This window comes from Cibotium barometz, chromosome 62 (assembly GCF_041138505.1).
Source record: "Cibotium barometz isolate CiBa-2024 chromosome 62, ASM4113850v1, whole genome shotgun sequence".
NCBI classification, from domain to species: domain Eukaryota; kingdom Viridiplantae; phylum Streptophyta; class Polypodiopsida; order Cyatheales; family Cibotiaceae; genus Cibotium; species Cibotium barometz.
In genome coordinates, this window is record NC_141107.1 from 32,291,055 (window position 1) to 32,435,233 (window position 144,179).

The 144,179-nt window shown below is 40.2% G+C and overlaps 2 protein-coding genes and 2 pseudogenes across 4 annotated transcripts; 1 reads left to right on the plus strand and 3 right to left on the minus strand.

Annotated features, from left to right (window-relative positions):
• The first annotated feature begins 23,574 nt into the window (after positions 1-23,574).
• Positions 23,575-26,059, plus strand: LOC147604370 (abscisic acid receptor PYL12 pseudogene; annotated as a pseudogene). The gene has a single exon (XR_015265437.1). The product of XR_015265437.1 is annotated as an abscisic acid receptor PYL12 pseudogene (transcript).
• A 7,451-nt stretch (positions 26,060-33,510) lies between these two features.
• Positions 33,511-93,334, minus strand: LOC147604371 (uncharacterized). Its single transcript, XM_086795443.1, has 6 exons — positions 93,070-93,334; positions 92,919-92,991; positions 92,772-92,837; positions 92,136-92,267; positions 33,992-34,059; positions 33,511-33,854 (listed from the first exon to the last, which is right to left on the minus strand). Exons 1-4 carry the CDS (start codon positions 93,282-93,284, stop codon positions 92,139-92,141), a joined length of 483 nt encoding a protein of 160 aa, XP_086651569.1. The 5' UTR covers positions 93,285-93,334; the 3' UTR covers positions 33,511-33,854; positions 33,992-34,059; positions 92,136-92,138.
• Positions 49,981-51,733, minus strand: LOC147604372 (uncharacterized). Its single transcript, XM_086795444.1, has 3 exons — positions 51,597-51,733; positions 50,610-51,273; positions 49,981-50,470 (listed from the first exon to the last, which is right to left on the minus strand). Exons 2-3 carry the CDS (start codon positions 50,674-50,676, stop codon positions 50,166-50,168), a joined length of 372 nt encoding a protein of 123 aa, XP_086651570.1. The 5' UTR covers positions 50,677-51,273; positions 51,597-51,733; the 3' UTR covers positions 49,981-50,165.
• Positions 93,335-106,581: 13,247 nt separating the features above from the next.
• Positions 106,582-110,358, minus strand: LOC147604373 (putative metal-nicotianamine transporter YSL6; annotated as a pseudogene). The gene is made up of 7 exons (XR_015265475.1): positions 109,888-110,358; positions 109,166-109,346; positions 108,974-109,071; positions 108,350-108,487; positions 107,997-108,186; positions 107,724-107,844; positions 106,582-107,404 (listed from the first exon to the last, which is right to left on the minus strand). The product of XR_015265475.1 is annotated as a putative metal-nicotianamine transporter YSL6 (transcript).
• Between the last annotated feature and the right edge of the window lie 33,821 nt (positions 110,359-144,179).

A 144,179-nucleotide genomic window follows, 5' to 3' on the forward strand; every position in this document is an offset into this window, starting at 1 on the left:
TAATAAGTGGAGTCTTAGACATTTGAGGCTTTCAAGCAAAATAGGGAAAGGGGCACTACAAAGGTCAACACAATGACTCGAGATAAAGGCTTATACCAAACATATCAAAGCATCAATTGGGCATTGAAGCACAACTAAAGTAAGAGGTTACACTTTAAAAGAAAATTCATATGCTAGATTTGACTAATTGGATTATTAAGAATAGGATTGATTACTTATAAGATTTTACTTACTTTCCAACAATGTTAAAAAGGAAAGTTACTAGAACAACCACAATTGTGAAAACCTTTCACTAACTTGAACCACACATAACATAAGAACACAACGGGAGCAATCCGAATTGAGTTGGGTGTTGTAGAGATCACTGAAATCATATGGGGAGGCTCTGTTTCAACAAAAGAACACAATGGGGATGGTATCAATCCTAATTGAGTTCATTTTGGAGTGTTGTAGAGATTGCTGAAATCATATGGGAATCACATATGGGAGGCTCTGTTTTAATAGAAGAGCACAATGGGGGTGGTATCAATCCTAATTGAGACAATGGGGATGGTATCAATCCTAATTGAGTTCATTTTGGAGTGTTGTAGAGATTGCTGAAATCATATGGGAATCACATATGGGAGGCTCTGTTTCAATAGAAGAGCACAATGGGGGTGGTATCAATACAACCCCCCGTTTCACTAACTTGAACAGTAAGGGATCTTTAGATAACGACACAGGGAAGCTTCAAACAACAGCATGGGGGAGCTTCACAATGGGGGTCGTATATCAATAAAAGCAAGCCTTGAGTATGACACTTTTACATTCATCTCACTGTAGCCTGCAAAGCATGACTAGTGACAAGGATTTATGCATTCATTGTCTGTCCTAGTAATGGAGAGTACTTGTAAGATCCCTCCTTGCCCTTTTTGTAAAAGAAAAGGTTTTCTAAATAGATGAAATTGTGCATTTCTGAGGAGAGAGAGAGAGAGAGAGAGAGAGAGAGAGAGAGAGAGAGAGAGAGAGAGAGAGAGAGAGAGAGAGAGAGAGAGAGGTATTAACGTCGGTAGAATGCAACATGAGGGCATATATACGACCAATGGTGGGACTTGAACTAATCTAGGCATAATCACATGTGTGAGAAAATTGCATAATCTAGGCATAAGCACATGTGTGTACATTCCTTAATAGCCTGGAAATGTGTTTTAAAAAATGAGTTGGAAGGTTTAGAGAAAAATTTAATAAATAAATAAAATTAAATGATCTAGCTTGAATCGATTTATTTACCTAAGGTACAATGCCAAGAAAATTAAAAATAACTAACATGGGTGCTCAATGTGTACATGTGCATGTGTAAAAGCACCTTGACCTTAAAAGAAATTGAGAAAAATAATTCCATAATTAAAACCAAAATGCGGGATATACCCTAGGGTCATGTGCTTTGCCAAAAATATTACTAGCACCTCAAGGAAATAAAGCCAAATAGTAGAAAGTTGGCTTGTGGATAAATTAATTAAATGGACTAAGGTTTAATGATTGAGGTAAAACCATGGGTTTGTGGAAAACCAAGGTGGGAAATGATAAATGGTATAGGCACACATGGTTTTCGCAGAGGTGGTAATTGTAGATGGTTTGGGGGGGCTAGTGGTATTTTGCATGGTGGTGTCTGGCTCCTTTTCTTGAGTTTCATTAGTTGCATGGTAGGTTCATGAATTAGTAAGCTTTATTCTAGCCACCCTTAGATCCCTTTTTGATGGAGTTAACTCATATATGTGGAGTGCATGGTACATGGTTGATACCTTTTTTATGGAGTTAACTCATATATATGGAGTCCATGGTTTTAGTTATTTTAGATGGGCTGGATATTGCCATATTTGGGGAATGAATTATGTAAGATGTCCTAGTACCCTAATGACCCTTTAGAAGACTCCTAAAAGTTAATTAAGGTCATTGTCTTAGGTTATAATACAATAACAAATTAAATTAATATATAGACCTAGAGGGCATAGTTGCACCCAAACTTGTTTCCTTGTTTTTTTTGTTAGATTTTTAAAAGATGATTTCACATTAGATTACCCAAAACCCTAAACAAAATTTATGATTAGTGCTAGGGTTAGAGTAAATTAAATGTGTGAAAGTAATTGTGCACCAAATTATGTGCATATGAATATGCACTAAACTTTCATGAGAAATTCCTTGCTATTTTAGGAAGGTATGATGGGTGAATTTTAGAATTTTGTGCACAAGAAAATATGATGAAGAAATTCTAGACTTTTGACCCTAAAGGTTTCTTCTTTTAGAGACAGAAAATCTAACTTTTATGGCCTAAAATTTATGGGATAAAGCCAAATAGTAGAAAGTTGGGTGACTTGAATAATTCCTATTGAAATAGGTAGACTTTAGGAAAAATTAGAAATAAAAGGAAAGCATGGTTTCAAACCCTAGTGAGATTTCTAGAGAGAGAAAGTACTACTTTTCTTAATCATCACATAGAATAGGTAAAAGTGAAAGAAGTGGGATGATAGGAAGTCCTTGATATTTGATTATCCCTTTTTATGACTTAGAAGAGAGAAAGCCTATCCTTAGATGAATAAGTTGTTATAGAGAAATGACTATAGAGATGGAAAATGGCTACTTCTCCTATAGAGAGAGTGAGAGAGAGAGAGAGAGAGATTTTTAAAGGAAGAATAAGAGAAGGTTCATTAATAAAAATTTAGATAAATTAACCCTTAGAGTTAGAAGGATTGAATTGGAACACTTAAACTATAACCTAGAGTGTAGTACATAGGGGATTAAAAAAAAGATTCTCCTAGGTGCTTTAAGAGGTTGTAAAGAATTAAAGAAAAGAGATTGCTAAGTGCATGCAGATCAAGGATATATAGAATTTTGACCTAAACCTTAGAAACTTTAAGGCAAAGGTTAAATTTAGGATCAAGAGTCTCAAACGGAACAAGTGTTTGTGTCTGGAGATCAATTAGTTGATGAAGATAAAAGGAATCTTTAGAGTTATTTGAGACCTTAGAAGACATCATTTCGAAGTCACTAGATGGGACTTAAATGATACTAGATCAAGTTATCGAGAGGATCATGATATACTAGAGAAATGTTGTTTGGAGATTCAATGGAGAAAAAAGAATGTCTCGTCGAGCTTAGGAAGGTTTAATCAGTCTTAGTGCATGTTTGATGCACGACTACTTGACCATGTTTTATATATTGATTATTTTCTATATTTATTGTACACATTGTTGTGGAAGCCAAGCCAAGCCAAGCATGTGAAGCATGTGAAGGTACCACACATGCATTTGTGTTGCTAGATGGATGTCATCGAAGTGGTGAATTCTATCGCGAAGATGGTCATCCCAGACCTTGACCCATCTCGGTGGGTGTGCTCCTAACATGGTTCGTGTGATGGTGGCTCGCATTATACTAGGCACTGAGAGTGTCTAGGGACTTGGGCGGCCGAGTGTTAATTGCTCTACAGAGCTCCTACATTTGTTGGCCAGTTATTCCTAAAAGTTATGAGAAGAGCAATTTGATAGAGAAGTCCACTGCCTTAGAAATTTTTGGATGCTACCCTAGTTATGCCAGCACCTGAAAGGGTTACTTTGATACCTATGCTACAATAGCATTGTCTCTAGGCATAGAGAACCCACATGAACTAGAAGAGTATGGCAAACACTGTTTGCTAAGGTAGTTCTAACCATAGAAGTGGTATGGCTACTGTTAGAAGCAACTCCATGTGATTTTGCATGATTTCAAGATCTGGCTGTGAGACTTGTGGGCTCCCCCTTGGGCAACATAGTGGTCCCAAAGTGTTCAGGCTCAGTAGTCCATACCTTCCTGGTTTGAGAATCATGATCGTGGTGCTAGGAGATATATGGACATATGTAATATTGTTTTATTTGATAATTGGATGGTATTCTAGAGTTTCAATATGTATGTTTTTTTAGTACATTTTGATATAGTAGATGATTAGAAGAAAAGAAAAGTATTCCATGGAGTGTGTGTATGAACTATTTTTATTAATGATAGATGTATGAGTTTACAGTGGCTCCATAGGTCTAGTGGTGGCAAGATAGAAGGCTAGGCCCATTGGAATTAGACGGGGTCTAGGCTAAGCCTATGGATTTGGTTGAAGTTGAAAAAGGATAAAATACTCGAAAGTGGATGGCAAGGTGGATTTGAACATGTGAGCACTTTCCAAAAAGACCAAAAGTTGTTTTAATTTTAGATACTTGAGATTTTTATGGCCTACTGCACCTCCCAAGAGAACTCCACACATTCACCAATGGAATAAGCAATAGACAACAACCGTCGTAGGGTACCTTCCAATGTTCTGAGCTCATGTCCCTTGAGGCTCTCCAATCTTGCTTGTAGAAGCTCCAATCCTCCAATCTCCACCTCCACCCTCTCACCATAGAGTCGCTCACACCACAATGCAAGGTAATCGTCCTCTCACTCTCCCACACCCAAGCATAGAAGAGGCACATGCACCAGAGTACACACACACATCTCTCTCTCTCTCTCTCTCTCTCTCTCTCATACACAAGACAATACAAGACAAGAGCTCTCATAGCACAAAGGTGGATTGCGTCTTTCCATTATGAGAAATTTCCTTATATACAAATGGCCCTTATTTAGACTTGGGCGCCCAAAACTTACTAACTAAAGCCTTGGCTAGCCAGTACCTCATAATGCACAACCTTTATAGTGCATGTTACATAACACTTATTAATGTCCTCAAATTGAGGAGAATCTTTGTTAATCCAAAATGGGATTAACATCCCCCCTACTTGATGTAGGTTATGTCCTTAGAAAGACCCTATTGTAGAGTAGGCTTATGGCAGGATCCTGCGTGTTGACTCAAAAGGTGTGACTACATGAGTACTTGAAACATCAATTTTGGCTTTAAAAGTGGGTTTCCAACTCAAATTAAGCCTTTGTACTCTCCAAGCTAACAAAGATTCCAATAAATTTTGATCAGTAAATGGTGTTATGTCATCCCGGGGGATGTAGAGTATGCACCTCAGTGTTGAGAAATGTGGTGCCAAAGAGCACAAGAAAAAGATAGGGAGTGAGTTGAGTACGCCAAGAAAGTGCAAAGTCTAGCATGATGCCACATGAGCAAAGGGATTTATCCCACATTGATGTACAAGCCCAAGGGTGTACTTGCTCATATAAAAGGGGCCCATTTCAAGCAATGAAATCATATCACTTGCACACATCTCAAGCCTCTTTATGAGTAGAAGTCTTGATCTTGTAACCTAATTGTGCTTGAGTCTACTGCACATACTCATCATCATGAGTATACTTAGGCACCATCCACCCTAGATTAGATTAATCATGTGTCATTAGATTTAGTAGGTCATTAGATTAGTACTAATCACCATAGCAATGCACATGTCTGGGATACCCATGTTTCTTAACATGGTATCAAAGCCTCCAGGCCTCACCATTGTAAGCCTACCTCATATCTTTTAGGTCACATTGCATTAATCTCAACTCATTAGTCATTAATCTCTCACTTAACCATAACCTTATCTTCCACCCAAGAGAGAGGCTGTGAAATTCAAAGATTTGATTCTCTCAACACCCTCAACCATTGCCAAAATCCCTTTAAGGGAAGACTCCTTATCTCATTACTAACTTACCAGGCGAATTCGACGGATTTTGACTTCAACTCGCAATTTTGCCCCTGTAAAGCACCGACTGGTTACTTCAACAATTTTGCCTCCTCGCTTACAATTAGCCAAAACCCTTATAGGTGTGGGTTAGCAATGCCATGAGCTGCTCACAAACCAAATTTGAGTGCATTTCATCTATCGATGTGAGCACAACAAGAAAAAAATTAGTAAGGGAAAATCGTTCCTATGCATCGACTTGAGTATAGTTTGAGCTAGTTTCTAGGGTGCATCCAAAGCTATTTATCAAGCTCTTCAATTGCATGGTAAAAGCCCCATCAAAGTTCTCACCATTAAGCTCAATTGAAGCCTCCAATATCCAGCCTTGTTAATCACTAAAATTAGCACTTAATCATTATCATTAGCAATCAATTAGTAAAAATTGAGCATAATTAAAGTCAAAATTGGAAAATCAGAGTACTATTCCATTGTGGGAAACCCTCTCTTGCATCAAAATCCATCTCATCCACTTGCATTATTCAATTTAAGTGATTTTTCACCGCACTTAGTTCATTTTTAGCACTTAGTTTGCATCTTAATCACCTGCATCATCAACTTGAAATCATCATTGCATGAAAATCGAAAGCACATTGCTAATCTTGTACAAGATTAGACACGGCCAGTGAAGCAAAACACAAGCTCTGGTAAGACCTTCTCAAATGGCAAGCATTTTGTACTTTAAAGCATCATTTGGGGAAGGGTTAAATCCTTGGCAAATTCATCATGGGAAAACACATATGCATAAGCATCAAAAGCAAAAAAAGGTGAATTAAACGCTATCCTAAGGATGCTCAAAGCACAAGTGCACGAGATGACCACAACACACAACATGGCATCCACACTAAAAGCATCAAAAGAAGCATCAAAGCACCAAGCGTCAACAAGCAACAAGAAGAACGATGTTCACACTAAAGGAGCTGTCAAAGAGCCAAGAGTCAAGCCAAAGAGCAAAGACCAAGAGCTAACAAGCATCTAGCAATGCAAAGAAGAAAAAGAACACAGCATAGACATGAAGAATGAAGAAAGTAACAAGGGATCTTTATCAAGCAAAAGCAAGGAGATCTCGAGCTAGCAGCACTAAGCAACATCGAGCTACCAACCACTACCCTAACCTAAATCATATATTGTAAAGGCCACCAAATGAATAGGCCAAAAATCATTTGTTATGTTATCTACCCAACCACCTGAGAGTAGCCAGTTAAGCACCCAGGGGGGTAATGATTATTGTAACCGTACTCTTAGAACAGACGTCTAGACCTCAAAGATAGGTAAAGTCTCTCTCAACGGGGAGACCTCACTCTTAGAGATGACCTCTAGACCTTAAAGATAGATCAAGTCACCATTAAGGGGGGCAATAAATTTTTTTGTAAAACCTCGTATCTGACCACCTTAAGTAGCCCAAAGATTTGGCACCAAGGGGTGTTATTGAGAAATGTGGTGCCAAAGAGCATAAGGAAAAGATAGGGAGTGAGTTGAGTAAGCCAAGAAAGTGCAAAGCCTAGAATGAAGCCACATGAGCAAAGGTATTTATCCCACATTGATGTACAATCCCAAGGGTGTACCTCCTCATATAAAAATGGGCCATTTCAAGCAATGAAATCATATCACTAGCACACATCTCAAGCCTCTTTATGAGTACAAGCCTTAATCTTGTAATTGTGCTTGAGTCTACTGCACATACTCATCTCATCATATACTTAGGCACCATCCACCCTAGATTAGATTAATCATGTGTCATTAGTAGTCATTAAATTGGTACTAATCACCATAGCCATGCACATGTCTGGGATACCCATGTTTCTCAACCCTCAGCAACAAGTATCCACAATAGTCGGTTGGACTTACACCAAATAATCATGCATCTTATGATCTCGTACTCCTCTTTGGAAACAGGGAAATAACTGATCATCACTTAGACTTTCCCTCAATTCGCATCTTGTGTTTAGGTGCTTGAGTTGAGAAACATAATCCCCCATGGGTTTGTTTTCTTTCTGCTTGATGTTATGGAGCTAAGCCACATGACTCTATCACAACTTGGAGCGAAGCTCGGTATAAACACATTCCTAAGCTGAGTGAAATTGACTTTGTCCTCAGGCTTTAAGGTTCGATACCACTGATGGGCCTTCCCCTCTAGAGTTAGAGAAAAGGCATGTATCATGGTCATATCGTTCACTGGCCCACCGGTTTCACACGTTGACTCAAAGATCTCTAGGTGTTGGATTGGGTCCCCATCTCCTGAGAGCTTTTGCACGAATTTTGAATTGATGTGCAGCTTCATTGGAGACGATTTGGATTCAAGGGCAGTGCCTGATCCCTAACCATGCCTCTACCCATTTCTGTGGCCATATACAATAAATCCACCCTTGTGGCCGTATTTACATCTACGTGGGGATCCACTATTGGCCTCTGAGGCACTATCCCCCCCTACCTAGACCTCATGCTCTACTTCCATAGGTCCTTCTATCCAATCTAGGTCTACTGTTGGGTTCGAGCAATTCCTCATCGCCTAGCTCTTCATTAGCGACCTTAGCTTGCCTTTGTTGAATTAAGAGTTCCATGCTCTGCAAGAATGTGGGATTATTTTTCATTTCATTTATCTTCTCCCTTGTGTAGAGCTGACCCTCTTCTCCTGCAGATGCCCTAGGTTGATTGTCTACTTCTTCTTGCATTTCAAGGTTTTCCTCAGCCTTGGGTTCCTCATTTATGGGTTCTAGGGCTGGTATCTCTCCTTCTATCAATCCCACCCCCATGTTATCCGTGGCATCTCTAGATGTTTTTGTTTCCTTGCCACGTGGTTGTTGTAACAAATTCAAATTATCAATTTTCCTCTGTTTTGCCATCATTCTACACATATTGAGCTCTTGCCTTTTTTAAACTCAGAAGCCATAATTGACGCTGTGCTTCAGCCATCTTAATGTCAACCTCCAATTCCTTAGATGTGGGAAAGAAGATTTGACCCGTCTTGATAGCATTTTCCTTGTCTTGCCTAACCCTAGGAGTCATTTTACTAAGTCTCAAGGTGTTAGGGTTCTTGGGGTCAGACATTAGGAATATAGGTGTTGTTAAGTCTGGTTTTGGACCGTGTCTCGTGCTCGTTTTAACGGACCCTTGTCCCGCAGATTGAGCTTCATCTTCTATGCCAAGTTGGAGGCTAAAGAATCCCCTAGCTATATTAAATATTCAACTGAACTTCACAAGAGAAGCGGGTATCCCTTCCTCTCCAAGCCCGGAGAACCTTCTTCCATGGATTCTTCACAATTGTTTATGTAGTGGTCAGATTTCTCCAAGCTGCAACACTTAATTGAGTGCTTTGCCGAGCAGCCTAAACCAACACTTTTCTGGTAGGAAGATCCTGGGTAATTAGATGCACTGTCATCTCTTGGACTAGTGAATTAAACTTCCAGTATGCTTTTCCCATAAGGAAGGTCATCTTGAACCTTTATGCTTGAAATTTGTTCTTGTCCAGTTTCTCGCTCACAATGTAGGATAGACTGAGTCATGGTTACTTGCATATCAACTTACCAGACAATACTCGTAGAAACTTTTGTACTTTTACACAACAATCCTATAATCTCTAGCACAATCACCTCGTGTGGTCGGCCCATAGTGTGAACTCGACTACATGAGATGGTGCTATAACTATGCCATAACTCTAGTAAACCAAAATGGTTGTCACATAGCCTATAAACTAATGATAGTATATGACCCATGATCTCACCCCACTAGTGTAGTAAAAGTGGATTTGTCACCCATATCCGCACTATTTGAGCTCAATTTTAGCCCATAGTTTAAAGTATGTAAAACCCTCTGACTAAAGAATGCTTAAACAAAGTGTCTATTTTTTTTTTGTTTTTTGAGCTGGGGTTTGAGACGAGCGGACTCATTTTGAGACGAGCGGACTCATTTTGAGACTCGAACAAAGAAACACTTTTATTTAAGGCTTCTAAAGTATTTCTAAGCAAAGTGTCTAAAGTATATAAAAACTTCTAACTTTGCCTTCAACACCTAGGTGTGGTTGGACTAGTCATCAATAAGAGTCACAAAGTAGGAAGTGGTAAAATGCACCATCCCTCTGCATGAAGGCATGAAACCATCCAAACAAAGATCCTGCCACATGAATCCCAAGTACAATTAAATGGTCAAAGTTAGACAATCTCATCAATGTAGGATTTGTTTATGAAATCAAACACACCTAGTAGGTGTCACCGATAGCGATCGTCCCCAAAAAGAACAAAAAGCTTAGAGTGTGTGTAACCTCAAAAAGGTTAATGTCACTACAGTTTTTGATCACTACCCCTTACCCTATGCATAAACCACATGATGGAAAGATTCATCTAAGCAAAATCTTACAGCTTCTTAGATGATTCTTTAGAGCTATAACCAAGTGATGATTGACCCAACCGACTAATATATAGAATGGGAGATTTACACATATCATGTTATGCCATTCGACTTAACCAATTCCCCTGCCACCTTTCAATGATTGATGTGTACAACCATAGGATCTCCTTTGGAAGATCCTAGAGATAATCATTGATGACCTATGTATGCACTCTAAGTGGAGGGATCATCTTAGTTATCTTCAGCTAGTTTTCAAGAAGTGTAGACTCTACTGATGACCTACTTAGATGTCAGTTTTGTGTTAAACATGGTGTCATCCTTAGACACATCACTTCCAAGAATGGAATATCCACTGATGAGAAGAAGATTCACATGATCTTATAGTTACCACCACCCATTAACTATAAGGGGGTGTAGAAATTCATGGAACGCATAGGTTATTATAGAAGATTCATCTTCTTTTATGCCATATATGTCATACCTTTATATAAGTTGTCGATTATTTTTGAATGGAAATATGAATACCAATGTGCATATGAAATATTAAAGAAGGCATTAGCAAAGCACACTCATCCTAACATCTCCCAACTGGGATCTAATCTTCCATGTGCATATAGATGCTTTAACATTTGATATTAGATGCGTATTAGCATAGTCGAGGGAGCACAACATGGACTTCCATGTTACCTTTGCTAGTCGTCAACTTAATGATGTTGAGCACAACTACACAACCACTAAGAGACAGGGGTTTCCATGGTATATACCATGAAGAAGTACATGCCTTACTTGTCGGATAACCAAATTTATGTTCTTTTTCAACGATCAAGCATTACTATATTTGTTGAATAAGCTTTTCACCATGGAGGCATCACCATGTTTACTTATTCTTTTGGAGTTCGATTTTAACATCACCTTGCGAAAGGGGTATGTGCATGTCCATGCCAACCACCTTTCCAAAATTCTAGGTGGAGAACCTTCTCTAGGGGTGGAATATGATCTTCCCCTAATGCTCCACATTGAACACGCGCTAGAATGGAGCAAAGATATCACCCACTTCTTAGTCGATGGATTTCCCATTGACCATTCACCAAAAAATCAAGGTAGCCCCCCTATTAATTGATAGCGAGAATGCTTTACATAAGGGTCAAGATGACATCATGAGGAAATCCATTCATAGAGATGACTTTGTCGTCTTGTTAGTGAGCAAGCACATGCTAGCATAGGCATAGAACACTTTATTGGGGACACGATCACCCGACCACAAGATTCTCCAAGCCGAAATTTGGTGGCCTACACTCTTTGGAGACGCATCTGAGTTTTTCAAACATTGCAACGAATGCCAAAGGTTTGCCATAGTTCACGAGAAGGATGGAAATCCCTTGACCCTAGTAGATTTGAAATAATCATTTGAAAAATGGGCTTTGGATTTTGTGGGTTGTCCCATTAACCTAGCCCAGGTGCATTTCATCATCATTGCTTTTGCCACTTTCTATTTCACGAAATTGGCATGGTACACATTTTATCAGTGAAGTGGTTGAGTTCTTGCTCAAGAAGTTCCTTGTGGTACACAAAAGGTCAACACCTTACTACACACGAGTGAACAGTTTAGGAAAAAGTACAAATAAGCCTTTGTGCACTATTCTCACTAAGATGGTAGAAGCATTGAGGAGAAATTGGGGGCACAAGTTACACTCTGCTCTATGAGCCTACTGTTGTGTGGTATACAAGGTGGCTATCAACACACCTTTTTAGCTTGCATTCGAGCTTGACATAGTCATGCCAATGGGACACTTGGTTCCAAGCCTTCAAATTATGGGCAAACATAATCTTAAGGGAAACCCTCTCATAGAGAGGCTAGTTACCTCCTTAGAGCAACTTAGTGAGCAAAGATTGCAATCTGTTTATAGATTGATGGTTGAAAATCTACGGCACAAGCAATAGTTTGATGACCAACTCAAGGATGAGTGCATGAAGGTAGGAGACATGGTCTTCATGTACATTGTCAAGAACACCAAATGGAAACTTAAGTATAGAGGCATGATGGAGATTTCTCCTCAAGGCAAAGTAAAGATAGAGACCTTGGATGATGGGATTGAGATGGAAGAATTCTTTAATGGTAGCAAGGTGAAAGCTACTATGGACCACTCACTAAGGACATGCTCTTACAAGTCCACAAGAAAAAAGAGGAGAATGGGAGGCTGATAACAAAAAATGGAGGCCACGCATCGAGGTGGCCGCTCTTGATAGAAGAAGACCTAGAGAGGCTGTAGGACCCTAAGCATACAGATCTCTATACATGTAGTCAATCTCCATGATGCAGCTAGTATAGAAACACCCCTGGAACCCACTCACTTTGAGCTTGAGTTTCCCTAAGAAGACAATCTAGAAGTGTGGCCAAGCTTGGTGGACACCGAGGCTAGCCATAATGTTTTATCTTGGGAGACGTGGACCTTGATAGGCCACCCGCCCCTTACACCTTTTGCTGTGTGACTATCATTGTAGTAAATAATTCCCATTGTTTTTTAGTAGAGTTTTTTATTATGGATCATGGCCATGGAATGTATCATCATTTTGGCAAAGAAGGACCGTGATGCTCAAGCTCCCCTTTAGAATGGTTATTATTGGTATACCTTGGTGAACGAGGTCACCCCGAACCTATCAACATCCCAAGCCTTGTCGTCCTCTACTCACAAGCCAACACCACCATAGGTAATGCTACATCCCATTCTTATGCCTCACACCACGTTGGCCACCCCCTCCAACTCTATGGGAGAACCAAAACCTCACCAAAATAGAGATGACAACCACCCCCAAACCTCAACCTCAGCAACTCTTCAGGGAGGTCCAACCAAGAAGGAAAGGGTATCTAAGAGTATCTTAGCTACCCTAGCCAGGGAAAGTATGATGTCCTTGTAAAACCATTTGGCTTGAAGCCCAACCTTGACCATAAATCTGCTATAAATAAGAGCCCTATGCCACAAAGTTCTATCCAAACCCCAATCCCCGTTGGCAAGTTGCTAGAAGCTTAGGGCTTCTACAAAGGGAACCCATCTGTTTAGGTCCCAAAAAACCTCGCTGCCATTTGCACACTCTGGAACCCAAAAAGATCTAAGTGGATGGCCTTAGTACATGATACCACCCCATAAGTCAAAAATAACTAAAAGCATGCACATGCACATGCATTTACTTGCACGTGCACATTTTCACATTCTCATTTGCACATGCACACGCATTTACCTGCATGTGCACATTTACACATTCACCTGCATGTGCACATTTACACATTCTCATTTGCACGTGCACACACCTTGCACTTTGTTCACACACGTGCATGCACCATTGCTTACCAGTGCACCATAGGTGCACACACCCGCACTCATAGAAGAACCCAACTAGACCCAATCAACTATATTACACATTTGGAATAATATTAGATGATACAAAAGACAAAGGTTTTAGCTTAGGTTTTATACCCATCTAGGCTTATTTGGACTCTCATTTGGGCCCTATAACTCAAGAGTAGTGTGCTATGAAGATCTCCCTTAGCTCTAAGAAGATCTTAATCAGCCCTTAGGTTTTATACCCATCTAGGCTAATTTGGGCTCTCATTTGTGCCCTATAATTCAAGAATATTGTGCTAAGAAGATCTCCATTAACTCTTAGTGTAGTTAAATATGGAAGATCTCCCTCAGCCCCCCTTAGTGCAGTCAAATATGGAAGATCTCCCTCAACCCTTAGAGTAGTTAAATATGGGAATATTAGCCTATGCTTGTAGTATGCCAAAGCTATTGGAGTTGTCTCAAACCATTTAACCAAATATGGGAGGTTAGCCCATGCTTGTAGCGAATTTGGCAATGTGCCAAAGCTATCCAAGTTGCCTTAAACCATCTACCCATAAAGTGTCCAAATCACAAAAGGGGGCCTTATAACATAGAGCTAAACAAGCGTAATTACAATAATATTTTAATAGTTTTTTTAAACATCGTGTAATTACAAGGATCTTGTCAATGTTAATAAATTTAGTAGTTTGGCATATAGAAAAATTCCTCTTCTTATTTTTTTACTTGATTTTTGGTGATTTAAATATCCATACAGTTATGTATAATCTCTATGTAGATATCCACATAGTTATTTATAATATCTATGACAACTTGTTTTAAGAACTTTTGTAGAACTTTTGTGCATCACTATTATCCTAGGACTTTTAAATGTTTTGCAATGGCTAAAGTCTCTCTCTCTCTCTCTCTCTCTCTCTCTCTCTCTCTCTCTCTCACTTACTCACATACACACATGTTCAAATCTTTACACATTTACCTTAATGAATCTCGCTCTCTAAATTACCACAATGTTTTAAAATATTTTTAAAAATATCTTTAAACATTTACACATTTACCTTAATGAATCTCGCTCTCTACATTACCACAATGTTTTAAAATATTTTTTTAAATATCTTTAAAGCTTATAGGCTTAATAACCAATACTTGACTTAGTCAAATTTAGGCTTATCCCCAACCACTGATCTCTCCTTGATTCACTCCACCTCTTTTTCTTGATTCTCTCCACCTCTTCCTAGAATATCTCCACACATCCTAAATCTTCTCATGCTACCCTTTATTCTCTCCTTGTAGATACCTCTCACCTTTTCACAGCTTCTCACTCATTTACAGTTTCTCTTTTACAGCCTCTTGCTAAGGTCTTGTTCCCACACACACCCTATTCACTTGTATATTTCAACAACCAGCTCCTTAGTGACTCCTACGCTATTTCGCCACCTCCAACGTGGTGATGAGATCAAAGGTGGCCACTAATGCTAAGGTATAGAACACCTTAATGAGAAGTTGCAAACAAACTTTTGTTTAACACCTTCAAATATAAGATCTAAAAACCCCATTACCTTATTACTTTCACATTTCGGCCATATCTCAACCTAATCACATCAAAAGAAGCCTTGAACCACGGCATCCTATCATCCCAAGTGGCCATTGTATGAGTTTACCAACCCTAAGCATCATTACCCATGTGCTCCTATGGGGTTTGAAATATATCAAACATGGAGAGCTCCTGATGTGATAAGATACATCATCTCATCACTTGACCTGTGATGTTCCCCCACACACCATGCATAATGCTACATATACAAAATGTAGAGATGCATATCAAAGCACACTTCCCTCTACTATGATGAGAATAACCATGATGTAACACCTACCCTAAGTGCAAACTAGCCATCATTGCTTAACATACAAACACGAGAGTTCTATACATATGTACATGCTTTTTTGGTTTATTTTTCTAGCCTCACACCACCACAATATGGAATCACTACCCACCACTGCCCTTTAGAGATCATGTGCTCGAACGGGTCGCAGCAGGAGGGAAGGAAGCCTATAGTGTCCTTCATGGATTTTCTAGCTTCAATCAAGTACTAATCAACCCAAAAGATCAACATAAAATGGCTTTTGCCACCAAATGGGGTACGTATGCATATCGAGTCATGCCATTTAGGTTGACTAATGCCCCATACACCTTTGAATGCCTAATGGGCATAGCCTACAAGGAGTATCTATGGAAATTCCTTGAAGTCTTCATGGATGTTAACCTATGGCGGACATTGAGACGTATTACTTTTTATGTCATATAATTATTTTACGTATTTTGAGTCATGGGCCGGGGGCTTGTCGGCACCACATGTAAAGGGTAAGGGGATTGGGTGATCTCGCCGATGGAGAGGCGCACCTCTAATTTCATCAGGATAAGGGTTAGGATCGGCCGACCATGTGTGGGCGCCCATGTGTGAACGGCCAGGTCACATATAAAAGTCAAATGTAACTTAAAACCTCTCATTCTTTGAGTGTTGAATACAAGGAGTGCTCTTGCTTCATCTTCTCCATCTCCTTCTCCAACGTGTGTGTGTGTGTGTGTGTGTGAGAGAGAGAGAGAGAGAGAGAGTGTGTGTGTGTGTGTAGCGATCAAGCATTGCGTGGCGGCACGGCGGCGGGGGCGAGGCGGTAGAGCGGTGGCGGCAGCTCTCTCACCTACTGTGCTGCCATCTATATCCTGTTTAAGAACTTTCATTCTTTGTTCTACTAGAGACATGTCTCTATCTCATGTGCCACCTTTAGCCTCATAAAATCTCTCTCTCTCTCTCTCTCTCTCTCTCTCTCTCTATATATATATATATATATATATATATATATATATATTTGAGGAAAAATTTTGCTACTTAAACATATTTGTTTGTCCACTTTTGATGTTTTAGAATATTCGTGTTTCTTTATAACAAAAAAAAACTACTAATGGAAAATATGGATCAACCACATTCGCACCTACCTATATCCCTTTTAAGAAAGTTCAATCTTTGTTTTACTAAAGACATGTTTCTATCTCATATGCTACCTTTGGCCTCAAATATGATCTCTCTCTCCCTCTCTCTCTCTCTCTCTCTCTCTCTCTCTTTGTAACTTTGAGGGAAAAAAATTATCACTTAAATATATTTTATTGTTCGCTTTTGATGTCTCGTATATTTTATTATCTTGAACGAAGATAATGATATATGAATGTGTGATGTAAGATATAAGATATATGAATGTAAGATGTAAGATGTTAGATATAAGATGCATTAAAAATAGCATAGACTTGGGCATATAAAAGTTGATTCAAGTGAGACTTGTTTTTGTATACTTAATAATAAGGTATCATAAATGTTTGGTAAAAATGAAGTCTAGATACATATCATGAACCATAAAAGCACTAAAAAGAAAGAATTATTATACATACAATGAACATTTCATCCTTGAGATGTGTATGTAACATGCAAGCACTCACATATAGCTAGTCTTTTAACTCCACATCAATGGTCTTCAATAAGTAGTAATAGCTTGCCTATTACCATATACAATGGTATTATTTATGCATAGTTTTATTTAACAAAGATACAGTATTAGATGATGCATAACATTTAAAATTATTTAACGTTGTTGGCAATGCTAACTATGGACATTATTTAACGTTGTTGGCAATGCTAACTATGGACATTATTTATGCATAGTTTTATTTAACAAAGATACAATATTAGATAATGCATAACATCTAGAATTATTTAATAGTGTTGATTCTTATTGGCAAATGGATGACATGGCATCTCAACATGGTTTCCTAAGAGGCACTACATTTAAAGATTAAGTCATGTCCAAGTACTTCGATGTCATATTATGAAAGGATAAGATATACCCAAAATCATCACTATTATATTGTAAAGTACTGCTTGAATACTATTCCATGCATGTGTTTTCTTCTAAAAGGGTTAGAATAGTAGATTCTTTAAGAAAATGAAATGTTGACATGGATGGACAAGAAATGTTTACCTTAGACATTAAGATCTATAAATAAAAATAGATCTCTAAAGGATATCAAAGTTTTGTATGTCAATTTCAACAATAGTTTGTTAATCTTGCAAGCACCAATGCATCTAGTTTCTTTGAACATTTCTCACTCTTATAAAGGGCATGTTTAAAAGAACTCCATAAAAGCACAACTAGGAATTCCATGTAAAGTCCCACTCTCTATAAATACTTTATCTCTTTTGAGGAGCTATTATTTTAAGCTTGTTTTTTCTTTGGTGAAAGATGATATAAGCAATTTTAATATTTTTCTTTAACTTTTCTTTGATGAGGATAATTCTAAGGCGATATTTTAAAAAAACAACCACTCTTTTCTTTTACTCTTCTTGTGTGGTACATGTTTCAATTATCCTAGAACAAATTCATTACATAAATTTATATTCATAAGCATGATATTGTGAACCGCATTTTTTAATGCTCAATAATGTGGTGGTGCCAAAATAACTAAGATAAGAATAAAATTGAGCACCTTGTGCCACAAAATTAAGCACTCGTTGACTTAAGTTAATTTCTAAGATAAGAATAAAATTGAGCACCTTGTGCCACAAAATTAAGCACTCGTTGACTTAAGTTAATTTCTAAGGAAGAAATGTAGATCCTAGGATACAATTAGAGTAATAGCTAGGTTTAACCTTCTATGTTGATATTGACCACTTGTGATTAATGTTGGACAAATTTTTCTCTTACACAAATGGATATTTAGCAAAGAATATTATATGAAAGGCACTACAAAATGGCAAGATGATTGTAAGTTGAAGTGACTTGTACTCCTTTAGATTCTATTTTTTTATCAAGAAAGTGTCAAGAATTGATGATCTCTCTTTCATACGGTTACTCTTGATTTCAACAAACAAGTAAATGGTTGGACAAATTCATGTTGTCATGTCAAAGGGTAATCTCATGATGTCTCACCACATGATGTCACCATAATGAAAAATTATTCCACATATAAATATCTATAGCCTAGAAGCGGGTGATGAGTAACAAAAAAATGAATTGATAACAAATACATAAGAAAAACTAAGAATACAAATGAATTGTTCCACATCTATAGCCTAGTAGTAGCAATAAAAAATGAATAGATAACAAATGCATAAGAGGAACAAAGAATGCAAACATGTGTGTGTGTGTGTGTGGGCGTGCTTGCACATGCACACGCACGCATGTGTGCCTACATGTCTACTTGCTTGTTGTGTGTATGTGTGTGTGTGCACACGCACACACACATAAGCATGCGAGAGAGAGAGAGAGAGAGAGAGAGAGAGAGAGAGAGAGAGAGAGAGAGAGAGAGAGAGAGAGAGAGAGAGAGAGAGAGAGAGAGAGAGAGATTTATATTTAATAGAATCGTTGACTCAAAATAAGAATACCTAACATGTAAAGTGAAAATAACACTAAGGTTTCTATCATGTACATGAGTGAGCACTCTCCTCACATCATGCATCATTGGATTTGATTACTACTTGTAGAGGTATAAAGGTACTAAAGAAGATGTCAATCATGATTCACAATGCGGTACTTCTTCCAAGATAAAGGCAGACTCACTCTAAAAGAGAAAAGACATGCATAAAATGTGATAACCTAATTTTTTTTCTTTAAAAGGTAGATTTTCATGGTGTCATTCGAATATGGTTATAAAATCCTAATTGCAAATTAATTAATGAACACGAAAAGCTAAGGATGTTAATGATGTTATAAAATTTTAAAAGGGGGGTTACTTGAAGAATGATTTCACGATCATGTGAGCTTTAGGATAGTGTGCACTTGATTTGACCCGATAGTGTAGGTTACTTGGAAAAATAACTTTTCCTAGGTCGTTAAGCATGAGCACTTTTGAATTATCACAACTTTATATATGTATATGTATATGTGTGTGTGTGTGTGTGTGTGTGTGTGTGTATACACACACACATATATACACATATACATACATATATATATATATATATATATACATATATATATATACATATATATATATATATACATATATATATATATATATATACATATACATATACATATACATATACATATATATACATATATATATATATATACATATACATATACACATATACATATATATACATACATACATACATATATATATATATATATATATATATATATATATACATACATATATACATATACATATATATACATATACATATATATATATATATATATATATATATATATATATATATATATGTATATATATGTATATGTATATGTATATATATATATATACAGAGAGAGAGAGAGAGAGAGAGAGAGAGAGAGAGAGAGAGAGGACATCTCAAGTGTCACAAATTCATGCTTCCTTGAAAATTTGAGAGTAGTGCTACTTTACATGGGAATGACGAACATGACCTTAAGGTCAAGGACTTGTAGGATAGAACAACCCATTAACATGATGATTGCCAAAACCATTTCTCACCTACTCCCACTTTATTTGGATATCTATGCAACTGAAGGTCCAACTTTCTCAAAGAACAATTTTGATGAGGTACCTTTTGTCCATTGGTTGAAATCATGTAATAGAACTAGAGTGAGTGTAAATGTTCTCCCATTGGGGTTTTGGTATATACTTTAATGATTAGACTTGTAATTTTTGCAAACTAATGTTGAAATTAGTATCGCTCCATGAGGTGCCTCTTGTCCATTTCCATTGGTTGAGATTATGTAATAGAACTAGAGTGAGTGTAAATGTTCTCCCATTGGGGTTTTAGTATATACTTTAATAATTAGACTTTTAATTTTTACAAACTAATGCTAAAATTCGTATCACTCCATTGTGATGAAGATAACTCAGATAAATTTGGAAAATAATGTTGTTTGATGCCTCATCAAAGGCTCACATTAAAACGTTGTTAGATGTACTAAGGAAAGAGATCCACCATGAAAAATGTGAAAAATGCTTTTTACATGCACTTTTAGAAATGGGGTTGTAAGACAAAAAGGTAAAAAAGCCTCAAGTTTGTTATTCAAATCTTGTGAATAAGACATGATATGTATGGGGGCCTTATTAAGAGCATATCTACATATGGTCCTCTCCTACAAGCTTTAACAACATTCCTTTACCATACCTTTATTTGCAAAAGATTAATGATCATTTCTACTATGCATGCATGTATTATGAGCTTACCTCTCAATCGATTGTCTTCCTTCTCCCTTTGTTCAAGCTTGTTGATGCAAGGATCATTTAGGGATTTACCTCTTAAATCGATGGATCAACCTCCTAATGGCAGAAGCTACTCATGCTTGCATTATTGTTCTATTGTTACTCCATTTTCGGTCCTCAATCCATCGGGTCAAGAGCAATGCTTGGAGGATAGGCTATGTGGGTGCACTACCTCTCTTATAACATGGCTGATCTTACTCACTCGTGCAATAGAGGGAAGGGACATATGCACTCTGACCATACAAGGATGGAAGTAAGGACTAGAGTATCTCAAATGCAAACCTCTTAGGTAAACCTTGAATTGTTCCAAGGGTGTCGTACTGCTCACAAGTTGGCATGCTGAAACTTTGTTCACAAGCTGCACGTCACGTCAACACAAAGTATCACCTAAGAATGCAAGCAATCCCACCCTCAACCGTGCACATTAGCACACTAGCACAAGATAAAAGCATCACACACGAGAATACAAGAGAGAAAGAACAGGAGTAGAGTCAAGTTCGGATAATGGGATTATCTCCTTTCTTAGTAGTCAAAATGTATTATAATGGGATTGTCTCCTTTCTTAGTAGTCAACTGTATTATATACATGACCATCTTTCTACATGTGGCCACCCATGGCTAAGTGTCTAGGGTTCTTATGGTCAATTCTAGTAGTTACAAAAGTGGTCCCAATTGTGATTTGGAGCTCAGATACCCATCATCCCTTTTCATTTAGCACTTAGTGCAAGAAAATACAACATGCAACCACAGTTACAAAGATAAAGACATAAAGGTGATTCATTCCTTGAGAAGAGCTAGAGTAAAACAAAGAACTCAATAAGTCAAGAAGAAGTCACTCAAACCTTCAACTTTATCATGGTGAACCCTAACCATGACGGTTAACACCATCTCCCTTTAGAGTGAATGGTCATTGTTTTATGGTAATAGTCGCAATATGATTGGCTTAACCTAATGAGGAAGGGGAGGGGAGGCCCTAAAGGAAGAGTTCTTCCACACAAAATGCACATTCATGGCCTTAACTTCTTGATGTAGGAGTGGATTGTCTAATGTGGAAGAATGAATCATGTGTGGTGAGAAACTTGCATAATCCCTTTGAATAGGCTCCACTCATGGTTCCAATGCAATTTTTAAAAAACAAAGAGTCAATCACATAAAAAGTATCTAACATACTTTAGTAATTCCTATGATTCTAGATAAAATTGCTCAATACAAACCACACAAGTAAATGATCTATTCTTAAATGTAGCATCTAACATAAGAAACTCTCTTTGAAATGGACTTCCTAAATCATGATGATGGGTAGGTATGTAAAGAAATAATGTTGAGCATACATGGGCTTTAGTACCTATATGTGCTCATGTCATCAAATTTTTAGCATACACAAAGAGAGTGGTGTCTAAAGCCTCTAGGAGTAAGACACACACACACATACACACACACAAAACATAACTAAGAGCATAAGGTTAGATATAAAAGGTATGAGTTTAAACTTTGGACCTTGTTTGATGTGTTTAGAAGGCTCCTTGGCTTGGCTTCATCAACCCCTTGGATGTGGTCACATGTAGGCGATTGTACTTGTTTATAACAATAGATTTTTTTCTTACACAAGTCTAGACAAATACGTTGGATTTGTTCACACAAAGCTGAATTTCACCAAAATTGCCACAAGTTTAATAATCAATTGCCACAAATTTAGTTCCCATGTCCAATCTCATTTCTGGATACCAGCTTTGGTACAACAACATAATTAACTATAAGTAATATTATGAGCTTTGCAAAATGGCTTTGGTGCCTTTTTGCAAGTTTTTCCAAGTCGACGATGGTTTTGCTCATCAGATCTATATATTAAAGGACTAGTCACGAAAGTGAACATTACGAATGTAGTGCATTTGATTTAAGCTCCAGAATTGGTATATTTGCACTATAGTGCAAGGTGCATGCGAAGAGGATGTCCATTGTTGGCTAAGTGTGGGAGTGGAACAGAGGACTTGTTGTTGGGAATTGTAGTGGCCAAGAAATAATTGGCAAATGTTTGAAAGGATGGAAGCCTAGGTTGTTGTTATGTGTGCGTGTAAACAGTGAGGCAATGTGCAAGAAAGGGTAACCTTGGCTTATCCTTCAACCAATTAAACTTTCAAAATGGTCAGTTAAGGATAAGTATTGGACAGTTTGAAAATAAATGTGATAATGATAAAAAAATCTCATAAAGTAAGGCTATTTTCTTCAAAAAATTTACTTCATGAAAATAATAAGAGGAAGCACTTATGTGCCCTAAAAATAAGTTTCTTGAACATTTCATTGAGGTTAGGATGTGGATACAAGAAACCTCTCAAGCAAAGGGGTCCGGTTTGAACTTTGAAGGGGTCGACGACACCAACAAGAGGAGGAAAACATAACAAGAAAATCTCCCTTTAACAAGGTTCAAGGAAAGATAGGCTCACTTCAACCTAGAGGTGCCTCAAATTTTGAAAAATCCATCTCAAAATGGTGGGAGATCCTCAAAATTTTCAAGTGTTTTAGTTATACTCTAGTGTAACTATGAAGAAAATGCTTGTTCAAATTTATGATTCTAACTCATGGTATGGTCAAAAGGATTCATGTGAGGTTGGGTTATAAAAAATACATATCCCTCCACATTCAACACCACTTGATTTGCCCTCGGGCGTGTAGTCAAGGTGGTAGAACGGCCGGGTCTCATTATTATGGGGGCCCGGGTTCAATGCATGTGATCTACACGACTGCTTGTGTGAGCCGATGGATAATTCCACCTTCCCAACTCAACACCATTCCCAAATCCCAAAACATAAATAAGTAGGGAAAAGAAAAAAGACATTATAAATTATTGTGTGGTCAATATCGTAGCATCTTCATCTCTCCAAGCATATTATGTTCATTATTGTTCATATCTAAGGTATAGGTTATAATATTTACCTTTTGCTAGGGACACATACTTACCCCTTTATTTATCATAAATTCTATATTAACCATGAAATCTTTTAATTTTGTTCGGTCGTACAACCTCTTCTATTCTATATGGGCTTGACCTACTGTTTGCAGAAAAGTCCTTTCCAAATTCCCCTCATAAGAGTACTTCACTGGGTCATTTCTGACTACTTCTTGTTTCCCCCCACTTACAGATTTCCCCGTCTCTTTTGCAGTCGCCTCTGTGTGTATACATTGTATCCCCCCTCTCTCCCTCTCTGTGCAAATGCAATGGCATTTCCCTCTCTTCTATCCCCACTCTTATCTCTCCTGATTGAAAGCTTAATCTAGTGGTTTTTCCCATCTGTTTCTCCCCCTCCATTGGGTCTTCTTCTGTGTTCATCTTGTGCAGGAATCTTTTCCGCTCGCTCTGTCCTAGTGAGTTTTTCTGCTTAACCCAGCCTTCTTGGCTCTTCTTCTTGATCTAACCTAGTGGGCTTCTCCGCTTAATCCAAACGCAAGTGGGTTCTGGCTCCTGGCTTCTTTTATCAATTGGGTCTCGGTAAAGCAGCCTCATATTACCATCTTGGCTCTTTTCTTCTTACCGTTCGGCTCCGTTCGCCATAACTCATCGGACTGTTTTTTCTTGCAAACTCAGTCAGTTAATCTCTTAATTACCGGGATCTATCTGCCATGGCTTGATTTACGTTGCAAATTTATCGTCATTTTCAGTTCTGAAGCAGAATCTGTCCGACTACAGCATTTGGGTTCTTGTGCCGTGTCTTGTTTTGGCCTCTTGTCTTGTGGGCTTTCCCCTGAGAATCCCCTTCACGTAAGCAAGCAAGATAAATTATCAATGACTAATGTCGCATGCGGCTTTTTTGCGTACTGGAGTCTGGGGGACCAGGTAACTGGGCCCTGCCATGTTTGCCCGTTGGGCTTTGCTTCTTGCTTTCTTTGAGGAAAATCTGATGGTCTCTGACCGTCTCTACCTACTGGATCCTTGTTTTTCCTTGTCATTTTGCCCCCCTCCTATCGCTCTCTCTCTGTCTCTCCCTGGACCCTGGTCCCCTTTTCATTTTGCTCACCCATTGGGCCTTTCACCATAGGCTACAGCCCACAAGGCATTCCCAAGCATTCACCACCACCACCATCTTCTTGTTTCAGATGACTGTTCACCAGCTATGGAGGTTCCCCAGAGGAGCCGCTGACTTGGCGGCTATGCAGAGAACTAGGAGTCACCTAACACAGCAGCTCAATAGCGAAGAGTTTGATCATCTCCATGACATCATATGGAGCTACCATAGCCACACAGTAGCCCTAGATCAGTGCTGCTCCATAGTGGTTCAGAGAATCAGAGCTCCAGTACCTGTTGTTTGGTCAGTGGTTCGCAGATTCGACAATCCTCAAGCCTACAAGCATTTCATCAGAAGCTGTTTCATGAGTGGAGATGGCCAAGTGGGAAGCACAAGAGAGCTGGAGCTAGTCTCTGGACTCCCAGCAGCTTCTAGCAGAGAGAGGCTTGAAATTCTAGATGAAGAAAGGCACATACTCAGCTTCAAGATTGTGGGTGGCCAACACCGCCTTAATAACTACCATTCGGTCACAACCCTCCATGAATCTGTGCTGGATGGAAAGCCTGCCACCATTGTGATGGAGTCTTATGTGGTTGATGTGCCAGATGGGAACTCTAGGGAGGATACAAGGGTTTTTGCAGACACTATCGTCAAGTACAACTTGCAGACACTAGCGCGGATATCAGAGCTTCAAGCTAGAGATGAAGAAGGTGAAGACAGCATCCTGCTGCTACGCTGACCTTGTTCTGATGTGTGGTTCATGGATGCTCATGTGATGTGTTGTGCTCTCTGGAATCAGATTGGGTCTCTATTGTGTAAGCTACACTGAAAATGTGCTCTTATTAAGCCATGCCAAGTGTCGGTAATGCCAAACAGTAGTATGGAGGTGAGCATCTTAATGTGATTATGATGAGGTACCGGACATGGGGTTCACCTAATGTGAGCATCTTAATGTGATTATGATGAGGTACGGGACATGGGGTTCACCTAAGTATGTGGTTTGGAGAAAAAGGGCTATGGTCATGGTACTGTTGAAACTACTGTCAACATCATTTTTCTGCAACAAATGAGGGTGTATGTATTTGTGAGATCCGTCACTCAAACAGGCAAGGGGATGAAGATGATGAGAGATATGGTTCAACTTGTCCGGTAAAGCTGTTGTTTGATCATTTTAGTTTAAATTGAATTTGACTGCTGCCTTTAATCCTGCTCGCCTCTGGGGTTTGGTTTTCCACCTCCGATCTCTGCCTGTGCATTCTCAGCCTTCACCCATGCACTTTTGGGAGCGGCTTGCTTCTTCAGGCAGGCACTAGCATGCCTCTGGATAACTTTGATTAGCCTTGGAAGTTGGATCAGCTTTGACACTAACTAGAGCTCCTACAGGGCAGTGTATTTTACCTACTTCCATATAGAGAGCAACTATTTGGGGATGATCAATTGTCTTTCTGGAAACTTTTTCTCTTTTGAGCATTTTATGGGTGGTGGGTCTGTAACAATTACTGCTTGGGCTCCATTGTGTTCCTCTGTAAAATTAGCTTCTCTTGGGTGCTGATGGCATGAGTGGGGATGTTGTTGCATGTAGTCTATGCTCTGTATGATGGTGTTGACCCATTAAAGCTTTGTGAATAGACTCTCATGGAGTGAAGATTTCTGAACTTTCCATTGGTTTATAATCTTCCCTTCAATTATTTTCTGTTCTAGTGGTTAGTTTTGGCAATCTTATCCTTAATATGCATGTAGTCCATGCTCCAGGTGAGCATTATTGTTTAGTTCCATATTCCTTGATGTGGGTGATCTGAAGTTGGATAAAAATTGAGAAGGAAACCAAAAATTGTCAACAGCCTCAGAAATCTGTCAGCCACGTCAAAAAAATCGTAGGGAGGGCCGGTGGGCAGAGGCAGTCACTGTCACCAGCAAGGTTCGGGAAAAGACAGGTTCGCTGCTCAACTTTTGAAAAATCTGCCTCATCTTGGGAGGAGAAGGAAAAATGCCGCCTCTAATTTTCCAAAAAATGGTAGTAATTGGATGAAATTATGAAGAAAATGTTGTTCAAAATTTGCCTTGTTCTCTTCAATCCATGGTGAGAAAGAGTTATGTCAAGTTCATTAAAAAATGTTTCCTGAACAGGCAGTGTGTAAACAGCCTATCTTAGGCTGATTTGACTGCTCAGGTTCTATCTCTACCAACTTACAGCTACTGGGTTTGACTCTTAATTGTACTGGGTTTGTTACTGGGTTTGTCTCTTAATTGTTGGAGTATAGATGGTTATGATTCTGAATTTGGTGACCAGTTCTTTGAACCTATAAACTAACTATTCAAAAATGAAAAGAATGGTTTGGATCCATGTCATCTATTGAACATGGCTCTAATTTGCCAATGTGAAGGTTATTTATAATTCAAATGTGAGAAGACATCAATTGGTAACAAAGCCACAGGAAGCATCCAAATCATACACTGCACTTTGTGGTGGTTAGGATTGTCCTGGATGTGAGGAGCCCACTCTACAACTCTTTTTATTCAAGTTTTAAACAATAAGAGATGTTGCCAAGATTGAGGAGCCCACTGTCGAATCTCTTTTCAGTCAAAGTTTGAAAACACACATAGATACATTGTCAATATCTGAGGAGCCCATTGTACAATCTCTTTTCAATCAAGTTCAACATTTGATTAAAAAATGGTTACAACACTTTGGCCTCATCAAGGAGATGAAAGCTCAAAGCTTGCAAGCTTGTACAACCATATGCAATCCATACCTAATAGTTTTCATGCTCCCCCATTTTACTTGTCCTCGAATGCATTCACAATGAGAAATGGCCATCTTTATTGTCACCCACTTGCCTTTAAAAATTAACTTTTAAGTCTCTCTTGACAACAGTAAGGCATTGAAACTCTTGGTGAAGTGAATGCCTCATGGTTGGGTTGGGTACAAGTCCCAGGTGACTTTGATGGCATAGATGCCCCTATATAACACGGCTCTCTAAGCGTTAGTTGGGAAAAAAAAAATAACTCTTGGTGAAATGTGACCATTTTGCAAAAATGTGTACTTTTTTTATGCATACTGTTTCAAAGATGCCCAATAAAGCCTCACTATAGATCTCAAATGTTGTTTAAACATACTTCTTATTACATGTTGGGCTCTACTAGGGACCTATGAATGTAGAGGATGAGAAAAATAGCTTGCATTTGGAAAGATGCAGACCCTTGTTTATGTGTCCATGTGTGTGTGTGAACAGTCCCTAAAAGGGTCATGAGTGAAAAAGAAAAGTGTGCCATGTGGCATACACTTATTAGTGTGTGATATTTGTATGGGTCAAAAGATTGTGTGATGTTTGTATGGGTCAAAAGATAAGGCTGCACGTCTACAAGAGCGTTGTACTTGGTGAGTGAACATCACTTCTATTAAATCAATCAATTCTCTTGAGCTTTGTCGCCTCTCTCTCTCTCTCTCTTCGTAATAGAAGATATATTACCAAAAATTTTACTTTACAAACAGCCACATGGCTGCCATGTGATGTACAAGCTTTCCCTCACTAATTCCTCCGAACCACGGGTGTAGCTCAGAGTACCCTCGTTCAATATATCGCCGTGTCATTCTCCACCAAATGAGCTGACCGCAAGGAAGAGACTTGCCACAATAGCAGCCCTTTTATACAACCTATGTGAGCTGTAATACCAACTTTTGCATCAAATATGAAGGCATTCCTACTTAACCAGATATGCCACAAACCTGTCCAATTGAAAAAATGAAAGAAAACTGAATGTTCTAGGTTATCCAACGCATTCGAAATCTTGCCAAAAATCCAGTCTTTAACCTTTACGGACCTATCTATCAATGGAGTCCATATGCGAGAAAGGAAATTCCACACCTTCTTTGCCACCAGACATAAAATAAAAAGATGTGGGAATGTTTCCAAGCATGTAGTACAAAACACACAATTACCAGAAGCAATCCGCCGCTTTTGCAATTGGTCCTCCAATGGTAGGCCTCCAACTAGCATGCGCCATAGGAACACCTTCCCTTGATATGGAATCTTAGACCACCAACCTTGTAAGATTACTTCCTTCCACCAAACCCTACTCTTCCTGATGTTCCATACCCTATTAGCCTTCTCAATGATCCAGCACTTTCTTCCACCATCATATGGTACACTTGATTTGTTGTACGTTGGACGATGTCTTGAGGCTTTCTAAATGCCCAATCTAACCAAGGTTGTTGATCCTCCAACTTAAATGGTGTAAGTGATGTCCTCTCTCTCTCTCTCTCTCTCTCTCTCTCTCTCTCTCTACAACCCACACCATGGATATCTTTCATCCTCCTTAGCTTAGGTTATATGTACATATGCCATGTAAGCTAACATGTTATCAGAGCTTGGCTCTCTACCTGCTTTTTCCCACTTGTTCCCCAACCTGCATCTTTGTGCATGCTACTGTCTCCCTACACTAAGTGCGCCCCACCCATCTTGGTTTCTTCTAGTCTGCCCAACCCAACAGCATTATTATGCAGGCCACCACCTCCGCATATTCTAACCCACTAGAAGAGGCGGCTCTAGTGGGCGGGTCGCCCATCTTCGCCATTCTATGCTGCCCTATGCTGCTCTCTATAATAGCTCCTTGTGCACCATCGCTTGAGTAGTGTATGTCGATTACCTCTATTAACACATCGTTGTACACCCACCTGCTCCTTGTGGATGACCAGCACCACATCATGTGTGCCGTTTTTTTATGATTTTCGATGTGTTTTTGGTTTTTTATATTTTTTAAATAATTCTCGATGAAGGTAGTGTACATTTGCGTGTGGGGGGCTATTCTACATATGTAGACATGGGCTTAGGGTTCGGGTCGACTATGCACGTGCTTAGCACGGGTGAGAATGGAGGATCATTTGATGTGGTGTGAGCTTCTGTGTGTTGCATGCTCTCCAAATATGAATGAAGCGGTCCAAGCAGTTGTGTCAAACTCACTGGCGAGAATGCCTAAAACCATGGGATGTCTTCCTTGTTTTCAAGTTTATTTTCAAGAATTAGTTACCCTAGCGCATATAAATATGATTGGTTTCCCAATCATAAACCAGCCTTGCATCTCTCATGTAGAGCTTTATTTTAGGATCATGGTGTATGACCCTCCTCTCTGAAAATCCATCACCACGAATATGTGGTGGAAGATTAGCCTGAAGATCTTAATCTTTGCATCTTAAAGGATGCCCAAAGATTTAGTTGTGTTTTCGTTGAACAAGATTGACTATGAGGCTTGTGTCTACAAGTGGTGGGCTTCCGAAGGCCTCTCAACAACCCTTGGTGATTATGTTGACACTTGCACCACCATCCAAGATTGCAAAGATTGCCATTCCTTTAAAAACGATAGGCAACACGGTTCATTTCATTGCTTTCAAAGTAGTGCCCGTGGACTAGCCTTGCGTCTCTCATGTAAGGCTCTCTGAGGATCATGGTGTATGACCCTCTTCTCTGAAAATCCATCACCACAAATGTGTGGTGGAAGATTAGCCCGAAGGTCTTAATCTTTGCATCTTGAAGGATTCCCAAAGGTTTAGTTGTGTTTTTATTGGCAAGCTTGACCATGAGTCTTGCGCCCATGAGTGGTGGACTTTCACAGGCCTCCTAACAACCCTTGGTGATTATGTTGACACATGCACCACCATCCAAGATTACGTAGACTATCATTCCTTTAAAAACGACAGGTAACATGGTGTTCATTTCATCACTTTCAAAGTAGTTCTCCAACTTGTTCATGGTAACCTTTGGCTATCCTTTTGTCTTGGGCATGGTAGGAGAGCGATAACTATTGCACGACTCATCCTCCTCTTCAGGTTCAAGTTGAGTTGTGTGGGTTCTTAAATTTCCATTCATCAAGTTGAATGTCTCTCCAAAGTTGAGAATTTCCTTATAAAGAAAAACTTATCAGGACTCGAACTTCTAAGGATAAGAAGGCTCTGAGGCCTGCTATGTCTCTCGTGTGATATTCATGCTCACTAAGCTCGTACTCGCTCAGAGGTGGGATAATGTGTATGGGATGTGCAGTGATCATTCCCTAAGAGGCGGTGCCTCTGATGGAGTCAAAGTGAAGCCATCACCTATCACCTCAGAGAAAATATTGTGGTGACTATGGTGACCCATGAAGAAGGTCGACTTTCACCTCCTATTGAGTCCTTCTACACTACATCTAGCAACGCGCAACTTGGTACGATTGTTTCTAAAGGCAAAGGCTTAGGAACTAGAATCATAGAACTGATAAGGGGACCTCAGTGCCCGCCAAAGGCCTTTTTGACCGAGACCATAACCATTCTTAAGAGGCCACGAAAAGAGGGTTGCAACATGGGGTCAAGGGTCTCGTAAGATGGGGTCAATGGTTTGTACTCAACCACTTGCTCAAGTACTGGCTCTAGTTCATCCTACACCTTCCTTACAAGTTCTTGGGCTTGTTTCATTCGCTCTTTTCCAACATGGGTTGGGGTACTCTGAGTTTCTTTGGAAGGTTTACATAGTCAATGGGTTTCTTTTCTTTAGGAAGAGCTGGTTTGAATAGGAGATCGCTCATTATCTCTGAGGGAGGCAAATTTGGAGGTACCTTGAGCTCGCCTTTTCAAGCGGATTTAGTGACCTAAACCATTGGCCTACTGCTTTGCCTTCAAGGCAAAGTTCGAATGAGAAGATCTTGGAGGGATCATCAATCCATTCCATAGCTTCACAAATTTGATCGAACTTCTCTAGGTATAGAATAGAATCTCTAGTTCCATCAAATTTGGTCATTATCCTTCGGATGTGGATTGGCTTGGTTTTGCCGAACTCTTAAGCCTCTAGGTGCTATGTTGGTCGCAACCCCTTCCCATGTCTTCTGCATATTCTCGTGGATGGTAGAATGTAAAGACGTGGTTGCACAAAACCCTATGTTTTAGGGTACGAGATCTCTTGCCCTTGGGCTATGCGGTTTTTTCCAATGGCGTTTATTTTTCGCCAACTTGGCTTTGAGGCTACTAAGGATACATACGAATACCCTTGTGGATCTCTTTATGACACGGTAGTCCCAGACACTGCCTGTTCTCGTGTTCCATGCTCCTCGTCCAAATGAAGAATCTAAACGAAGAATAATTAAAACTTGGTTCCATGATAAAGGCACTTCTATAATGGGCTCCTATGGAGTGTGGGACTCCTACCTACATTGTGTGTGCTTGTTGTTGCATGTACTGTGGAACATTCGTCCCTAGTGGTACAGTAAAAGAAAAGAGACATGTCTTGATTGCCACAACTGTGGTTATTGGGTTGTTTGTTGGTCATGGTCGACTTGGAATAAACCTAGCCTAGGATCGACACCAAATGTTTGAAATATCGTGGCATCTGACATGGTTTGACTTGGAATAAACCTAGCCTAGGATCGACACCAAATGTTTGAAATATCGTGGCATCTGACATGGTTTGACTGCTTCCTATATGAAAGCAAACCTTAAGGTTCATGATCCTTCTCCCGCTCCTTCACTGGAACAACGCCCAAAAATAGGGTGATTGAACACCACCATAAAATTTAAGGCATTGTTGACAAAGCCACTTGGTGAATTTGGAGCTCGGAGGCCAAAGGTGGCTCTTGTTTTTCTAGGTGTTACGTTGTTCCTCTATTCACATCTATGATTTTTTGGCTCGTTTCCTCCCAAAGCACTTGAGGTGGACTTGAAGGAGTCTTGCCTTCTTAATAAGGAGCGCTCTCTTGAGTGATGGTCGTTTGCTAGGATCAAAGGCTTGGTGGGTTTAAAAAGGTGGTTTGATATACTACAAGTGAGACTCATGTCTTCAAGCTTATATATATAGGCTCACGCTTGAAGATTCACGTGTCTAGATTCACGTCTTTAGGCTCATGTATCCAGGTATGCCTCTAGACTGGTTCACGCCTCTAGACTTGCCTCTCCAAGCTCACGTGTCTAGGTTTACATATGCAAGTCCACACCTCTAGATTCATGCTCTTACAAGCTCGGCTCACATACTTTCCATGTATGAAATAAGCCTACCTGAGACATGGAAATCTAGGAACTAGACCTATAATAAGGTAGGTGTGTAATTATTGGATAATAAGTATGCTTAATTTTTCAATAATTGCAAAAAGGACAAGAATAGTCCTAGAATTTGTAGGTGGTACAAATTGTATGACAAGAAATATTCCTGGGCCATGGATAGGTGTGTCCGTACAAGTCTTTATGATAGTAATAATTGATCCATACTACATTAGGTTTACTTACCTCTAGACTCGTGTCTCCAAGCTCACGTCTACAAGTTCACGTGTCCAGACTCACGGCTTACGTGTCCAGACTCATGTCTTTTTGCATGGGACTGTAGGCTCACATCCCCTACCGGTGTGCTCTAAGTCCTTAGACTTTCTCTATTTAACATTAAACAATGGTAAGACCGCTTTATATGTTCCAGCATCGTCTTACAACCCATGTATGTGCATAAGATGACAGCGCATTACAGTAAGTCGGGTGGACGAAACCATATTAACCTACATAAGGGGAGTTTGTTAGCGCAAAGTCAGTAGGGGACTAAGGTAGACAAGATTGAGCTGCCAAAGAAAAGTAATAGAGCTTTATGAGATGAATGCCATAAAAAAAGTGCAAATCAAACTCAACCAAGCTTGGCAACAAGCACATGTAGCTCAACTTGAACTAAATCAATATTAGATTTATGAATTAGTAAAGTCATTGTTGATCAAAAAAATAAACTTATCACCTCCAAGGTTATTAAGAAGTCTTGTGTGAATGTTGTTAGACCCATTGTATTAGAAACATGAAAACGTGTGATAGTGACGATGTTATTCAATGAATAGTAAAACACAATTTGGCCGACAATGATTAGAAAGAACATGACCATGCACACGTGCACACACACACACGTACATACGCATGTAGCCTATACACTAGCCACAAATGGAAACAATCAACTATTATAGGATTTGATTGTGACATCATTTTAAAAAACTGTGCCTTGAAGAGCAACTTAAGGATATCTCAAGAAAACAAGAAGGTTTACTTGTTGAAAAAACATGAAGACCTCAACAAAACCTCTACTTCGGTACCAAAAACTTAGGGTTCGGTTATATGTTCGCACTAGCACATGATGTCCCACAAGAACCCACAAGATTTAAAACCAGAACCTTCAAATGGGGGAAAAATATGATCCATACAAGAGCTAAGCTTTTGACAACGTTCACCCACTTCCAAGGGCTTTGATTTAAGCATTCCAAACCTCTGAATATGAAGTGGGCAATCCTGTAAAGATCAACAGACTATCTTACTCATGGCCAGCCAACAGAATTTATTTCAAGCTCATTAGCTAAGAAACATAATATATTAGTATTTTAACAAGAGGCTTGAAAAATGCATTCACAAGTCTTGAGCTTGCTTACCTTATAAACATTTAATTGTACTTTAAGCCACTACCCATAACCACGTTCCAAGGAAGCCATCCTTTTCACTGCAAAGCAAGCAATGTATCCAGGTCATCATCAAAGCAAGCACCCACACCTTGCTAAAATCTATCAAAAAGAAACCACTGAGAGAGAAAAGTATCCGGCTCAATCAGACTACTCAATAAGGACTTAAAAGCCAAAAAATCAATCACTAAGGAAGCCAGCTGCAAAATCAGTCAACTTTATTCATGTTTTAGGACTGCTCATCAAACAATCTAACCATAATGCATCCCATGTGAGCACACCTGTGAAGGCCAAAGGCAGAGAGTGGAAGAGGTGTGGGTCATCACAAAGATTACCGAAGATTAGAATCGACACATCGGAATATCTAGACAACAAAGACTTCTTAATTGCACTGTTAGATACCAATGCTCCACTCCTCCTAAAATGATGACCAGCTAGTTCATATGCAAGTCTAGATCATAGGGTGTGAATATCATGAATCGTCCCACATATTTATGCAACCCACTTGAATTAGATGTTTATTAGACCAAAAGCCAAGTGCCAGACTTATTCACGTCACTGTCCAAATAGTGTTATCAAGTGTTGGGGGTTGAATACCTAGTGTCCGAGTGTCATGTGCATCCATTAATCCCGATGCTCATAGACATGGATATTCTCATTAGCAAATATATGGGCAGATTTAGAGTGGATTTTGCAGCCCTACAGGCTCCGGGAAGTGCCCAAGACATAGCCCAATGGTTGGGATACCTTTTGGGCATAGTTTGGACACAAAATATGACTTTTGGACAATGTTTTGTGGGTAAAATAGACAAAACCGACTTGATTACGAATTCATACCTTTTTCCTATAAATAGACAAAACCGACTTGATTACGAATTCATACCTTTTTCCTATAAATAGGATCATCAGGCATTCATTAGAATCATCATTCAAAGATCAAGAGGATCCATTTGTCAGAGTCTGCGAGGCAGCAAGAACACAGTGGTGGATCAACAAGAGCTTCTCGTATTCGATTGCAAGTAGAGGGTTGCAAGGATCTTTGGTATGCATCATGAAGCTGTGAATCAGCAAGATCATTGTATATATAGCATGTTTTGGCAATATGCAGTAGATTAGGTCTATCTCTCCTCCTCTTTGGTGTCTTTGCTAAACATAGGATTAGCATTATCTTCTTTGCTTAGCGTTAATCGTGATCATGCTTCCGCAACACATGTTACATTGGTATCAGAACTTAGGTCACCCTACGACAACCCTTAGCTTATGTTTGCTGGATGTTGAATTAGAGTTTGCATTTTTGTGTTAAATCTGCATTTTTGCATCATCTTTTTGCTCATTTTCAGCATAGTATAGTGCTAGAAAGTCTCGGTTTCAACCTAGCATGATCCTAAGGAGTTTAGAAAGCATGTAGAACTCTGGAGTTAAGGTTTTTGGACTGATTACAACAGAAAAAACAAAAAAACAATATCATGAGTTCAAAGGCAATGGACGATAACTTTCTCAAGACTTTGCAGAGTCGTCGGGGACAGGAAGATAAGAACGATACAAAAGGGAACAAGAACGCTATGCCCAGCATGAACAAATCATCGCCGGGGCCAGGTTTAGGCAACAACTCATAGAAGAGCTTCAAGAAAAGGCGCATCAAGGCCAGCTTCTATACGAGCAAAGATGGGCATAACTCAAGGAGACATGGACACAGTTCATGGCAACATCAACAAAGGCCAAGAAGGAATCACCTAGGGTTGTGAAGCAACCCATGACCGAGAGCGTTCACCCAACAAAAAGAGAGCTTCTAAGACAAGAGTTCTCAGGAGACGTGATCACAGAAAGAGGGGTTTCCGAGGAAGTGTCATTACCCGGGATGCACATGCCAGAACCAGAACCAGAACCAGAGCCAAAGCGAGAGCCAAAAGGCAAACCAGAACCGGAACCACATATCAAGCAAGTGGATCTTTCCGAATCCTATTTGGAGGAGGATGTGGTCAACCTGATAGTTCTCAATGAGGTGGATCTTTCCAAATCCTATTTGGAGGAGGATGAGGTTATCTCGACAGCTTCAGAGGAGTTTTCAGAAGATCCAAAGACCGAGCCAGAGAATTTGAAGACCAAGTCAAAGAGCTTGGGGATTGAGCCGATGGATATGAAGTGCAATCTTCAATTGGACCGGAACGGAATCGCAACAAAGGTGTATGGATTACCCCAATGCTCCAAGCGTAGCAAGAGGGGATGTCATGTGCATCCGTTAATCCCGATTCTCATAGACATAGTTATTCTCATTAGCAAATATATGGGCAGATTTAGGGGCAGATTTTACACCCTATAGGCTCCGGGAAGTGCCCAAGACATAGCCCAATGGTTGGCACACCTTTTGGACATAGTTTGGACACAAAATATGACTTTTTGCAATGTTTTGCAGGGTAAAATAGACAAAATCGACTTGATTACGAATTCATACCTTTTTCCTATGAATAGGATCATTAGGCATTCATTAGAGTCATCATTCAAAGATCAAGAGGATCCATTTGTCAGAGTCTGCAAGGCAGCAAGGACACAGTGGTGGATCTGCAAGAGCTTCTCTTGTTCGATTGCAAGCAGAGGGTTGCAAGGATCTTTGGTATGATCATGAAGCTGTGAATCGACAAAATCATTGTATATATAGCATGTTTTGGCAATATACAGTAGATTAGGTCTATCTCTCCTTCTCTTTTGTGTCTTTGCTAAACATAGGATTAGTGTTATCTTCTTTGTTTAGCGTTAATCATGAACACACTTCCGCAACACATGTTACACTGAGCAACAATATGAACAAGGGGCACAGGCATTTGCAAGCACCGGGTAGGGCTGAACTATTATGAGCAGTATGGGCATGTTTGGGCAGCCCAATGAGGACATACAAGCGCCCTAGGGAGGCAAAAGGGTGGCAGCTCAGCACCAAGTTAGAAAATTCAGCTTTGTAAGCACTATTAATATATTTTATGCGCGACTTCTCTCCCCTAGCCCCCCGGCACAGTTCAGCAGCCCGGTGTGCAAGTTCATTCCAACAATCAGCTCAGAATAGTAAACACAGCCCTTCTACAGATTTGGCCACTTCAGCAAATCTACAAATTAGTCACATCTATTTGTATTGTGCATAATTCAACAATACAAGCAAATCCACAGCAGGTTGGTGGGGGCCCTTAAGTGGGGAACTGGGACCCTATCAGATGTTGCCTCTCTCTCTCTCTCTCTCTCTCTCTCTCTCTCTCAATTAAGTTCCAATGTGGCATTGGTATCACAGGTTAGGAGCTGCAAGAAAATTTTCTGTGAATGGTCCAATGAGCTTGGGCCATGTTGCAGACGATTTCGCTAAAATCGACCTTGCAACCAACTCCCGAAGATCCCCAAGAGGCATCACATAGAAGAGCAATGGAACTTCGGCGTTTGCAAGCTTCTCTTGTGGCTGACCACCACCAGCACGAGACCATCATGCAAAGGAGGACCGCCAACAAGCTTGGGAGGCTTGCCTGTATGCTTTGGAGACAGGTGTACTTCCTGCAAAGATCCAGTTTAGTATGTATAGGATTGCTATAGAGAGGATCACACTTGCCATCTGTCACTTGACCGGCAGCCCATGCATGCGGTGGCATGACTAGGTAAGTAACAATAAGGATGTTTTTTACGGCATTATTACCTACCAATGGTATGATTTGGAGGAGGATATCAAGGCTCCATTATTGCAACCTCAATATGGACTATCTTGAGGACAAGTTTTGTAGTCTATTTCAGAACTTGCAATCTGTCTACCTGTGTCATACAACTAAATCTTCAATGACAAAAGCTCGATCGGGACAGGTTAGGGGCTTTCAATCCAATGGGGCATCCGTAGTTTTTGTCCCTAGACATTGTCCAATGCAATTCAACTAGCTCAAAACATGGAGATGAGATACAATTATGGAAAACCCAAGTCTGTTCAAGGGTCAATGCCCGAGTCCACCCCGATCATGAGCAATAAGGCACAAAACCAAGGGTCTTCTTTGACCCACTCCCAGTCCACCCCAGCCCTTGGCTACAAGTTCAACCTCAGTTGACCCAGACCAAAAGGCACAAGGAGGTGTAACAAAGGCCACTCATTTTAAACAAAATTGCAATAGTACCGACAGAAAAATCGGGTGCTATTTCTGTCACATAGTTGGACATAGTAAACAATTGTGCCCCAAGCGATAGCTATGTAACCCTAACTCCACACCTTCGCAAGCCACAACCATAACTCGGACTCCCCAATTGAACCTCCACTACGAGCTCCATTTATAAGTACAATTTGGCAGTAGGGAGCTAGAAGCTAAGCAAGAGTGGGACTTCACCAAGGTGCTTAAATCTATGGAAGCAGCTTGGGCAAGAGCCATGTAAACAAGGCAATGGTGGGACCATAGTAGCAACGAAACGTGTTTCCTACCTTGTGTAGGAAACCTAACATTTCTATTGGCATATATTACATGGTTGTAGTGCCACATGTGAACATGGCATAACTACAGACACTTTCTCCCTTTGGGTTTTTCCCCCTAGCACACATGGTGTGAAAGGACACCTTTTTATTATTGTTGTACTTTGATATTATATGTGGGTTGAATTCCCAGCTCCACACACATTCCAATGCAATCCACATCTTTGCATCTCCATCCATCACCATCTCTGTGATTTGTGTACTATGTATTTCTTTGTGTGGCTGCAGCTCTCCTTGGCCAACAGTGGTATCAGAGCCCTACCCTTGCAATCTGTCTACTATCACATTGCTCGTCTTGGAAGCTCTGATTCGCTAGCCACTCATGTCACGCTGCTCGTCTGAGGAGTTCTTGTTTGCTGGTTCCACGGAGTTATGGTTCACTGGTTATACAGTGACAGTGGACGCAGGCACCCCTGAGCCCCAAGGGGATGGACCACCACAAGCGCCTGGCGTAGCCAAGTCTAGTTGGCGATGGTCACTCGAGACCGACGTTTGCAGTCACCCAACACTCTTGCTCTTGCCCGAAGTCCATTGGGCATTGGCGAAACCACCACCAACGGTTGTGAGCCCCACACTAGGCCCGCCAGGAAGAACTTGTGATTGCCTAGCATAATACTGTGGTGCATTGAGATTTTGCTTACAAGTGCTTTTTACACCATACTTGGTTGCAAGTGTTTGCATATCTCTTAACAGAGAAATTTCAGCATTATGGCTTGGAATGCAACTGATATATTTGGGATTTTGTCCCAGACGACAAACCGGATGGCAATAATTACTCCCTATGGAGTTTTATTGTCTGAAACCTTGCCAAAGGTTTATGGGGTTATGTATCAGGTGAAGATGTACGACCTACAAACATGGCACCTAACACACCTAGTTGTGGTGCTCAGCAAACTGCAACACCTACTCCTCCCTCACAAGAGCAGAAGAGATGGGATACTCGTGATGCCCAAGAGATGGCTTTGATTGCTTTGTCAGTAAAGTGATCAATTATACCACATATCAAGTCTTGCAAAACCTCACGACGAGCTTGGGATGTATTGGAGACTATGTATCAGGCTAAGAATGAGGCCAGAGTTGCCTTTCTTAAACCGGAGTTGGATGTCCATGGAAGATGGGAACAGCATGGTTGATCATCTTATGAAGATCCAAGATCTTCGGGAGCAATTATTTAACATTCTGGACATAGGTTTTTTCCCCGTGTGAACACACTTATGTGTGTTGGGCACTTAGCCCTAGGTTATATTGTAATTATACTTGCACATCTCATTATTATCAAGTACACACTTTCCAGCACCTCACACACTCTCTCTCTCCTGTGTTTCTATCTCAGTGTGTGTGCATTAGGATTGTGCTACAGGTATCCTCCCCGACCCAACATTGGTATATCAAAGCAGCGTCACCCCCTCCGTTGGGACCTGCATCTTTGCAATTAGGGTTTTCACCTTTGTCCCTACAGTTGCACCCCCTCCGTTGGGACCTGCATCTTTGCAATTAGGGTTTTCACCTTTGTCCCTACAGTTGCACCTCTGAATCTTCTCATTTTAGGGTTTCAGTAATTTAGGGTTTTTCAGCCCGTTTTAGGGTTTTTTCTCTGCATCTGACCAAAGCCTTCATACAAGGGACTCATCAGACCACTGCGAATCTGATTCTGGAGGCGAATCAATAAAACCCTAATTTTCAGCCGCACGACCAATTCGCACAGTTATACGACAATCAGATTTGACATTAGCCGTGTCACGTATGTTCGCCTCACTTTGCCGCATCTGTCTGTATAGCTCTCAGCTGATTTCACCTGTCCGTACAACAACCTGTACCGCTGCCCATCTTATAGCTATCCACCTACTATACCTGTTGTACCCAAGCGCCCACCTACTTCACCATACCTCTTCACTTTGAGCACATTTTCCTCTTCTCTGAAATTTCTTGAAATCTCATATCTACTCTGATTTCATCTATAAAATTTGGGGCTTTTCACATTTTTGAGACATTGCGCACCATTTGCAAGCATTGGATCGACATTGACAAGGATTTCGTTGGAAATTGTTTGAGAATTTGAGAATTTTACCCGATTTGGGGCTTTTCAAAAAATCGGTCTCCTACAGCACCAAATCGAACAATTAATTTGGGGCTTTTCGCATTGGAGACCTGCTATTCGACATTGGGCTCGGAATTGGACCATTGGTGGCTTCTACCTTTCAGATTTTACATTTGGGTGTTTTTCTGTATCAGATTCGGCAATACACTCACATGTAAATCATCTATCCCTACACTTGTCCTTTTTATACATTTGCACGTCATACAAATCAGCGAGCTATTTGTGCCTATTGGGTACAATCAGTAGCAAGACACTTGTAGCGTAGTGGATATTTGCATTTGGTATGGGACACAGTATCTTTTGCAGGTTGAAACGGCGGGCAATGATATATTTGGCATGCTTACAGCTGAGGATAAGTTGGATGGCACCAACTATCCTATGTGGACATACATGATGAAACATGTATTGGTTGCCAAGAATTTGTGGGTGTATGTATCTGGAACAGAACCCAGACCCATTGCTCCTGCTACAGCAGCACAGGTTGTGGATGCAGGTGATGTTGCATCTTCAGGTGGTGGTGTCACTTCAGCACCCTTGCCACCTTCATAGGAACAACTCAGGTGGGATGCAAAGGATGCTCAAGCTCATGCATTGATTGCCCTCTCTTGCACGACGTAAGTTATACCACATATTCGTTCATGCACTTCTGCAAAAGGTGCATGGGATGTACTTGCTTCATTGTATCATGTTTGCAATGAGGCTCATGTGGCCTATCTTCGAAAGAAGATTGATACTCAGCATATGGATGAGGGTGATTTTATAGTGGTATCAGAGCAATCTCTATTTAATTGTTGTTGATTTTTTTAAGTAAATTTTAATGTTATTTTTTGTTGATTTGTGTTTATGAATTACACGTGGATCATCGATTTGGTGATTGGAACGTGTGTAACTACAATTCAATGGACGAATCGACGTTGCGGGAAAATTCCGTGAGTTAATGCTATTTTTTCCTATTTTAATGGTTAAAATCGAGCATTAATGGAGTTTTTTACAAAAATACCATAGAGTTTATGGTGGATATTTTTGTAGAATGGATTTCCTGAATTTCTAGAATTTTAGGAATTTTTTTCTAATTTTTTAGAGATTTTTTGAGCTTTTTTTTGGTAAAAAATGTATTTTTTAATACATTTTGGGGGTTTTCCGTGGGCATGTTTTCAATTTTCTGCCAATTTTTCTTGCTGAAAAGCAATGTGCGACAGTCTCTCTTCCTCAAAATCTGATTTTTTAATCTCCATTTCTCTCTTGTACATGGAAATGTATTTTAAAAAAATAATTTAATTAAATATTAATTATAATTAACATTAATTATGATTAATAAGTAATTAAGCATTTCTCTAATCTCTAAACAGAGAAGAGTAGTGAAGAGATGGGTGGGTATGAAAAGGATAGAGTGAAGAGAAGAGAGAGGAGAGGATTGCTCTCTCCTCTTGGTTTTTCCACGCACAGACGGCAGGGCGGGGGACTGCGCAGCAGGCCGACGGCCAAAAGTCGCCCCCCCTATAAAAAAATTTTTAAGCTTTTAACTAAAAGCTCATAAGCTTTTTTTTGGAGGAAAAAAACTTTTTTTAAAAAAAGGTATATTTTTCAAGATTCATTTATTTGGAAAAGCTTGGAAAAAGGAAAAAAATCCTGAAAAAATACATTATTTCTCTGAAAATTGTATTCTTTATTCTGGAAATTTCTTATTGAAAATTTTTGGCTTTTCATCTTCCGGAAAACCTTTGGCTTTCCATTTTCCTGAAACCTTTTGGCTTTCCGAATTCCGGAAAAACTTTTGACCTTCCGTATTCCGGAAACCTTTGACCTTTCACATTCCGAATTTTTTTTTTGTCTTTTCATTTTCCCAAAACTTTTGGCTTTCCGTATTCCGGGAAAACCGTTGGAATTCTGAAATTTTTTGACCGTTCGTATTCTAAATGCGTTCGGGGTAATTTAAAAATTTCAAAAAATTCTTGAAAATTAGTGAAAATTAGACAAAGGTTATTTTAAATTTCGAAAAAATATGGGGTTGGTGTTTGGCATGTGGTGTGTCCATTTGGGCGCCCGTGACTATTCAAATTCCTTAAAATTTAAATTTTTTGACCCAGAAAATTAAAAAAATCCATTAAAATTGAAAATTTTCATTGGATTTGAGAATTGTCGGGCGGAATTGAAAATTTCGTGGAACAATGGGATTCTCAGGAAAAATTAAGAAATTTTTAGAAATTATTTTTAGAAATCCTAAAAATTGGTATTTTTTAAATATTAATGGTATTTTGGCAAATTTAATTGCTAAAAATTTTCTAAAAAAATATAGGTTTGGAATGCCATAAGAGAGGTTTGGTGGAATTCAAGATTATCATATTTTGAGACCCTAAAAAATTAAAAAAAATTAGGAAAAAAATCATGATAGTTCTTTTTCTCGAGAATTTAATCTTTTCGAGGGTTATTTAATGTTGAAGTACGTTTTCTCGTGCTGACATTAGATAGATGCGAGTTATTCGCATATTATTAATACGATTATACCTCGTATTAATAGATATTTATGTTTGGATTAATTCTAAACGATGTATTCATGATTTTTTACCATTATTTAGCCATTCTTTTTGGACATGTTCCTTAATTTCTTTTGATGGCTATAATTTTCATTCAAAGTGTGTTTCACCTTTGACATTTTTCCATGATAATTTATTTTGGCACTTATTAAAGTGTGGATTGTGCTTAATTTCTAAAGCCTAAAACAAACTCTATCATGGGTTAGTTGATCGGTTTATTTTGGTGGACTTCTATTGGATGTTTTCCAAGTTTTATATGGACTTATCAGGTTCTACCTAGATCACTTGTGTCTGGGGGTTTATTATTGAGTGCTACACACATGTGTTTCACTTTCTTACTTTGGAGTTTTATTTGAACGACAAAATGTTCATATACTCCGGATTGATGAGTTGGCCACCAATTTTAATGCTTCTTTTGGCATGATTTATGTCCATTAGATGGTATGCATTGATTTTTATGATCAACTATGGTTTTTATGGATTTAAGGAGCTTCTATGCTTTTATCCATAGTTTTATAAGGATCTTTTGATCTTTTGCATAATTTCATGTGCTTTGAAGGTAGCATTTGCCTTCGTTTTTTGCACGTAATTTTGGAGTATATTTCTTGTACTCTTGTACATATTCCAACTCGGATATCTAGTTGCTTATATATCTAGGTGAGTTATTTGTCTACCCTAACTTTATTGTGTTTTGGATAGTTATCATTAGAAAGGCGCCAATAATTCAATTTCTTTTCTAAATGATGTACTCATCAAAAGGATTTATTCCTTGATGTAGTCTCAAGTATATAGAGACAGGTTTTAGTATGTGAAAGTCTGGATAAGGCCATCTTATTCCTTTTACACAGGATTTTATTCATATTTTCCTAGACGGCATACTAGGGAGTTTCAAATTGTTAAGGTATGTATGGGTGGTATCATGGTGGAATGGGACGCTAGGGATCCCTCACATATATTATCTTATGGGATAATTTGGGCTCAAGATTGTTGCTTTGCTTACATCACTTAGCATATTGACCTCAACATTCAAAGACAATCTTATTTTCTAAATTCACTAGAAGTTATAGTGTGGGCATTCTCTAGATAAATTTCTTTTATCTATAGCCTACATGTTTTGATGAGGGTAATCTCATCGGCATTTTCACTTGTTGAAATCTCTTTCTTTAGAGTTCAAACAAGTTTATCTTGTTGTGTTCGGATAAGAAAATTTGGATTCTTCCTTTGTTGGCATTTCTTTCTCTAGTTCCGTACTTTAGGTGATTTACACAATCAACCTGATAGGTTTACGGATGGACATATGTGACTCATCGAGACGTTGATGACTCTATGTTGATATGGGTAACTCGAGATGTCGATTATTCCATATGCAGATATGGGTATGTCGGGGCACCGATGAATCCCTGGTTTCTGCTGTTATAATGCCATGTTTTCCTACTTTATTCCGAAAGGTTTCCAAAGAGGAAGTTACTTTGAATGTGAATTACTCTGATCATCAGCAGTCTGATGGGCAAACAGAGTGTATGAATCAGTTTGTAGAGTATATGCTTCGTGCATGTCTCTAGAAAATCATCATATTGGGAAATATCTTCCAATGATGGAATTTCCCTATAATAGTTCTAAATTTACGGCTATTATTTTTTAGTCCGTGCATACTTATGTATGGGTATTAACCCAGGGCACCTATTGATGTCAATCTTAAGGACATCGAGCGTGATGCATCGAGGGATTTCTTGCGAGATATGTAGAAAATGCTGACCGAAGCTCGGGATTCTATCAGGAGTGCTCATGATAGGGCACGGTTTTATGCTGATAGGGGACGCTCATCTCGGTCTTTTGAACCAGGAGCGTTGGTTTATTTTAATGTTCCTAAAGATTCTCAGACTTTGTCAATGGAAAAATGCTCGAATTTATCTCCTAGATATTGTGGTCCATTTCGAGTTATATATCGGATTGGCACGGTTGCGTATGAACTAAAACTACCTCCAATTGTTAGAGTTCATCCAGTCTTTCATATCGATAGATTGAAAGGAAAACTGGGAGGTGAGGATGACACAGTTACTCCTCAAGAACTCGTTGAAGTCGATGAATTATCATATGTTCCACATGAACCTGATAAGGTACTTGAATTCAGGAAAAGGAAACTTTGTAGTTGACTAATCCCTGAGGTTAAAATTAGGTGGAAAGATAAGGAAATTGAGGATTCGACTTGGGAGTCGGTTGAGTTTGTTCAGCGCAGTTCTCCTTCTTTTCATTGCAAGAGTGCAATGTTTTGAGAGAGGGGAAGTATGTTATATGTACATTATGTGTGCTATGTTATATACACATTATGTGTGCATATACTAGGAGGCTAACCCACATTAGGCTTGTGAGCATGAGAGCATGGGAACAAGCTCTAGTGGAGCATGGATTAGGACTAACCTTAAGGGGGTTAAGGTTAGGGTCAGGCATCCAAGGGTCACACATGAGGAATGGAAAGTCAAGAGTCACTTGAGGGCCCTCCTATATAATAGGGACATGGGACACACTCAAGGGGGCTTGGAGGTTTGGGCTCCATGAGGCCAAGGCTATGTTATGCTCTCTTTGTAGAGGTTCATATCTACTCTTCTACCATTTCACACTTTAGCTACATGCTATTGGATTGGAGTTATACCTCTTGATGGTATGGGACATCAAGGTAGAGGTATGATGTATTTATTATTCATGTGTGCATCCCTTGGACTCGGGGGTGGTTGGGTGGTTGAGTTTATGCCTGATTTATGCATGTTTATGCATAACAATTATCTAGAGAGATCTTAGGGTTTTAACATACCCCCTATACTCCTCAGCAAAACGGAGCCGCAAAGAGACGTAATCATACACTTATGGAGATGGCACGTTGCATGCTCAAGAGCAAGGATCTGCCTAGTAAGTTTTGGCTTGAAGCGGTTATGTGTGCAAATTATGTGCTTAACCGTTGTCCCATCAAAGCCTTGAAATCTATGACTGCCTATGAGCCATTGAATGGCAGGATTCCAGTGGTGACTCATACGAGAGTCTTTGGGTGTTTGGCATATAAGCATGTGCCCACACAACAAAGACATAAACTTGATGCAAAGGCAATCAAATGGTGTTGGCTATAGCAGTGAGAGCAAGGGATACCAACTCTATGTGCCTGCTGTGGGCAAGATCATTGTATCCAGGGATGTTATCTTTGATAAGTATGCATCTCAGCCCCTTCTTTCATGCACAAGACAACCATCAATTAGGCCAAAGGATGTGTTTGATACATTGTTGTCTTTATTCAATTCAAATGTGGATAATGTGGAGCCCATACAGGCTCATTTATAGCCACCTATGCCTGCTGGAAATCAGCAAAATTAGCAAATTGATCAGGATATGTTGGGAGATGTATTGGCAGAGGAAGATGCAAATACTAGGAAGTCAAAGACTGTTCCTAGATGCCTGGTCAACACACGCCATGATCCATTCCATATACGTTGGGAAATGATGGATTCTTTCGAGTTTCACCTATTCGGTGCACACCAAAGGACACCTTGGATCTACCACTCATTATGTCTTTCGGTACCCTCACTTGTCATTGAGCCACAAGAATACGTGCGGGCCCTTCTCCACTGAGTATTTTTAGGTCTTCACATACTTTACACTCATTAGCTATGATCGTCAAATGGTAGATCGACGAGGTATACAAAGGATGGCCTATGACTATCTTATCTCATTCATTCCCGAGATCAAGTGTTACTTCAGAATTTTAGTAAGTACTTCCAGGAATCTACTCATATGACTAGATTTGTCAGCTTGATGTTCATGTTGAGCCTGCTCGGTATTTCTATGAGAACATTGTCACAAGAGAGAAGGTCAACCGGCGACTGGGGAGTAGCACAAAACCTTTTTGAAGCCATGTCTATACAGGACTTAGATGTCAAAATGACATTGGTAATCAGTACCATGCTCAAGACAATGAAGAGAAGACACAATGTCAAGCACTTAATTAACTTTCTAATGAAAAGATTAAGCTTACTCAAAGAAGCACCATAGTTGCAAAACAAGCTCAAAGGTCATATTGCTTATTTCTCTGCTTTGGATACAAAGATATGAGAGGTTGGTTACAACCTCATCCTTTTATAACACACGGATGAGTTCATGTGATCTTACACTAGCCACAAGTTAAAGCTAGGCTCAGATAAAGCCACATCTCCTTATGAGACGGACCACAAGTGCACCTCGCTTTTGCACTAGCCTTGCTCACATGCACAAGCTATTTCTCAACATTAGATACCCGACTACACTTTTTCTTTATTGTACATCTATATTTATCCCATAGAGATTATCCTTGTTTTTCTCGCACTAGCACTCTGTGGAGCTTCACTAGAAAAAGGTGATACTATTGTATTTCTACGAGCTCCATAGCTCACTTAGGATTTACTACAGTTAGCTAAGAATATGTACGTAGTACTAGTTTATACCTTTTATGGCACTACAGATCAGCATTATACATAGGATAGGTGGTTTACTAGTCACAACAAATGTATACGTGGCTGAGGAGTCTCTTACCTAGAGACCGAATTCTATGCTTGGGACACTTTAAGTCTAGGATTCCCCGTCATTCATAATGCAGGCAGAGATTCGCTACCTTAATGTTGTGAGCACTGCTCCAGGATGAAGGATGCCAACAATGCCCAATTAGACACCTTCTGAGCCATAGGATATAGGACCCTTATGTCGGGTTTCCTTATATATCATCTTCCTTTTCGTGTGGCATTTGTATAAACTCAGTTTTTACTTACATGAGTTTTCCTTGAGATGTCAAGCTCAACATGAGCTGACACTCATGAGACGCCTACATGACTGTTCGACATTTATATCAGTGGCGAGTTTGGTATCTAGCACCGACATATCTTCGCCAGAGATTCTACAGCTGGACTACACTGACTAGTCCACATCTACCCACTCCTCTTAGCGTGTTCACATCATGGACCGCTTATATATACTCTATTATTATGTGTGTTAGTCACTTTATCTTCTTAGTAGACCTCTTTTGTTGTGTGAAGAAGAAGAAGAATTTTCAGCCTCTCACCTTGTGTGCTCTCTTCTAGGGTTTGTGTGAGTGTGTGTGTGCTTGCACAAGAACTCAAGCTCTCTTCTCCCCTGTATCTCTTCATGGTATCAGAGCCTGGTTCATGCTAAGGCTGAGCGGTAAGCAAGAGAAGCACAGGAAGCGGTACGAGAGTAAGAGCTTCATCTACTCTTCCCCCTTTGTGTTGGCTACTACACCCTTGTCGGGAGCTCTTCGAGAGGCACTGGCAAACGAACTCCGATTGAGGAGCTTTCTTCACGGGTGAGAGCAAAGCTACAAGGTAACTATATTTTCTACTGGACATCATTTTCCAAAAACGCGTTTCGGGCGTGTCTGGACCTCCGTTTTTCAGTTCGCAAGGCGTTCACCAACGCACTGCGAGATAAGTTTCGATTCTTTACAGAACTCTATTTTTGGAACCGTAGGAAGGGAGATTGGTTGTGCACACACTGTGTGCGCTTCAAAGAGGTCTCAAAGTTGCCATTGGGTGTATGTATACAAAGTAAGGTCACCGGTTGTGACAATTTGGGTGCAGTATAGTATCGCAGAGAATACAATAGTTTGTGAAGGTCAAGCAAGAGTGCTATTGCTGGTAAATTTGTGCTGTAGAAAAGATATCAAATGACCAAATTGTTGCAGAGAATCTTGACAAGAACAAATTCCATGCTTGGAGGTTTAGACTGACCAATTTCCTGATGGGAAAAGGTTACTGGGACTACATTGAATGTGAACATGAGGAGGCACCAGAGATACCGGAGATTAATCCAACTGTTGCAGATATAAAAGAGTTCAAGGATTGGAATCAAGGAGCAAGAAAAGTCATGTATTGGCTTTCTATCAGCATACATGACACTATGATTGGACATATATAGGATGCCAAGTCACCTAAGGAGGCATGGGACACCTTGGTGAAGCTCTAATGAAACCAATACCAAGGCACCAAAAATTCAGTTCAAGAATGAGCTTCATACTGTGAAAAAGAAGAATATGTCTGTGAATGATTATGCTTTAAAGATTAAGGGCATTGTGGAATCTCTTGCATCAATTGGTATTTCTGTTGATGATAATGATAAGGTGGAAGTGTGTCTGCGTAGTCTTGGGCCACAATACAAGGCATTCAAGACGTCTATTTAGACTTGGAAGAAAATTCTCAACTTCACAGATTTGGTATCGATGTTGATCATTGAAGAGAACACCCAACCATTTGAAAATAGTTTTGAGAGACCAAAAAATCCTTTAAAAACAATCCAAATCTAGCACCAAAAGAATCTTTGACGTGCCCAATAAAGTAGAACTTTAAAAAGAGACTTTTTTGCTTAACTTAAAACATACTTGCAAGTGATTCATTCGCTAAATTATCGTGAGTTGTAGTTTTGAGAGACCAAAAAAATCCTTTAAAAACAATCCAAATCTAGCACCAAAAGAATCTTTGACAAGCCCAATAAAGTAGAACTTTAAAAAGAGACTTTTTTGCTTAACTTAAAACATACTTGCAAGTGATTCATTCGCTAAATTAAAAATTTGTCAAATTTTTCACTATTTGATGTCTAAGTACAAGCCTATCAACTCCAAAATCTTAGAATATTTCAAACAAAAAAACATGACATAAAAGTTGCATTAGAGACTCACAACAAAGAGCTTCATTTAGAATACAAAATTATTGCTATCATTACTAGAAAGAACTACTTTTACCGCACAACTTCAATGTCATGATTAAATTAATCTTCATTGATTAAAAAAACAAGTCTAATTACGAGACAATTCCTATAAATACTTCAATAGTGACAACATTTGACCAATTTTTTTAACCAACCACAAAACGCAAGCTCCTCAAAAAGATTTGTGATGCTAGTTTTGAATGCAAACAAACGTTGTTCAAAACACTCTCAAAACCTAGAAATCCTTGAACACCTCCAATGAGGATTTAAATACCAAAAAATGTTTAAAACTACAAATGTCTAAATCTATTCTAGCACAGCAAATTCCTCCTCTTCATAACTAACTTCTTCATCAGTTTGCTCGCGTCCTACAATGAGTGGTGTTGACTCCGTAAGAGGAATATCAATATCCACAGTATGTGGATCTTCATAAGGCTCAAGATCTGCAAACTGCATTTCATCATCAGGTTCAAAGGGAGGCTGAGGTTCTCCAGACGCATCCACCACTCTTGGGTTTGCTGCCATGTTTTTCATTCCAACCTCTTGAAACTCGTCCGGCAATTCTTTCATTGCAGTGACTCGTTGTTGAATAAAACGAACTTGAACTGGATCTAGCTCAACAACAACAACATTCCTTTCTTTTTTAAGAGCACTAATAGTGGTTGTTCCTAAGAAAAAAAGAATCAACATGGTAAAGCTCACTTAAATGAGCAATATAAAATATGTAAAAAGTTAAGGTTGCATGATTACCTATCCTCGTAAAAAGATCCATGATCCACTCTTCTTTTAAAGATAGAAACTCAATTAAATCCATCATCAAAAGTTATGGTTTTTAATAAGGATTCATGATCTCATTTGAATCACCACAAAGATCCCTAAGCTTTCGACACACATCTGGTCTATCAAAAATATTTGTTCGGTTAGGTTTCGAAGCAAAATTAAAATTTCCTTTATTGTTCAAACCCGCAGAAGACCAGAAACCAATGGTAGCAAACTCAGCAGCAAAAGAAAGTCTGTCAAGCTTATAGACTTTGATGTTAGGCTTTGTCCTACAAAAGAAAAAGTTAGGCTTTAACTTAAGCTTTTATAACTTGCAAAAGAATCCTTGAAATTTAACATACCATATGCATAGCTGATAGACCATTTAATTGTCAATGAATGCTTTCTCTGCAGCAGAGATGTGATCATGAGCATGAAAAATTACCAGTGCCCATGATTCAGCCGTTGTGACCTTCTTGAAAGCGTCGATGACTCTTTTATATGCACTTACACTGTACTTTACTTCGTCAGGTATTGAGTGTGGTGCCTTAAATCCATATGGAGCATCAGCAAATGGCTGAAGTAAAATGTTGTACAGTCACAAACGATTCCATGTTCTCTACTTTGCCTTCATGAACAAAATATTGAACTGGTTCTGCAGACACATCATCAGAAATTAAAATATTTGCCTCTTGAATGGTCTCCAAAGTTTGTGTCTCTTCTAATCTCTTCTTCTCTACCCCCCTTACACGACTCAAATGTTGCTCAAACTCTTGAGGAATGCTCTTTATGGGAGCACAAGGTGCTCGAGACTTGTTAAAATGAAAATAAGTAAACATTAAATGTATTCTAGAATACACATTGACTGGATTACAAAAATTAAAATCAATTTTTTGAAATATTTGATCTAAATTTTTACAAAACCTTAAAAAACACTCAAATAAAAAAAAAATCTATTCAAATATGTAGTTTACTTACCGCATTTTTTAAAAGATAAATGAAACGCTCTAAGGAGCTTGACTGACTAGTGATGGGATGAAACATTTGAACCTTGTTCCAATCCTTGCAATTAAGTTTTTCAATCATGATTCTTTGCATGTACAAAAAGTCTTTTGCCTATTTCAAAAAAACACAAAATGAAAAAACAACTTTAGATGAAATAAAATAAGTAGATTTAAAAAGAAGAATTAGTAAAGTACTGTTCTAATTCCTTTGCCATTTCATCGAGTGTCAAAGAACCTCCTTTCACTTGTACCAAGATGGGTATGATAATATTTTTCTCGCGTATTCCTTGCATTGTTCGCCAATTTGTGATACGCATTTCTTCAGGAATTGGCTTCAAAGTGTCCTCATTCCTTGTTCCTTTGCCCTTTTGACTTCCAGGTGGGAGCTTTACTTTTTGCCCTTTGATTTTACCTTCCTCCCAAAGCTTGAAAATGTCTTCTTGTAGATCCCATATCTCTCCATCACGGAAGGCAAACTGAAAGAAATGTGTGGGAGAATGAAGAATTAGGGTTAGGTTAATTCATGTGGGAGACATACACAGAGAGAACAAGGGAGAGAGAGAGTTGTGGGGATAAGTCAACTCTCCCCTATCACACATGTATATTGCACTAGTACACATAGTGCACTTAGTACATTAAAAGTACTAAGTGTACTATGTACTATAACTTATGGGCTTGTACACACTATAAGGGTGGACATAACGCCTTTACCCCAACAAGTTGTGTGGGAGAATGAAGAATTAGGGTTAGGTTAATTCATGTGGGAGACATACACAGAGAGAACAAGGGAGAGAGAGAGAGTTGTGGGGATAAGTCAACTCATCAAGATATGAGTGTGTGACTCCCCTATCACACATGTATATTGCACTAGTACACATAGTGCACTTAGTACATTAAAAGTACTAAGTGTACTATGTACTATAACTTATGGGCTTGTACACACTATAAGGGTGGGCATAACGCCTTTACCCCAACAACCTCCCACTTAAAGGCAAAGTGCCCTTAAATGAAGGAAAAGAAAAATCAGCATGTACATGATAATATACAAGGCCATATCAAGGCTGAAACTGGCCTCATTCAATGCCCATCAAGTGTCTGCAATGAGCAAACCGCTCCGGAGGCAAACTCTTTGTCAACAGATCAACCGGGTTGTCATCCGTATGAATCTTAACAAGCTAAATTTGCTTGTTCTCTATCACCTCTCTGATGAAGTGATACTTCACATCCACATGCTTCGTCTTTGCATGAAAGACAGGGTTCTTTGCCAACTGGATGGCACTCTGACTGTCACAATGCAACAATGGAATATCCCCTGTATAACCCAAATCAACCACTAACCGAGATAGCCATAATGCCTCCTTGCAAGCCTCTGTGGCTGCAATATACTCGGCCTCTGTAGTAGATAAGGCTGTGCACTTCTGCATCCTGGATATCCATGACACAGCACCTCCTGTGAATGTAAATACATAACCGGTAGTAGACTTCCGGTTATCTGGATGACCGGCATAATCCGAATCCGTGTAACCATGCACTAATGCATCCTGTTTGCCAAAGCAAATGCACATATCCTGTGTGCCCTTCAGGTATCTCATGACACCTTTCACTGCTTCCCAATGCTTCTTGCCAGGGTTGGCCATGTATCTAGAAACCACTCCCACTGCAAATGCAATGTCCGGCCTAGTAGCAACCATGGCATACATGAGACTGCCACAAGCTGAAGCATACGGAACCTTGGCCATATCAGCCCTGTCTCTATCCGACTGTGGGCTGTCCATAGCACTGAGTTTCACATATGGAGGCAAAGGAGTACTAGTCTTCTTCCCCCCGTCCATATTGAACCTCTGCAAGACTTTGCCAATGTATTCCTTCTGAGACAAATACAACACATGCTGATTTCTGTCCCGAAGTATCCGCATACCCAAGATGTGATTTGCATCACCCAAATCCTTCATATCAAAGGTTTGATGCAGCCTCTGCTTCAAGGTATCCATCTCCTTACGAGATTTCCCGGCAATCAACATATCATCAACATACAAGATGAGGATCAATAGACTGCCATCCAAAGCTTTCTTGGTGTACAAGCAGTGATCTATGTCACTTCTCCTGAATTTCTGGGATTTCATGAATATATCAAATTTATGATACCATTCCCTTGGTGCCTGTTTGAGCCCATAAAGACTCTTTTTCAGCTTGCATACAAGCTTCTCCTTTCCACTTACTGCATAACCCTCTGGCTGTTGCATATATATCTCCTCATGGAGATCACCGTGAAGAAAAGCAGTCTTCACATCCATCTGAATCAAGTCCAGATCATCATGCGCAACCAAAGCCAACACAGCTCTAAGTGTGGTCATTTTGACCACTGGAGAGAAGATCTCATCAAAGTCCACACCATATTCCTGCTTGAAGCCCTTAGCCACTAACCTGGCTTTGTATCTTGGCTTTGCATCAGGTGCAACTTTGAGCCTGTAAACCCATTTGCATGGCGAAACCTTCTTGCCTGCAGACAAATGCACCAACTTCCATGTTCCATTTTTGTGCAGAGAATCCATCTCTGACTTCATGGCACGCTCCCAAAGAGCCTTGTCTGCCCTCTGTAAAGCCTCCTTGTAACATGAGGGCTCCCCACAGTCAGTAAGCATCAAGTAGTCAACCCCTGGAACAAACCTGTCAGGGGCTCTGGAGGGTCTTGTGGACCTCCGTACCCAATGACCATCATTTGCAGGTTGCTGTCCAGCCTGCATATCACCCATAGGTGGCTCCTGTTCCATGCCATAAGGCTGAAAAATCATGCCCGGTATCTCCTCTAACTGTGGTATATCCATAGGGATATCTTCTGCCATCTCTGGCTGTCCATTTGGACCATTTTCAGCACCATTTAAGGGCTGGTTTTCCTGCTGTAATGGCTGATTTACAGCCCTTGGTTGTTGTCCATGATGTCCATCATCATCAAAGATGACTCTGCCAGGCTCCTGTTGCCTTGCAGGCTCCTTATACATGCATGTTTCATAAAAAATGACATCATTTCTGCGTATGATCTTTCTATTCACGGGATCCCAAAGTCTATACCCCATTTCACCTCTGTCACCATATCCTAGGAATATGCATTTGTGAGACTTAGGATCAAGTTTGGAGCGCATTTCCCTGCGTATGTGCACGTACGCAACGCAACCAAACACTCTCAAGTGCTTGTATGACGGAGGCTTCCCTGTCCATACCTCTTCTCGCACTTTTCCACCAAGCCTCGTGTTAGGTGACCTGTTTATAAGATGAACGGCTGTCATAACAGCTTCAGCCCAAAAACCATGAGGTAATGCAGCATGTGACAACATAGAACGGACCTTCTCCTGAATGGTCCTGTTCATCCTCTCTGCTGTCCCGTTTTGTGGAGGATCATAAGGAGTAGAGAGCTCCCTCTTGATGCCTTTAGCATCACAAAAGTCCTGGAACTGTTTGGACATATACTCTCCACCATTGTCAGAACGCAAAGCCTTCAGTGTTTTGCCAGTTTGATTCTCAACTAGAGCAACAAACTTCTGAAACACTGAGAATGTATCACTCTTCAAACGAAGAGGATAAACCCACACCTTACGTGTGGCATCATCAATAAAAGAGACAAAATATTTTGCCCCTCCCAAAGAAAGCTGAGGCATCTCACATACATCTGTATATGCACAAGCTCTAACTGAGCATCTTTCTGTCCAAGAGCTTTCTTGTGGGGGCACTGGAGTTGCCTGCCATATATATACAATGCTCACAAAACTGAAAACTTAAAAACTTTAGAGAAGGCAAGTAACCCAAACGAGACAATTGCTCCATTCCCTTGACACTCATGTGTCCCAACCGGCTATGCCACAGAGAGATTTCCGGCAGCTCGGTAGTGAGCCCTTACTAATCTTCCACTTTCCACAACCAAATGTGGTAACATAATCAGCATCATCAAGCTGTCCAGTAGAAAGCAGGTTCTTCTTGATCTCAGGCACATGCCTGACATCATGGAGCATAAGCTGTGAGCCATCTGAAAACACAAGCCTCACATCACCTCTGCCAAGAATCTTGCATGCATGGTTATCACCCAAATAAACCACGCCTTCATTGCCATCAGTATACCTGACAAACAAGTCTCTGCAACCTGTGACATGAAAGGAGGCACCTGAATCAATGATCCATGAGTGCATACCATGACCACCTGTAAGAAGTGAATGGGCATCAAGTGAAGACGTAAATAGGACCTCATCCTCACTGCCACCTGCATGTGACACATTGATTTCTTCAATCTTGACTCCACTTTTGCCCTTTGGCTTTACATCTTTGGCTTCATCTTTCTCTTTGTCTTTGCCTTTTCCCTTTTCCTTTTGATCATTTTTCCATTTGTAGCATTGCTTTTTAATGTGTCCCTTCTTGCCACAATAATGGCATTCCAAATCCTTTTTGGAGCGAGACTTGCTCCTTCCCCGTTCTTGGCTTTTTCCCCTTTGTTGGGATCTCCCACGTGCATTCATTGCATTGGACTTTCCAACAGAGTTGTTTTTTCTGTTCATCTCTTCTTGAAGAAGAGCACCCTCAACATCTGCATATGACAGCATAGCATGCGAATTGCTAGTGGCTGTCCTGAATGTGTCCCAACTCTCTGGCAAAGTGCATAACAGAAAAGTGGCTTTGAACTCATCGTCCATTGCCAATTTTTGATTAATGACCTGGCTGACAATACCATTAAACTCATTTAGATGGACTGTCATAGACGCCCCTTCCTTCATCTGAAGACCTATGAGTTTCTTCAACCAATACACTTTGCTTGAGGCACTTTGTTGGGCATACAAGTCCTGCAATCTCTGCCACATTCCCCAAGCTGTCTTCTCTTCACGAATGCTGAAAAGTAATGAGTCTGACACAGACAACATGATAGTAGATCTTGCCAGCTCATCCATATCTTCCCACTCTTCAGCAGTAAGAGAAGCGAGCATTACACCCCTTTCTTTGATAGGCTTGTGCTGCTTTTTCTGGAGCAACACATTGTAGCACTGGGTTTGCCAAATATCATAATTATGCGAGCCTTCAAGCTTCTTGATGTGAAGCAATGAAGAGTTCTCACCTGGTTGCCATAGCAATATGCAACCTGTCAATGCCTGACTCCCTGCAAAATGTGCAAACACTGCACCAAAAGCACACAAAGTGCTCACAGTTCTTCTCCCAAGCTTTATCTCCCACTGATTGTGATGAAATCACCAAAATCTGGTTGCTGCAGATTTTGGACAGCACCTTAAATGTGCTCTGTTGCCCTTCCAAAGTACTATACAGCAGTACCAAGTGGCTCACCAATGATGTACCAAACCTGTACCGGCAAGTACAACAGCTGAAATTGAACCTTTTCCTCACTCAAATTAGTGTACAGTCATGCCAAAACTTGCACAAAGCTGTGCCAAATCTGTACCAGCAGGTACAGTAGCAATAAATGCTCTCCTGGCTGTCCAAATGAGTAAAAATCAGACTTTTACAGTCCCGAACACTGCATACAACAGTTCCGAACAGAAATTGGGCAAAAGCCCCTTGACTGCAAGCTGATTTCTGAGGATTCAAGGCATAAATGTCTTGCCTGCTGCTTTGCCAAGCTCAACAAACATAAAATCTTGAAAAGCCCCTTGATTTAAGATGAATTGCTGATCACACATGGTACATTGACGCACATGAAGGCATCCAGAGTGTTCACGATGCTTCCCCCTGGCCACATATACATCAAATACATGAAAGCCCCTTGATTTACAGGCACATTGAGTGCTTGTAAGGCATCAACACATTATCCACAGCATCAAATGCGATTGCCTGCATGCAAATCGATCCAATCGGCACAAAAGCCCCTTGATTTGCACTGCAATTTGCTGCAATTTTGCCCAAATGTGCGATTTCTCACATCATACAGCATGTATGAGTGCTTAATTGCACAATTACATCAAAAGCCCCAAATTTCGACATCCAATTTCCTGCAAATTGATCCTGATTGTGACCAATGACACCCAGTTTTGCCAATTTTGCTCAAAAATTGAGCAATTGGGCACCTGTACCTGCTCAATTGATTACTGTACTTGCTCAATTGCAAATCCCAAAAAAAAAATTGAATCAGAATACCTTGTAATTTCTGAATTTTGTTGCAGGAAAGGGGGGTGTGCTGAATTTGGTGCTGCTCTGCAGAAATCTGATGCTGTTGGAGGGCTCTTCAGGCGTGCTGTAGAATTGGTGGAGACACAAGCTGTTGGTGATGCTCAGATGGCTGGCAGCTATGAAGCTCCCTGGCCCTTCTGGATCCATCAGCCCCAGTGGATCAAACCCATAATCACCTGGCAAACTGCCATCCAAGTAGGCTAGACTCTGCTTGGAAGCAAACCATAGCTGCCTGTCGGCTTTCACAGGCTTGTCGGAGGCAGCGCGCACAACGACAGAAGAGCGCTTGGTGGAAGGCGGCAGAGAGAGGGCGGCGAGTCGGAGAGACCTGCTTCGCCTGAATGCGCTGGCCTCCTTCTTCGCTCGCCTGTCTTCGCTCACGCCTAGTGGCTCGCTACACGATTAGCGACCAACGCTTCGTTTTCACTCCGATGGACTTGCTCGGGACAGTCGTGAAGAGCCGACGTGTATTACGCCATGTAGCGCTACACGATTAGCGCCGTGTTGACATATTCGCCTTCGCCTGTGTTTGCCTGCCTCCCCTTCGCACTAAACGTGTAGACGACTGGTTGTGTGCAAGGCGATGTTGGGCAGACCAGCGTGGCTGTTGGGCAGCCCACGCTCACACTGACTGGGTCGCACCGACAAGCTACTTCAGCCCTCCAGGTTCCATGGAGCTACACACACACACAGCCTGCATAGCAGAATTTGAGCCACGCTTTCCTCTTTGATGGCAGGGCGTTTCTGAAGAAACTCAGCTACAGAGGATCAAGACAGCAACCTATGCTCTGATACCAGTTGTGTGGGAGAATGAAGAATTAGGGTTAGGTTAATTCATGTGGGAGACATACACAGAGAGAACAAGGGAGAGAGAGAGTTGTGGGGATAAGTCAACTCATCAAGATATGAGTGTGTGACTCTCCTATCACACATGTATATTGCACTAGTACACATAGTGCACTTAGTACATTAAAAGTACTAAGTGTACTATGTACTATAACTTATGGGCTTGTACACACTATAAGGGTGGGCATAACGCCTTTACCCCAACAAGAAATTGTCATGACTTCGAACATTTGTTTTCCCAGAGCATCCAGCTTTGCTTGTTGACTTCTTTGTGACAAGACCAACTTGCTCACAAAGCTTCATCAACTTTATAACCTTACTGAATATGATTGATCCACTCGTCGTGAAAAAATCTTATCTTTTGTAAGAAAGACATAGATAGTCGCATCTCGGAATCAATGTTGTGATCAAGGGCAAGTAGCTTTGCATCATCATCACTTAACCCAGCATAGACCCATGCTAGGACTGTCTTATAGCTCTTTACATGAGGATACTCAGCACATAACTCTTTTTTAGCAATGAGAGAGTGAGTTCCCCCCAAGACTAAGTATTTGTATTGATTGATTTTTGATCTCTCAAAACTCTCTTTGTTGACACAAGAAGACTTATCCAGAAGAACAAGAAGGGGTAAATCATTTGTTGTTGGTTTCTCCTTCATCATTACTTTAAGATTACTCACATGTCCAGGGACAATGGTTCGAACTTCTAGTGGTCTCTTATTTGAAAAAAAGATCCAATGGAGGACGTTCTATGTTAGATACTAGTAAAATTAAGGGTCTCTCATCAACCATATGAAACCTTTTGGCTTTATTTCTTATGGTATTAAGACCAGAAGATTTTGAAGGATCAGACTTTGGAGCTCCAGGTCCAGAAAGCAAAGCATGGTTGTCACGGTACGAAAATACGATACCGTACAGGAATTTTTGGTGCGATATGAAATTTTCGGATACCGTACGATAAAATATGATTTTTATTTTTTTCACTTACAAGCTATGGAGCTTCAAGCTTGAATGTGAGGGAAGGTTGGGAGGGGAGGAGTCTACAGTGCTTGAGAAACCAGTACATGGATATGTGTCTCTCCCGGTTGGATCTCCCGATTGTCTCCAAAAAAGAACCTGGATGGGTAATGCAATACCAAAGGTCTCCCAGTGTAGCGTTTATGACTAAGGGACCGTCCTTGCACAAATACGAGGAGTGCATCTAGGGTGATAAGTTTAGGGACTCCTCTCTAGATCAAAATGACCATGTCCAAATGTTCTCCCTCGTGCATAACTTGAGAATCTAATTGTCTAGCCTACCTATACCAGGGATCCCCAAGTGATGTAGCAAGATTCTCTCATCTTACCAATCAAGTGTACACTACTAGTCTACCTCGCCAGATTTTTTAGGTCTCTCCACAACCCCATATGGAATACTGAGTGGACACGAAAGTTGCGAAGTATTGCGAGCATTTGGGATCTTCGTAAAGCAGGATTTCTATTTTTTTTTAGCATTTGGAAATTTTTTTTCAAGGAAAAAAAAATTTTTGGGAAAGAAAAATCCCAACTCACACCGTACGATATCGTACGAATTCGTACGGTACGATACCGTACGACTCGTACGTACGAACCTGTTCGTACGCGTACGAGAAACAACTATGAAGCAAAGTATCACTCACATCTTGAGACTTTAACTCAAAAGTCTCTTTAAGAACTTCAACATCTTCCTCTGAGTCATCTATGTCTGTACCTTCATTCTCTTCATAATCAAAATCATCAGTGAAGTGGTTAGTATTGTACAAATTGTCATGATGCTCTTGAAATGCTTCAGAAAAAGACTACATAAAAAAAAAGAATAATCATTCTAAGTAGAAGAGGATTTGAAGACTTGATAGAGTGAACTTAAAAGTAAGAACCAAAGCGTAACTTATGCAAAAGTAAGAACACTGTAACCATCTCTCTGTATACTAGAATACATGGTAAACTCATTAAACCAGACATAAAAAGTAAGCCAAACTTCCTTCTTGCTAAAATTCATTCAAACTAAACAAGACAAACTTCTTGTATACTAGAATACATACAAACTAGACTTGACTAGATCTCTAAGTGTTTCAAGATATGAGCTAGAAAGACAAGAATTAAATAGACTAAAAAACAAAGAATAGTTCTCAACGTATTCTAGAAAACACAAAGACAAGAAGTTTTATGAACTACGTATACACTAGAATACATACAAACTAGACTAGACAAACTTCATGTATATTAGAATACATGCAAACTAGAATTGACTAGACCTCTACGTATTCCAATATATGAGCTGGAAAGACATGACTCAAACAAACTTGAAAAAGAATAACAGTTCTCTACATATTCCAAAATACACAAAGATAAGAAATTTTTTTAACACTAATGAAAAAAAGGTCAAGAGAAAGACATCCATATCCGTTTACGAGTAATCATTGCATCTTTAAACTCTTGCTGGATAGAAATAAGATTCATCTCTTCAAGCCGAAAATCTGCAAAGAAAACTCTAACTGCAAGAAACTTCTCTTTGTTGTTGTCTACCAGATGATGAATGATCCCACGAGATATACTTTCTTTGACTTCAACAATGCGACCATAAGTTAAATACTTTGTATTTTCAGAGTAGTCTCCTTTTTCTTCAACAATATAAAAGAAACGTGTGTTTGGCTCAACGATTGTCTTATGCTTACCTACCATACCAAAGTGAATTGTCCAAGCAAATCCTTCTCGTGCTTTACCTCTTGCACTACTCCAAAGAGTTGTAGCTTCGATGCTTGAAGACTTTTTCTGCTAATGTTGAGTTAAAGGTGCGCTTCCTTAAGAGGATGGAGGAAGTCCATGAGTAGCTAAAACCATTCTGCTTGATGGTAGTTGATCTCGTAACTCTGGAAACTAGTGAGCTGCTTGACTTCCTCTATCATCTCAAGGAAGCACACCTTTAACTCAACATCAAAAGAAAACGTCTTCAAGCATCGAAGCTACAACTCTTTGGAGTAGTGCAAGAGATAAAGCACGAGAAGGATTTGCTTGGACAATTCACTTTGGCATGGTAAGTAAGCACAAGACAATCATTGAGCCAAACACACCTTTCCTTTATATTGCTGAAGAAAAAGGAGACTACTTTGAAAATACAAAGTATTTAACTTATGGTCGCATTGTTGACGTCAAAGAAAGTATATCTCGTGGGATTATTCATCATCTGGTAGACAATAACAAAGAGAAGTTTCTTGCAGTTAGAGTTTTCTCTGCAGATTTTCGGCTTAAAGGGATGAATCATGTTTCTACCCAGCAAGAGATTAAAGATGCAATGATTACTCGCAAACGGGTATGGATGTCTTTCTCTTGACCTTTTTTTCATTAGTGTTAAAAAAATTTCTTATCTTTGTGTATTCTCAAATATGTAGAAAACTGTTATTCTTTTTCAAGTTTGTTTGAGTCGTGTCTTTCCAGCTCATATATTGGAATACGTAGAGGTCTAGTCAACTCTAGTTTGCATGTATTCTAATATACATGAAGTTTGTCTAGTCTAGCTTGTATGTATTCTAGTGTACGCGTAGTTCATAAAACTTCTTGTCTTTGTGTATTCTAGAATACGTTGAGAACTATTCTTTGGTTTTTAGTCTATTTAATTCTTGTCTTTCTAGCTCATATCTTGAAACACTTAGAGGTCTAGTCAAGTCTAATTTGCATGTATTCTAGTATACAAGAAGTTTGTCTGCTCTAGCATATGCTAGAATGCATTCTAGTATACAAGAAGTTTGTCTTGTTTAGTTTGAATGAATTTTAGCAAGAAGGCAGTTTGGCTTACTTTTTATGTATGGTTTAATGAGTTTACCATGTATTCTAGTATACAAAGAGTGTCACCAATTGGCCGACCATTTGGTCCATCTCCAGATTTTGAGTCCTCACGCCAACCTAGGCGACTGCTGAGCATACTGCACTTCTGTTTTTCCTCTAGTACACGCAGCTGCATATCTGTATAACCAGGCGCCAACACCACCTCCTTTTCTACAGGTGGGCTGTGCAGGCTGCACCCAGGCGTAACTGAACTGCACACCCAGCAGGCTGCCTTCTCTTCGCCAGCATGCAATTAACAACTTCAGTCAACTGCGCTGAGCAAACAGCTGCCACCTCCAAAAGATTGTGCTGCCTTCTCTTCGCCAGGCGACTGGTGTTATTACTAGCAGACGGCGCTGTCCTTGCAGGCACCTGTGTGCTCTTCTGCGCCTGTCTTCCAACAAGTTGCCCTATCCACTGCAGGCACCTACACCGCCTCCATCCCCTCTTTACAGTCAGAGTGTTCATCTGCAGTCACGCGACTACATATTGGTTGCTCTTCCACGCCTCTTGAGACTGAGCCACCTTCTCATATGCATCAGGTGGCTGTGTTCCTACAACGAGACTTCACTTCTCCTAAGGCCCCTGCTCTATCGCCTATTTGCAAGAGGTTGCGCTTCTTTTCCATTTGCGGCTACAAGAGGACTTCACACCACCTAGGTGGCTACACCTTCTACACAAATAACACGGGTATTGGACTTCCTTCTGCCATCCACAAGTAAGTGAATTTTCAGATTTAAATAAAGTACATTGTGTTAAATCTGATAAGGGATTCATTCCCCACGGTAACACCTGTTCGGTGCCGGGTAGTCCAAGCTCTATTGGAGAACCTCGGTCCAAAGGTGCTGAGATCGCGCCTATTTGTGCGTGGTCTCGAAACACCAGTGAGGCGCTCTCCGCAGAGTCCAGTGAAAGCACAGGACCGTAGAGACTGGACCACGCTAGTGGTCGTTCTGCTTCGAATATCTACTCCGAGCCTATTTGTTTGGTACTGTATTCATATGTACATGGACATCATCTGGTTCTTGGAACCCATGGAGCATTGTATTTGTTAAATACTCCCAATAAATATATCATATATTGAGGGGGGGGTCAGCCCGTTCCAACCCCAGTGCTGGTGTCCATCTTTCCATTTCATTTCATTTCAAGTTGTATTAAGTTGTCCATTTCAAATTGTGGTTTTAAAGTTGTGCTATTACGCGTGTGGGTGTCCAACGGAGTCTTCCCACTTGACGGGATCGGTTTCATTGGTATCAGAGCACGGTTGTTTCTCTCTTTCTAGTGGGGAAACGAACCTGTGTACTGGACACCCCGCTTTTAGCAGACTTAAACACAATGGACAGCCAAGGCAACCCTTTGGAGGTGCCAAATTCGAGGGGTCCATCTAGTGCCTCTCGTGGGTCTGATGCTCTGCGAGGAAGGCACAAGCCCCTTGAAAGGGTTAATGATAGTGAATCAAAGGGTCAACTATCTCCAGGAAAGACAGTCATGCTTGAACAAGAGCCTGATGCAATGAGGGCTGAAATGGAACATATGAGAAAACTTTTGCAGACTCAAGAGCAAGAGTTAAAGTTTTTGCATGAAGATCCCCATCTGCAAAGTGCCATTGAAGCTAGGAAAGCTGATGCAATGGTAGATGTAACTTTTGAGTCTATGGCTCAGGAAGTGGGCAAGAAGCCAAGGGAGTTGGCGCTTGCCTACCTCGTCTGCAAAGGTGATATCAAAGAGGGGGACGACGAAGAGCTGAAATTCAAAAATCCACCTCGTTTGAAGCATGGAGATCCCGCATCTCAAAGGCTGAAATCTTTTATGCAAAAGGAAGAGGTGACAGTCACCTCTCGACATGCATCTTCTCCACAAGGCACAAAGCCTGACAGATATATGTATGCTAGTGCTCATGGAGGGCATGAAAGTCACATGCATGCAAGACATGTATCTCATGGTGACACGTCTCCTGCCAGAAAAATTTTGCCTTCTGAGTTGTCTCATGGAGAGACAATGCCTTATGCAGGTAAGTCACATGCATCTGAGTTTCAAGTTCGTGGAACACATGCCACCGTGTCTCATGAAACTTCTATGACGGCCCATGGAGCCCATGTAGATAGGGCTGCCCCGTTGGATAAGGGGAAAAGAAAAAGAGAAGACCATGAGTCTCATGCCAGAAAGCTCAAGGAATTCAAAGCAAGTGACAAATCTGTTAAGTTTGATGTCTTTCATGGAGAACATGATGCTTCTAAAGTGTTAGCATTTGTGGCACAGTTCGACATTGCTTTAAGCGATGAGGACTTTACTGAAAAGTCTAAAGTACGCCATGCTAGCATGTTTTTGAAAGGGACTGCTGCTCATTGGTGGATCACTGAAAAGATCACCAAGGATCCCATTTGCACCTGGAAGAAATTTAAAGATAGATTCTATGCTCAGTTTTTGCCACCAAATGCTGAGCAAACTCTCACTCAAAATTGGGACAGGCTGGAGCAAAGAGATAATGAAAGCGTGCAACAGTATGTTAACAAATTCTGGAAAGTGTTGCTGGAAGTAACTCCCTTGATGCAAATCACTGAGGATGAAAGAAAGAGGAAGTTTCGCTCTGGACTAAACCAGCCTATCGTTCGGGCATTGAATTGATTATTGCACCCGAAACATACTTTGCAACAGCTCACAGCTTCTGCTCTTGCTACGGAGCAATTGGTGCTCACGATTAAACAGGATCAAGGAGGTTCAAAGGGGAAAGACAAGGCTGTCCCAAATCTGCAAAAGGGTGGACAGCCACCTAAAAAGAACTTCCGGGAGACCTACAAGGGTGGTAAAGCTGAAAATAACACATCTAAAGATCAGGGCCCAAGGAAGAACAAATTCGGCTTAACCCCGGAGCAAAGAGAGCAATATGCCAAGAATGGAAAATGCTTTTCTTGTGGTAGTAAAGACCACATGTTTCGACAATGCCCAGATCGTAAACCTAAGCACGAGGACAAGGAGACCAAGGCTAATGTACATGCAGTTCCTGATGTACAAGGAAATACAAGTCATGATGCAAAAGAGCGAATGGTTTGCAAGGCTTGGGGACAAATCAAGGATCAGCCCGCACTATTCATGTTTGATGACTGTGCAACCGATAACTTCATCTCTATGCAAACGGCAGCTGCATTGGGTATTGAGGTTGAGAACATGGGACCTCAGATTGAAGCCGAAGTAGGATTTATTGGTAAAGAGGTGCAAGTTACCCCATTGATAGGGAAGTTGCGCATCCATATCCAGGGCTACCTTGATAATGAACATTTCCTAGTTGCTCCACTAAATGGATGTGATGTATTGTTGAGCAAGCCGTGGCACCATAGGCTTGAGCCCCGCAAAGACTACAAGTCCAATATGATTTCTTTTATGCATAAAGGCCGCATGCATTTTATTGATGCTGGCAAAGAAGGAGATTCCATCCCACTTGTATCACACATCCAAATTAATAAAGCAATGAAAAAGAGTCTTTCTGCGTACTTGGTTTTTGTTCGTGATAGCCTTGTGCCAAATCATCAAAATGTGGATGCTATGTCTAATGATAGGCTGACTTTTCTCTATGCATTCAACGACTGTTTTGCTGACTCATTGCCAGGTGAATTACCTCCCCAAAGGCCCGAAGATCATCGTATAGATCTTGTGCCAGGTAGTTCTCCACCCAACAAACCCGCATACCGAGTGAGTGCTGCACAACAAGAAGAAATCATGAAGCAGGTAAATGAGCTTTTAGAGAAAGGTTTGGTTCAGCCCAGTTCCTCACCTTACTGCTCTCCTGTGCTTCTTGTTCAAAAGAAGGACGGTTCATTCCGCATGTGCATGGACTATAGAGCTTTGAACAAGCTTACCATCAAGAACATATTCCCAATTCCGCGAATTGATGATATTTTGGACAAGCTTGATGCTCAGCTTGTTTTAGCATACTTGATTTGAAGAGTGGTTATCACCAGACACGAGTGGTGCCACAAGATGTCCATAAAACTGCATTCAGGATAGCCTTCGGACTATATGAATTTTTGGTAATGCCTTTTGGTCTCACTAATGCTCCTGCTACGTTTAATCGTATGATGGATAGGATATTCCGACCCCATCGCAAATTTACAGGAGTATTCTTTGATGATATCTTGGTTTTCTCCAAGAATGAGCAGGAACACAGAACTCATTTGGTCATAGTGTTCGAAGAGTTGCGGAAGCATAAACTCCTCATTAATGCCAAGAAAAGTGAGTTCTTCCTTTCAGAGATTCATTATCTGGGTCATATTGTATCCAAAGATGGAGTTACAATGGATCCTGCAAAGAAAGAGACCATTCGGAATTGGCCCGACTTGCAAAACGTACATCAAGTACGTAGTTTTCTGGGATTATGTTCGTATTATAGGCGTTTCAGGCATTTTGCTATGATTGCCACTCCTCTACATGATCTCACAAAGAAGAAAATCACTTTCAAATGGACTTCAAAAGAACAGGATGCTTTCTTGCAACTCAAGCATGCTATTATATGTGGTCCAGTATTGATTGTTCTTGACTTGCACAAGTCATTCGTAGTTGAATGTGATGCTTGTGGTGATTGCATAGGAGCTGTCCTAAATCAAGGAGGACATGCAGTTGCATACGAGAGCCGTTGTTTGCATGATGCCGAGCTTCATATGGATATCTATGAGAAAGAGCTCTTGGCTGTAATTCATGCCTTAAAGATATGGAAACATTATCTTCTTGGGGCTGAATTTGTAGTCAAGACAGATCATCAAAGCTTGAGATACTTTCTATCTCAAACAAAGCTTTCAGAGAAGCAGATGAGAATGGCAAACTTTCTTTCCATGTTTCATTTTCAAATTGTGCATACTCCAGGAAAGAAAAATGTGGTGGCCGATGCACTATCTAGGAGGCCTTATGTAGCTGCAGTCTCAGTGGCCTCTCATGGAGACCTATCTGCTATGCGTGATTTGTATCATTTGGATGCTGATTTTTGCCATATATGGACTGATTTGATGGCTGGTCATTCACATGCCTCTTATGTTATCAACGAGGGTTATCTTATGAAGGATAATTGCCTATGTGTGGTGAAGGATTTGCGTCCAAAGGTTATGGACGAATGTCACGCTCCACCTTATGCTGGTTATAGAGGTATTATGCCTACTACACGCATGATTCAGAGGTATTTCTTTTGGCCAACCATGCGTAAAGACATTGAGGCTTATGTGCGTGCATGTATCACTTGCCAAAAGGTGAAATTTGATAGGCAAAAACCTCCAGGTTTGCTTCAGTCATTGCCTATTCCCTCGCAACCTTGGGAAAGTATTACTATGGATTTTATTATGGACTTGCCTAGATCCCAGCATGGAAATGATGCTATTTGGACCATTGTGGATAGGTTTAGCAAGCAAGCTCATTTCTTGCCCATCAAGAAAACCATTAAAGCTGATCATATGGTAAAGCTTTTTCTTGCTAATATTTTCAAGCATCATGGTATGCCTAAATCCATTGTTGGGGATAGAGATCCCAAGACTACAAGCCTCTTTTGGAGGGCTTTATTTGATAATATGGATACTAAGCTTGAGTTTTCATCAGCTTATCATCCCCAAACGGATGGCCAAAGTGAAGCTGCAAATTCAGCCGTGTTGGATTTGTTGAAATGTTATGTGGCAGATCAAAAGACTGCATGGGAGAAATATCTTCCACTTGTTGAGTTTGCCTACAACAATACGATCCATGCCTCCACGGGAAAGGCTCCGTTTGAGATTATATATGGCAAAGTGGTATTGCCATCCATCCTTCGTACAAAAGATGAGATTTTTGCAGCTGATGAATATATTCGTGACTTGGATGTACCCTTTGGTCAGGTACGGACAGCCATTGCAAGATCTCAGGATAAGCATAAAATGGCTGTTGACAAGCATAGAAGGGACATGAAAGTCAAAGAAGGTGATTGGGTTTTGCTGAAATTTGAGAAAAGCCAGGCTTCGGAAGAGGCCATGACGAGAAGGATCATATCCTAAACTTTCTCCTCGCTATTATGGACCCTTCAAGGTGATTCAGAAGATCAATGAAGTGTCCTACAGGCTTGCTAGTCATTGAAAGATTCACAATGCTTTTCATGTGAGCCTATTTCGGAAATATGTGGGGCCCGATCCTCATGAGCCTATCACAAAAGCTCCAGCCAGAACAGATTGTTTTTCACAAGGAGCGAAAGCTACCTGTTTGCAGGAAAGCTTTCCAGGAAATACCTTGTGAAGTTTAAGAATTATTTGCCTATTGATGCCAAGTGGGTAAATGAGGACTATTTTGTTGACTACCCACAGTTGTTGCAGGCAAATCTTGAGGCTTTTCAGTTGAGGACAACTCTTTAGAAGCCTGGGGGGATGTCACCAATTGGCCGACCATTTGGTCCATCTCCAGATTTTGAGTCTCATTCACTTGAGGCCAAGCCGGTGTCTCATGTGAAGAGGCCAATATTTTGCTGACATGGACAGGAGCCAGACTGGTGCCACCCGTGTATGACCTGGACTATGTTCGATCCATGGGATTGTCACGCCATGGAAGAGCCAGTATTTGTGCCGTGTCTTACCTATGGGACTGTCACTCCATAGGGAGGCTCGTGCCTGGAACTGTGTCTTACCTATGGGACTCTCACTCCATAGGAAGACCAAGTTTTATATTTTACGTCGTGCCATTTTCGTGCCGACAAATATTTTGTACTTGTTCCATGAATGGGAGATATGTCTATGATACTATTTGCACATGAACTCATATTTTGCATGTTTGAAACTATTTTCGCATGATTTGTATTTTTGTGTTTGCCTGCTTGACGTGTCACTTACTGAGTGGGGACGCCTGCCAATGAGTCGTGAAGTCTGCTCTGTCTTCTGACGAGTTTTGGTGCATGTGAACAGGTGGTAAGTATATTGCACTTGTTGTTTTAATATTTCATATTTTAACCCTTTTGATTTATAAGGTTATATGTTCACACTCACTTAAAAGTGGGCACCCCCTTTGGGCACCCACTTAGGGGCCAAGGTGGGGAGCCCCACTTAAGTGTGTGTGTGTGTGTGGGTGGGTCACCTACCCACACCCCCTTGGATCTGGCCACCCACATGCAAACGTGGGGAGCCAGCCAACACTTTTTGTTTACTTCACTTAATATTTACAAAAAGAAGTACCACGACTATCTCTCCACGCAGATGATCAAGCAAACATCTCCTTCGCTTCAGGGGTACGCTTCATATTTCAGGCTGCCCCTCCTCATGGCAACCTAGGCGACTGCTGAGCATACTGCACTTCTGTTTTTCCTCTAGTACACGCAGCTGCATATCTGTATAACCAAGCGCCAACACCACCTCCTCTCCTACAGGTGGGCTGCGCAGGCTGCAGCCAGGCGTAACTGAACTGCACACCCAGCAGGCTGCCTTCTCTTCGCCAGCAAGCGGCTAACAACTTCAGCCAACTGCGCTGAGCAAACAGCTGCCACCTCCAAAAGATTGTGCTGCCTTCTCTTCGCCAGGCGGCTGGTGTTATTACTAGCAGACGGCACTGCCCTTGCAAGCGCCTGTGTGCTCTCATGCGCCTGTCTTCCAGCAAGTTGCCCTATCCACTGCAGGCACCTACACCGCCTCCATCCCCTCTTTGCAGTCAGAGTGTTCATCTGCAGTCAGGCGACTACATATTGGTTGCTCTTCCACGCCTCTTGAGGCTGAGCCACCTTCTCATATGCATCAAGTGGCTGTGTTCCTACAACGAGACTTTACTTCTCCTAAGGCCGCTGCTCTATCGCCTATTTGCAAGAGGTTGCGCTTCTTTTCCATTTGCGGCTACAAGAGGACTTCACACCACCTAGGTGGCTACACCTTCTACACAAATACCACGGGTATTGGACTTCCTTCTGCCATCCACAAGTAAGTGAATTTTCAGATTTAAATAAAGTACTTTGTGTTAAATCTGATAAGGGATTCATTCCCCACGGTAACACCCGTTCGGTGCCGGGTAGTCCAAGCTCTATTGGAGAACCTCGGTCCAAAGGTGCTGAGATCGGGAGAGCCAGGCGTTAGCACGAGAGTGCCTGTTTGTGCGTGGTCTCGGAACACCAGTGAGGCGCTCTCCGCGGAGTCCAGTGAAAGCACAAGACCGTAGAGACTGGACCACGTTAGTGGTCGTTCTGCTTCGAATATCTACTCCGAGCCTATTTGTTTGGTACTGTATTCATATGTACATGGACATCATCTGGTTCTTGGAACCCATGGAGCATTGTATTTGTTAAATACTCCCAATAAATATATCATATATTGAGGGAGGGGGGGTCAGCCCGTTCCGGCCCTAGTGCTAGTGGCCATCTTTCCATTTCATTTCATTTCATTTCATTTCAAGTTGTATTAAGTTGTCCATTTCAAATTGTGGTTTTAAAGTTGTGCTATTACGCGTGTGGGTGTCCAACGGAGTCTTCCCACTTGACGGGATCGGTTTCAGAGAGATGGTTATAGTGTTCTTACGTTTGCATAAGTTACGCTTTGGTTCTTACTTTTAAGTTCACTCTATCAAGTCTTCAAATCCTCTTTTACTTAGAATGATTTTTTCTTTTTTTTTATGTAGTCTTTTTCTGAAGCATTTCAAGAGCATCATGACAATTTGTACAATACTAACCACTCCACTAATGATTCTGATTATAAAGAGAATGAAGATAGAGACATAGATGACTCAGAGGAAGATGTTGAAGTTCTTGAAGCGACTTCTGGGTCAAAGTCTCAAGATGTAAGTGATACTTTGCTTTCTGGACCTGGGCTCCAAAGTCTGATCCTTCAGAATCTTCTGGTCTTAATACCATAAGAAATAAAGCCAAAAGGTTTCATATGGTTGATGAGAGACCCTTAATTTTACTAGTGTCTAACATAGAACGTCCTCCATTGGATCCTGTTTCAAATAAGAGACCACTAGAAGTTCGAACCATTGTCCCTGGACATGTGAGTAATCTTAAAGTAATAATGAAGGAGAAACCAACAACAAATGTTTTACCCCTTCTTGTTCTTGTGGATAAGTCTTCTTGTGTTGACAAAGAGAGTTTTGAGAGATCAAAAATCAATCAATACAAATACTTTGTCTTGGGAGAGACTCACTCTCTCATTGCTAAAAAAGAGTTATGTGCTGAGTATCCTCATGTAGAGAGCTATATATAAGACAGTCCTAGCATGGGTCTATGCTGGGTTAAGAGATGATGATGCAAAGCTACTTGCCCTTGATCACAACATTGATTCCGAGATGCGACTATCCATGTCTTTCTTACAAAAGATAAGATTTTTTCATAACGAGTGGATCAATCATATTCAGCAAGGTCATAAAGTTGATGAAGCTTTCAAAATCAAGCTTTGTGAGCAAGTTGGCCTTGTCACAAAGAAGTCAAGCAAAGCCAGTGGACGCTCTGGAAAAACAAATGTTTGAAGTCATGACAATTTCTTTCAGTTGGCCTTTCGTGATGAAGAGATATGGGATCTACAAGAAGACATTTTCAAGCTTTGGGAGGAAGGTAAAATCAAAGGGCAAAAAGTAAAGCTCCCACTTGGAAGTCAAAAGGGCAAAGGAACAAGGAATGAGGACACTTTGAAGCCAATTCCTGAAGAAATGCGTATCACAAATTGGCGAACAATGCAAGGAATACGCGAGAAAAATATTATCATACCCATCTTGGCACAAGTGAAAGGAGGTTCTTTGACACTCGATGAAATAGCAAAGGAATTAGAACAGTACGTTGCTAATTCTTCTTTTTAAATCTACTTATTTTATTTCATCTAAAGTTGTTTTTGCATTTTGTGTTTTTTTGAAATAGGCAAAAGACTTTCTTGTACATGCAAAGAATCATGATTGAAAAACTTAATTGCAAGGATTGGAACGAGGTTCAAATGTTTTATCCCATCACTAGTCAACCAAGCTCCTTAAAGCGTTTCATTTATCTTTTCAAAAATACGGTAGGTAAACTACATATTTGAATAGATTATTTTTTTTGGAGTGTTTTTGAAGGTTTTGTAAAAATTTAGATCAAATATTTTAAAAAATTGATTTTGATTTTTGTAATCCAGTCAATGTGTATTCTAGAATACATTTAATGTCTACTTATTTTCATTTTAACAAGTCTCGAGTACCTCGTGCTCCCATAAACAGCATTCATTATTAAGAGTTTGAGCAACATTTGAGTCACGAAAGGACAGAAGAGGCACAGACTTTGGAGACCATTCACGAGGTAAATATTTTAATTTCTGATGATGTGTCTGCAGAACCAGTTCAATATTTTATTCATGAAGGCAAAGTAGAGAACATGGAATCGTTTGTGACTGCAAAACATTTTACTTTAGCCATTGTTGATGCTCCGTATAGTGTAAGTGCATATAAAAGAGTCATCGACGCTTTCAAGGAGGTCACAACGGCTAAATCATGGGCACTGGTAATTTTTCATGCTCATGATCAAATCTCTGCTGCAAAGAAAGCATTCATTGACAATCAAATGGTCCATCAGCTATGCATATGGTATGTTAAATTTCAAGGATTCTTTTGCAAGTTATAAAAGCTTAAGTTCAAGCCTAACTTTTTCTTTTGTAGGACGAAGCCTAACATCAAAGGCTATAAGCTTGACAGACTTTCTTTTGCTGCCGAGTTTGCTACCATTGGTTTCTCGTCTCCTGCGGGTTTAAACAGTAAAGGAAATTTTGCTTCGAAACCTAACCGAACAAATATTTTTGATAGACCATGCGTGTGTCGAAAGCTTAGGGATCGTTCTGGTGATTCAAATGAGATCATGAATCCTTATCAAAAACCACAACTTTTGATGATGGATTTAATTGAGCTTCTATCTTTAAAAGAACAGTGGATCATGGATCTTTTTGCGAGGACAAGTAATCATGCAACCTTAACTTTTTACATATTTTATATTGCTCATTTAAGTGAGCTTTACCATGTTGATTCTTTTTTTCTTAGGAACAACCACTATTAGTGCTCTTAAAAAAGAAAGGAATGTTGTTGCTGTTGAGCTAGATCCAGTTCAAGTTCGTTTTATTCAACAACGAGTCACTGCAATGAAAGAATTGCCGAACGAGTTTCAAGAGGTTGGAATGAAAAACATGGCAGCTGTCACAAACCCCTATATTCTAGGGACATGCGGATGCGTGTCAGGACTAGAAACATGCGGATGCATGTATGTATTATACCTGGGCATGTGTATGGATCATATGAGTGGATGCATATGAGTCCAAGGACATGGCAGGACATTTGTGGACTTTCGGGCAGTGCCCGTGTGGATTCCGGCCATGCACACATGGTGTGTTATGATGGCAGGCAGAATATTTTCAAGTACAAGAATGATGATAGGTGGTTCTCCAAGTTTACATGTGGACAATGCATAAATGATGCATGCCATAACTTTATTTTACTTTGTGTGACATTGTCTTGCTACCTGGACAATGCTTGTTATTTTGGCTTGTGAAGTCCGAGGGACCGGGAACGCCTGGGCACCTTGTGGACACGTGTGTGCACTCCTGTTTGGGCCTAAAACTGTGGGCTTATGGGTTTTGCAGGTGGTAAGTGCGTCCACACTCAATTTACAGCTTACTTCATTTACTACTAAGGTTTATTGGTTTGCAGGTCCACTCTCATTAATAAGTGGCCGGACAACTTATAATGCGTTCGCATTTGGTTGGACCAAAATTAATGAAGTCCGGACAGCTTATGGCCATTTCCCATTTGGTTGGACCTAAACTTATACAAACAGGACAAATGGAGCACTATGGGCTAGACACCTACCTGGACACCTTATGGGGACACATGTCAGCCAGTATGTGTACCCACCAGGCCCCTTAGGTGGCACTGGAAAAAGGCGCCTCCCTCAACAGGCCCTTTTGGGCTGTTTTATTCATTATTCAACACATTGGAGAGCTGGTTGGAGCTTTGGGAGTTGCTACAAGGCTGGTTGCTTGCTTCCCGGACTCACACAAGCTTGGACAACGATCCCCACACTCTTCTAAAGGGCTGGTTGGTAAATTTCAGACCTGCAATTTCTGGTTATTGCGAGTTTTGGGCTGGTTACATGTGTCCAAAGTCAACTTGGACAGTACAGACAGCTCTAGGGACCTCCACAGGGCTGTAGGATCCTTTACAGGTGGATTTCTCGCGATAGAAAGTTGCTGTTTTGGACTGGTTATTGCACAAAACAGGCCGGACAGCAATGGAATATGTGAGCATGGATGTGTCTCAAGGATTCCTGGTATAGCAGGTGCTTAGGGCAAGCATTGGGGACACTTGCTCGCGGAGAACACAGGTTTCTGGATCAGTCTCTCGCATGGAGACAGGGCCTAAAGATCCATTTACATCTTGTGCAGGGCGGAGTACCTGTGAGGATTGTGATACTCTTGTGCAGGGCGGATGTACCTGTGAAGAGGCTTGTGCAGGGCGGATATACCTGTGTGTAGGGCGGATGTACCTACAGATTCTCTTGTTTGAAATGTATTCATTCATGATGTATTTGGAAGAATCAGGTGCAAGCTGGTGGTGAATCCCCAGGCACCCGTAATCTTGTACTTTGCAGACTCTTTTGGTAATATAACCTAAAGGGGGGGGGGGTGTCAGCCTATCATCGGCTCCTTTATGTGGTGTACTGTCATTTTCAACTTTGTGGTTGTAATGCTCAATTGTTAAGTTGCTCAGAATCTTGTTCACATTTATACGATTCCAATACACTCATCCGCTTCCCGTTACATTGGTATCAGAGCTCAATTTTTCCCCTCATTGGAAAACGGTCCGAGGCTTGGAATCATAACTGGTGACCTGATTTGAGTGTGTCATGGACAGCCACATTTCTAGCAGTGTGGAGAACACACAGGACCGTGAATTTCATGGTACAAGGGATGCAAAAGATGCTGCAGGCAATGATGTCTATGGAGATGCAGGTACTCATGACACTATGCATTTTGATTTGGAATCTTTGAGGGATCAAGTGCGACGCTATAGGGCTGAAACCGAAGAGCTTAGGTCATTGAAAAATGACCCGGATGTACAAAGGGTGTTGGCTGCGAAGGCAAAAGCTTCGGTCCATGAAGTCACTTTTGAAGCAATTGCAAAGGAAATGGATGTTGAGAAACCCCGAGAGCTTGCACTTGCATACCTAATGGTTAAGGGTGATGTATACACTGAAGCAGATGGTAGTTTGGCTTTCAAGAAGCCACCCCTCATGGCTGCCCGTGGTGGTGCACATGATGCACAACAAGCAGGAAGAGCACAGCAAGTGCCAAATGCTGAAAGGACAAGAGTCCCTGATGCTGGGCTTGATGCAGGTCAAGAGAAGAGTAAGGATGAGGGATCCTCTACTCATTCCCGCTTTGCTCCAAGAAGACATATCCGTTCTCATGTTGAGCTTTCCACTCATTTGGAGAGTGTGGCTCAAGAGAGAACGAAGAGGGATCGTGAATCTTCATCGCAGCATCATCATCATGCAGAGGAACAGGATGTACATAGGGATGCATATAGAAGGAAGAAGCCTCGAGAGTTCAAGTCCGGTGACAAGGATGTAAAGTTTGAAAACTTTCAAGGACGGATGGACTCTACCAAAGCACTTGCTTTCATTAGACAGTTTGAGATAGCTTTTTGCAATGAAGACTTTTCGAAAAAGTCTATGCTCAGGCATGTGGGAATGCATCTCAAGGATACGGCAAGTGATTGGTGGCTTGCAAAAATACTTAATGGAAGTGCTGCCCCAACTTGGTCTTCTTTCAAAATTCAGTTTTATGATCAATTCTTACCACCAAACTTTGCAAAGGATGTACGCAAGAAGTGGGATTGGCTGTCCCAAGATGAGGGAGAGTCCGTTGCTTCATACATAGCAAAGTTTTGGAAAGTCCTTCTCAAGGTTACTCCCTTCATGAATATTGGAGAGGACGAGAAGTAGAGAAAGTTTGAATCGGGGCTCCATCACATCATTCAACAAAGCTTGGGAGTGTACCCAAATAAGACCATACAAGAGCTTATACACTCAGCCATGATTGCGGAGAACTTGCACATAAAAGCACCCACAAATAAGCCATTTGCAGGTCAAAACAAGAGCAAATTCAGGACTGGTTATGACCAGAAAAAGGGTGGACAGCCACCTAAGAATGCTCCCAAAGATGGCCGAGATGCAAAGGATGACTCCGAAAAGAAGCCGGGGGGTAAACGCCACAATTTTAGGCTCTCAAAACAGCAATTGGAAGAGTACAGGAAGGCTGGAAAATGCTTTAAGTGTGGCAGTAAAGATCATATATATCCTAAATGCCCACAGAATCCTAAGAATGCTGAGCCTAATGTGGAAAAGCCTCTTGTGAATGTTGTACCTGATGTGCAGGGTAATACAGGGCATGAGCCCAAGAGTAGAGTCATATGCAAGGCTTGGGACAAATTGAAGGATCAGCCCGCTTTGTTTCTTTTTGATGATGCTTCCACATATAACTTTATATCCGTACAGATGGCTGCCGCCATAGGTCTCAATGTGGAAGACATGGGAATGCAAATGAATGCAGATGCCGCCTTTGAGGACAAACAGGTTGATGTAACTCCGGTCATTGGTAAGCTCCGTGTACAAATACAGGACTACCTCGACCATGAGAGCTTTTTAGTGGCTCCTCTTACAGGTTGTGATGTTTTGTTGGGGATGCCCTGGCATCACCGTTTAGAGCCTATTAAGGCTTACAAAGAGAAGAAAATCAGCTTTGTACATAGAGGCCGTGAGCACTAGATGCTGGTACTACTCGACGTACCATACCTCTTGTAAGCCATGTACAAATTAATAAGACAATAAAGAAATCAGCTTGTTCTTACTTGGTTTTTGTACGTGATACCATTGAACATTCTAGTGTTGATGTTAGTACATTAGATCAAGACAAGCTTAACTTTTTGAATGAGTTCAAAGATTGTTTTGCGAATGCTTTGCCAACAAGATTACCACCAGAGAGACAGGAAGATCATTGCATAGATCTAATTCCCGGTAACTCTCCATCTAATAGGCCACCATATAGGGTGAGTGCTAGTCAACAAGAAGAGATTATGGCACAGGTGAATGAACTTTTGGAAAAGGGTTTGATTCGACCTAGTTCCTCGCCATATTACTCGCCGGTACTTCTTGTTCAAAAGAAGGATGGTACTTACAGGATGTGTGTTGATTACCGTGCCCTCAATAAGATAACCATCAAGAATCGGTTTCCCATTCCGCGCATTGATGACATCTTGGACAAGCTTGAAGGTTCGGCATGTTTCAGCCGAATAGACCTCAAGAGTGGGTATCATCAAGTGAGAGTGGCACCTCAAGATGTACACAAGACTGCATTTAGGACAGTCTTTGGTCTTTATGAGTTTTTGGTGGTACCTTTTGGTCTTACAAATGCACCCGCTACCTTCAACAGGATGATGGACAGGGTGTAACGGGAGGCGGACGCGTGTATTGGAATCGTATAAATGTGAACAAGATTCTGAGCACTTAACACTTGAGCATTACAACCACAAAGCTGAAAATGACAGTACACCACATAAAGGGGCCGATGATAGGCTGACCCCCCCCCCTTTAGGTTATATTACCAAAAGAGTCTGCAAGTACAAGTTTACGGGTGCCTGGGGATTCACCACCAACCTGCACCTGATTCTACCAAATACATCATGTATGAATACATCTCAAACAAGAGAATCTGTAGGTACATCCGCCCTACACACAGGTACATCCGCCCTGCACAAGCCTCTTCACAGGTACATCCGCCCTGCACAAGAGTATCACAATCCTCACAGGTACTCCGCCCTGCACAGGATGTAAATGGATCTATAGGCCCTGTTTCCACGCGAGAAACTGATCCAGAAACCTGTGTTCTCCGCGAGCAAGTGTTCCCAATGCTTGCCCTAAACACCTGTTACACCAGGAATCCTTGAGACACATCCATGCTCTCATATTCCATTGCTGTCCGGCCTGTTTTATGCAATAACCAGTCCAAAACAGCAGCTTTCCATCGCGAGAAATCCACCTGTAAAGGGTCCTACAGCCCTGTGGAGGTCCCTAGAGCTGTCCTGTATTGTCCAAGTTGACTTTGGACACCTGTAACCAGCCCAAAACTCGCAATAACCAGAAAATACAGGTCTGAAATTTACCAACCAGCCCTTTAGAAGAGTGTGGGGATCATTATCCAAGCTTGTGTGAGTGCGGGAAGCAAGCAACCAGCCCTGTAGCAACTCCCAAAGCTTCAACCAACTCTCCAATGTGCTGAATCATGAATAAAACAGCCCAAATGGCCTCTTGAAGGAGGCGCCTTTCTCCAGTGCCACCTATGGGGCTTGGTGGGTTCACATACAGGCTGACAAGTGTCCCCATAAGGTGTCCAGGTAGGTGTCCAGCCCATAGTGCTCCATTTGTCCTGTTTGTATAAGTTTAGGTCCAACCAAATGGGAAATGGCCATAAGCTGTCCGGACTTTATTAATTTTGGTCCAACCAAATGCGAACGCATTATAAGTTGTCCGGCCACTTATTAATGAGTGTGGACCTGCAAACCAATAAACTTTAGTAGTAAATGAAATAAGCTGTAAATTAAGTGTGGACGCACTTACCACCTGCAAAACCCATAAGCCCACAGTTTTAGGCCCAAACAGGTGTGCACACACGCGTCCACAAGGTGCCCGGGCGTCCCCGGTCCCTCGGACTTCACAAGCCAAAATAACAAGCATTGTCCAGGCAGCAAGACAATGTCACACAAAGTAAAATAAAGTTATGGCATGCATCATTTATGCATTGTGCACATGTAAACTTGGAGAACCACCTATCATCATTCTTGTACTTGAAAATATTCCGCCTGCCATCATAACACACCATGTGTGCATGGCCGGAATCCACACGGGCACCGCCCGAAAGTCCACAAATGTCCTGCCATGTCCTTGGACTCATATGCATCCACTCATATGATCCATACACATGCCCAGGTATAATACATACATGCATCCGCATGTTTCTAGGCCTGACACGCATCCGCATGTCCCTAGAATATAGGGATTTGTGACATCCCCCCGGCTTCTAATCAGTTGACCGCAACTGAAAAGCCTCCAGATAGGCCTTCAAAAGATCTGGGTAATCCTCGAAGTAGGCCTCATCCATCCATTTTGCATCCAAAGCTGAATAATTCTTGAACTTCACAAGGTACCTACGAACAAGTTTGCCTCCCGCAAGCTTTCGTTCCTTGTGAAAAACAATCTGTTCAGGTTGAAGAATCTCTTCCAGCTCATCCACCTCGGGTGGGTCTTCCAAAACCGGCTCAAACGGTGTCGGTCCCACATAAGGTCTCAATAGGCTCACATGAAAAGCATTATGCATGTTCCAATGATCTGGGAGTACAAGCCGAAATGCAACATCATTGATCTTCTCCAAGATCTGAAAAGGTCCATAATACCTGTTGGAAAGTTTAGGATACTTTCCCTCTTTTCCTGGCCTCTTCCGAAGGCGTGCCTTTTCAAATTTTAACAAGACCCAATCACCTTGTTTGAATTGTACATCCCTTCTATGCTTATCAGCTGCCTTTTTAATCTTGGTTTGAGACCTCTCTATGGCTGTCCGTACCTGTGCAAATGCAGTATCCAAGTCTCTGACATACTCATCTGCTGCAAAAATCTCATCCTTTGTACGAAGGATGGGTGGTAGTACCACCTTGCCATAGATAATCTCAAAGGGCGCCTTGCCCGTAGAAGTATGTACCGTATTGTTGTAGGCAAACTCCACAAGTGGTAAATACTTCTCCCAATCCGATTTGCGGTCGGATACATAAGATTTCAGCAAGTCGAGGACGGCTGAATTTGCTATTTCACTTTGCCCATCTGTCTGTGGATGGTAAGCTGATGAGAAGTTCAGCTTTGTACCCATATTGTCAAACAATGCGCGCCAAAATAAGCTTGTGGTTCTAGGATCTCTATCCCCCACAATAGATTTAGGCATGCCATGGTGTTTGAATATCTGTGCCAAAAACATCCTAGCCATATGATCTGGCTTTATTGTCTTGCGCACGGGAATGAAATGTGCCTGCTTGCTAAACCTGTCAATAATGGTCCAAATAGCATCATTTCCCTGTGGCGTCCTTGGCAAATCCATAATGAAATCCATAGCAATGCTTTCCCATGGTTCATTTGGTATAGGCAAGGGCTGAAGCAATCCAGGTGCTTTATGTCGATCAAACTTGACCTTTTGACACACCATACATTCACGTACATATGCTTCAATATCCTTGCGAATATGTGGCCAAAAGAAATATCTCTCCAAAGCTTGTGCCGTGGCCAAAATGCCTCTATGACCTGCATATGGAGGAGCATGGCACTCATCCATAACCTTATGGCGAAGGTTCTTTACCACACACATACGATTTTGCATCATGAGATATCCATCTCTTATGACATAAGATGGGACAGCAATACCCTCTTGCAAATCAGCCCATACATGTGCAAAATCCTCATCCAAATGATAAGTATTACGCATATCCGATAAGTCCTCATGGTATGCAACTGTAATAGTATGAACCTGTGGTCGTCTAGATAAGGCATCTGCCACCACGTTCTTTTTCCCTGGAGTGTGTAAAATCTGAAAATGAAACATTGAGAGAAAATTTGCCCATCTCATATGCTTCTCTGAGAGCTTACTTTGAGTCAAAAAGTATCTCAAACTTTGATGATCAGTTTTGACCATAAAATCAGCCCCTAAAAGATAGTGTTTCCAAATAGTAAGGGCATGAATTACAGCCAACAACTCCTTCTCATAAACCTGTAAGTGAAGCTCTGCATGTTGCAAGCGTCTGCTCTCATAGGCAATGGCATGTCCTTCTTGGTTCAAAACAGCCCCTATGCAGTCCCCACATGCATCACATTCCACCACAAAAGGTTTGTGCAAATCCGGAATAATGAGTACCGGTCCCGAGATGATTGCACTCTTCAACTTTTGAAAGGCATCTCTCTGTTCTTGTGTCCATTTAAAGATTGCTTTCTTCTTCGTTAAATCATGTAACGGAGCGGCAATGAAAGCAAAATGCTTGACGAACCTCCTGTAGTAAGCACATAAACCAAGGAAGCTCCTCACTTCATGGACTGATTTCAGCTCTGGCCATTCTTGCATGGCTTGTATCTTTGCGGGATCCATGCGCACACCATCCTTTGATACAATGTGACCAAGATAGTGAATCTCTGGGAGGAAGAATTCACTCTTTTTTTGCATTTATGTAGAGCTGATTTTCCTTAAGCTCTTTAAACACAATAGCCAGGTGCTCACGATGTTGGGCTTCATTCTTTGAGAATACAATAATATCATCAAAGAATATACCTGTGAACTTTCTATGTTTTCTGAACACCCTGTCCATCATCCTGTTGAAGGTAGCGGGTGCATTTGTAAGGCCAAAAGGCACCACCAAAAACTCATAAAGACCAAAGGCTGTCCTGAATGCAGTCTTGTGTACATCTTGAGGTGCTACTCTCACTTGATGATACCCACTCTTGAGGTCTATTCGGCTAAAACATGCCGAACCTTCAAGCTTGTCCAAGATGTCATCAATGCGCGGAATGGGAAACCGATTCTTGATGGTTATCTTATTGAGGGCACGGTAATCAACACACATCCTGTAAGTACCATCCTTCTTTTGAACAAGAAGTACCGGCGAGCAATATGGCGAGGAACTAGGACGAATCAAACCCTTTTCCAAAAGTTCATTCACCTGTGCCATAATCTCTTCTTGTTGACTAGCACTCACCCTGTATGGTGGCCTATTAGGTGGAGAGCTACCGGGAATTAGATCTATGCAATGATCTTCCGGCCTCTCTGGTGGCAACCTTGCTGGCAAAGCATTTGCAAAACAATCTTTGAACTCATTCAAAAAGTTAAGCTTGTCTTGATCTAATGCACTAACATCAACACTAGAATGTTCAATGGTATCACGTACAAAAACCAAGTAAGAACAAGCTGATTTCTTTATTGCCTTATTAATTTGTACATGGCTTACAAGAGGTATGGTACTTCCAGTAGTACCAGCATCTATAGAGTGCTCACGACCCCTATGTACAAAGCTGATTTTCTTCTCTTTGTAAGCCTTAACAGGCTCTAAACGGTGATGCCAGGGCATCCCCAACAAAACATCACAACCTGTAAGAGGAGCCACTAAAAAGCTCTCATAGTCGAGGTAGTCCTGTATATGTACACGGAGCTTACCAATGACCGGAGTTACATCAACCTGTTTGCCCTCAAAGGCAGCATCTGCATTCATTTGCATTCCCATGTCTTCCACATTGAGACCTATGGCGGCAGCCATCTGTACGGATATAAAGTTATCTGTGGAAGCATCATCAAAAAGAAACAAAGCGGGCTGATCCTTCAATTTGCCCCAAGCCTTGCATATGACTCTACTCTTGGGCTCATGCCCTGTATTACCCTGCACATCGGGTACAACATTTACAAGAGGCTTTTGCACATTAGGCTCAGCATTCTTAGGATTCTGTGGGCATTTAGGATATATATGATCTTTACTGCCACACTTAAAGCATTTTCCAGCCTTCCTGTACTCTTCCAATTGCTGTTTTGAGAGCCCAAAATTGTGGCGTTTACCCCCCGGCTTCTTTTCGGAGTCATCCTTTGCATCTCGGCCATCTTTGGGAGCATTCTTAGGTGGCTGTCCACCCTTTTTCTGGTCATAACCAGCCCTGAATTTGCTCTTGTTTTGACCTGCAAATGGCTTATTTGTGGGTGCTTTCATGTGCAAGTTCTCCGCAATCATGGCTGAGTGTATAAGCTCTTGTATGGTCTTATTTGGGTACACTCCCAAGCTTTGTTGGATGATGTGATGGAGCCCCGATTCAAACTTTCTCTTCTTCTCGTCCTCTCCAATCTTCATGAAGGGAGTAACCTTGAGAAGGACTTTCCAAAACTTTGCTATGTATGAAGCAACGGACTCTCCCTCATCTTGGGACAGCCAATCCCACTCCTTGCGTACATCCTTTGCAAAGTTTGGCGGTAAGAATTGATCATAGAACTGAATTTTGAAAGAAGACCAAGTTGGGGCAGCACTTCCATCAAGTATTTTTGCAAGCCACCAATCACTTGCCGTATCCTTGAGATGCATTCCCACATGCCTGAGCATAGACTTTTCCGAAAAGTCTTCATTGCAAAAAGCTATCTCAAACTGTCTGATGAAAGCAAGTGCTTTGGTAGAGTCCATCCGTCCCTGAAAGTTTTCAAACTTTACATCCTTGTCACCGGACTTGAACTCTCGAGGCTTCTTCCTTCTATATGCATCCCTATGTACATCCTGTTCATCTGCATGATGATGATGCCGCGATGAAGATTCACGATCCCTCTTCATTCTCTCTTGAGTCACACTCTCCAAATGAGTGGAAAGCTCAACACGAGAACGGACATGTCTTCTTGGAGCAAAGCGGGAATGAGTAGAGGATCCCTCATCCTTACTCTTCTCTTGACCTGCATCAAGCCTAGCACCAGGGACTCTTGTCCTTTCAGCATTTGGCACTTGCTGTGCTCTTTCTGCTTGTTGTGCATCATGTGCATCACCATGGGCAGCCATGAGGGGTGGCTTCTTGAAGGCCAAACTACCATCAGCTTCAGTGTATACATCACCCTTAACCATTAGGTATGCAAGTGCAAGCTCTCGGGGTTTCTCAACATCCATTTCCTTTGCAATTGCTTCAAAAGTGACTTCATGGACCGAAGCCTTTGCCTTCGCAGCCAACACCTTTTGTATTTCCGGGTCATTTTTCAATGACCTAAGCTCTTCGGTTTCAGCCCTATAGCGTCGCACTTGACGCCTCAAAGATTCCAAATCAGAATGCATAGTGTCATGAGTACCTGCATCTCCATAGACATCATTGCCTGCAGCATCACTTGCATCCCTTGTACCATGAAGTTCACGGTCCTGTGTGTTCTCCACACTGTCAGAAATGTGGCTGTCCATGACACTCAAATCAGGTCACCACTTAAGATTCCAAGCCTCAGACCGTTTTCCAATGAGGGGAAAAACTGAGCTCTGATACCAATGTAACGGGAGGCGGACGCGTGTATTGGAATCGTATAAATGTGAACAAGATTCTGAGCACTTAACACTTGAGCATTACAACCACAAAGCTGAAAATGACAGTACACCACATAAAGGGGCCGATGATAGGCTGACCCCCCCCCTTTAGGTTATATTACCAAAAGAGTCTGCAAGTACAAGTTTACGGGTGCCTGGGGATTCACCACCAGCCTGCACCTGATTCTACCAAATACATCATGTATGAATACATCTCAAACAAGAGAATCTGTAGGTACATCCGCCCTACACACAGGTACATCCGCCCTGCACAAGCCTCTTCACAGGTACATCCGCCCTGCACAAGAGTATCACAATCCTCACAGGTACTCCGCCCTGCACAGGATGTAAATGGATCTATAGGCCCTGTTTCCACGCGAGAAACTGATCCAGAAACCTGTGTTCTCCGCGAGCAAGTGTTCCCAATGCTTGCCCTAAACACCTGTTACACCAGGAATCCTTGAGACACATCCATGCTCTCATATTCCATTGCTGTCCGGCCTGTTTTATGCAATAACCAGTCCAAAACAGCAGCTTTCCATCGCGAGAAATCCACCTGTAAAGGGTCCTACAGCCCTGTGGAGGTCCCTAGAGCTGTCCTGTATTGTCCAAGTTGACTTTGGACACCTGTAACCAGCCCAAAACTCGCAATAACCAGAAAATACAGGTCTGAAATTTACCAACCAGCCCTTTAGAAGAGTGTGGGGATCATTATCCAAGCTTGTGTGAGTGCGGGAAGCAAGCAACCAGCCCTGTAGCAACTCCCAAAGCTTCAACCAACTCTCCAATGTGCTGAATCATGAATAAAACAGCCCAAATGGCCTCTTGAAGGAGGCGCCTTTCTCCAGTGCCACCTATGGGGCTTGGTGGGTTCACATACAGGCTGACAAGTGTCCCCATAAGGTGTCCAGGTAGGTGTCCAGCCCATAGTGCTCCATTTGTCCTGTTTGTATAAGTTTAGGTCCAACCAAATGGGAAATGGCCATAAGCTGTCCGGACTTTATTAATTTTGGTCCAACCAAATGCGAACGCATTATAAGTTGTCCGGCCACTTATTAATGAGTGTGGACCTGCAAACCAATAAACTTTAGTAGTAAATGAAATAAGCTGTAAATTAAGTGTGGACGCACTTACCACCTGCAAAACCCATAAGCCCACAGTTTTAGGCCCAAACAGGTGTGCACACACGCGTCCACAAGGTGCCCGGGCGTCCCCGGTCCCTCGGACTTCACAAGCCAAAATAACAAGCATTGTCCAGGCAGCAAGACAATGTCACACAAAGTAAAATAAAGTTATGGCATGCATCATTTATGCATTGTGCACATGTAAACTTGGAGAACCACCTATCATCATTCTTGTACTTGAAAATATTCCGCCTGCCATCATAACACACCATGTGTGCATGGCCGGAATCCACACGGGCACCGCCCGAAAGTCCACAAATGTCCTGCCATGTCCTTGGACTCATATGCATCCACTCATATGATCCATACACATGCCCAGGTATAATACATACATGCATCCGCATGTTTCTAGGCCTGACACGCATCCGCATGTCCCTAGAATATAGGGATTTGTGACACAGGGTGTTCAGAAAGCATAGAAAGTTCAGGGATATATTCTTTGATGACATTATTGTATTCTCAAAGAATGAAGCCCAACATCGTGAGCACCTGGCTATTGTGTTTAAAGAGCTTAAGGAAAATCAACTCTACATAAATGCAAAAAAGAGTGAATTCTTCCTCCCAGAGATTCACTATCTTGGTCACATTGTATCAAAGGATGGTGTGCGCATGGATCCCGCAAAGATACAGGCCATGCAAGAATGGCCAAAGCTGAAATCAATCCATGAAGTGAGGAGCTTCCTTGGTTTATGTGCTTACTACAGGAGATTCGTCAAGCATTTTGCTTTCATTGCCGCTCCGTTACATGAGTTAACGAAGAAGAAAGCAATCTTTAAATGGACACAAGAAGAGAGAGATGCCTTTCAAAAGTTGAAGAGTGCAATCATCTCGGGACCGGTACTCATTATTCCAGATTTGCACAAACCTTTTGTGGTGGAATGTGATGCATGTGGGGACTGCATAGGGGCTGTTTTGAACCAAGAAGGACATGCCATTGCCTATGAGAGCAGACGCTTGCAACATGCAGAGCTTCACTTACAGGTTTATGAGCAGGAGTTGTTGGCTGTAATTCATGCCCTTAGTATTTGGAAACACTATCTTTTAGGGGCTGATTTTATGGTCAAAACTGATCATCAAAGTTTGAGATACTTTTTGACTCAAAGTAAGCTCTCAGAGAAGCATATGAGATGGGCAAATTTCCTCTCAATGTTTCATTTTCAGATTTTACACACTCCAGGGAAAAAGAATGTGGTGGCAGATGCCTTATCTAGACGACCACAGGTTCATGCTATTACAGTTGCATACCATGAGGACTTATCGGATATGCGTAATACTTATCATCTGGATGAGGATTTTGCACATGTATGGGCTGAATTACAAGAGGGTATTGCTGTCCCATCTTATGTCATAAGAGATGGATATCTCATGATGCAAAATCGTATGTGTGTGGTAAAGAACCTTCGCCATAAGGTTCGGATGAGTGCCATGCTCCTCCATATGCAGGTCATAGAGGCATTTTGGCCACAACACAAACTTTGGAGAGGTATTTCTTTTGGCCAGAAATTCGCAAGGATATTGAAGCATATGTACGTGAATGTATGGTATGTCAAAAGGTCAAGTTTGATCGACATAAAACACCTGGATTGCTTCAGCCTTTGCCTATACCAAATGAACCATGGGAAAGCATTGCTATGGATTTCATTATGGATTTGCCAAGGACGCCACAGGGAAATGATGCTATTTGGACCATCATTGACAGGTTTAGCAAGCAGGCACATTTCATTCCTGTGCGCAAGACAATAAAGCCAGATCATATGGCTAGGATGTTTTTGGCACAGATATTCAAACACCATGGCATGCCTAAATCTATTGTGGGGGATAGAGATCCTAGAACCACAAGCTTATTTTGGCGCGCATTGTTTGACAATATGGGTACAAAGCTGAACTTCTCATCAGCTTACCATCCACAGACAGATGGGCAAAGTGAAATAGCAAATTCAGTCGTCCTCAACATGCTGAAATCTGATGTATCCGACCGCAAATCGGATTGGGAGAAGTATTTACCACTTGTGGAGTTTGCCTAAAACAATACGGTACATGCTTCTACGGGCAAGGCGCCCTTTGAGATTATCTATGGCAAGGTGGTACTACCACCCATCCTTCGTACAAAGGATGAGATTTTTGCAACAAATGAGTATGTCAGAGACTTGGATACGGGATGTCACAAACCCCTATATTCTAGGGACATGCGGATGCGTGTCAGGCCTAGAAACATGCAGATGCATGTATGTATTATACCTAGGCATGTGTATGGATCATATGAGTGGATGCATATGAGTCCAAGGACATGGCAGGACATTTGTGGACTTTCGGGCGGTGCCCGTGTGGATTCCGGCCATGCACACATGGTGTGTTATGATGGCAGGCGGAATATTTTCAAGTACAAGAATGATGATAGGTGGTTCTCCAAGTTTACATGTGCACAATGCATAAATGATGCATGCCATAACTTTATTTTACTTTGTGTGACATTGTCTTGCTGCCTGGACAATGCTTGTTATTTTGGCTTGTGAAGTCCGAGGGACCGGGGACGCCCGGGCACCTTGTGGACGCGTGTGTGCACACCTGTTTGGGCCTAAAACTGTGGGCTTATGGGTTTTGCACGTGGTAAGTGCGTCCACACTTAATTTACAGCTTATTTCATTTACTACTAAAGTTTATTGGTTTGCAGGTCCACACTCATTAATAAGTGGCCGGACAACTTATAATGCGTTCGCATTTGGTTGGACCAAAATTAATAAAGTCCGGACAGCTTATGGCCATTTCCCATTAATTTATGCACAACCCAAGTACAAAGCAAAAGCAAGCACAGTGAAGTGGATCTTCTGTTATCTTTAGGGCACACTGGATTTTGCTTTGGTATATCCCCGCATATCGTGTGAGTGCCGCACAACAAGAAGAGATTATGAAGCAGGTTAATGAGCTTTTGGAGAAAGATTTGGTTCAGCCAAGCTCCTTACCTTTTTGTTCTCCCGTGCTTCTTGTACAAAAGAAAGATGGGTCATTCCGCATGTTTGTGGATTATAGAGCTCTAAATAAGCTCACCACATCAAGAACTGATTTCCAATCCCACGCATTGATGACATCTTGGATAAGCTTGATGGCTCGGCTTATTTCAGCCGTATTGATTTGAAGAGTGGTTATCACCAGATACGAGTGGTGCCAGAGGATGTCCACAAAACAGCATTCAGGGCAACTTTTGGATTGTATGAGTTTTTTGGTGATGCTTTTTGGTCTCACCAATGCCCCAGCCACATTCAATCGTATGATTGATAGGATAATCCGACCCCATCAAAAATTCACAGGTGTATTCTTTGATGACATCTTGGTTTTCTAAAGAATGAGCAAGAGTATAGGACTCATTTGGCTACAGTGTTTGAAGAGTTGCAAAAGCATAAACTCTTCATTAATGCCAAGAAAAGTGAGTTCTTTCTTTCAGAGATATACTATTTGGGCCACATTGTATCCAAGGATGGTATAAGAATGAATCCTGCCAAGATTGAAACCATTCGGAATTGGCCAGAGTTGCAAAATGTACATGAGGTACGTAGCTTTCTGGGGTTATGTTCATACTACAAGCGCTTTATAAGACATTTTGCTATGATTGCCACACCTTTACATGATCTCACGAAGAAGAAAGCTGCTTTTAAATGGACTTCAAAGGAGCAAGATGCCTTTTTGCAACTAAGAATGCTATCATATGTCGACTCGTATTGATTGTTCTCGACTTGCAAAAGCCATTCACGGTGGAATGTGATGCATGTGGGAATTGTATAGAGGCTATCCTAAATCAAGAAAGTCATGCAGTTGCATATGAGAGCCGTCGATTGCATGATGCCAAGCTTCATATGGACATCTATGAAAAAGAGCTCTTGGCTGTAATTCATGCCTTAAAGATATGGAAGCATTATCTTCTTGGGGCTGAATTTGTAGTCAAGACAGATCATCAAAGCTTTAGATATTTTCTATCTCAAACAAAGCTTTCGGAGAAGCAAATGGGAATGGCAAACTTTCTTTCCATGTTTCATTTTCAGATTGTATATACTTCAGGAAAGAAGAATTTGGTGGCAGATGCTTTGTCCACGAAGCCCTATATAGCTGCAGTTTCAGTGGCCTCTCATGGGGACTTATCTGCCATGCGTGAGCTTTATCATTTGGATGCTGATTTTTCCCATATATGGACTGATTTGATGGCTGGTCACTCACATGCCTCTTATGTGATCAAAGAGGGTTATCTTACGAAGGATAACTGCTTATGTGTGGTGAAGGATATGCGTCCAAAGGTTATGGAGGAATGTCACGCTCCACCTTATAATGGTCATATGACATAGAGGTATTTTACCTACGACACGCATGATCAAAAGATATTTCTTTTGGCCAAGCATGCGTAAAGACACTGAGGCATATGTACACGCATGTATTACTTGCCAAAAGGTGAAATTTGATAGGCAAAAGCCTCCAGGTTTGCTTCAGCCATTGCCTATTCCCTCACAGCCATGGGAAAGCATTACTATGGACTTTATTATGGATTTGCCTAGATCCCAGTATGGAAATTATGCTATTTGGACCATTGTAGACATGTTTAGCAAGCAAGCTCACTTCTTGCCTGTCAAGAAAACCATTAAAGTTGATCATATGGTGAAGCTTTTTCTTGCTAACATATTCAAGCATCATGGTATGCCTAAGTCCATCATTGGGATAGAGATCCCATGACTACGAGCCTCTTTTGGAGGGCTTTATTTGATAACATGGGTACTAAGCTTGAGTTTTCATCAGCATATCACCCCCAAACGGATGGCCAAAGTCAAGCTGCAAATTCAGCCGTGTTGGATTTGTTGAAGTGTTATGTGGTAGATCAAAAGAGTGCGTGGGAGAAGTATCTTCGTAGAGTTTGCCTACAACAACACAGTTTGAGATTATTTATGGCAGAGTGGTCTTGCCACCCATCCTTCGTATATACAAAGGATGAGATTTTTGCAGCTGATGAGTATATGCGTGACTTGGATGTAGCCTTTGCTCAGATGCGGACACCCATTGCAAGGTCACAAGACAAGCATAAGAGGGCTGCTATGACAAGCATAGAAGGGACATGCAAGTCAAGGATGGTGATTGGGTATTACTGAAATTCGAGAAAGCTAGGCTTCGAAAAAGACCAAGACGAGAGGGATCATATCCAAAGCTTTCTACTCGATATTATGGATCCTTCAAAGTGGTTGAAAAGATCAATGAAGTGTCCTACAGGCTTGTTTTACCCATCCATTGGAAGATTCACAATGCTTTTCACTTGAGTCTTTTGCGGAAGTATGTGGGGCCAAATCCAAAAGAGCTTGTCACAGAAGATCCGCCCGAGATTGATACAGCATTGTACTCCATATGTCTTGTTGTGCAATTTGAGTTTCAATTTTGTGCTCACTCCTGCGAAAGATCCTACTTCTTGTGAGTGTGGTCTGCATACACAAAACGTTCCTTTTACATGGTATTCATGCTCTGGCTTTGTTACAAGACTTCTTAGATAGTTGTTTTCTAACAACAACTTATTAGAAGAAATAGCTTAGTCTACAAGACTACGCCCACCACCCTTCCATGCTAAAAGAAGCTTAACCCCACCAATCACCCCTATGAAAGTTCAAGCTGAAGGCACTTCTCTCCTCATATGAGTTTTGGGATATCGCCCTCAGTATATATGTTCATCCTCTATCAATCATTATTCCAAGTAAATCCAGTACCACCCACTACCAACCTTGTCTTAGATTGGAAAGGAAGGAATAGAGCACCTTGCCCCTCCACAACACACATGAGTCTTTGGGGCAGCTGTTTCTGGCACCCCCCTGCCCATGCCCTCTGTAAACCACCTCTCTGATGGGCTGCTTCTGAGTGCCCCTTCCTTGGCACTCCTTGAGCAATTTGCCACCTTCTCTCTAGCATCTTCCTTCACCCACTTGCCAGATTCTTTGTTGCCCATGCTTGTTCACTCTCACACGCCAATGCCCCTCCACGCAGCTGTAACCCCCCATATACATGTGCATAACCTCTCTACACTCACTCAGTCGTTCATTGGCCACATCCCTTCTATGAGGGCTCACAAAGGTACGCTAAACCCTAAAACCGTCCTAAACTACCTCGTGAAGCCGTGACACATGCATCTGAAGACTCATGCATGTGACACCTAGTGAGAGCTCTTCAAAGATAAGAGATTTGAGTGGAGGGTTAGTAACAAGGTCATACATATTGGCTTCCAAGCTCGGAAAGGTGAAGAGAAAGCTGTTGAGAATGCTCTAACCAATATTGACGTATGCACTTGTTCAGCCATGCAAGAAATCTATGCCAAAGCTTTTGTTTTTATATACTGAAGGCTCCTAAGTAGCCACAACACAAACCACAAAATCATTGACAAGCTGCCCTTGTAGTACGTACCTCTTATGAAGTTTCTCCACCTTTATCCACCTTGCCTTGCACAATGTCTCCATCTTCCGCCAATGCTTCCTTTATGGCTTCAACTAATTCCTCCTGATCTCCATCCGCATCCCGCTGCTGATTCCCTTTCACCTGCAGTTTACAACCCCACAAAACTTAACCTGAGCCATGAACTAAGAATAGAGATAGCAACCATAAACTAAACCTAGCCTTAATCCTACAACCTAATCCCTAGACCTACCCTTACACCCTACCTAATTTTTGGACCTACTACACCTATCCTAAACCATTAAACTAACCTAAGCCCTAGATCTAACCTAAACACAAAACGTTTAACTTAACAGCCTACAAAAGATGATCAACGCAAAAATTATGGCAGAGCAACAGATTCAAGCCACGTGACCAGCCATTGACAACCCAAAGTAAAACCTAGACCTGACCTGAGCCCTAAAACAGGGCCTAAATTAGTCTAAACCCCAGACCCGATAGATGCCAATCTAAAACCTATACGACATCTAAGCCCTATACCTGTCTTTAAGCCGAACCCTGCACCAGACCTAAGATCTATACCTAATCCAAACCCTTACACCCTTGAACCTAACAACCTATGGAAAAATGGGAGTTTCCATACATTACCTTGCTATTGGGAGCATGCTTTTGGCCTAGAATTTCCACGGTGTGCAGAAACACGTGCTCTTCTACCTGCACACACGGACGGGTCTTAGTCTTCCAACATTGCTACAACACATGAGAGGCTCGCCGTTAAGAGCTTTTACTACTTACCTGGAGGCGATGGAGCTCATCAGAAACCTTGCGATGCATCTGAGTGAGCACGGCTTCTTCCTCTTCAAGAAACCTGTGACAACGAAATCAATTCAGCAACATAACACAAATGCAAAGGCTGCGTTTTCTCACAGAAAGTTTTGAGGCGAACCTGAGCATGTCAGGAAGAGAGATGGCCTCCATGGTTACATCGCTTTGCACTCTTTCCTGGTCTTCTCTTGCAGATTTGGCGTGACTATGTTTAACACGACTGGGTTTGGCATCGCTTTGCACTCTGTTCAGGCTTGGTTTGGCATGGCCTTGCATAGGTTTAGGATTAGCACGGCCTTGCACTCTATCAAGGCTCCCTCTCATGAATTTCGACATGGTGAAAATTATCGGGACGAAACACTCAGCTTCGCATTGAAAGGGTTTAACAATCAATTTGAAGCTACTTATTCAAAAATTGTTTCATATCAAATTATAAAAGTTCTATATGTGTTCAAGTCAGAGCTCACCTTGGGCTTGCTGAACCATGTGTCGTTGGGTCTTGCCTTCGAGCGGCAATGCAACTCCTCAATGTGGGTATGCTACCTCATCCATCCCGTCCTCACTAGGTTGTCACACATGAATGCTCCTTTTCCAAGAGGGTGAAGGAAGAGCTCTCTTTGCCAAAGTGGAGGCAAATAGAGATTGGCCTTCGTGGTGGTTCTCTTTCACACAAGGTGGGGGAAGAAGAACCTAATGAGAGGGAGCAACCAACAAGCAAACCTATGCAAGCAAGCACGCATTTAGCATGCACGAATCCAATAGCATACATGTAAGTAAGAATAGAGAATAGAAGGGCTCACAAGAATTCTATTGCAAGGGAATGAATGGGTATTGCTTAGTGTCAGCCCCACCCCAATGTGTTTCTTCTCCATTTATCATCTTACATTAAGCTCTTTACTAGTTATATGCTCAGCCCATAGTTATGCACACACACACACACACACACACACACACACACACACACACACAAAGAGAGAGAGAGAAGCTCTTTACTAGTTGTATGCTCAGCCCATAGTTATGCACAGAGAGAGAGAGAGAGAGAGAGAGAGACTTATAAAAGATGTTTGAACCTTTTATAGTTTTTATATATGGCTTCTTTGTCCAAAAAGGGGCATCCCAAGAAAGATACATTTCAGCTAAGCATATCTGCTGCATTATCTCAAAAGAGATAAGTATAAGGAGATGTGTTAAGATCAACAACATCTATTTCTTTCAATGCTCCCAATGGATTGTAGGACATTGCATCGAGTGACATTGGGTCTAGTTTGAATTTAGACTTTAATGTCCATTTGGAGAATATGGGTGACGAAGCTAGAGAAATATTACCTATTTGTCATGCCTCACCTCTTTCTTATGCATTAAGAAACTTACATGAGATACAAAATCAATATGATACTCATGAAATGGGGTTTGGTAATAATGAAGCTGCCAAAAAATAAAATATCAACATTCATATAAAGAACATTGAAAGATGTATTTTCAATGAAGTTAGCTAATGCATGATGCTAATGAACGAGAATGGATACATTGTCTTTGGTGTACATAATCCAGAATGTTTAATGTGTTTACCATAGTTGAAAGATGTATTTTCAATGAAGTTAGCTAATGCATGATGCTAACGAACGAGAATGGATACATTATCTTTGGTGTACGTAATCCAGAATGTTTAATGTGTTTACCATAGTTGGTACCACGGTCTTACAAAAGCCTTCCTTAGAAATCCATCAACAATCCAATGGATACATTATCTTTGGTGTACGTAATCCAGAATGTTTAATGTGTTTACCATAGTTGGTACCACGGTCTTACAAAAGCCTTCCTTAGAAATCCATCAAAAGGCTAGAGTTATGTGGACAGAAAAAGAGAAGAGGATAACTATGCCACTTGAAAAGCGTATACAAAACATCAAGGTGAAGAAGAAAAGAGGGCTTCAAGGGTTAAGTTGCTTATTCAAGTGGTTAAGTTGCTTATTCAAGTGGTTAAGTTACTTATTCAAGTAGTTTAGTTGCCACTTGAAAAGCATATATAAATGTTGCATCAGGGTGAAGAAGAAAAGAGGGCTTCAAGGGTTAAGTTGCTCATTTAGGTGGTTTATTTCCTTGTAAATATCGAGGAGTTTATGTTTTTTAATATGTCAAATGTTCCTTTACATCAATCATATGATGTTACCTATATTTTCTACATATGCAACAAAACTTTTTCTAGAAGCTTGGCATATTTTATTTTATTAGAAGATTTGTGCTGAAATTTTGGAGAGTCCATTCTTTTCTTTGATGGTGAACGAGAGAACATACATCTCATGTGATCATCAAATAATTGTGTCACAATAGGTAGTTGGTCCCATCAAACTTATCCTTAGTGGAAAGTATCCCAAATACATCACTGCTTGTCATTTTACCTGCAAATAACTAATCTCTAACATAGAATGTAAATATCCCAACTACATGCATGTATCGTCAATGCCCAATGTATGCAACCGAAATGGCTGCTAGTGGATCACTACTGATGATGGAAACTTGTAAAGTGTATGAAAAATTACAAAGTGCAGAGTATGGAAATGATACTTAGTAGGAATGAAATCAATGATAATGTTGATGATGTTGTTAAAGATGATGTCGGCCCTGTCTGCACACCAAATGCTGCTGCTATTATGTAGAAAAGAGAGAGATTGCACAACTTAAATAGTACTCATATTATGATAAGAAATTGCCACTTACATGCTTTTATAGGAATCAAGCCTCATCTTTTGATCTAGACCTTAGTAAGGGTTGTTCACACCAACTAACTTCGAAATCCCAATATCCCCTTTGAAGAGATAGAGGTGATGCCTGGATAACCTTCAATAGTCTCAATACTCTAACACTAGCAAAGAAACAAGACATGTTCCCCACAGAGGCATAGAAGCATGCCTCAGGGGATCATGTAGCATGGCTCAATGCGAGGGAATTCAGAGGCCAAGTCTTGCCTTAGGATTGGGAGATAAAGACAGCCTACATTAGTATACCAAAGCAAACCCCCCTCTCGCTCTATGCAGAGTAAAGAAACAAATACCTTATAGCCCCTAGTGCTTTATAACAGTGAATTCCTCGAGCAAAAGAGGCCACACAGCTCTATTGTAGCTATGTTTGATGTGACATGCATCAACATCTCACGATCTTGACTCCCCAAGAAAAGGGGTGTCAAGTAAATGTCAAGGAATGCAGTAAAAAGAGTCGAAGAAGAAAGCAATTGACTTGGATAAATTTTTACGTTGGAGGAGTACACATAGAGGGTACACCTTTTGCCCATTGCCCATGCATGTCACCTGAATACTTCACTATGGGTATCTCGTTTTTTTAAACATCTCGTATCTCATGGCATGCACGAACACATGCACCTGCAACTAACATTGTTAACACCAACTCTCCCAGGTACATCATTGGATGGATGGGGGGACCATGGCAGGTGCCAGTATCTTTAAGAGCTTCAATGCATGGAGAACCATTGATCCTATCGGTATCTTCAAGAGCTTCAATGCATGGAGAACCATCGATCCTGTCGGTATCTTCAAGAGCTTCAATGCATGCAACCTCTATTTTGCCTCCTACATTAACCTCTATATTCCAAATATGGTATTACATTGATGACATTTAATCCATGATGAGCATGTTACAAAGAAAAGAATGGACTCTACATTAACCTCTATATTCCAAATATGGTATTACATTGATGACATTTAATCCATGATGAGCATGTTACAAAGAAAAGAATGGACTCTCCAAAATTTCAGCACAAATCTTCTAATAAAACAAAATATGCCAAGCTTCTAGAAAAAACTTTGCTGCATACGTAGAAGTATAGGCAGCATCATATGACTGATGTAAAGGAACATTTGACATATTAAAAAACATCAACTCCTCAATATTTGCAAGGAAATAAACCACCTAGATGAGTAACTTAACCCTTGAAGCCCTCTTTTCTTCTTCACCCTGATGCAATATTTGTATATGCTTTTCAAGTGGCAACTTAACTACTTGAATAAGAAACTTAACCGCTCAAATATGCAACTTAACCCTTGAAGCCCTCTTTTCTTCTTCACCCCGATGTAACGCTTTGCATAGTTATTCTCTTCTCTTTTTCTATCCACATAAGTCTAGCCTTTTTATGTTCCTTAGATTATTGTTGATGAATTTCTATGGAAGGCTTTGTAAGACCGTGGTACCAACTATGGTAAACACATTAAACATTTTGGATTATGTACATCAAAGACAATGTATCTGTTCTTGTCCATTGGCATCATGCATTAGCTAACTTCATTGAAAATATATCTTTCAACGTTCTTTATATAAATGATGATATTTTGTTTTTTGGCAACTTCATTATTACAAAACCTCATTTCATGTGAGTATCATATTGATTTTGTATCTCATGTAAGTTTCTTAATGCATGAGGAAGAGGCGAGGCATGACAAATAGGTAATATTTCTCAAGCTTCATCATCCATATTCTCCAAATGGACATTAGAGTCTAAATTCAAACTGGACCGAATGTCACTTAATGTCACTTAATGCAATGTCCTACATACCATTGGGAGAATTGAAAGAAATGGATGATGTTGGTCTTAACACATCTTCTTATACTTTTGTCTTTTGAGATAATGCAGCACATATGCTTAACTGAAATGTATCTTTCTTGGGATGCCCCCTTTTTGGATGAAGAAGCCATATATAAAAACTATAAAAGGTTCAAACATCTTTTATAAGTCTCTCTCTCTCTCTCTCTCTCTCTCTTTCTCTCTCTCTCTCTCTCTCTCTACATAACTATGGCTGAGCATACAGCTGGCAAAGAGCTTAATGTAAGATGATAAATGGAGAAGAAACACATTGGGGTGGGCTCTCCAATCTACATCACCCTCTATATTCCAAATATGGTATTACATTGATGACATCTAGTCCATGATGAGCATGTTACAAAATATATATAAATAAAAAAGCTTGCATGTATAGCTTATAAGTCTCTGCAAAGGGGCCTAAATCGTGATTACACTTGCAACCTTTTCTCATCCACTAGACTCCACCTTCAAGTTTTAGCACATTGCCTATAAAATTCCTTCATAAATCATGTCACTTCCAAGTAGTTTGTTGCCTAGTGAACAAAATGGCTAGTTGCTGGTATTACCTTGATAGTGCACAAAACATCCATACCTATTATTTGTAATGAAGAAGAAGAATGGAAACCTATTATTACCTTGATAATAGTTTGATGAAGGGGCTGGGAGCCTTAACAACACTAAAGATGGTTCTTTCCACCAAAGACCATGATACTCGAGAGTTGAGGGCTAGGGGGATGCTTTTCTCACTCCTTAGGCCTCAACGCTAGTGGGAAGACCAAGGCTAGTAGGTGAGCTATTATTACCCTGACAAAGCATCAAAACATCCTATGCCTAGAGGCTGGATCTGACTCTTGAGTAGCAACATAACCCTGAGACCCTACATACCTACCGCCCTAGCAATGCGAGTCGCGACCCAGGTGAGAGGCAAGAGAGAGACGTGCAACAGCACATGCATGAAGGACTCGAGACTCGAGACAAGAGAGAGAGAGAGAGAGAGAGAGAGAGAGAGAGAGAGAGAGAGAGAGAGCATCTAATGGAGACAGGATACATCACCTAGTGATGCCTGTACTTTAGGTGAGAAGGAACAAGTGGATGTTTTGCTGTAAAGAGTATGGGAACAGATGGTGAGAGAAGGCATTGAGGATCCTGTGCAATATTTTTTAAGGAAAGAGATGCCGATGGTGGTACCTCTCATTGATTGGCTTTTTGTTTTTTTTAATAGATTATGAAGATTGCTCTTTGGAATGTAAAAGGTGTGTGTTCACCGTCTAAGAATTATCGCATGTGGCGTACTATGTTTCAAGTTCAATGGGATATGTTTTGTGTTGTGGAGCATAAACAACATTCCATGGTTGGACAAGTGTATGATTACAAGGAATTTTGTGTGTTTTATAGTGGACACCCCACTACACAATCAGGGGTCATGAGATTGCAGTGAAATCTCAGCTTAAGCCATCATTGGTTATGTAGGATGTTCGGGGACGGTTCATTGTTATGGAAGTGGAGTTTATGGATGAAACATTATGGCTAATGGTGTTGCACAACGTCGTCAATTATGGGATGATTTATGGTGTTTGTGTGCAATACTGAGCCTGGCTTTGTGTTAGGCAATTTTAGTGTATGTGAATTGCCGGAGCATGCTTCTACACCTCACTCTATTATGGATGGGCCGGAGAGGCTCAGTTGGAATGTGTTTGCCAATCAAGTTTTGAAACAAGATATGTGGTCATGGCTACACCCCCATGAGAGAGGATTTACATTTGCCAATCAAGTTTTGAAACAAGATATGTGGTCATGGCTACACCCCCATGAGAGAGGATTTACATATGCCTCTCAAAATTACGTGGGTAACGTGTTTTCCAATATGATCTGTTTCTACCAAAGAAAATGTCCATGTAGGTGGAATATAATCATATTTTGTCAGATCATTTCCCTTTGGTATTGGAGATGCATAGCCATTCTATGGATGCTTATAGGCCATTATTGGGAAAGTCTCCTCTTAAAGTTAACCATAATTTCTTGGCACATACTATTTTCCATCAGTTTATGTTACAGGTGTTACAAAACTTTCGAGACCATGTACTCTCTGTTGGGGTGTCAACTTGGGAGTGTTGCATAATCAATATTTGAAAGCTTGCTCGCTAGTATGGGATTCATAATACATCATATTTTTGGGAGAAGTTGCAGAACCTAGAATCGTTGTTGGTTGATTTGAACCAGGTGGTTCAAGAGGACGATTCTTGCCATGACATTGAGATAGTTATTGATTGGTTGTCCCATCAGGTTGTAGCATTATAGGAGAATCAATATGTGAGATATAAGCTTGCGGCTCAAATGGATGCCCTAACGGATTCTAATTGCCAGTCACATATGTTCTTTCCTCGTTTGTAGCAAAAGCATGCACGTGAGAATATTGTCAGGATGCAAGATAGGCAAGGAGTATTGATTACTGATCTTGCTTGTGTTCTAGATGTGTGTATGGACTTTTATCGCCATTTGTTGGGTCTGCAAAGTCATATCTCCTAATGTCATTGCAGCTAGAGAGTCTTTGTTTCACTTGGTTTGGCACTAGGTATCAAATGTTTCTGCAAATGAATTGGAAAGAGATATATTTGAGGATGAGGTGGAAGCTGTGTTGAAGCATTTGCCCAAAGGGAAAGGTCCAGGATGGGATGGGCTTCCCAATGAGCTTTCACGAAGTATGTCGATGAATTGAAGGCCTCTTTCACTTCTATTTTTTAGGAGGTGTGGAATATGAGTATCATGCCTGCAAGTTGGAAGATTAGGCTTGTATGTTTATTGCCTAAAGTTCCATCCCTAGTTAATCTATGTCAACGGAGGCCAATCACGTTAATGGGGGCCACGTATAAGATATTTGCAAAAGTCTTGGCCAACAGGTTGCAGCGATTTCTTCCTACTTTGATTCATCCAAGACAATATGGATTTGTTAAAGGTTGGAATATTTTGCATAATATATTGAATATACAAATTAGAATTAATTATGCAAGGGCTTCGAGGCAAGAGATGGTCAAATTGGAATTGATTATGCAAGGGCTTTGAGGGCAAGAGGTGGTTATGATTCAACCGGATTTGTTAAAGGTCAGAATATTTTGCATAATATATTGAATGTACAAATTGGAATTGATTATGCAAGGGCTTCAAGGTGGTTATGATTCAACTGGATATTGAAAAGGCTTATGATCACATTAGTTGGTCTTTTCTTTCATAGCTTATGTAGGCTATGGGATCTGGTCCTCACATGTCTTCTTTGATTTATACTATTAGCCAACATGCAATGGCTAGGGTTATGATTAATGGTGAGGTGTCTGAGCCCATTCATTTGACATGATCGGTCAGGCAGGGATGCCCACTTAGCCCTTTCTTGTTTATAATTGTTACACATTCAATCTTATCTTGACTAGATAAGCTAGTTGAGGATGGTGAAGTTGTAGGGCTTACACTTCCAAGAAGAGAGCATATGGTCGGCCATGCATTGGTGGCAGATGATTCTTTCATGTCATTGGATACTTTTGGTCTTGCCCATGACAAGCTGAAACAGCCAAAAGTGCCCATAAACAAGTTGGGGTACTACTTTGAAAGCAAAAGAATGAATGTCGTGTTACCTATCATTATATACAATGGCTTGACAACAGTCAAGGAGACTAAGAAATAAAGACTAAGGCCATGCCCCAGACCATGGGGGATAGTTGGAAACCAAAGGTAGTAATTGTAAAACTAATGCAAGCCATGAAGAGAAAATTGTTATCCCAATATACAATTCTTATAGGGAAAATAAACACCAAGAAGGTTATCATTGCCTGATTGGGAGACCCAAAAAGGCGAAAGAAGATTCCAATATACAATTCTTATAGGGAAAATTGTTATCCCAATATACAATTCCTATAGGGAAAATAAACACCAAGAAGGTTATCATTGCATGATTGGGAGACTCAAAAAAGCTGAAGAAGATTCCGAAACCCTATAGAAAGAAGCATAAGCCCAAAAAAACACATAATGTACGAGGGAAAGAAGTAGAGGATCTGAAAATATTCGGGAGACTAGTTTGAAAATAGAAGAGAATCTTAAGTTCGGATTTACCCATAAGGCTTTGTGTAGAAACTAGAAGCCTTATTCTAGGAATACATGGATGTGTCTTATTTACATATATATGTGATCTCTTGGAGGCCTTACTATATATAATAGGAAGTTTGATTTACATGACTATCATGGCAAGTTTTAAAGAACTACTATGAGACGAGGAATTAGACAAGGATTCAAAACCTTGAGAATTAGCTTGCAGCACAGAAAGACACTCTAATGGAGAGGCAGTAGTACAGTTCATATTGTGGATAAAGAATCTTCAAGATCAGATGGTGGGCTAGCACAGGTGAATCAAAATTTTACTCGAAAATTTGGTGACCTCATTGAACACGTGGGTGTGCAACCCACCTCTTACTTTTGAGTTAACATGCAATGTTGGCGGAAAAGGAGATGTGTTTCAAAGCTAGAGATGGTAGTGATGTTGCATTCTCTACAAATGTAAAGAAAGGCAAGGGAAAGGAATCCAATAACCCCAATGCTTTTAAAAAGAAGAAGAAATCTACGGTAAAGTGTTTCTACCGTGTGATAAGCTTGGTCATGTGGTCAAATCATGTAGACTGAAGGAAGCATATGAGAAGAATGGCACTTTGAAGCTTTGGAAGAAGGAGTCTAGGAATAGTACTAAAGTTATTTGTGGCAATAGAAGAAATCTTTGTAAAGGTAAAATATTCCTCAACATCTAATGGTTTATAAATCATCGACAGTGGAGGATCTCGACATATGACTAGTTAGAAGTGCCAGTATTCTTCCCTCAAACTCGTGGGAGAGTTTATCTTGGTGGAAAAAATTGAGAACGATGCCAAATGCCCAACCATGGGTTCAGGTACCATTTTTTTTTTGTTTTTAGCATTGGTTATACTCTTATCTTTATGTTATGTCTAGAGAAAAGTGAAGAAAAAAAATCCATCCATCTCTCTTGTGTGCTTGTCTACTCTTGTGTGTGTGTGAAGAAGCTTGTACTCACCCCTCTCCCCTACATTATTCTCATGGTATCAAAGCATGGTATCAAAGCACTGGTTCTTTCTCTTAATAAGCTTAGGAGGTAAGAAAATGAAGCAGTACATGAAGAAGCTTGTACTCACCCCTCTCCCCTACATTATTCTCATGGTATCAAAGCAATGGTTCTTTCTCTTAATAAGCTTAGGAGGTAAGAAAATGAAGCAGTACATGAAGAAGGGTAATTCCATCTCTTTCCCTTTGATTCAAAAGCAAATATTTGTAGGTAGCTGCTAGTCAAGGATAGTAGAAGCAGCAAGTAGTAGGCATAGCAAGAGGGGGAAAGAAAGTGTTAACCCATTTTAGGATTAACATGAGTAGCCACTATAGTTATACATCAAATAATAAAGACAGAGACACCAAAATTGTATGATCAATCTATGAAGCAACAGTGTCCAAATCTAAAACTTGGATGGGCGCACTAGAAATGGTTTGACGAAATACATGTGGCAATCCTACTTTAAGAGCATGTGGCAATCCTACTTTAAGAGCATGTGGCAACAAGCAAAATTGATTGTAGCATTATATGGTAGTGAGGTGTGTGAACACATTTAGGACCGTCGGGTACTTTTTCCCTCACTAGGAGGTTTTTTCCCCCGTGCATATGTACACCCTCTTATCTACTCATTTTGGGGTGGTGAGAAGATAAAATTACCACCATCTCTAGCCTTTTCATACATCTCCTCCTCCCAGGAGGATAACACTAAACTTCTCAAAAGATTCATCACTTGATTGTTCAATGAAGTAACTAAGCCATTATATTTTTGGGGCAAGATCCGGATATAACAAAGTTTCACTTAACTTGTTGATCCCAATGGTTGCACCTGTCCATACAAATTATTGATCCTTGTAATGAATTTCTTTGTTTTTTCTATGTTGCTAATTGATTCTCAAGGTTTTGGATCCTTCTCTAATCCATTACTCCATAAATACACTCATGTATCAACTATGATAACATATGTTGAATTTTGAATATCAATGACATTGGTGACAACTACACATAGAAGAATATTTATAGTCCCTCTCCTCCACTGGAATTGCCGTGAATCCAGAGTTGGTTATGATCTCACTTCAAGCCCAGTGATAATCTCCCACCACAACTCATAAGAGTTCAAAATGGACCTCAAGTTTAAGTTTCAAAGTGTATGATTAGTTCCATCCATCTTACCATCATCAAATGGTGACGATCGAGCCTTTGCAAACTGCATTATTTACAGGTTAAGGGCCATTTCTCTAAATCTACTTCCAAAGAGCCACTTATCAAAAAGCTTTATCTAGAGAGACTTGTGAATTTACACAAATAGAAGAATCTTCCACAAGACAAACTCAATGCAAGAGAGATGGATAGCAATATTGAATTACTATTTGTAAACCAAACTACAAACTAATGGTGTATGTCCACCCATGCACTCTCGCAAGGAAGTCTAATGGTGATCTAGAAACTCACACTTATATGCATTGTACTTGGCAGGGTTTCATGTCTACATAAGTCATCCCATCCGGCCACCTATGTCCAAACCCACAATCCAAACTTGTGCTTGAGCATGCTCCAATGGCTACTCTATGAAGGGGGCCCTACAAAAATAGAGCAACCCATCACCCACATAATCACAATGACAAGATTGGAGCATTGATTTTCAACATATAAATTTCCACTTTTCATGCTAATTCCCCCGTAGTACCACTCTTGTAAGAAAGAAACTAAACATTAACTTTCACTTTTCATGCCAAGTCCCCATAGTACCACTTATGTAAGAAAGCAACTACTCTCCTGTCTAGATTAAATAGCTCCATTAGCCCATCAAGTGAACAACATGCTGACATCAGCATTGTATGGCTAGGATAGACACATTCAAAAAATACAAAATAAGTAATGTTTGCAAAAGCAACAATAGTATCATTGTACCACACCAAGCCAACATAACTAGCACACGTACAAATTATACATCAACCCAAATGTGTAGAGATATGCATACTTACATCATGATTATATAGTCATGTGCCTATTAAAGTCAATGTTCTATGGGCACTCGATTTATATGCATAGAAACTTTGAAACGTGCAAGAATAAGGTGGTGGTGGTGGTGAAGTGTGTGTTAAAGACCAAGCAAATACGTGTTGCCTTTTTGGAAGGTTTTGGGACTATGAGTTATTCGAAACATCTTGGGAACAAGGTACAAAAATCCTCAACATTGAAAGCCAACTCTTCAATAGTTTGTATTGAATTACTTTGTCCATGCCATATCTAAGGACAATGTATGTATGCCTCCACAAAGCATTGTATTCAAACTTCTCAGAGAAAAGAATACTTAAAAAAGGATGACTAGCATATACTTCAGTCCCAATGTCGTGTGTTCACGCACGAAGCACACATCAAATTCTTTGTTATATATGATCTGTGTTGATGATATTGAGATCTTATGGGCTAACCTTGTTATCTCTTAGCCCATTTTCACCACATTCATTGTTGTCTTTTTGTGCCTCCAATCTAATGGAAAGAACCAACCTGTGTAAAGTCTACATTATTTAGCATGTGGAGTAATCAACCCACTCAGGAGCAACATTTAAACAACTAGCACCATATGATGAGTTTTTGACACCAAGTAAAAGAGTTTGCATAAGGAAAAATGAAATTTTGACTTTCAAATGATGAAAAACATATGGATTAGAAAAAGGAATCATATGCATATGAGGAGTACATCTTTCTCATGTAAATTGAAGACTAACTCTTGATAGCTCACTAAAGATGACAAAAAAAATGGATTAGAAAAAGTAGTCATATGCATATGAGAAGTACGTCTTTGTCATGTAAATTGAAGACTATATAAAATCAATCATGATAATTCTTGATCTCTCACTAAAGATGATGTTATAAACTATACAATACAACACTTAGAATGGATTTTATTTTAAAACATGATTTATTTGAAGCAAATGATGTGATGGGATACACACCTTGGCACATGGCTATATAACATGTGCATGTGTGTGTGTGTGTGTGTGCGCGCGCGTGTGAGAGAGAGAGAGAGAGAGAGAGAGAGAGAGAGAGAGATGCATTTACCTCCAATTCTTGAGCTAATTTTGCAAGTTGGAAATGAAACACCAAAAGAAAGTTAAAACCCATAGTGATCAACTAGTGTGATTGCAATATTAGGAGGTGCATCATTTACAACTGGAGAATTGATTGGATTTGGCTTATGGGAATCCTTCTTGAGAGCTCTTTCGTCACAAAAAATTGCTCATTTTCCTTCTTTCCAACTGCCCAAATTTCAACCAATCTTATTGTCTAGAAATTGTGAATCATGACCTTTACATTAATGTCTTTGGTTTCTTGAGAATCCAATCTAACTCAAGTGTCGTAAGTCAATACTATCTATAAGTTGAGGCCTTTACTGTCTTTAATTTCTTGAGGATCCAATCTAGCTCATGTGTTGTAAGTCGTTATTGGATGGTTATATCTAGTTCGAACCTTGCTAGAACATGCATGTTTCTACTTGAATTTTCACATGTTTCAAAATACTCTCGTCCTATACCATTCTTCATGGAATCCACCCAAGTTTGAAAGTAATCATCATTCTTGTACCATCGTTTATGCAATCCACCCACTTGGATTTAAAAGCCAACAACTTTCTCAATCGAATTTCATAGACTATGACGATTTTCCTCTACTTCTATTTTTGGTTGTGACCTTTCACTAGTCTCCCAACACAAATCTTCCTTAACCTTGGCAACAATTTATTGCATTTATTGAGCCTCATCTCTATACTCAATTTAGTCTCTAAGACTACCAAGCAGTCTTCAAGTGCATGAAACCATCCATTGAGTGAATCATACTCTTGTTGATGCTTAGTTATCTATTTACAAATAAATGGACCACTCATTCCATTGAGTAATTAGGGAGCTTCTTGGTAACACCAAAGCATGTGCAAGCAATTTAACATTGCTCAATGTGCAATTTGTATGCAAGCTTTGGTGACACCAAAGCATGTGCAAACAAGATTCTTAGCATTGTTCAATGTGCAATGTATTGCATGTGAAACATATATACCGTATGCATGTGAACCCACTCTTGTTCAACCTTAAGCACCTTTGGAGCCACACTTGTTGGGATGAAAGAGAGATTTGACATGTGTTTACAATCAAGAAAACCTGGTTCCAACTGCTGAAATGCTTACTTGAATAAGTTCGTGTCTTTTATTTATTTAAGGTGTGACAACACTCCATCTCTCGGAAGATCACGGCATAAGGAGCAGGGTATTCTCCGTCTTCTTTCCCGATCGGAAAAGCTTTCCAAAAGATCCAAAATGTGGCCGGTGCAACAATGCAGCCAATGATTGTACCCAAAACTTGGCTGGCAAGCATGGACCTAGGAGAAGCCAGAGTGAGATAGCCTGTTTTGAAGTCTTGCATCAAGTCAGCAGCAGATGAGACGATAACCATTATCAGTCCACATGATACAAGGCCGACTATGACTCCACCTTGGCTTCCAGCCCAATATGAGAAAATGAAGAGGAAGAGCTTTCCATAACTGGAAATGAGGCTCCAATCAGTCATGCCACAACCATAGGCATTGCAGAAGCCAAGGATGGGAGCTACACAATAGCTCAGCAGAACATAGTACCACTTCATCTCATGGAAGATTTTTAGAATCACTCCGACGGAGATCACGCCAAGCCCCACATAGCACAATCCGGCTACCTTAAAAGGTAGCCTGTCTCTCAAGAAAAACTCAATCCTTATTTGCTCATCTAGTGAAGGCTCGGATCTTCCTGCTTACAAGGAAATGTGGAATTGTCAAACTGTAGCATGTGTGAAAAAATCTCAGATAGTTCAAATTTCAACACCCACACAGACCCACAGCCACCCCCACCCCTGGATGCCCATCCTAAGCACACCCACACATGCACGCCCACTCCCTGCCCCTGCCCCCGCTGCCACATGCACAACAACCACTCATGCACACACCAGCATGCACGTGTGCACATATGCCCATGCCTACACACAAGCACACACATGGATACACATTTATATGGAAGCAATCTTAAGAAATTTGTTGATTGGTGCATAAAGAATTGCCTTTGTCATTACCACTTGAAGGCAGCATGGACCTTTTTTTGTTTTGCTTATGAAGAGCTAAGAATGTCATGCAGGTGACTTTCACAAAGTTGTAGATACCGTCACCAAGAATAAGAGCAATGGCAATAAATACCTGAATATGTTCCACCCATATTAAGAGCACTAATTCAGAAAACAAGTTCATCAGTGTCTTTTTTCCCAAAAACCAAGTTCCCAATGCCTATTTTAAACAAGAATTGTGTACCATGCAAACACGTTGTGTAGGACCATATGAGAAATTCTTACCCTGTACCCATAGAGACCTTGTAGATTTGAGCCGGTTGCATCAGCTGGATACCAGTAGCCTGCATGGCAGCTGATAAGTGGCCATATCACAGCCCAAGACAAAACCCCTCCAAACAGCAGTGAGAAGTTAACAATATGAGGACAGATCATGCCAGCTCCCACATATGTCAAATTAAAGTCAAAATAGAACCTGTCATGAAGGTTAAATTAATCACACAAACATACATATATTAAACACACACTCATGCAGGTGCGCACACGCACTCAAGGAAATAGAGCAGAAACTTCAGAGTATGTTATTTATTAATGTTCTTCCAAAAAAAATACCAACTTCAAGAGAGGAGAAACTTTACTTGCTGTCATATGCTTTTATTCCCAGACTTGGAAACTTATCGAACCCACATTCCCCCTGAGGGCCACTGAAATTCCACTTGAAGAGACTGAAGAAAAAGCTTAAAGAGAAGTACTTTGCAAGGCATCTGATCTGTTCCCTGCGGCAAAAGACACCAATAAGGAACAAAACAGCTCTCTCTCTCTCTCTCTCTCTCTCATCCTTTAGAATCATCTTGTACCTTCCTCTTTTTTGTGTTGAGGAAGGTTCATTTCTTTTAATGACACCTTATGTTTGAGGGAAGTGGGGGGGGGGGGGGGGGGGAGATTGGGGGGATGTCAATCCGAACTCACACCCTTGTAGTAAAACTCAAACACTTTACCACTAGGCTACCCTCCCTCTTTCATCTTGTACCTTTAGTTATTAAACAAGTAGAGATGCTTTGAAAAATCAATAGTTTCCACCACCTAGAGAGAGAAACAGCAGAAAGCACCCCTGAAAAATCAATAGTTTCGACCACCTATTCAAAACAACAACACTATCCTCCTAGAGAGAGAAACAGCCAAAAGCAGCAGAAAACACTCCTGAAGCGAATCACCTCATTCTTAGAAAATCAACATGATAAGTTAACAACAAAGGGTCTTACTGAGCCTGTTCGAAACCATGAGGTGTAAAGAAGCTGTTGATTAGAACAGCGGTTGCCGTACCACTCGGATAAGTCAGCTTATAATCGACAATGAGGATCTGTGTACCAAAACACCCAAAAACCCTTATCAGCAATCCCAGCAGAATTGTCCTCAATCATGTTGCAATGTTTTGGTCATCACTAGCATGTTACCTTACTAAGAGGAACCGCTGCTACAAGGCCAAGAAAGCTGGCAGCACAAATGCGTAGGCAACTATCCAACCCAAACCTGGGTTCTTCACATCTGTAGATGTATCCACATGACTGATACCACTCGTATTGACAATGTCGCTCGTCCTCTGGTCCATTGCAAGGAGATAAGTGCTGAATCCAACTACAGAGTCGAGAAAAATGTTATACAATTATATGTTACATACAGGCCTAGAAATCCAAAAAAAATCGAAACAAAGCTTTTTTCATGCTAAGCTAAGGGGTCGATACTATGTGTTAATGCTATGCATGAAACCATCAGCTCTGATAGACTTCAATCAAAGATTACAAATGATAATAGGGAGATGCTGAATTTTAGTCAAAGCTGAGGATCCCTTCAAAACGTCTGCCTGCCAATCATTTCTTTGACCATATCGTAGGGGAGATAACTCGTCCGGAAGAAGGATGATATGCTATATATAGCGAGAGAGAGCATACCACTATAAGCTGAGGATCCCCTAACAACGACTGCCTATGATAAAAGGTGCTATATTGTAGGGGAGATGGTCCGGAGGAAGGAGGATATGCATGCTTATATGTGTATATTCATGCATATGCATGTGTGTACATATGTATATATATGGATATGTATATTCATGCATGTGTGTGTGTGTGTGTGTGTGTGTGTGTGGGGAGAGGGAGAGACAGAGACAGAGAGAGCATACCACTGTAAGCAACGCCATAGCAGGCGACGATGCAGGTCTGAATGACAGTGTTCTCCTGTCTGGTGAAAGGCTTACAGGCAGCTGCTGGAGCAAGGCCATCCATGTCCGGATGCAGAAGAAGCCAAGGAGGCCTGCAGAGATGTGGAGGGAGGGGATGATTCCCGTGGTGAGGCTGAGCTTGTGCACCACAATGCACAAAACCCCACGTATGGTAATCTGCGCCCGCCATGGGTAGAGGCAAAAATCTGCTCTACAGAAGCGCCCGCCATGGGTAGAGGCAAAAATCTGCTCTACAGAAGCCTGCTCGCCCTCTTCGTCTTCATCATCTTGTAGTTGTTGCTGCTGCGGCGGCGCCACTCTCTGTGCCCCTCTTTCTTGATCTTGTTCTTCTTGTTGATGTAAGCAATTGCACCGCACGAAGCTCCTTTCCCCTGCCTCTCCATTGTTGCCGTCTATGCGCCTCGTTTGCATAGAGTTTTAAAAATACGGGACGTTATAAAAATACACCAATACCCTTTGTCCCCCTACACATTTTATAAATACACCAAACCTTCCTTTTCCCCATGGAATGTCACCCTAGACTTACCTTAGAGTGTCACCCAGCCTCACACCCATCCGTGAGCATGACATCTTTTCAACATGAAGCTTGGTTTTGGGACAAAAATGGCAACATGTATTTATACTCTGTCTTGGGGAGGGTACTCTAATGTGCTATTGAATGGGAGAGTGGTGGGGCAGGATTTGAGATTAATAGGTATATTAGACAAGGCTGCCCTTTGGCTCCCCTTTTGTTTGCCATTGCCTCTCACCCACTGGTGGTGTCACTGGAGAAAGCCTGTAGAGCTCGGAGTATCTATGGTCTGAAGTTAAGATACAGTGAGCAATTGGTAATACAGTGTTTTGCTGATGACTCTCTGCTTGTTTTTAAGAGCTGAGAACAACAATGTCAGACTGGCTTTGGACATTGTGCAGAAATTTGCAGTTGCTTTAGGTTCCAGATGCAATATACAAAAATCTAGAATTATTAGCCTGATAGAAGACAATGATTTTGACAAGCATAGGTGGGGGTGTGAGGTGGTCCATAAGGGACAAAGTGTTAGATTGTTGGGAATCCCCTTTGGAGTTGGGGTAACTATTAAACAAATGAGACTGATTAGGTTGTCAATAGGTTTGTGGAGAAATTAAGGAAATGAGAGGGCATTAGAGTGCCATTTCATAACAGGATTGATATTTGTAATGCAGTGATGAATGCTTACATAATGTTCTTATGCCCAGTGATGGATTTTGGGAAGTGCCATTGGAAAAAAAAATAGGTTATGTCAGATATTTCTTATGGAGGAATGGCAGAATAGCCAGAAGAGTCCCAGCTTGGTTGGCTTAGGACAAATTGTCAATCCCAAAGGGAGAGGGGGGTATTGGTATTTTACATATGCCTACTCATAGTCTAGCAAGGAGTGCCTTAATGCTATCTAAATGCTTGTTTCAGAATGAATCATGGACCTTAATGGCAAGGGAACTAGTTGAATCTTCTGAGGTCTATGCCAAAGGCTTATGGTTGGATTTAGGTTGGAAAGATAAATTGTTTTCTTAAGCCCCTCTTAAAATAACAAATTCTGCATTTTGCAAGATGCTATGTAAGAGATGGAAAGACAGCCTAAGCCTGATAACTTGGGATGGGGGGTGCAGAGTGACTGGTAACTCTATGCTCAGCTTGGGGATCTAGTGGACACATAAATTCAAACCCCCCCCTTGGGTCTACTTGACATTACCTCTACTAAGAAGCTAAACAATAAAGGGCTAGATGTTTGAATGACTGTTGGGACGAGAATGTGGTGGGGTGGAAAGACTTGGACCATATAACTTGGGAATTTCATCTCTCTGGTAGAGAGAGAGATTTGTTAACCCAGGCTCTGGTGGTGCTCCACTACTGTTGATGAGTCCTCTTGGATTAAGGATTGGACTTGGGTCAATGGTGTCAAGTTAGCAAATGGCAAAACCAAAGATCTTTACTCTGTGATGAGATGTGGGGAAGCCAATGTTGAATATTGCAATAAGATCTAGAGAGTGATTTGGAGTCCTGATACTTGGCAGAAGAGATGGAAGCTGTTGTGGGAGAGTCAGATTCCAAGGAGATTTCAGGATTGGCATGTGGGCTCTCCCCATTGGATCTAAATTGCAAAAAAATTAAAAAATCTTTAGTGGATGTTGCCCCAGGTGCAGGTTTACATTGGAGGATGGTAAACATGAATTTTGGGAATGTCCAGTCATCAGAGGAACATGGTCCAAGATTGCTAGGTTCAGCAGTGGTTGGGTATTCAAGTATATTGGGGGGACTAGATTCTTGGAAAATGGTCTTTCAATGATGAAAATGCAGGACTATTGTTTAACATTATCAGAGCTTGTGTTTTATGGGAAATCTAGTACACTAGGAATGCCCTTATCTTTTAGAAGATCTCACTTGTTGGTTTAGAGGTATCAGATGTAATGCATAATTGTGTTTGCATGTGCTGGTCTGTTTGTAATGTGAATAAACTGAGAGGTGATGAATTGGATCATCTCCTACTGAACCTACAAAGGAACATCACCTGATTTATGCTTGATTCAGGTGCTTGATTCAGGATGAGGCTTCATACATACCGCGGGAAGGGGAGGGGGGCTCCTAAGCCTTGGCCTATATTTTGCATGTGAGATTTTGTGAAGGTTGGAATTGCAGAAAGCCTAGATTTGGACCTAGAACCAAAAGACGATACCTCAAGGAAAAACAAATTGATCACATCTTCGTTGCATTTATAGAGAACACAATGGGAACTAGAACCACAGTGAAAATTTGGTTAAAGAAAGGTGGTAGGTTGGAAAAATAATCCCCAAGGGGATGCACCACTAAAGCAATAATGGAAGCTTGCATCATGTTAGGTTATCAGATTTCTTGTGAGCATTCCAACTTTCTGTTGGAAGAGGAGAGATGGTTTTTGCTTTGTAATCTCTTAAATGAAGTTAAGTGTGAGAAGTAGTGGAGTGTAGGAAAAGTTCACTTCTTTTTTACTTAAAGTGTACTTGGTCTTTTTCAACACATATACATAAATATTTACTATTGATCCAAAAAACTTTTTATAACTCTAGGGTTCCTCATTATTTGTTGCCTCCATTGAGGCCATTGACTTGTACTCTCTCTCTCTCTCTCTCTTGCATGCGCATGCATCGTGCGTGCATGTGTGTGCGTGCGCGCACATGTGCACACACACACACACATATATCTTATAGTGTTGAGTTTTGTTTCACATCACTTATACACTTTGCTTATATATAAAAACCATCTTTAAAAAGCATCTTGTTTGCTTTTGTCCATGAAATTTTTTGACTGGGAATGAGTTCACCTTTTTTCCCACCCTCTTATCATCATACACTCCTTGTTAAGAGCCCCACCATAGTTCCATCTGCATAAGTTCACTTTTGTTCTTTCTCCCATAAAATTTTCAAGTCATCATTGACTTTTCCTCATTTTTGTACTACATTTGTCCCCACATGTACTCTCCGATAGCCCCACAAAGGTTCTTGCAATGAACAACTTTTAGTTCTTATTATGTAGCTAAGCATCTCACAATATTACCGCTTAAGATTACCCATACATAGCATCACACTTGCACAATTTTGTTGCTTGAAAAGCATGTGTCACTTTTTTCACTCCTCTCCTATGTTTTTGTCTTGTTCATTCCTGTAGATTACGAGAATGATGATTGAAATTTGTAACCCTTAATAGTTTTTTAGGTAGTTAAAATCCTATTAATTAGGGCTTACCATTGATATATATTTCATTACATGATTCTTTACATGATTCTTTAAAGCTTATGATAAAAGAGTTACTACTTAGAAGCTAGCTAGCTTCTAAGTACTTTTTTATCATAAGCTTTTTTTAAGGAGGATGATTGTTGAAGTGCTCATGGACTTGTTTTATAAACAAAATCGTGACATCTTTTAGCCTCAAAAAGGTAAACAACATAATTTGACATAAGTGTAGAATATTTTGAAAGGTGTATTATAGAGAGAAACGATACTTCTCCTCATCTTTTCTTTATCATTTATTGTGAATAGACAACAAAATGTTATGTAATTATAGATTATATGATTATGGGATAAAATATAATCCTAATATGCCATAAAATATACTTTTTGAAAGATCTCGCCCCCTCAGTGCAACGAATTCAGGGGTGCTAGCAGCGGAAGTAGCACTTCTTGCGCAGGGTAGAGTCTCCCACTCGGGGCCTCATCCACGGATATCCGGACAAGAGACTAATCCCTCGGTTCTTCCAAAACCGAATCTAGAAAAACTTCCCTCGCCCAGCAGACATAGGCGATTCCACTAAGAAAAATCTATTCTAACGTAGTCAAGAGCCTTAACTAATCAATTACTGAACCTGTGAGTCACATGGTCAGATCAAGGAAGAGACTTGCACTTGATTTTGCCGCGGGTACCAGGGAAAAGAGTTCCCAGGCCCCCTAGCCCCGCCGGTGCTTCAAGCAAACTTCAAGGTAGTCACACCACTTACACATCCAATATGAAATTGCCTGTTTCACAGATTCAGCTGTCTTTAAAACAATCTTTTAATGAAACCATAGTATCATTGATCATAATCCTCCAAAATATCTAGCTTGAATTCTAATTTCCAATCATTCCTCCATCGATGTACCTATGGCCTCATTGGCAACCAGAACGCTCACCACCTGTTCACTCAAGGGCCTTTTCAATAGTTCCCAGCTCATAGTACCTGAAAATATAATCACATAAGAAAAATCTAGATGGACTCTCTGTTGAAGAGATCAGCGAGATCAACCAGCAGATCCATATAAAAGAGCCATGGACTCATCCGTTTGAGGACCAGCAAGGCCAATCAACCAGATCCATGCCCGAGTTCAGAAAACAACTCTAACTCCTTGTTCCATTTTCTTCCTTGACGCACGCGTGGGTATCTTTGGGGCGATCCAGAGCCCAAGCACCGTATGGTCCTCTAGGCTCCTTTGTAGATCACCTAACGCTTCACTCATAGGCCGCTTCCTTGGTCCCTCATCCACCGTACTGGAAGCTCACCATTTAAATCGAACCGAGGCTGGTCAAGACCTCGGCCGACCTTGCTACGCGAGACGTCCTCCATTGACTTTCCGTCAGCTGTTGCAACTTTATCACTTAGGTCTCCACGACCTCATTCACAAGATGGTCAAAATGCTTCCCCAGCATTCTTGACATAAAACAATCATTTAAAAACAAGTTTCATAAATACAGTTTCTAACGAACTCTCATCTTTCCACATTGTTCCACATCATTTCTTGTTCTTTCACATTCTTCTACATCAATTCACATTGCTTATTCCACATCCAGTGATATGTATTCCCCTCGTCCTTCATCCATTCTCATCCAATCACATTATATTACATCTCATCATATCTATCCACATCTATCCACATCTCATCACATCTATCCACATCTATCCTCATCTATCCTCATCACATCACGCCACACCCATCCACATTATATTACATCTCATCATATCTATCCTCATCTATCCTCATCACATCACGCCACACCCATCCACATCACATCTCATCCATTCACATCTATCGAGGTCCACATCACATTACATCACATCTATCCACGTCACAACATATCCACATCACATCTCATCCATTCATATCACATCACATCCATCTACATTCATTCAGATCCACATCACATCCACATATCATCACATTATGTTCACATCTATTTACATTACTTCACATCCATTCACATCTACCCAGATCCACATCACATCACATCACATCTCATCTATCCACATCATATCTCATCCATTCATATCTAACCATATCCACATCACATCACTTCTCATCTATCCACATCATATCTCATCCATTCATATCTAACCAGATCCACATCACATCACATTCATTCCATCCACATCACACCACATCCATTCAGATATCATCACATCACGTTCACATCTATTTACATTACTTCACATCCATTCACATCTACCCAGATCCACATCTCATCTATCCACATCATATCTCATCTATTCATATCTAACCAGATCTACATCACATCACATTCCATCCACATCTCATCCATTCATATCTAACCAGATCCACATCACATCACATTCATTCCATCCACATCACATTCACATCTCACCATAGCTCACCATATCCATTCTGATATCATCACATCACATTCACATCCATTCACATCTCATCGCATCCATTCACATCTCATCACATCTCATCACATCACATTCACATCCATTCACATCTCATCGCATCCACTCACATCTCATCACATCCACTCACATCTCATCACATCACATTCACATCCATTCACATCTCATCACATCCACTCACATCTCATCACACCCATTCACATCTCATCACATCCATTCACATCTCATGACTCCCATTCACATCCATTTACATCACATCACATTCATTCACATCTCGTCACATACATCCTCATCTTATCACATCTCGTCACATACATCCTCATCTTATCACATCTCGTTCACATCCATCCACATCACATCACATTCATTATATCCACATCACATCACATTCATTCCATCCACATCACATCACATTCACATCTATCCACATCACATCACATCACATTCACATCTATCCACATCACATTACATTCATTCCATCCACATTACATCACATCCACTTCTATCCACATCCATTCACATCTCATCACATTCATCCACATCCATCCATTCATTCACATTCACATTTATCACATCACATCTCATCCATTCACATCTCATCACATCCATTCACATCTTTGGACCAGTTTGGCTCCCTTTTTGATCTAGTTTGATCCAGGAGAGAGGAGAGATGAAAATATCACATTTTTTGAATTAAAAAACCCAACCACACATGTGAAAAAGGCGCCTACCTCAAGAGTCCCACTCTCCTTACCAAGGTGTCAAAAATGCATCATTTCTCCAAAATATCTCATTTTTTTACTAATATCTCTTAATTTTTAACTAATAAACCTTGTACTCAGTCAACTCTTCATCTTATGTGAGCATTTACTCATTTTTGGGTATTTTCTTTTATTCTTTGGATTTATCTCATCCCAACACTTGGATTAATCCAATTGGCCCATTGGAACCTTAATTGGACCATAATCTAAAAATTTTTGAAAATCTGGACCCTTAGGCTAAGGTCCCTTACACCATTTTCAATTAATTCCTAATGCACATTGGAAAGTTCATTTTGAACTTCTGTTTCGGGGGAATCCAATTTAGACATTGGGAGGATTTTTGTATCCAAAGATATCTCAATTTTGAATTATATCTCTCTAGACATTTTCTCTCTCTAGACTAAAACAAGATAAAACAAGATCTTTCTTCTATTTTGGAGAGGGGAATAATTACAAGAATAGAAGGGGAGGTTCTTACACCTTTACACCTCAAAAGCTGGAGGGAGGAATCTTACACTTTTGATATATATAAATAAGCAACACTAAAATAATATACACATAGATTTAGAGTCTTAGGGGAGACAAATCATCTCATGAGATTATTACAAAATGGGTTTCACTCATTTCTCTATCCGCTTTTGAATTATAGAACAAAGCTATTCTTATAAATTCAAACATTACATGTGTACATTAAGTGGACATCGCAAAAAAATTAATGATGAATCAGGAGATATGCATACACTTTTAAATTTATCACACTTTTTTTGGAAAGAGATTTACACATGAAAATTTAAACATACTTATTGTATAATTGATGACTCACGCATGTTGTCAAATATAAATCGACACAATAATGATAAAGCTAGATTCTTTTATTCTCACAAGAAATTGCTAATGTTGGACTCTGTTTCATACAAAGTAACTACATAAATTATTGTTATTCAAATAAATCAAGCAAGATATGTGTTTTCTCTAATTTTCTACAAACACCCTTAGTATTGCATAAAATGCATCTTTTGGAGTGATGTCTTTGATATTTCAAATAATTATAGCCCACTTATATAGGCAATATCTCAACTAAAAAGCCTTAGTCACATCGAGTTTTAAAGAAAACATGGTTTCCACATAGAAATTCTAAAGAAAGCATGGTTTTTACATGCAATCCCACACATTAATTAAGAATGTGAAGAACTAAATAAGGCATTGCAAACCAAAAAAATGAGGGTACAAGATTTGGTTAGGAAAAAGAGGCTATAATCAAAATCCACATCTCAGCCTCATGCCAGGACCAACCTCTCCAAGTTGGAAGACATAGTCAAGGCCCTCACAAAGGAAAGAGACAAAATGCAAACACAAACTGGAAATTAAGAGACTCCAAGAAAAAGAGAGAAGAATAAAACACTCAAGCTTTGGAAGAAAAGGAATCTTAGCTAATCCAAATTTGCCAAAGCATTTTAGCAATAAAACCATGACTCCTACCGAGAACAATGATCTATTCAAAAGGTAAGGGAAAGGGCAGCACCATTGGTAGATCTTTCGGTAACTCCTTGGGCCCTTATCCAAAACTTTACTCTCTTTTTTGCTTCATTAACCCTGTCTCTCAAGTTCAACCTTAACATTAGTGAGGAGCTAACCCTGGGGAGATTTAGCCTTAATCAAATAAAATACTACAAGATACGTTGACCCCACCATAACAATGGAAATATATAGAATTAAAGGATCTAGAGGCTAACAACGGAAATATATATAATTAAAGGATCTAGAGGCTATCTAACACTACCTTTATCCAATAGTGTTAAATCTCAAATCTTAGTGTAGAGTCCTATTGCTGCCTCCATAGCTCGCCTCCCAACAACAATAAAAAGAAGTTTGAAGTGGATGTAACAAGAGGGATGGTATGAAGCTTGGGACATGCACCACCACCTCTTAACACACAATAGCACCATCTATAACCCTAATGGTATTCTTAGGCTATAGGACATTCTTACAACACATTTAACCTCTGTATGAAGCTTGGGACATGCACCACCACCTCTTAACAAAAAATAACACCATCTTTAATCCTTATGGTACTCTTAGGCTATATGATATTCTTACAACACATTTAACCTCTTTAACATCTACATTAGGCTATAGGATAGGATATTATTATGCCACATTTAACCCCTTTAATATCTACATTAGTATATGATTTTGACAAAGAGCATATATAATACCCTACATCTTCAGAAGAAGAGGATATATTCATCTCTACAAATCCACAACCACGGATGAAGGCATAGGAGAAAGATCAAAGGAAGAACATACTAATCCCGTTCATGCCTCTCATTTCTTTGACTTTAGAAGATAAAGAAAATAAAAATAAGGATAGTACACCGACAACTCGGGGACACTGACCATCGTTCTTCTTCTTTTTCTTTCCCAATTTTTTATTTTCCCACTAACACTCTCGACCCCGAGGAGTTAAGGAGTCGCTAGATGGTTTGCTAATAAATATGGCTAGCAACCAGAGAACTACCTTTACTGATGCAGATGTCATTTTGGATATGCTAGCCCAGCAAATACAAATTGATGATTAGAATAGGTAATATGGTGCTATAACCAAAGCTCATGCTAAAGGCATTACAAAACATCACACCTTTCGATCCAGTTACGCTGCTCTTACCACCACAAGCTTATGTGATCATTTTGGATATGCCAGCCCAGCAAATACAAATTGATGATTAGAATAGGTAATATGGTGCTATAGCCAAAGCTCATGCTAAAGGCATTACAAAACATCACACCTTTCGATCCAGTTATGCTGATCTTACCACCACAGGCTTATGTGATCATCGCAGAAAGATACCCATGGTTATTGTAGCATTATATGGTAGTGATGTCTGTGAATGCGCTTAGGACCGCTGGGGCACTTTTTCCCTCACTAGGAGGTTTTTTTCCTCGTGCGTATGTACACCCTCTTATCTACTCATTTTGGGGTGTGTACTTATCTTTTGTATCTGGCACACATTTGTTCATTCTAATCTAGTGAGTTTGTGTGATCTCAAGCTTCTCTATCTTGTGTGTGTGTGCATTGTTGCAACCCTAACCCTAATTCTAACAATTGGTATTAGAAGCTAGCTTTCTTGACACTTGATCTAATAGTCTGCCTCCCTCCTCACGACTCTGTTTTTTTGTCTCTCATTGAGATACCACCCTCTTAGGAGAAGAAGGCATATATTGTAGTATTCTATATACAAAGTATACAAAAAATTTTGGGGTCCGCGGCGCGATACAGGTGCGTTTCGAGCACCGCAAGGTTTCTGCAGACATTTTGGACAGGCATCATTTTGGATTGGTTCTGATCGATTTTGGCTATTTGGGCTATGCAGCGGTAAAGATTTGGTGTGCAGCAACATCTACAGTGTCTTCAACAACATCGACCATCGCGCTTTTGCCAGTAACACTCTATTCTCTACTCTGTGTTATTTTTCATACACTTGGATTCGGTCAGTTTTGGCACCCACCCATCGAAGGTTGCATTCAGTAACACTCTATTCTCTACTCTGTGTTATTTTTCATACACTTGGATTCGGTCAGTTGTGGGCACCCAGCCAATCGAGGGTTGCATTGAATACTGATGAGTACTTGCAGTGTGTTGAAGTGTGTTGAAAGATTTTGCATTCATTAGACAATCATGGTGGTGGTAGTGATGTATTCAACATGTTGTGTGCTGAGGACAAACTTGATGGGACTAACTACCCATTGTGGTCCTATATGATGAGGCATGTAGTGGTTGCTAAAGGCCTTTGGAATGTGGTCAATGATAGTGAAACTTGTCTTGTTTCACAACTACCAGTGCAACCAGGTGCTGCAGGTACATCTGAAGTAGAATCTAATATAGATGTGGCTCCTCCACATGTACCACCAGTACCTCCCACTGCTGCTCAAATGAGATGGGATGGAAGAGATGCACATGCACATGCATTGGTTGCACTTTCTGTGAAGCGAAGCATTATTCCTCATATTCGGTCATGTAAGACTTCAAACAAGCATGGGATGCACTTGCTGCATTATACTAGGTGCGTAATGAAGCACGTGTTGCATATCTGCGGCAACTAGTTGGAGTGTGAGCACATGAATGAGGGGGACTCAATGGACAGCTTCTTGACCAAGATCAAAGATTTTAAGGAGCAACTTGCTAGTGTGGATGAGATATATTATGATAGCACATTGGTGCCCACAGTTCTCAATGTATTTTTGGATTCTTATCTCAGAGTTTTGCCTCTACACTTAGAAGGGAAATCCAAATGCCCTTACATTTGATGAGCTGGTTTCAGTACTCTTGCAAGAAGAGCAGTCTAGGCAAAACAGATCTATTATGCGAGTTGGTGACCAAACTTTTGTTGCCAATCAGAAAGGCAAAGGTAAAGCTTCTTCGCATGATGGCTATAAGCCAAAATCAGAATCCTTAGGTAAGGATGCAGAGAAAGAAGGTGATAAGCCTAAAAAGAAGGGCAAGTGTCACTATTGCAGGAAACCAGGGCACTACATAAATGAGTGCAAGAAAAGGCTAGAGAAGGAGAAAAAGAAAGAATTGGGCATGGCTATGGTTGATGCATCTGCACCAAGTGCAGAGAAGAAGGAATCTACAAGTTTTGCTCAAGATGATTGGGTATGGGCTATACATTGCAGTTATGACCCTTCTGTTTCATGATGTATGCATGTTAGTGGCAGAATCAGATTCTTGGTACTTTGATAGTGGTGCTAGTAAGCACATTACTTCACAAAAAAAATTATTCTCATCTCTGGAATCTATCCCAAGTGCAGGAACCGTCACATGTGCAAATGGTTCCTCATATCCTATCAAAGGAGTTGGTAGAGTTATGCTCACTGCTGTAAATGGGGGCGCATTTACTCGTTCTAAAGTTTTATATATGCTAGGCATTAAGAAAGACTTGATGTCAGTTTCAACCTTAGCCTTGTCAGGCTTGATGGTGAAGTTTGTGGATGACAGATGTACAGTTCAGGATAGAAATGATGGTTATTCTATCATTACCTCAGGTACCTTGTTTCATGGCCTATACAAGTTGGATATATTTGAGAAGTTGCAGCCATGATGCTTGCTCAGTCTCTAACGACTCATGCTATAAGTGATGTAGAATTATGGCATGCACAATTTGGCCATCTAAATTATGGCAATTTGTTATGCCTTCAAAGGCATGATATAGTGTCTGAGTTGCCAACTCTTGAGACCCCTACTACTAGACATGTTTGTGAGGAGTGTATTCTTTGTAAAATGCATCAGGTATCATTTCCAAAGGATGGATCTCTGAGAGTTGTTAAGAAATTATAGCTTATACATAGTGATGTATGTGGTCCTATGAGGACACCATCTATTGGGGATATCTCTACTTCGTCACTTTTATTGAGGATGATTACTCCAGATATAGCTGGGTGTATCCATTAAAGCAGAAGTCAGAGGTTTTTATGTGCTATACGCACTTTGTATCCATGGCTAAAAATGCATGTGAATATAAAGTTGACACCCTTCGTTCAGATTGAGGGGGGGAGTATATGTCCAATGAATTTCATGTATATATGGCTGAAAAAAGAGTTGAGAGTAGTATGTATGATTCTTGGTGCATATTCCTCTTGTCCATTATGTGAGAGAGAGTAGTATGTATGATTCTTGGTGCATATGCCTCTTGTCCATTATGTGAGAGTGATCAAGAGTGAGAGGAGTGAGAGCCATTGGAGGTGTATGCAGAGCTCCTTATGGTGACAACTAGGAGTGGATTCGGAGGATAAGAATCTAGCACCAACTAGTGGAGCTTAAACTCTTTAAGAGATATGAGCTTGGGAATTGGTAAGTCCCCACGATAAGTATGACTTGATGTTTGAACAAGCTCACAAAGAGTGGTACAAGCCATAACATATTTCTTTTAGCCAAATCTGAAAGCTGATGTCAAACAGTATGTTCAAAAAATGCCAAGTTGATAAAGCTAAAGTGCTTGGGATATGGTGGCCTACTTTATCTATTCAAAGTACTTGTTGTTGAAAAGAAATGGTAGAGTATAATTTCTATGGATTTTATGGTTTGACTACCATGAACATTGAGAGGAAATAATGATATATGGGTGATCATTGAGATTGACTCACCAAGTTGGCAAGATATATTCCTGGTGGTAAAAAGAGAAAATTTTAGCCGTGTAAGTGCTCAATTATTTGTTGAGAAGTTATTTAGCCTTTTGGCAACTTGAAATTATTAAGAACTTAAGTTCATTAGACATTTTTTGCATGAGGTGTTCAAGAAATCGGACACTAAGTTGTTTGATCATCTCATTCATGAGTATAATGGAATAAACATAGTGTATGCATCAGACAATGAAGGATATGCTACATGTATATATCTTTGTGAGATGATCTAATTAAGAAGAATATGTGGTCCATGAGATAGTTTGATTGAGAAGAATATGTCTCCGTGAGACAATGGGATTGAGAAGAATATCTTCGTGAGATGATCTAATTGACAAGAATATCTCTCCCTAAGATAGAAGAATATCTTATGCTAATAGAATTTTCTAATAATATCACTAATAATTCTCCTACTAAGATGGGCCCTTTTATGCTAATGTAGAAGTTTGCGAATGGCTTATGTTGAAAAAAACGGCTTCAAAATAATCTCAACGAACTCCTTAAAGTCAAATGGCTTCACTTTTTCCTTTTTTTATTTAAAGTTTTAGAGCCAAACCTCTTTTTTTTAAACCCAAACATTTTTACAAAACTTTGTGTAATGACTTGCAAACCTTTAAAGGCTTTATAATCTTTTTAGAAGCTTTGGATGTGCTGCCATGTGGCTAGGATAATCCCACATGCAAGTTGTGTTGAAGAACTCGAGGATTGAAGACCTAAATGACCACCCCTATTCCATTTTGTGAGGAAGCAAACAAGAGAGAGAGGACTCTCCCTGGTTTGTCACTATCTATTGCTTGGTAGTGGTGGACATTGTGAGGCTAGAAAAATGAACCAAAAAAACATATATATTGGTATAGAACTTTGGTGTTTGTGTGTCAAGCAATGGTGGGGTTGGTTTGCACTTAGGGAAGGTGTAACAACATGGTTGTTCATCAGAGTAGAGGGGATTGTGCTTAGGGATGCATCTCTACATTTTGCATACAGAGCATTGTGCAAGATTGTGTGTGGGTACCCAAGAGTTGATGATGTATTTTGTTAGAAATTTTCCATGTTTGATATGCTTCAAATCCCATAGTAGCACATGGGTAATGATATTAGAGGATAGCAAACTTTGAAAGAAAGTTAGGATACAATGGTTGAGGGCTTCTTTTGATGTGATTAGGCCAAAGTATGGTAACATTAAGGTTTTGGCCAAAGGTTGTGATGGGTTTTTTTTAAAACCTTGTATATAAAGTATTAAACAAAGGTTTTTTATAAAGCCTTTACTAAGGTGTTTAACACCTTAGTGGCCAGCATCTAATGGGCAAGGTGATAAAGGAGCGAAGAAGTTGAAGGAACTGGTCAACAGGGAAGATTCTGGATTGCCAAGAAGAAGCAATTGTGACTGAATTAGAAGGAGAATGACTAGAGCATGAAGGAGGCGAGGCAGTCATATGAAGAAGCAAGGCAGGCAGGTGCATGGCCGGCATTGCCGGGGCAGAATTAGAAAGGAAGGAAGATCCAGTCGCCTTTGAGGGTGCCTAACAGTGGAAATTATATGATCCCAAGTAGCCAGCTGGTGTACTGAGAAGAGGGGGGAGACACTGCTGCTCTGATTACCCAAGCTTGTTTAAGAGAACCATGCTGACTGTGAGCTCATTAGGCGTTGTGTTGTTTCATTTTGAGGGTGAAGATCAAGAACATTGTGGGGATGGTGTGAAGGCCTTTGTAGAGCTACATATATTGAAGTTTCTACACTTGAGTAGATTGCCTGGGGGCTTTGTTTCATCTCTGAGTATTTCCTTATAGTAGAGATTCAGCGCAATCTTCTTGCTTCTTCTCATATCAATTTGGGTGTTGGATGTCGGGCATTATTCCCACGAAAGCATTACTATTTGGTGTCTTGTGAAGTTGGGAGTTGTGCTTGTGCTTTGATGAGGAGGCTGTCTACACATCTTGACTATATACTCAAAAAGCATTGGAGATCATCTTTGGCTTTGATGAGCAAGGCTATCTTCTTGTGTGCATGTGTGATGTGAGAGGATGTTGTGGTGATGTTTCTCTTTGGAATGATCATGGATATGTGGTGTTGATGAGTTTGTGTCATTGTGGTGGTGCTTATTCTATTCAAGACCTTGTAGAGCTTCACTCTATTCTAGTGTGTGAGTATGTGTGATGTGTAGGGTGTTTTGTGAGTGAACTCTCTCAAAATATTCACTTATGGGCATCATATTAACTGGGTTTTGCATTAATACGCTAAGTTCAAATTCAAGGAGAGGAAGGTTAAACATAAGCTAGAGTTATATCTCATTGATCATTCACAAATTGTAACAATCCAAGTGTTATATGCTGTAGGAGGTTTGAGGGGGTGGACAAAGGATTAACATTATGATTCTTTCTCTTGTACTGGAACCCTAGCTACAACACATATCCACTGTGGGTTTTCCACTCAACATTGTAGGTTCTTTCCACACTGATTATGAGTGGTTTTTCCTACTCCAATTACCAACAGGGTTGGGTAATGCTGGTATTGCTCGAGATCTTCCAGACTGGGTAATAGATGCAGAAACAGCAGAGGAAGAAAATTTGGAATGTGACAAATTTTATATGGATGTTTTGTATCTTTTGGTAAATCAAAGTCATGTATATACCTTATGGTTGTACCCAGCAGTGATTTTTGTATAGAGTCATGTTTCTTTGATACATATCAACCATGTTTATTTTCCTTGTTTTGCTATGGTCATAGGTTGGTTGGTCATTATTCTCATGGGGTTTTTTATGTGAGGCTAAGAGTTGTGTTTTTTTATCCCATTCAAGTGTGTCAGTGGTCTGCTTATATCAGTTGGGTGTACACTTACCCACAATATCTAGCGTTATACCATATCTACTTATTTGGAATAAAATCAGTGTGAAATCTTACTGAGAGGTTCATGTTTGTTCAGTAAGGGTTGGTCATGGTGGATTTGGGGTTCAACAAAGAGTCTTAGGGTGTTCCTCTCATATGTTCTAAGGGTTGAGGGTTGATAGAGAGAAGTTGTAGAGGCAAAGACTGAATGCTGCTCATCACCTCACAATGTCGTCAGTTTATTGGCAGACTATTGTGTTGTACATTGGATGTGTTGCCACATGGCCATGTGTTGATCATTGGCGGCTTATTGGTGTATGTTGTCAGTGTGGCTCTGTCATTATAGGCACTTGCCATTGTTTGCACCTGCCTCTACACGTGTGCACCTGTGTCTCGTTGGGCCTTGTGATGTCGCCTCTAGGGATTGTGCACTATGGGGCTGTCTGAGTGCTTGAAACCCCAACCTTTTTTTTAAGATTTCGTTGGAAAACTTGGCATCAAATTGAAAAATTTTATACTTGAATAACTCCAGCAAAACCGAGCTCTGATACCAATGTTGAAGCCAAAAAAACATTGACTTGTCTATTATGTTTGTGTCTATGCCCTTACATACAATCTTTAAAAAAGCAATTTGCTTTTCCTCAAAAACATGGTGTGCTTTTTACAAAACTCAACTAACAAACAAAAAATAATAATTTAACTTAAGAGTTTTTTCACATGGTACTTATGATATTTTCTACTTGAGCTTGTCTATTTTCAACATAGATGCTATAACCCCACTACACGTGAGAGATGTGAGTGAGCAAGGATGTCATGTTTGATGAGACGAGTAGCTTGTATATGCCAACAAATGACTTTATAGAGGTTAAAACCAAGAATTAAATGGGTGTTGGAGACACTTAGTGAACCAAGAGAGTCCTACATAGCAACGTGTCTATTGTAAGACCTTGGTGTGGCAGCTTGAGGCAAAATGTTAGGCATTGTGATGTATCATATGGTGGTACTATAGGTGCTGAAAATTCACAACCCTTCCTTAATTTTGTGCCCCCCCTAATACCATCCCTTTTTAAAGAAAAACTCAACCCACCCAAGAGAAAGAAGGCTAAGGAAGAGCAACAACAATCGGAAAGAGAAGTTGGCTAACCGAATAGTAGGCAAGCAAGAGGCAAAAAACATTAAGACACGTAAGGCAACAAAAGAAGAACAAGCCGAAGAAGAAGGAAGCAAGCTGATGAAAAAAGGAAGCAAGTCGGAGGACAAGCAGCAAGACAAGGGGACCAAATGTTGTAAAAGAAGAAGGTTGAGCACACAAAAGAGACAGCCGAAAGCAAAAGATAGGCTGCACGCTAGAAAGAACCAAAAGCAACCCAGCAATGTATAAGCAACTAGTAAACCTAAGAAGCATGTATGTGCACGCACGCACGTACGTGTGCGCACGCATGGCTAAATATCTATTATAGTATTTTAATATGTGTGTGTGTGTGTGTGTGTGTGAGAGAGAATTCTAACAAACTTGTAGCACCTACATTTGGGTGGCAATTTCTTTTCTTGTGCCATTCACCCATAGTATTTAGAGTTGTCTAGAAACACTCTCATAGGGCACATACCACCATAGTTAGGCAACTTATAAAAGATGCAACATATGCACCACATGCGGAGCTATGCTTAGGTGTGACAGTAACTGATCCTGCCCTCCACCATGAGTTCCTCATTGTGTATCATCACATGGAGAGTTGTTACCTCGGTGACACAGTGACTTGTCCCACCCTCCACAATGAGGAGACAATAGGAGGGCAGGCTCTCCGCCATCGCACTACAGGATTGACACTGTTCACACTCCCGACCCTGTCTTATAGTCTAAGGCTTGGCCTCTAGGCATATGCTAGAGGTGGGAGATCATCATCAGCACTACATGGCATATATAGCGGACCCATTGCAGCATGCCTAGATTATTTGCTAATTGAATGGAACTCATGCTATCACTATATATAGGTACTGCTTCTTTTAAGGTTATCTCAAAATCTACTAAGAGTTGTTGCATCCATGCAACTTCACATGATGCTTGTGTTAGTGTTTCATGCTTATATGAAACACATTGAGGTACATTATCATTTTGTCAGAGAAAAAGTGCTACAAGGTCAAGTTGATCTAAGATTTGATTATCATAGATATCTTCACTAAATCATGGCAAGAGAGAAGTTTGAAAAGTTGATGAGCGACTACTTGGAGTTGAAGACCTGAAAATCACCTCAACTTGAGCTTGAGGGGAAAAAATCTATAGCCTTTTATGCACAAGGGAATGACCAATGCTAATATACATTTTTCTACCTTGGGATCTAATTTACTTCTCACCTCATCGGGTCCTAGTCCACTAAGTGCCTATAATTGTTACTCAATGTTTAAGGCACCCATTTGATTCTTTGCTTTAACCTCTATAGAATCTTTCATTGTCATATATACCAGTCACTCATCTCATCAAACACAACATCCTTGCTCACTCGCATCTCATGCTTAGTGGGGTTATAGCATTTATAACCTTTCTGCTCAAGGGAATAACCAATGAGTATACATTTTTCTACCTTGGGATTTAATTTACTTCTCACCTTATTGGGAACATGTGCATAAGAAATGTACCTAAACACTTCTATATGACCTATTTTTTCCAAATCCCTTAATTCTTTAAACTACTCACACCATGGCTGGTCATGCGGTACATCACCATAATTTAATGCATTTGCAGTTATGGACTAAGCATATGATGCATGACAAATAGCTGCTCACTTCTATCTTCCTAGCCTGCTTACTTGATGATGCATAATTTCCTTGTTGCTGGCAACTTTTCACTTTTTATGTCATTTTGTTTTTTATAGCAATCCTTTGCTATATGCCCTAGTTTGCCACAATAACAACACTTTATGGTGCTTTCACTCTAATTTCTTAGCCATCCACCTTGGCCTCTCTAGCTCCCCCTTTCTCTAGTTTCCACTCTAATGTCTTAGCCATCCACCTTGGACTCTCTAGCTCCCCCTTTCTGTAACAATACTCCATGCTACTTCCACTCTAATTTCTTCACCATCCACCTTGGACTCTCTAGCTCCCCCTTTCTGTAACAATACTCCATGCTACTTCCACTCTAATTTCTTCACCATTTTATCCACCTTGGCCTCTCTAGCTCCCCCTTTCTCTAGAGTGGCCTCTTTCACCTGTTTGCAAGAATAATGTTGTTGTTGTCCATGATTCCTATTTCCATATCAACTTGCACCTTGGCCTCTAGATGAAGATCTGCCTCTAACTCTACTTGTGCCTTTGCATATTATCAGTGGATGCTTTAATCCTAACATTCATGTCCTCACTTATCAAAAGAGCTATAAGATCCTGAAAGTTAGGGAAATTTTCCCAAGTTCAACTAGTCCATAGTGTTTTCCAAGCCCATTCAATGTAATCGACAGCAAGCTATCATCATCAATTGGTTCTCCAATAGAGATAAGATAATCTACACAACATTAATTGTTTACAAAGACCTTGAAGGGCCAAGATGAGGTCCAAAATGACTTTGGATGACACCATACCTAGTGAGGGGGCATTCAGAGGGATATTTGAGATGTCCACGCCCATCCACGTGTAGACCCTTAACACAACAGCTCAAGATCCGAAACATAATTGAGCGGTATTGGTGGAACCTCCTCACCTCAATTGTGTATGTATCTCGCCTCATAGATGTAGATGTGGATACACACACATTAGCCACATGATGTACACATACCCCAAGGCCTAGAGCGTGAAGGCTTTGGCTAAATAGCCTTATTTTCTTTTCATTTGTTTAAGAATCTTTATAACACATAATCCCATTTATCTTATAGATCTTTTGGTCTTTTGAAGATGTTTAATATAGCTTTCTTTCTTTATGTTATTGCACACTTCGGCCTCTTCTAGAAACACATTCACAAGAGATTACCTTAGCAAGCTACAACCATCGTGGGGATATTTCCAATGGGCGAGCTCATAACACTCAAGGTCTCCAAGCTCCACATCTCATTGGGGAGCAATTTCCATCACTATCTCCCATGAATGTTATCACACCGTCCTCGTGTTGGTGGGCTACAAATTCTCATCCCTCCTCTCACCTTAAAAACTCATATAAGCGTACTAGACTATGGGTTCTCGTCCCTCCTATCACTTTACACAGTACTCATACAAGCTCACTAGACTATGAGTTTGCATCCCTCCTCTCACACTGCTCCTATAAGCTCACTAGCATGCATTAGAGAATAGATTAGAGAGAGGATTAGCACAAGTGTAAGACTCATTTACACAATGGGAGAGTATATTGAATTATGAGAGAAAGTGACTTAAATTTTTCCTTTGGGAAGGAATGGGGAAGGCTAGTAAGTAAATGATGAAGTTAGAAAATGGGTTGGGGGTTTCTGCAAGTGATTGTTTTTGTTTATTTTTTTATTTTTAGCAATCATAAGCAAGTTTACATTGATTATTTCAAGTTAGCAATGGTTCTAAGTTTTGTTAGAAATGGAGGAGAAGAGGTGGGGGATCCAGAGGAACGTTGACACAATCTTCAGAATGAGAGAGTGAATCTTAATTTCTCATTTGAAGCAATGCAATTCTAGCTTCTTGGTTGTGAATTTTTTTGTTTTGTAGAACTTTGTCAAATGACCTTGAAGTCACCTTGAAGTAGACTTATCATGTATTCTTCATCCCATGTGGTTTTTATATTTGTATGTATAAATATATTCTATGCTACTATAAGTAGATGTACAATGAGTGCATTAAAGTGAGTCAAGAAGACTCTTGATGCAGTTATAGTTGAAGTCAAAATCATTAGAAAGGCCTAAAAGAATTCTTTTAACTTATGAGGTTGGTTAATTAAAAAGTTCTTAACCTTCATGGTGGTGAAGAGATTATTGGCGAGGTTTAAATGGGTGGTATTGAGGACAACCTATTTTATTTACACCTGTAAGGAAAATCAAGGTGATGGTAGCATTGACCAGGCTTTCGCCTGCCATAGCTCTCCCATCTAGAGATGTACTTGGAAGCATGTTGATGATGAGGCTATGGGGCGTATAAACTTGCACCTTTTCATCAGTGTGGTGGGTGAGTATTTGTGTTTTCTCACTACTACAGCCAACAGGTAGCCCATATAAGAGTAATGGTAAGCCAATGAGCTTACCCATTGATGTGATTAGCTATTGATGACATTACTTGGCCTTGCATCCAAGTTTTGTAGCCATGTAACTTATGAAATTCTCTTCAGTGTGACTTGGAGATAAAAGTGAAGCATGGCTAGTAAGCGTAATCTCAAATAGTTTTTTTTTCTTTCTTTTTTTTCTTTTTTTCCCACCCCTTGGTTTTTTACGATCGTAAAAAACTAAGTTTTTCATACACGAATATCTTTGGTTTTTTATGCCATTAAAAAAAAAAGTTAAGCTCAATTTCACTTATAATGGACTTAGATGAGAGTCTAGATCATGTAGACACCTTAACAACCTCAAAAAATGAGAGTCTAGATCATGTAGACACCTTAACAACCTCAAAAAATGAAAATTTTAGACATGAAAAACTCGAGATAATCACAACTGTAAAAAAACTCTAGTTTTCACATGCCAAAAAAAATCAAATTTCGAGTTCAAAATCACTTTCAATGAAGTCTAATAGTCAGTACAAAACAAATTATCACCTTACCAACCTCAAAAAATGATTTTTTTGACATGAAAAACTAGAGATAATCACGACCATTTCACAAAAAAAACAATATTTGGGTCCAAAATCACTACCCTAGACATCTCTATGATTTGATCACCTTTCAACCCCAAATTTTAATTTTTTTTCAACATACATTTCTCAAAAAATTCGTGACTTTATGCCAATTTTTTTCAAAATTTGAGGATGAGATTTTAGAGGCTTGACAAGGCAATTTCTTAAATCACAGAGTGATTTTCACACATAAAAAATTCGACACGAATTTTTCTAGTTTTTCATGCTAGGAGTCGGTGTGAATATCTCAATTTTTTATTTTTATGTTTTTTAGAATCCGCTTTGTGTGGAGGGGGTGATTTTCAATTTCAAATTAGGGGCTGTAAAAGGGTTTTCCCAAAACAACAAGTGGAAGCCAGAAGTCAACACTATATGACATCCTCTTATACACCTCTTAAGTGGATTCTAACCAACTCACAAGGCATCTTCACATTCAATGTTAATTAGCCCACTAGTGTGTTATGAGGAAAAGTGGGATTAATCCAAGATTAACTCTTTTGATAATTTTTTCTCTTTGGATTAATAAGAGACCTTAATTAACCACTAATTACTAATTAATTCACATAACTAAGCACATCTTTGGATTCAACAATGAATTGCTAAGACATGTGCATTGCCTAATGTGTGGATTAATAAATAATGAATGATTAATTAAGCTCCAAATCATGGGCTCTTCTCTTGTATATAAAAGAGAGCTAGAATCCTTAATTTTATGAGTTTTGTGTGTTAATTTGGTACAATGATGCATCAAAATGCACTCTATGCACTCCTAAACTCTTTTTCTAAGCTCACATTAACCCAACAACCGCTAAAACCTCTAATTTTTTGGATTCTTCTACTCTTTCTCTTCATAATTACTTTCTTAATGCAAAAAAATCTAATTAGTGGAAGTTAAGAGTATTCTTTATTTTTTTTAAATTTTTTCCTTTGATGATTGAGGTAACCAAAATAGATACTAACATTAATCTACTCAAATACATCAAATAGATACTAACATTAATCTACTCAAATACATCAAAAAAACTATTAGAAGTACAAAAAACAGCATCTAAAGTCTATGTAAAGAATACAAAAGAGAGCAAAACTTTCACTAAAATGCTTTTGCATTCTTTTGTAAAGAATACAAAAGAGAGCAAAGCTTTAACTAAAATACTTCTTAATGCTTAATGTAATGCAAATAATGTGTTCTAAGCCTAGATTAACCTATGTGGATGCTAAATGAACCATTTAAATTAATCATAACACAATAAATGAACCATTTAATCATAACACAATAAAAACAACAAAGTAAGCTATAAGTTAAGCTAAAACACATTCTTTTCAAAATAAAAAAGAGAGCAAAAAAACTACCAAAATCACCATAAGTTATATAACCAACTCTTTTTATGGGAATCTACTACTAGAGAGTATGGGCAATGGGTTATACATAGATTTAGAGAACAAGCCACAAAAAAAGCCAATGGATTGCTTCCCAGCAATGATGCTAATAATATAATTGCATCTCCTAGAAACACATTCGCAAGATTACCTTAGTAAGCCACAACCCCATCATAGGGATCTTTCCAATGGCCAATCTCATAACCTTCAAGTTCTCTAAGCTCCACACCCCCTTGGGGAGCCCACGACTCATACAAGGTCACTAGCATGCATTAGCGAAGTAGACTAGAGAGAGGATTAGCACAAGAGAAAGACTCAATTGCACAATAGGAGAGTATATTATATTATGAGAGAGGATTAGCATAAGAGCAAGTCTCAATTATATAATGGGAGAGTATATTAGATTATGAGAGAAAGTGACTTATACACAAGGCCATAAGTGTTCACACACACTTAAACTATGGCCGATTGATTGCCCAAGGCTCATAAGTGGTCCAGTGCTTGCACAATGCTTAATCTCATATTATATATGTGAAGTTCAGTCATAGGGAATCCATCCTAGCTTATTGCCACATGCTCTTGGAGTGGAATTGCCATAAGTATTCCATCAGACCATTTTTTGGTGCAAATCCAAGTTGTAAATTTAGACATCTTTTTCATAGATTGGTCATCCATGCTTTTGGTGTATCTCCATCTTTGCTATTTTATGTTTTATTGAGGGTCCTATTAACGCCAAAATAGTTATTGCTCGCTTCTTTGGTCTCTCTCTAGAAAACACATTCACAAGGGATTACTTTAGCAAGCTAGAACTATCATGGGGATATTTCCAATCGTAGCCCTCAAGGTCTCCAAGCTTCACATCTCCTTGGGGAGCGTTTTCTATCACAATATCTTGCAAGCATTGTCATACCGTCACGTTGGGCTATAGGTCTTTGTCCCTCCTCTCACCTCACACCATTCATACAAGCTCACTAGCATAAGCTCACTAGCATACATTAGAGAGAGGACTAGTGTAAGAGCAAGACTCACTTGCATAATGGGAGAGTATGTTGTATTATGAGAGAAAGTGACTAATATGCAAGGCCATAAGTAAGTCCATAAGTGTTTACACATAATTAAACTATAGTTGGTTGGATACTTAAGGCTCATAAGTGGCTTATTATTGCTTGTATAATGCTTAATCCCATATTATATGTGTGAAGTTCATTCATACAGCATCCATGTTGGAATTAGGGTTAGGGTTGCAACAATGCACACACACAAGATAGAGAAGCTTAAGAGCACACAAACTCACTAAATTAGAATAAACAAATGTGTGCCAGATACAAAAGATAAGTACACACCCCAAAATGAGTAGATAAGAGGGTGTACATATGCACGGGGGAAACAACCTCCTAGTGAGGGAAAAAGTGCCCCGGAGGTCCTAAGTATGTTCACATGCATCATTACCATATAATGCTACAAATCCCCCTTGAGTGATGATGTGAACGTGTACAAGGTATGGCCGATCAATCCTAAAAAGGCAATAAGCCCAAAGCTTTATGAAAAGCTTCAAACTTTTCACGAGGAAGAGCCTTCGTGAATAAATCTACCATGTTGTCAGTGTAGGCACATAGACCAAGCTGATCTCTACTGCAGAGAGTCTTTCCCTGACATAGTGGTAATGCCCCTCAATGTGCTTAGTGCAAGCATGAAACACTAGGTTCCTCGCAAAACTGCTAATGCGCTCTAGCTCTTAGTGAAAATTGTAGTGTTAGACACCCAAATCAGCCACCATAAGAAGTCTGAGCCACACACACTCAACTGTAAGCTATAAAAGCTTCCCTGTACTCAGCTTCACAGAGCTGGAAGTGGCCACTGTAGGTTGCTTCTTACTAAGCCATGATATACATGAATCACCAAGGCGAAACCAAAACCCACTAGTGGACACTCCTGTGTCATAACATCCAGCCCAATTTGAATCACTAAAAGCATGCAGATGTGACTCACCCCCCCCTTTGGATAAAATAATCCAAAATATTGAGTGCCCTGTAAATAGCAAAAAACTCGCTTAACAACCTGCCAATGCTTCGTACCCGGGCTATGCAGCATAAATCTACTCAACTGTGAGACCGCATACTATATATCTGGGCTCATGTTGCACACATAAAGAAGGGATCCAACAGCCTGCTGATACAAACTAGCATCAAAAAAGTCTTGCATCTTGAAGACTAAATCGAGTACCTATCTCCATAGGTGTAGCCACAGGTTTATAATCTTCAAGATTAAACCTCTTCATATATATTTAGACTGCAGCATAACCATGCCATCATTGCGCTACATAAACTGAATCCCCAAATAGTAATGCAACGGCCCCAAATCTGACATCTCAAACGATGACTGCAAATCAGCCTTAAAGACTGAAATCTGATCTATATCTAGTCCCGTGATGAGCAGCATGTCATCAACGTATGGAACGATGACCAAAAATATGTCCTTACTCCTCTTCACATAGAGGGTACTCTCTGTTGGATTGTTACAAAAATATGTCCTTACTCCTCTTCACATAGAGGGTACTCTCTGTTGGATTGTTACAAAAATCATTTGCAACCAAGTATGCATGAATCTTCTCATACCATGCTCTAGGAGCTTGCTTAAGGCCATAAAGAGCCTTTTTCAACCTCATGCTTTAGACTCTTATCCTTTCACAGGCAAAACCAGGAGGCTGCAAGATACATACACCTCCTCATGTAAATCACCATTCAAGAATGCAGTCTTAATGTCCAACTGATGTACATTCCACCCATGATGTGCTGCCAAAGCAATCAAACACCTAATGGTAGTCATACAAGATGTGGGTGCAAAGGTCTCATTATAATCAATGCCCTTTTGCTGGGCATACCCCTTTAACAAGTCTGGCCTTGTAGCGATCAATGCTACCATCTGCTTTGCGTTTTAATTTGTAAACCCACTTAGTACCAATGGCCTTCTTGCCATGAGGTATATCTGTCAAATACCAGGTGTCATTCTTGGTGAGTATAGAGTTATACTCATCCTGCATAGCGTGTATCCAATGATCAACATCCTATGCTTCCTCAAAGGAAATAGGTTCCTTCTCATTACATAAAGTAGAAATGAGAACATGATCCACATGAGAATAATCTGCATGATGAGAACATGCACGAGTTCTACTAGGTAAAGGAGTTGCCAACTTGCTATCCCTCAATGTCTATATAAGCCATTTTGGCATACGCCTAGATTCTTTTATGGCTGCTCTCTCCTCATGCACTACATCCTCAATAATTGCCTCATCAAAAGGCTGATTTTGCACCTGCAAAGGCTGAATTTTAACACTTGGTTGAGCATTCAACTGCTCTACATATGGCTACCCTCCATTAAACAAAGGTCAAACATTTCCTGTTATGAGCATACATTATGCTATTTTTTGCATGAAAGCATGGGCTGAACTGAGTTTTCGACAAAAACATCTCTATTACCAAAATCCGCTTTGAGGCCGGATGGTAGAGTCTATATGCCTTGCTTTCTGAACTGTATCCCACAAATAATATGCATTTAACTGCCTTATCATCAAGCTTATTGTGTTGTTGCGGCACAAGAGCATAAGCAAGACAACCAAAAACATGCAAATGAACCACAGAAGGCTTCCTGCCATGCTAAGCTTTATAAGGAGTTTTAGATTGCAAGGCCTTGGTAGGGCATTTGTTCAACACAGTTTGCACACATAGTTGCCTCTAACCAAAAACCATGAGGTAAATCTTAGGCTTTCACCATACATTGTACCATCTCCATGAGATACATGTTCTTCCTCTTAGCCACACCATTTTGCTGAGGTGTGTATAGCACTTTACATTGATGCCTTATGCCTTTTTCAACCATATATGCATGAAATTCCTTGGACATATACTCCCCCCCTCGATATGAACAAAGGGTGCCAACTTTACATTCACATGCATTTTCATCCATGGGTACAAAGTGCCTAAAGACCATAAAAAGCTCTGACTTTTACTTTAATGGATACACACAGCTATATCTAGTCTCAATAAAAGTGACAAAGTAGAGATATTCCCGAATAGATGGTATCCTCATAGGACCACATACATCACTATGTATAAGCTGTAATTTCTTAATAGCTCTCATAGATTCATTCTTTGGAAATGAGGCCCGATGCATTTTACCAAGAATACACCCCTCACATACATGTCTAGTAGGGGTCTCAAGAGTTGGCAACTCATACACCATATCATGCCTTTGAAGGCATAACAAACTGCCATAATTTAGATGGCCAAATCATGCATGCCATAATTATGCATCATTCATACACGAGTCGTAGCGATTGAGCAAGCATCATGCTGCAACTTCTCAAATACATCCATCTTGTATAGGTGTTAAAACCCTAAGATCTCTCTAGATAATCATCATGCATAAGCATGCATAAACCAGGCATAAACTCATCCACCCGACCACCCCCGAGCCCAAGGGTGCACATATAAATACAATGAAGTACCACATACCTTACCTTGGTGTCCCATACCACCAAGAGATATGACATCATTTTAGCCGCACTCAGCTCTAGTATGAAATGGCAAGAATGTAGATATAATCCTCTACACAAGAGAACATCCCTTGAGTGTGCCCCATGTCCCTATTATATAGGAGGGTCCTTAAGTGACTCTCGACTCTCCAATTCCCATGTGTGACCCTTGGATGCCTGATCCTAACCTCAACCCTTAAGGTTAGCCCTAACCCATGCTCCACTAGAGCTTGTTCCCATGGTCCCATGCTCACAAGCCTAATGTGGGTTAGCCTCCTAGTATATGCACATATAATGTGCACATAACATACTTCCCCTCTCTGAAAACAATGCACTCTTGCAATGAAAAGAAGGAAATTTGCGCTGAACATTCTCAACTGACTCCCAAGTCGAATTCTCTATTTTCTGTTCATAAAGTTTAAGAGTCTTTAGGAACTTTAAAATAAACTAACACTCTTGGTTCAAAAGACCGAGGTGAGCATCCTCTATCAGCATCAAACCGTGCCCTATCCTGAGCACTCCTGATAGAATCCCAAGCTTTGGTCAGCATTTCTTGCATATCACGCAAGAAATCCCTCGATGCATCAAGCTCAATGTCCTTAAGACCGACACCAATTGGTGCCCTGGGTTGATACCCATACATAAGCATGAACGGACTAAAACCAGTAGTCGTTATGATTAGAACTGTTATAGGTAAAATCCATCATTAGAAGATACTTTTTCCAATTTGATGGTTTTCCAGAGACATATGCACGAAGCATATCCTCTACAATTTGATTCACACACTCTATTTGCCCATCAGCCCAGCAGACTGCGGATGATCAGAGGAACTCATACCCACCTAGGTAGTTTTCTCGTTGTAAACCATTCATAATAAAGTAGGAATACATGGCATTATAACGGCAGGAACCATGGATCCATCGGCGGCTCGACGTACCCACATCTGTACAAGGAATTATCGGCATCCCGAGTTACCCATATCAACATAGGGAGTCATCAACGTCTCGATGAGTCACATATGTACATCCGTAAACCATCAAGTGGACTGTATAAATCACCTAAAGGACGGAACTAGAGAAAGAAATGCCAACAAAGGAAGAATCCAAAATTTCTTAATTCAAACACAACAAGATAAACTCGTTGAACTCTAAAGAAAGAGATTTCAACAAGTGAAATTGCCGATGAGATTACAATCATCAAAACATGCAAGCTATAGATAAAAGAAGTTTATCTAGAGAATGCCTACACTACAACTTCAAGTGAAGTCAAAAAAATGAGATTCTCTTTGAATGTTGAGGTCAACATGCCAAGTAATGTTAACAAGGCAACAATCTTGAGCCTAAATTATCTCATAAAATAATATATGCAAGGAATCTCTAGCGTCCCATACCACCATGATACCACCCATACATTCCTTACCAATTTAGAACTCCCTAGTATGCCGTCTAAGAAATATGAATAAAATCTTGCATAAAAGGAATGAGATGGCCTTATCCTAGACTTTCACATGCTAAAACATGTCTCTATATACCTGAGACCTCATCAAGGAATAACTCTTTCTGAGTACATCATTAGAAAACAATTTGAATTATTGGTGCCTTTCTAATGATAACTACCCACCAATAAACACAATAAAGCTGGGATAGAAAAAAACTCACCTAGATACATAAGCAACTAGGTATCCAAGTTGGAATATATACAAGAGTACAAGGAGCATACTCCAAAATTACGTGTAAAAACGAAGGCAAACCCTACCTTCAAAGCACATGATATTATTCAAAAGATTAAAAGATCCTCATAAAACCAAGGATAGAAGCATAGAAGTACCTCGAATCCATGAAAATCATAGTTAATCATAAAAATCAATGTATGCCAACTAATGGTCATTAATCATGCCAAGCATTAAAATTGGTGAGGCCAACTTATCAATCCGGAGTATATGAACATGGTGTTGTTCAAACAAAACTCCAAAGTAAGAAAGTGAAACACGTGTGTAACACTCATTAAAAACCCCTAGACACAAGTGATCTAGGCAGAACCTAATGAGTCCATATAAAAATTGGAAACTATCCAATAAAATCCACCAAAACAACTAGATCAACTAACCCATGATGGAATTTGTCTTAGGCTTAGGAAATTAAGCATAGACCACACTTAAATATTCCTATCTTATGGCATTCTAAACTTATATTTTTCTAGAAAATTTTTAGCGATTAGATTTACCAAAATGCCATTGATATTTTAAAAATACCAATTTCTAGGATTTTTAAAAATAAATTCTAAAAGATTCCTAATTTCTCTTGAGAATCCCATTGTTCACAAAATTTCTAATTTTGCTTGACAATTCTCAAATCCAATAAAAATTTACAATGTTAATGGATATTCTAATTTTTTGGGTAAAAAAATAGATTTTTAAAAGGAATTTGAATGATCATCACGGGTGCCCAAATGGACACACCACATGCCAATCAACAATCCCAGATTTTCTAAAAAATTAAAATAACCTTTGTTTAATTTTGCACTAATTTTTTAGAATTTTTAATTTACCTCAAACGCATTAGAATATGAACGGTCCAAAAATTTTGGAATCCCAATGGTCTTCCCACAATACGGAAAGCCAACAGTTTCGAGAAAATAAAAAGACAAAAAATATCGAAATGTGAAAGGTCAAAAGTTTCCGGAATCCAAAAGGTCAAAAGATCCCCGGAATTTGGAAGGTTAATAGGTTTCCCAGGAAAATGAAAAGCCAAAAGACTCCAAAAAATTTTAAGAAAATTTCAAAGAAGATTTTTTTTTAATCTCTTATTTTTTAAATCTTTTTCTTCAAGCTTTTTTGAAAAGCTTTAAATAAAAAAAATCTTTTTTAAATATATTAAAGTTTTAATTAAATCTTTTTAAGCTTTTAAAAGATGATTTTATGGGGGGGGGACTTTTTTCACATGACAGCCTCTGCAGCGCACTCCCCTCGCATTGCAATTCATGAGAGAGAGAGAGAGGAGGGAAAGCCTCTCTCTCCTCTCTCCTCCCCTTCTTCTCCATTCCACTTTCTCTCTCTCTCTCTCTCTCTCTCTCTCTCTCTCTCTCTTTCCCCACCCCCTCCTTCTCTGTTAATAGAGAGGAGGTTGATTAAGATTTTAATTAAACTACCTTAATCATAATTATAACTTAAATATTAATTATGATTAATATTTAATCAAAATGTGCCTTCTAAGAGGCATTCACACACACGAGAGAAAAAGAAGGAAATTTTATTTTTGAGAGGAGAAAAGAATCCCACGCACATGGGAGAGCACTCAATGCACACGGGAGAGCACTCAATGCACACGGGAGAGCACTCAATGCATCAATTGGCTACCCCATACTGAAGTTTAGCAGAAATTTGATAGAAAATTGATAGCATCTCTGCGGAAAACTTGCCAAAATGCATAAAAATATATATATTTTTTTATCATAAAAATACTCTAAAATTTTCTAAATAATTTAAAAAAATTCTAAAAATTATAGAAATTTAGGGAATTCATTCCACCAAGAATATGTGCAATAAAATGTGCGGTATTTTGGTAAACATTCCATAAATGCTTATTTTAAACCAAAAAAATTAAACAATATAACATTGAACTCACGAAATTCTCCCGCAATGTCAATTTATCCATTGAATAGAAGAAATACGCATTCCAGCCACCATATTGATGATCCACATGTGTAATCACCAAAACGAACCAACAAAATAACATTTGTATTTAGTACATATTAAAATTTACTTTAAAAAATGCTAAAAATTGGAATGGCATGGGGCACTCTCAAGGGATGTTTTCTTGTGTAGAGCATTGTGTCTACTCTCTTGCCATTTCAAGCTAGAGCTAAGTGCTACTAGAGTGAAGTTATATCTCTTGGGTGGTATGGGACACTAAGGTAAATCATATGATACTTCATTGTATGTGTGCACCCTTAGGCTCGGGGCTGGTTGGGTGAATGAGTATATGCCTGGTTCATGCATGTTTATGCATGGTTATTAGCTAGAGAGATCTTTAGGGTTTTAACATAAACCCTACCCTTAAATCTTGCCATAACATCATTAGGGCATTGATTATCATAAAACATATCTTCTTCATTTTCATCTATCATTGCTTTGTGATTTTTAGGTGATGTAACTCCTTTTAGTTCTGATACTATAGAAGATAAGGTTCTGATTAGAACAATTTTTATCTTCATCATAGAACTAGGTTCCAGTGGTTCTTGGACATGTGTCCATAGCCAATAGATGTATCCAATTTTCCTCCTCATCTAGGTCTAGCAACAATGAGAAATGAAAGTATGATCATACCTTTTATAGCTATGTCCATTCACATGTTTACAATTTCTGAATGTGACTCTAATTCATCCAATAGGTGTCATGTTCACACCTCTATACAGATGGTTCTTTAGGTTCACCATAATGGTACTATCATCTTATGTCATAGGTAGATGCAATCTGTTTCCTAGTCATGGATTAACACATCATTTGATGTATGAGCGTGTATCCATGAATCACACAATAATTTGTGGGCCTTCCAAAGTCGACAAACAACAAATGTATGTTTATAAGCTAGGCCATATGACATCACTTCTACCTCTTTCAAGATTCCTATGGGTGTTCCTAAGTTTTCATTTGGCTAATTTGAGGACAATCTTTGAAGGTTTGAGGGTCTTTCTCCCCCATCTTTGCCACATGTCTTTGGTGGCTATGCTCACTCATGCTTCTTCCTCTAGGATCATAGTTGTGGTCACACCATCTAATTTGATTGGAATTTTAGCATTCATGTCATATTTTTTAAAATTCCACCACTACACACTGAGTGGTGGTACATATTTGTACAATTTTTGTGGGTTTTCCTCGTTTTCTTTGTCGGTCTCATTTAAATCCCTTAAAAGTTTAGGTTGATTTTTCATCCCCATTGATGGACTTCATTCTAGGCTTTTAGCTTCCTTGTCAGTTAGCCGTCATGATAGACATAGGGGCAAAGAAGATTTCTCTTAAGGCAACTCCGATTTTTTCTTTAAGCTTTGTACTTTATTAAAGGCACATTGGCCATGGTCACACAGACTCATCATCTCAGTCGATGTACGAACACGGTTTGCAATCAATTCCTTTTTAATTGTTGTGATAGCCACACCCATTTGATTGTCGTGATACCCATGCCCACAATCCATTCTGTGTTTTTTTTAGGATTGATTCCCTGAGGATAGGTTGCCTCTCATAAATCACTCGTTCCCTTAAGATGTAAGGCTCTCAAGTTTTTCTTTGGGCTTAAAGGCTTGCTATGGATTTATTCCTTGGTTCCAAGCTCTTTTAGCACTTAATGAGTTTCCCTTTGTTGTGGTCTATCAAGAGAGTCAATATTTTTTTGATTCCTTACTCGAGACACCACCTTTATGGGATAGTTCCAAGACTCGATCTAAAGGTCTCGGTAATGGAATCTTATGTGGAAACAACATGATTGGTCCCACATTTCCCTCTATTTCTAATTAGATCTGTTGCATCGCATCCTATGCTTTACTTAACCTTGAGATATCGTCTCTTGAGTTAGGGTATTTTGCAGTTTATTTGGAAGGAGTTCTTTCTATTTTGGTCTTGGTTTGTATCATCCTTCCACTACTTTCTTGGCCATTTCCAAGAGTTCACCTATCCTATCCTTTAGGATTGTTCCACCACTCCTTTTCGTTCATCAATACTTGTTCAAAGTGATTCAAATCAGAGGTTCCAAAGGATCTTCAATTTCAATGTAGCATGGATCATCCGTTGGATCCTTGGTTTGCCTGTGCCTTTCATCTCTATGAGCTTGCGGTACTTTTTGGGCTTTCTCCCTAGGCTCTTTGGTTCTATTAGCTATATTAGCCCTAAGCTTTTTGGTTTTGTTAGTTAGGATTATCCCATCTAAGGTTTCTAATCCCTTTTCTTCATCTAAGATGATTTGAGTGGAGAAATCTAGAACATCCTTCTCTTTTGTTTCTTTCATTCCCTCAGGATGTTGGGAAGTCCTTGGACTGTTTGGTTTGGTTTGTGGATCACTTTTTTACCTTTCCTATATTATGGTCCCTGCTTCTTCTTTTCCCTTTTTTTATGTTCTAATGTGGAAGAAATTGTGGACATGGCTGCCTAATCTTGCAAATGCTGCCTGATGTCATTTGTACATGCCTACTTGATTCTGATGTAGAAGATGTCATGGATATGGCTGCTTGATCTTGCAAATACTTAGATTGAGCTCTTGCTCCTTAACCCTTCCAATAACAATGAAATTATCTTAGCTTGGCTTCGTTTTTCCTTGCAACACACCTTCTATTTAAGTTCTTGAGATGATTCATACAATTTGTCTGTCTGTTTTGTGTTCAAGCTGCTTGAATTGATGTAATTATGTTGCAGAGCTATGTTTGACACCAGTTTTAGAGAACCCTATTGTAAATTCTATCTCCAAGTCTTCCATGGTTTCTCTCTATGAATCTTCTAGTATTTGAAACTAGATAAAAGCGTAGCTCTCTAAGTTTAAACCAAAAGCATCTATCTTCTTTCTAGGATCAGTTACCCTTTTTATTATACAGACTTGCTTAAGAGCGAGTAAGTGGTTATAGGGGTCTCCCATTTAATTAAACTTAGAAATTAGCTTGGCTATAAG

Excerpts from the sequence above, each read along its gene's own strand:
- LOC147604371 (XM_086795443.1), bottom strand. The coding sequence starts at position 93,284 with ATGTCGAAATTCATGAGAGGGAGCCTTGATAGAGTGCAAGGCCGTGCT. Across the intron at positions 92,838-92,918 it reads ATGAGCTCCATCGCCTCCAG|GTAGAAGAGCACGTGTTTCT; the intron begins GTAAGTAGTAAA and ends CCGTGTGTGCAG. Across the intron at positions 92,268-92,771 it reads AGCATGCTCCCAATAGCAAG|GTGAAAGGGAATCAGCAGCG; the intron begins GTAATGTATGGA and ends TGTAAACTGCAG.
- LOC147604372 (XM_086795444.1), bottom strand. The coding sequence starts at position 50,676 with ATGATGGATTTAATTGAGTTTCTATCTTTAAAAGAAGAGTGGATCATG. Across the intron at positions 50,471-50,609 it reads GGATCTTTTTACGAGGATAG|ATCCAGTTCAAGTTCGTTTT; the intron begins GTAATCATGCAA and ends TTGTTGAGCTAG.